The sequence below is a fragment of the Trachurus trachurus genome (assembly GCF_905171665.1).
Source record: "Trachurus trachurus genome assembly, chromosome: 12".
NCBI lineage: Eukaryota > Metazoa > Chordata > Actinopteri > Carangiformes > Carangidae > Trachurus > Trachurus trachurus.
The window spans coordinates 1,725,460-1,842,967 of NC_139908.1; the positions used below are offsets into that span (position 1 = coordinate 1,725,460).

Below are 117,508 nucleotides of genomic sequence, written 5' to 3' on the forward strand. Positions count from 1 at the left end.
TAATTTGAACGTACATTGACTAAAGCAGTAATGTTCTTCAGTCTCAGAACAAATATTTGTGTATTTCTTGTGTTTGCTTCAAAATGTTGTCCAATGGGGGTCCGTGGTAGCCTGACAAGTCAGACTATATATTATTATAAATGTCTAGTCTGGTAACGAGCGGTAGACCTCGGCTCAATCCAGGGGGCGGGATGAAGGCTGTCTTTCAAACTGCCTCTGCACCAATAGGGTAGCGCTACGACCAATCAGAGCAAAGAGCAGGATGACGTCGGTGGATTAAACTTTTCCCATATCCTGTCGGCAAAACACCAAATACATCCTTCTTCTAAATGAACGACTTCAGAGCAGTTTCTGGCTCAACTTTTAAAGAAAATGACACGTTTGTTTCTTTCAAAGTTGATGCCAACGCCGATTCAAACGATTCCTTTGCCAAAGCCGTCTTCTTGTCATGTTTTTCACCGTCGCAAGTATGTTGTCATGGCGTTAAGCCGCCCAACGACTCTCTGAACAGATAGAGCGCTGTGATTGGTCAACACAAACGGTGTTGGAGACTCAAAAAGTTCCTATGGCTCGTTTCTAGACCCACCTACGGAGCAAAGAGATTTGCTGCTGCTAGGGGGCAGATAGATTTATAGGCTAGATCCGTGGTCTAATTTGTGTCAATTTAGGGTCTTTGATGTAAAAAAAGTTTGAGAACCACTGGTATAGACTGTATACTGTATATATACAAACATTTGTTTTGTTTTTTATATCGGTATTGGAAGGTTAATAACGGTATCGGAACATCTCTAACGTCACTCTTCTGTGTGGTGTCCTGCTGTAGCTACTCACATCTTCTTGAAGTCGACGGCGGTGTACTCGGGCCAGTCGATGTAGCAGACGGTGCGTCCGGGCAGCGCGGCCGTGGCGGAGTAGTAGTACTGAGGGAAGGCCAGCAGCAGAGCCAGCAGCCAGATCACACCGATCACCACGCGGGTCTCTGTGGACGAGAGCCTCTGCTGCAGCGGGTGGATGATCGCCATGTATCTGTAACACAACACGACACGACACAACACGACACGACACGACACGACACGACACAACACAAACAGGGCTGCGTTCAGTAGCATGTCGACATGTTGAGCTCCATGTTTCCTAATTCTCCTACTGTCTTTATGGTAACACTTTACAATAAGGGTCCCTTAATTAATTAATGTTAGTTAGTACATTATTAAGCATTAATGAACTATTTACAGATATATTAACTGTCACGGCACACATTTTGTGGCCTGCAGATGTCTTATTTTGTTGAAATATGTCATAAAAGAGACTATATTGTTAAGTGTTTTTCTATTGGTCAGTTAAGGTCATGTGACCGTAAGTTACAGGAAGTGCAGCCATTCTTTCTCCATGCGGTCAGGCAGACAGCTCCTCTCCTCTTTTCTTCTACGTGAGTGCCTTGGAGAGCCTTTGCTTGTAAGTTTGTTAGTTTTTCTGTGTTTCTGTTCAATAGAGCATATAAATAATTAAAAAATTCTTAAGTTGGATTTAAAAACACAATAACTGATAATGTAGTTTGCTAAATGCTAAGCTAAGCTAAATGTAGCTTATTGTTATGGATTGTGCATTGAGACTGTAATCAATGTAAATTCATTCTGGGTTGTATTTTTGTGAGTTACTAAAGTACTGTAACTTTATATTCATTTCAGTTTTACAAAAAAGGATGTAAAGAAGAGTAAAGAGGATTCAGTAAACATACTCCTGTGTCCGACTTTCTCTAAATCCTGCTGTATATCTGTCAGTTTGTGCGTATATGATACACGCCTCAGGGACAGAATATTAACCATCATTATCATGTATTACTTAGGATTAGGAAAGACATTAATTAATGTAGTCTATTAGTAAGCAGTTAATTAATGTTTACTACTCAAAGTTAGTTAAAGCAGAAGTAAGTGATATATTTGTGTTAATATAAGTCTTAAATAGTTATATCTTCCGACAGCAATCACTTACATAGAGTGTTTGGACTGAAACACGGGTCTGTCAGTCACTCTGCTCTGCTCTGAGCCCAGGAGAAAACATTTATCGTATCCTACAGTTTTTATCCAATGAGGAGAGAGAACGGCATGCAGGGCTGTGTGTGCAGCCAAGGGACGCCGTGAATGTGGCGACGTAGGGACGAGGACTGTTATGGTGCGTTCAAGGAAACTCGTATTTTTCCGACCGTGAAGTGGTACCAGTTCGATCTGGTACGAGTTCACGGGTCAGAAGTTACGAGTGGCCGTTATAGTGACTTTCACCGGTAAAACAGGTCGGAGAAACACGAGTGGGTTGCCTGGAACGCTACAAAGTCGTAAGTTGTGACTTGAAGCTGTAATTTACGATTTCAAAAGCCTGCCTGGAACGCAGCATTAGCGAAAACGACCGGACCACTTATTTCTGCTTTAATAAATTATTAAGTAATAATAAAAGTTGAATAATGTAATTAGTTATCATTATGTATCCATTACATTAACACATTCGTTTATATATTAATGCTTAATAATGTACTAACGTTAATTAAGGGACCCTTATTGTAAAGTGTTACCCTTTTATTTTGAAGGGCTGATCCATGAGAAGATGTAAAAACCATCTCAGTGTAGTTTTCCATTTCCTCTCTCTTTCAGCTTCTCTCTGGAGCTCTAGTAACAACAGGTCGGTGTCAGCCAATCAGAAGAGAGGAGGAAGCTCTGAGCCGCTCTTCTGATTGGCTGACTGTTTTCTAAAGTGATCCAATAAAAAAAACAGAGCAGATTTCAGAATAAAACACTCAGAGAAACTAAAAATCCTGCAAAGTTGTTGTTGTTCGATGGTGTTGTCCAGGTGGTGAGGGGGCGGGGCTTAGTTGTGACATCACAAAGTGACAGGAAGTCCTGACGGCTGGTTTTAAGGCTCAGTTTCTGAATACAGGCTGTGCGCATTTCTCTGTGGACTGAGGCTTTGATACTTTCACAGTATTAATATAGAACCTAGAGCTGCTTTATAATCACACTACACATGGACATCTACCTTTATACTGTATGGAGCTTTAACACAAACATCTACCTTTATACTGTATGGAGCTTTAACACAAACATCTACCTTTATACTGTATGGAGCTTTAACACAAACATCTACCTTTATACTGTATGGAGCTTTAACACAAACATCTACCTTTATACTGTATGGAGCTTTAATACAAACATCTACCTTTATACTGTATGGAGCTTTAACACAAACATCTACCTTTATACTGTATGGAGCTTTAAACACAAACATCTACCTTTATTTTGAAGGAGTTTTAATACAAACATCTACCTTTATTTTGAAGGAGCTTTAACACAAACATCTACCTTTATACTGTATGGAGCTTTGCATGTATCTCTGTGTGAGACTCTTTTGTGCCTCTAAGTCTTGTCTTCTTCTTCTTGCAGGTGAGATTCTGTGAGCTGTGAAACAATAAAGTGTCTTGTGTTGTAAACTGCAGCACCTGAACAGCCTTAAGCTACACACTCTCATTTTACTGTCACTGCTCATAAAGATCTGTGTGTGTGTGCGTGGGATTTCAGATGCTGTACACACACAAAACGGCATATAGTTCCTGCAAAAACACACATACACACACACACCTGTCCAGTGCGATGGCCGTCATGGAGTAAATGCTGGCGAATATGGCTGCGATGGGGAAGAAGTTGTGGAAGCGGCAGTAGACCAGACCGAAGTACCACTCGTTGTGGACGGCGTAGGCGAAGTTGATCGCTGTGTTGAACGCCGACATGGCGGCTTCAGCGAAGGCCAAGTTCACCTGCAGCAAGACACAGTTCATGCACGTCAGACGACCACGTGCGTGCAGGGCCGTTGTATAGGGGAGAAAGGTGATGATAACTCTAGGGGCCCAGCGCCCAGTGGGGCCCATAAAAAACCCCAGTAGTCTAATCTTTGTATGACTGAATTATTCTGCGTAAGACCCTGACTAATACTCATAGTACACTGTAAAAACTCTACATCTTTCCAAGAATATTTGTCTTATTTCTTGTCCAAATGTCTCATTTCTAGTCAAAACTAATCTCTTTCCACTTAAAATAAGACTCATTACCTAAAAATGAACTTGTTTTTAGATCATTTTCACTTAAATTCACAATAAATAGAAAAATCTGCCAGTGAAAGTAAGTTTGTTGTGCTTGTAATAAGGAAGAAAAACTTGCTCCACTATCAGATTTATTCTACTTATTCCAAGTGAAAATCTGCTTGAAAGGAGTAAAAAGTGTCTAAAAACAAGCTGCTTTTAATGTGATGTGTCTTATTTTAAGTAGAATGAGATTTGTTTTGACTAGAAATGACATTTTGACGAGAAATAAGACAAATATTCTTGCGTGTAATGCTGCATTAGCATCAAAACAAAGTAGGCTAAATAAAAAACGATAATACATACTAAGAAAAAAAAGGAAAAGTTAGGGGGATTTCATCTATCCATCCCTGACAGTTTTTTTTTTGCGCACTGTAGCACTTTATTACCCTGTATTATATTTGGTTTCGTTGTGTTCTCAACCCCTCCTAGCACAACTCCATCAAGAAACCTTGTTCCGGTCTTTGCATTGTTGCATCTCCATCCATTTTTATCCATCGTAAACAGCCCATCTCACCTAAATGTATTAAATTGCACTATACTTAATGTTTTTTTGTTTTTTTTTATAGTAGTGTCATGTTAATTGTTTCTCTTTGTAGTTTTTTTGTGGTTTCTGTTGGTAACACTCCAATTTGTGCACCAATTTTTGTGTTTTTATGAATTATGTTGTTATGTCCTTGTGTTCATTTAATGGCCTTTAACACCTTGCCAGGAGGACTAGCCGTTAGCTAACACTGGCACATTTACATTTTATTATGTTCATTAATGTGCACTGTTCTCCTTAAATAAATAAATAAAATAAAAAAAATAAAAAATCCCCCTCTGCAAGGGGCTTTTTCCTGCCACAACACATTTGGTTATCTCGTGGCTGGAGTGAAAATCACACAATACCATGAATATCTCTGACTGGTAATGAGGATCAGTCTGACATCGCACATTAAATCTGCTGGTTGGTCTGACTCCTGCTGAACTGAGACTGAACTCTGGGCAGAAATGAGGAAACCAACAGTAAACACACAGACAGTTCACCTCTGATGTCAGTTTTAGGATTAAACATATAACCAACAGAAAATACATCTGAATTAATGATAAAATAACTGAATAATATATTTATATTTCCTGTTCCCAGCCTGTCACATGTGAAGATTTAACATGACAATAAACAACCCTTTTTGGCTTGTGACCCCATTTTGACATCACAAATTTCTAGCGACCCCGCAATCATGCGCTAGTTCAGATATTTATATATGCTGCATTTTATTTGAAATTCATTTATATTTGAGAAAGTGAAAGTATAGAATATAGTTGTTTAAGATTGTATTTGACACATTGTCAAATAAAACTCTCTGCAACTGGAGCTGAGTGTGCGGCGTTCTTCTTTTTCTTTTCTCAACTTTATCCATCGCCAGCACCTCTACAATTACGGTGTGCGTTGTTCCTCATCTTAAGATTGTATTTAAACATAATTTTAAAAAGAATAATAATTAGTTTAAAATATATATTTTATCAGTATTTTTTTTCATCAATTAGACATTTCAGGCGACCCCATTTGAATTCCAGGCGACCCTACGTGGGGTCCCGACCCCAAGGTTTAAAAACACTGCACTAGATTCATCAATAACAAATGATATGTTCTTCAGTCTTGTATTACTGTATTTAGGCTACATATATCCAAAGAATATGTCTTTTTTATTTTTTTATTCACTATTCATATTAAAGTTTATTTATTTAGTGTATTTATATTAGGGTTTATCATCCTCTCTATTTGATCTGCTATGGATACACCTGATATTTACCTTATTACAGTGGCTGGGAGGGAAACATGACATTTCAAACTTCAGCATCACACAAAAAAACAATAAATAAAGTTTTGTTGACACGTAAAGAAACCTGTCGCTGTAGTAAAACTCGGTGTTTATTTACCAGAAAGTAGTTGGTGACGGTCCTCATCCGTTTGTGCGCCAGGATAATCCAGATGACCACCACGTTGCCCACCACGGCCACGGCCACGATGCTGCAGTAGGCCACGGCCCACAGAGAGATCTGCCACAGCGGCTGCACGAACTGGTTGAAGGCGTCGCTGCAGTTCACGGACGCGTCGGTGCCGGTGCCGTTGTTGCAGTCGGTGCCGGTGGTGGTGGTGGTGGTGCCGTTGTACCGATCATCAGGCTCCATGTTCCTCTTCCTCTTCTCCTTCTTCCTCTCCTTCTGCTGGGCATCAGACTGTGTTGTTCACCGTTGAGTATTAACATCAGATAACCTCCAGTACAGCCCTGTTCCTAGAGCAGAAGGAGCAGAAGGAGATGTAGAAAGCTGCAGGTCGACGCGTCTTTACGCACCGAAGGACAGACATCACCGCAGCGCAGAGCTCAGTCCGCGGCCGCTCGGTCTCCTCTCCTCCCCCCTGCTGCCACTGTTCACTCCCCCTCTCCCTCTCTCTCTCCCTCTCTCTCATGCACACACACATGCACATGCACAGAAACACAACACACACACAAACACACACACACACTCTACTGGCTGGTGTTGGTGTTGGTCTTCGCTCGGCCACTGAAACTCACTTCACTTCACAGCCTGAAATGAAATCCAACTGCAGAACTTCTCTGAGTCTGGACCCTGATCCGGTCTCAGCAGGATTAGATTAGTCCTCAGTCACTCTGATGATATTGTGTTATATAATTGGATGGGTTGTAGCCTAATGGACAAAACAGATTCAGAATAATATTTTTTTATTAAATAGGTTGATAACACACTACACAATCTAGAGCTAGGCTAGAAGAGAGGGTGTAAATGTGTAACCTATGTGATTTTGGATTTGTGTGCATATATTTAGGTGTGGGTGTATATTTACATGTGTGTTTGTGTGTGTAGGGGTTGTATATGCATATTGGCTGAATATGAATGTATATAGGTCTGGTTTCGAATAGATTTCTTATATTGCTATCTTGATAAGTGATTAATAATTATTATAAGACAATATAGCCTAATAAAAAGGACAAGGGGTACGATCATAGTTTACTACTAGTTTTTTTAATTACTGTCTTTGTTTGCTTTGTCTCCTGTCAGTCCCTTTTTATACTACCTTAGGCAAAATTGTTTGAAATAAAGTGAATGTTTATTAGTGTATTTGTCCTAAATTAGACTGTAAAGCTTCTTTAAAAGATAAATAAACTGTAGGCTATTATCACGTGTATATTAATATGAATGGTAAAGTTTGCACTTCGATAAATGTTCTGTAGACAAAGACAAACACCTGAAAGAAGCTCACCTGCTGCTGAAGACTGTTGAACCGGAAGGAACGAAGACGAACACTACCCCCATGTGGTGATTGGTCAGAATGCGCGCCAACTGGCCTTTGAATCCGGAAGAGAAAGAAGGCAAGATGGCCGCCGTTCATCCGGGAATGGCGTTTGATTCCTGGGGTAAGTCAGCAGACCTCCCGGGAGGAAACTAGCCGCTTCCATCGACCGCTCGCTAGCTAGCTCCCGGCTAACAGGCGGTTAGCTCGGGGCAAGTTAGACACCTTCCCCCGCCGCGGTTTCCCCAAAAATAGCAAAACATGAGTGTTGTTGTTTTAAATGACAATTCTATGAAAAAATAGAATTCAATAAATACGCCTTTTAGGACTTAAATGCTACAGTTAATGCTAAAGTTAACAGGTTTCAGGTTAAACAGAAATAGCTACCACCAGTTGATCTCATTACATTATTCGAGCACATTATTTCAATGTGACAAAAGACAACATGAACTGAAAACCAAATAAACGAACAGACAAGCTCTCAGGCAACATTATTCATAACAAAAGCCTGAAAAGCAGTATGAAGAAGTGTAACACTTAGCCTATTTAGTCATAGAAAAACTAAAATGTAGGCCTATCTATCCTGCACCTATAACAGGAAAAAGAAACAAAAAAAGAGCACAAAAACACACAGAAAACAACAAACAAAACAATATAACCATGACCATCCTGTAATAAATCATCAGTTGATATTCATTTGTTAATGGATCCATTAACTCCTACCTGTGCTACTGTGTATTTGAAATAAACTGGGGATGGAAATGAACAACACATTGCAGCTGGAAACTAATTGGTTTTTTGTTTTTTTGGTAATTGCCTTGTATTCATGTAGCCTATTGATTTCCTGCTTCAACATCTGATCCTTTTTTGGTAAATTGTGTTAATTTAAATTCTGAATGGGGAACATATGTCTCCAGCAGCAGCAGCAGCTCTGTTAGTCTTGCTGCTGCTGCTGTGAATTAGAGGCTCAATGAGTCGAGGTCACACAGTCACTAGATTGTGGCCGGCCTGGATAAATTGCATGTCAGCTCCCCCAAAGTAATGGAAAAACAGATCTGTGGCTCTGCTCTGCCTGTGAATGAATGGAGTGTATTAGTCTCTACCAACACCACAATTTGCTGTCAGTCTGCTGCATTTATTAAGAGTCCACTGCAGGGAAAACATTAATTCAGTCTAATTTGTCACCTGCTTCCCCCACAGCTGCTGTACGAACAACGCTGCAGAGAAGGTAGTGAAAGCTCGTCGTGTCTTAACAAGTGATGAGGAGCGGATGTGACACCAACAGAGAGAGAGAGAGAGACTGAGGCTGAATCCACCAGAGAACGACAGGAAGCTTCTTCCCTCATTTGTGTTTCTCTGCCTGGACCATCTGCTTTTTTTTTTTTAATAGAAAAACTCCACATTATAAAGTGAGAATTTGTCCTCACAGCGGGAAGTCTCTCTCCACAGATAATGGAATAAGAAAGTGAGAGGAGAAAAAATACTTGCAGCAAGAAAGTTAATTCACTATTCATAACAAAACATGGACTGAAATTGAGTTTATTTATAATACGGAATATAATTTAAATGCTAAACCAAAGAGGTGGAAGTGCTGTTGGGTGTTGAAAAGTTTACGGTTTGCAAATAGGCTAATAAACATCCCAAGGCACACTGTAGGATTGGTGGAAACAATTCAAACAAACGCCTTTATTTTACATGGTAATTAGTTTAAAAATCACAGCCAAGAAGAATTTAAATGTCGTTGTACCTGTATAAAGTGTTCATCTACATTATTAACAGCTTTTAACAGTTTTATGTGTCAATTATATGACACAAACACTGGCACTGTGATTGATGTAATATACTGACTCTAGAACAAGTGAATATAAATTACAAGTGAAAAGATTTGTTCTTTGTTAATTTTGTAGTTCTTTAATTCATCATGAATAATTGAATTATTCATTATTATTATATGAATTATTATAATTCATGTAACATTGCAGTGATCTGATGAAGCTGTGGTGAAAGTTTGTTGAGGCACAAACTTGGTTTAGATGAAGGAATCTTTGTTTTTATGGTTTTTAAACCAACAACCTCTGTGTCTCTCTCACACAGGTGAACTCTTCTGCTCCATACCTATCTCCACTTTTGTTTTCTGACCGACAACATCATGATGATGATCTGGGAAGATGCATTCAAAGACCCACACACACCAAGGTGGTGCATTTAAAGTCAAAAATCCTGCAGCACACATCTTTCAAACCCTTTGTCTCCTGTACAGATCCTGGTTTTCTTTCTGCTTTTGTCGAGAAGTTTCTTAGAGTCATAGTGAAGTCTTTAAATATTAATAACATCAGACTTGACCCGAAGCTGCAGCTCAGTGGGAACTGGCAACCTGCTGAAATGATACTGACTCTGTGATTGGGAGATTGAGCGACAGGCAAAAACACAAAATCAAAACGTAAATGAGATTGTTCTGTTGTCAGTAGTATTTCAAGTTAACATGTCTCATTATAGTCTCTGGTGACATGTAAAAACTCAAAACCTTACCAAGAAGTTTTGTCTTATTTCTAGTCAAAACGATTCTCATTATACCTAAAATAAGACTCATCACATTAAAAGTAGCTTATTCTTAGTCACGTTTTACTTCTTTAAAGCAGATTTTCACTTGAAATATGTAGAAAAATCTGATAGTGGAGCAAGTTTTTCTTTCTTATTACAAGCACAAAAACCTTTCTTTCACTGGCAGATTTTTCTACTTATTTTAAGTGAAAACTTGTTTCAAACAAGTGAAAATTAACTAAAAACAAGATCGTTTTTAGGTGATGAGTCTTATTTTAAGTGGAAAGAGATTAGTATTGACTAGAAATGATACATTTTGACAAGAAATAAGACAAATATTATTGGAAAGATTTTGGGTTTTTGCAGTGATACTTGCCATACATTTATATAACTCCTTTAAATATATTGATTTCCAAAAGTATGTCCTCCTGTGCAACAAAGAAAAGTATTAAACCTTTATATTTGAGAGGTTGAGGACTTGTTGTCCTCTCTAAATATAAAGCTGCTGACTCCTCATTAGCCGGGAAGCTGCTGTTACTTATTGATCCATCACTCTGATGGAAGATCCCGCCAGAGCATCCGAGGGCGGCGGCCTGCAGAATCTGCAAAAACAATTAAATAAGAAATGCACTTGAATGATTTAGGATGTGTTTCTGTGTGATAATGTCTCATCTCTTCCAGATGACGAGCACAGAGCGGCGTCTTCAGCTGCACAGAGCAGGAGACTGTCCCTTCGCCAACAGCCACGTCCCAAGGTCAGCAGTCAGGGTTCTTTACTGTCATTTAATAACCAAGACTAGGTCAAAGCCAAATGTGTGTGTGTGTGTGTGTGTCTGAGCCGCCTCTGGTCAAATCCTGATGTTACAACTGTGACATCGTCTGACAAAATCACCCAATGCCTAAATGAAAGACAAAGGCTGAGCTGTGTGAACAGTTAGAAGTGACAGAAGCTTTTAGTGTTTTCAGGTTAACTTTAAACCACTTTTGCCTTTTTATTACAGTCAGAGAGAAAGAAAGACGATGCCATGGAGCAAAACCTGCAGGGCCGACAAGGCAAAGACCAAACCGCCAGGTGAGTTACCACAACACCTGAGGCAGATTCATCCAAAACCATCTTTTTCTTGTTCGTTTTGAAAAAGTTTCTCCATAAACACAGCACCGTTTCCAGAAAAGTCCGCTGTAACGCTGCCACGCATAAATCTGTTAACTTCTTACTTTATCCGTGCGCTTCAACCGCAGTTTCCAACGGGACAAAACGCAGATATGATTAAAAAAACTTCCCTTAAAGGAATAGTTCAACATTTTGTCAAATTGGCCCATTGCCATAATCCCTATAGTCATAGCAGTAGGTTCACTACCTTTAATTGTCGGTGCAAGCTGTTTTTAGAACGGCGGAGCAGAGCCGTGAGCTGCTCAGAGCTACGCTACGGAGGCTCATTATGGGATTTCTTGGTTTCCCTCATCAAACTCATCAAATACACAATCCAACAACTCCACAACACTCTGGTGGACAAGTTGTGAGCTGCACATTCACCACGCTATGAGATAATAACACAACGTTACCACACAGAGTTGTTTTAGAGGGAAATGCAGAGACTACTTGATGAAAAACTGTCCCTGAAGGCAACGTGCATCAGCGGTTTTGCATGAATTTCCCTCTAAAACAAAACATATCATGTCAGTGACATACTATAATATATTATATATAATCTATATGTATTATATAATGTCTCTAATACTGAACTAGAAGTCTGCACTGCTGGTTTTTCATGTTTTTATATATTTACAGTATATCTGCTGCTCTGTGCTGTGGTTCACACACTTCTATGAACTGGGACAAGACATCTGCTGAACATGCATGTTGAAATTAGACCGGAATAATTATGGCTGTGATTAAAAATATGTTTCCAGTGTTTTTTCGTGGCATTATAATCATTTTAAAGAAAATGTCACGGTGTGTTTGTGTGTTGCAGCAGCAGCTCGGAGAAAAACGAGGAGGAAACCACATGAAAACAGTTTCCTGAACCCCGAGGTCTGAATCCTCAGCAGGGAACCACATGGAGCATCAGATAGAAACAACACTGTGTGTGTGTGTGTGTGTGTGTGTGTGTGTGTGTGTGTGTGTGTGTGTGTGTGTGTGTGTGTGTGTGTGTGTGTGTGTGTGTGTGTGTGTGTGTGTGTGTGTCAGACTGACGCTGTCAAATTCGATTACTCCACAGTGTGTAATCTTCAAACAAAGAGAGCGGAGCCTCATCATCCATCTGATATGCAAACAGGCTGATGATTCATTAATTTATCAGAGCAGCAGAAATTAAAAACCCACAAGTTTTCTTTTTAGTGAAGAAGCCGCGACGGAAGACGATGAGCGAAGGAGACACGGAGGTGAAGAAGAGCAGGAGGAAGGATGAGGGAAAGTGTAGAGAGAGACCACGATCACATTCCTGAATGAACTCATTAAAGACGAGTGAGTAGCTACACACAGAAAGTTAAATAACAGGAGAAGAAACGACGAAATGATGAGTTTTTAATTATAAAGAGAGGAGTCGAGTTTACAGGACGAGTCTGAATCTGTTTCTTCTCCAACAAGTCTCTCTCTCTCTCTCTGAACTCATTTGTTTAGAGACGGCCACCTCCTCTTCTTTTTCTTTTTGTGTCAACTTCAAAAATAGTGCAGCTGATTATGACAAGACAAGCAGGACATTTGGCACAGAGTTTCTCTAAGGGTCACTCGTTTGGAAAAAGGTGCCAGGCCAGTCCCAGCCTGGTCAGATGCTACATGAACTGATGAAGCCTCTTGGATGAAGGTGAAACGTCTTCCTAGACAAATAACTAAGTCCAGTTGCTGGCCCAGCTCTCCCTGGTTTTCCCTGTTAAAAGGGTTTCCATGGAGTTTTTCCTCAGTGGATGTGAGGGTCTAAGGACAGAGGATGTTGTTATGATGCCATGTAAAGCCCTTTGAGACAAACTGTAAAAACGGGCTATACAAATAAAATTGCCTTGCCTTTCGATTTAAAACTCCTTTGAGGGAGCTCATGTGATATTCTGTGGTTTTTCAGGTTTTAATGGCCGAACTCTTTAGAAAAGACGATGAAAACCAACCAGCAGCCGAGGATTCACCAGATTCTCCTCATGGATCCAGATAAGTCTGCAAGAATAAAATAAAATAACACAGAGAAACAAGAACTTGGAAAAATGAATCAAACTCAGAAACCAGTGAAAAGTAAAGTGAGGATGCTCTTAGAAATAAATCCACCAGTAGGTTTTATTTATCTATTGATGAATAACTGCACAATATTTAACACAATACATTTCCATCTGGTCACAAACACAGAGTCATTGATCAAATGTATTGTGTAAGAGGATTAATGGCCTGTAGTAATAATAATGATAAAATGTTATTAATCACAGTTAGTTGGAGCCATCTGGTGGCGACAGAGTGAAGCTCAGAGACGGTGAAGAGGTCGAACAGGAGATTTAAAAGGAAACATCTGTTGATATTTCACTTTAATACACAAAACCAATAATAGAATGTTTCCTTCTCATCATCACAGTATAAAAACACAGTCTGACTGATGATTTCCTGCTTTTTTTTGTCTAACTATCACTACAAAATGAAATAATATTTATTATTGATCAATGACATGCAGTGGCGGACTGGGACAGAAAATAGGCCCTGGCATTTTTGACAGAGAGAGGCCACACATTATATATATATATATATATATATATATATATATATATATATATATATATATATATATATATATATATATATATATGCTTGAAATAACAGCAATATGAATGGAAAGCATAAGGAACATCCAGATCTGGACGTTTCTTATGCTTTCCATTCATGCTATTACAAAAGCAGAAAAAACATGCAGGTTACAAGACTGCGCCACCCCCCCTCCCCCTCTCATCTCCCTCCCCAGGCTGAATGAACAGGCGATTGGGGGAAAAAAAACAAAAAAACCAATTGCTAGTCGAAGCGTAAAAGCGTTAAAAGCATTTTGCGTTAACGCGTTAACTTTGACAGAGTGATCATAATGATGGGGAAAGAAAATGCATTATCCAAACTCAGAGGGTTATGGAGGGATTCGATCCCACACAGGAGCAAGATTTTTGATCACAAGACGAGGTGCTCTACCAGTTGAGCTACACTTTACACTCACTCCTCACCGTCAACGGCTGAGTGACGAGTGAGCTTGCGCATCTATGGGCCTGCCGGCGCGTTGTTGCCACCTATTGGTCTGGACATGGAACAACAGTAGATGATAAGCAAGAGAAAAAAAAAACTGTGACGGCTGCGCAGCGGCCGGCGGCGGCCGTCCTGCCGTACCGGCCCTTCTGGTATTCTCCAGAACGTACAGATGGCCAGTCCGCCCCTGATGACATGGACCAGACAGTGAAGCGATAGATGGAAGCTGTCGTTAGCTGCAGGCTAGATATATTTTTATTCATTTATTTGACAATGCATGTTAATGAACATCAGTACAATGTGGCAAAAATGAGAGACAAACACATCAGAATCAGAATCTGTAGAACAAGAAGAAGAGATGTATTTGCCATTTGTGCACAAATCAAACAGTCCAGGCTCATAGGAGTTATTGTGAGTCTAATAATAAGTTAAAAAACATAGAAAAAATATTTTTTCCTCCAACTCTGAGCTAGAAATCTCCACTTCAGCAGCACTTCCAGACACCAAACCTTCCACTTTGATCCCTTTCTATATTCTGAAGGTTTTTACAGAGGGGATTGTTGATATATCATTCACAGCCTGAGACATTAGATTTTTTTCACACTCAACACCAAATTTCTTTAAGAACATTAAATTTTATTCTCGCTTATTGTCCTCTAATTTTATAGTCTCTTTTTTTTTATTATTTATTGTTGCACCGTCTGGTTTGGCATTTTAATTTGTGACAATGGCAATAAAGGAAATCTATCTATCTATCTATCTATCTATCTATCTATCTATCTATCTATCTATCTATCTATCTATCTATCTATCTATCTATCTATCTATCTATCTATCTATCTATCTATCTATCTATCTATCTATCTATCTATCTACCCCGTCTCTCTGTCATTTTACTTCTTTCTTTCTTTTCTTTCTACCCTCTCTGCGTCTTTTTACTTCTTTCTTTCTACCCCTCTATCTATCTACCTCTTTATTTTTTCCTTTTTTCTTTCTTTCTACCCTTGTCTTCTGTCTTTTTATTTCTTTCTTTCTTTCTTTCTTTCTTTCTTTCTTTCTTTCTTTCTTTCTTTCTTTCTTTCTACTCTCTCTGCGTCTTTTTGCTTCTTTCTTTCTTTATACCCCTCTCTATCTACCTCTTTCTTCTTTCCTTTTTTCTACCACTATATACCCCATCTATCTATCTATCTATCTATCTATCTATCTATCTATCTATCTATCTATCTATCTATCTATCTATCTATCTATCTATCTATCTATCTATCTATCTATATTGCATGTACCTACAAACTAAAGCTGCAGAATTACAGTAATACAGTAGAGTAGAGTATTTCCTGCTGGTTCGGTGCGGTCTAATACCTGGAAACTGCAGTGGATAGACTAAAACAGTGACCTGAGGGAAGATGAATGGATGAATGGATGAATGAAGTGATTACACTCTACACACACCCAACCCCCCAACCCCCTCACCAACACACACACACACACACACACACACACACTGACAGACTGTGATCGCCGGTCCGATACTCGATAACTCAGATCCTGTGTGTGTGTGCGGTCACTGACATCAGTGGCCGGTTGGTGTGAAGCTGCAGCGTTTTTTCTGCTCCGACCAGAAGGTTTTTAAGGTTTTTAAACCACTTTTCTTCTCTTTTGTCTCAGTTTGACGACGTTGAATCCTCCGTTTCCTCCAGACTTCAGTCCAACCAGGTAAGACTGAACTGACTTTGACTCTTTATCTCCGTCTCACTGCGTCGGTTTCATGTTCGATGCTCAGATTTGAAAGATGTGTAAAGGAAGTTTGTGATGTTGTCATGTTCTTCCCTTCTTCCCATGTACTGTTGTTCTTATTTAGATCAAATAGTTATATTATTAGCATTAGAGATCAGAGGAACTGAAACATTTCATTTCATTTATTATTGGATCTCCATTAGCAGCAGCACATTAGCATACGTAGCTATTCTTCCTGGAGTCCAAAAATTCAGTCAAAATGGACTATTATAAAAAAAAGTAAAACAAAAACTAATACAGTCACAACACACAGATACAATCACACAGTAGACGCAGACAAACGTATAACACAAGACACAAGACACCACTTGTACAATACAATTAAGAATCAATAAATATACACACTTACATAGAAGGGGAAAACAATATAGCAAAACATAAAAACCAAAGTAGTAAACTCATAGAGCAGGGAAGAGAACAGGCTCTATAACATATAACACATAGCAAACTTCTGGGATGTTTCACTTGACATTTTGCTGCTTAATTAAAAAAAAAAAAAGAGCATGAATCCTATAAGTTTTCTAAGTGTCTGAAGCTTTTTAGGAGATATTTCTGTTTATATATCTGATATCCATGGACATTTATTCCCAGAAAGTTCATCTTTAAAAAAAAAAAAAGTTTATAGTCTTTTCTATTAGAAACACAGTAGTTTAAGCTCTGACATGAAGAGAAAACTGTTTTATTATTACTCATCCTCTAAACCAACCATGGACTGAAGCATCTGATGAATGAAAATCATTTAATAAGATAAATATATAACATAATAAAACATGTTTAACCCTCCTGTTGTCCTCCTGGGTCAAGGAAGGAAGGAAGGAAGGAAGGACGAAGGGAAAGATGGAAGGAAGGAAGGAAGGACAAAGGGAAAGATGGAAGGAAAGAAGGAAGGGGAAAAAGGAAGGAAAGACAGAAGGAGGGAGGGAACAGATTTGGTCAAAAAGGAAGGAAGAAGTAAGGACGAAGGGAAGGAAGGAAAGAAGGGAGGGAAAAAGGATTGTGGAAAGAAGGAAGGGGAAAAAGAAAGGAAAGAAAGATGGAGGAAGGGAACAGATTTGTTCAAGGAAGGAAGAAGTAAGGACGAAGGGAGGGAAAAAGGATTGTGGAAAGAAGGAAGGGGAAAAAGAAAGGAAAGAAAGATGGAGGAAGGGAACAGATTTGTTCAAGGAAGGAAGAAGAAGGAAGGGAAAAGGGAAGGAAAGGAAAGAAAGATGGAGGGATAGGGAACAGATCAGGGTTAGGAAGGAAGGAAGGGGTTAATAATGAGGACGTTCATAGAGTTTCCTCCTCAGGTCTGCGGTCGTTTCCTGTTCAGTTAAATTCTGGGATGTTGATGTCAGTAATTATTCTGTTGATGCTGTGTGTGTGTGTGTGTGTGTGTGTGTGTGTGTGTGTGTGTGTGTGTGTGTGTGTGTGTGTGTGTGTGTGTGTGTGTGTGTGTGTGTGTGTGTGTGTGTGTGCGTGGCTGCTCTCATGTGACTGTCCTTCACAGTCAGTGATCAGGCTTCAGGGACTCGTTAGCGATCAGAAATGACATTTATTGATCAGCCCAGAAACTCCCCCCCTCCCCCTCCCTCCGATCAGCTTCAGACACACACACACGTACGTCACGCGTGCAGACACACACACACACGCACTGATCTCTGATGTCACAATAACTTTATATTGTATAGATCTCATTCACAGGAACATGAGTGAGTGCGTCACTGAAGGAAAGTCCTAAACTCAAACTGAACACTGCAAAAACTCAAATATCTTACCAAGAACATTTGTCTTATTTCTAGTCAAAATGTAATTTCCAGTCAAAACAAATCTCATTAAACTTAAACTTAGACTCATCACCTAAAAAGCAGCTTGTTTTTAGACACTTTTTACTTCTTTCAAGCAGATTTTCACTTAAAATAAGTAGAAAAATCTGATAGTGGAGCAAGTTTTTCTTGTCTTGCTTTCACTGGCAGATTTTTCTACTTATTTCAAGTGAAAATTAGTTTGAAACAAGTGAAAATGATCTAAAAACAGGTTCATTTTTAGGTGATGAGTCTTATTTTAAGTGAAAAGAGTTTAGTTTTGACTAGAAATGAGACAATTGGACAAGAAATGAGACAAATATTCTTGGAAAGATTTTGAAGTTTTTGCAGTGAAATCCCATGTATTCATATTTAACTCCTCCCTCAGGAGCTTTCTACTGTGATTAATAGCTGTATAATGGTAAATAAATAATCAGTTACACTGTAAAACACACAACACAAACGTATCATAAAGTTCACTTTATGTGCAAATGTTAAAATAACAGATTTAAATTCACTGAACATGAGAGAATAAGTTCTGATTTAGCTCTGTGCTGAGTTCAAGGCCCTTAGGAAAAAGACAGAAATTAAATGGATGAACAGGTTGGACTTTTATGCATTTAAAAAGTAATATCATTTAATTTTTTTTTTTATAATCATATATTAATGAAATTAACAGTGCGAGAGGAGACAGGTTTTTTCCGGATGTGAACGCACGTGTTTCAAACTTCCAAGTTCTCAGAAGTTTCCAAGTTAACCGTCGTCCTGAACGCAGCATCACACAGAAAGTCTTTAAAACTTTAAATATAATAAAATTAAAGTATTTTTTTATATCATGTTGTCAGTTAACATTTGATTGACTAACATTTTCATTCATGTCGTCATATAAGCTCTGAAAATGTAAACTCCACATTTTTAAGTTGAATTAATTTTCATTTAAGACACAAGATGTGGTTGTTACAGTAGCATTGTAGCATACACACAATTTTAAAAAGTAGGGAAAAATGCAAATATAAGGCGATATAAAACAAAAGAGAGAGAGAGATAAAGACATTCTGTACAGTTATGTGCCAAATTATTTCAAGAATATATAAAATTATTTACAAATATAGAATAAAGATTATAATGTAATAGTGTTGATAAGGCAGAAAAGGAAACTATGGGAGTGTATAGTACATTAATAATAGGCTACGTTTTGTATTTACATGAAGTAAATGATAAAACACAAGTTGTATTTTGTTGATTGAACAGTTATAATTGTGGGTAATCTATTACGTAAATGCACAGAGTTTCTAATCAGCCACATGAAACACGAGTTAGAAAACGTATGAACTCTGATCAGGAAGTTGTTGGAGGGAGGATGGACACCAGCCCAACCTGGCAACCCTGAAACGTATCAATGGCTGGTTAATTGAAACGAACAAAGTCGTGGGTTGTAGCTCATGAACCTTCTTACCGGCCGGAAAACGAGTCACATGTGTTAAACTCATGAGTCTGTAAACAAACATGGCCTCTCTCTCGGCTGCTGGTGTTGGTTTCCATGGTGGAGCGGCTGCTGAGGCTGCTGGGGCTGCTGGGGCTTTTCCATCGACTTTTCCTCTTGTCATCCTTCGATCCGTTGGAGGTTTGGAGGTTTGGAGGTTTCAGCGGCGGCGGCACATGTGTCTCCATGTGGAGCGGCCGCCGCTCGGCTCACATGGCTCAGGATGAGGAGGAGGATTCCCTGAACCACAGGGATCCACAGAGCTCCGTGTCCAGTCAAAACCAATTATCCAGTCATGGAAAACACATGGAAATTGAATGTACACTGCAAAAATTCAAAATCTTACCAAGAATATTTGCCTCATTTCTAGTCAAAATGTCATTTCTAGTCTAAATAAATCTAATTCTACTTAAAATAAGACTCATCACATTAAAAAGTAGCTTGTTTTTAGACACTTTTTACTTTTTTCTAGCAAATTTTCCACTTTGAATAAGTAGAAAAATGTGACAGTGGAAGTGCAAGTTTTTCTTTCTTATTACAAGCACAAAAAATCTTGCTTTCACTGGCAGATTTTTCTACTTATTTCAAGTGAAAATTAGTTTGAAACAAGTGAAAATGATCTAAAAACAAGTTAATTTTTAGGTGATGAGTCTTATTTTAAGTGGAAAGAGATTAGTTTTGACTAAAATTGAGACATTTTGTCAAGAAATAAGACAAATATTCTTGGAAAGATTTTGAGTTTTTGCAGTGTAACGCCACTGACAGAAACAGGAGAGAAAAGTGCTAAAAAAGAAAAAAAGGATGTTAACATATTTTTACAGTGAATAATATGGTGAATAGGTGCCATGAATAAATAAAGACAAATGCAAATTTCAGATTAAAACACAGGTTAAATTTAGCATTAAACATTAGTAAAGTGCAGTATTGAATTGTATATGCAAATTCATGTCACAGTTACTCAATACATTTAATCAAACTTTAAATCTTCCCATTTTTTGTTATGTTTTTCTACTTTGTCTTGATTTTTTGGGATTATTTGTTCCAAAAGAAATTGGCTTCGCACTTTATTTTTTAAAAAAAGAAAAAAAAAATCCAAATTCAAGTTCCTTTTTGATTGGGCTTTATAGAGCTCAATTTGATTTTTTTTTTTAGACCTAAGGATTTATTTTCCAAAGAAAACTGTTTTTTTTTTTTAAAGGGACAGTAGACATTGATGAACATCAGTGTGTGAATACAAATGTAAATGTGTCGGAGTTACTTTAGCAAACCTGCTAATTTACATCCGCAGTAATAGACAAACAGACAGAGGAAAATAAAACTGTGGCCTTTGAGTTGCTGAGTGTTTCCAGTGTTGGAGCGGTCGTCTCCTCTGCTGCGTCACAGATCAATAGTGACAGAGAGCTGGTTTAGGTCTGGTTTCAAAACAAAAACAACAAGTTTTTGCATTGTTCTATGATAAATTTGTCTTAATTTCTAAGAACGTAAGGTATTATTTATTTCATAGATGAGTTAGAGCCACAGGTTGCACATCTTTAAATCAGACTTCTGGTGGTTAGAGAAAAGAATAAACATAGAAACAAACTGGTTAGGAATGCAATTCTTATTCAGTCCTGGCTGATTCATTTTCAGTTAGTTTATGCAAATTGTGTGAAACTAAAGATTAAACAATAGTTTATAGTCGTGGTTCCAAGCTGTGGCCAAAAATGGACATTTTGGAAAGTTCGCCTGAATATTTTGTAGTAAAATCTCAATAATTTTGTCCTGCTTCAATGAATCAGAATCAACCACTGCAGAGACAATGTTCACATGTTGTACAATGATTTTATAGAGAGTTTGAGCTTCATTAGCATTATTCTAAAGGGCACTCATCAAAAATATGATTTTTTTTTTAGGCGAATATTAATTTTATTAATTTTTTTTCTGTGTGTCATCTTCATTTACTCTTCACCAGTAACAGATATACTGAAATTTACACATCTCAGCAATTCCTCATTTTTTCCCCTTTACTATGACACCAAAAGTATTCAAATAGACCTTGTGGTTGCAGAGATATACTCTTTTTATTATGGATATGCAATTTTCGAGAAAAGGCCTAAAAAATAGGCTGGTTTTATGTACAAAATAAGGTACAAATGAAAAGCATGAATGTGACGAGGGTTTTTAAATGGTGTAATAACATGTCAGTCAGACTGTAGGTCAGTGAACGCCTCTTCTCCTCCACTGAACCTTCCTCTTCCTCCTCCTCCTCTGTTTCAGGATGGATCATAATGACTGGCAGCGAGGGAGAAGCAGAGGTCACCGTCACTATGACGACGACGACGGTGGTGAGCAAACAGACACAGGAAGTGATTCACTGACACTTTCATAAGATCAATTAAACTACGACATCATCGACATGAAGGACAGGAAGGGAGGGAGGGAGGGAGGGAGGGATGGAGGAAACAGTGATGCAGCAAAGTATCACAGTGTTTTATATTGTGCAAAGTATTGATCTTTTACTATGTGAATTGCAAATAAGTTTAAGTGAGATGACCAAACTAAGAACTTTATAAAAACAGACATTGAAAAGTTTTCCTTATAGAACATAATTGCAAATTGTAAAAAAGAAGAAGTTATAAATCACAGTGTCTTATTGCCATACTCAGATATCAGAAAATGTTTAAAATCATAATAATTTCTTACAGTGGGGCCTCTGGTTATTCCCACCTCTGTATCATGGTGATTTTGTACGACGGAGTATTGGGACCACATTGACAAATAAAAAAATATAAAGTCGTAAATTTATGACTTTATTCTCATATGAAATGTACAACGTTCATGTTATAATAATATATTTAATTTCCTTTAATGGTGTTTGTGTGGATAAATCAAACAAAGTTACCAGTTATTTGTTAATGTACATTTGTGTGTACGATGACGTTACTAACGAGGTCTTTCTTTCTTTCTTTCTTTCTTTCTTTCTTTCTTTCTTTCTTTCTTTCTTTCTTCTCTCTCTTTCTTCTCTCTCTTCCTCTCTCTCACTTCTCCCCTCTCTCTCTTCATTCTCTCTCTCCCTCCTCCCTCTTTTTCTGTCTCTCTTTCTCCCTTTCTCTCTCTCTCCCTCCTCCCTCAATCTCTCTTTATTTTCTCTCTATTTCTTCTTCTCTCTCTCTCTTTATTCTCTCCCTCTCTCTCCCTTCTCCCTCTCTTTCTTCCTCTTTCGCTCTCTCTCTTTTTATTCTCTCTTTCTCCATCCTCCTTCTCTCTCTTTATTCTCTCTCTCTCTCTCCCCCTGCTCCCTCTCTTTCTCCCTCTTTCTCTTTCCCCCTCTTCTCTCTCTCTCTCTTCTTTCTCCCTCTCTCTCTCCCTCCTCTTCATCTCTCTCTTCCTCCCCCCCCCCCATCAGATTCCCAGCCGGTCTACATCGGCGTTCCGGCCTCCCACCGCCGTAAACGCCGCCGTCACCACTCCTCTGCCAGCGACGCGGAGCACAGCGCTCGCCGCGCGCACTACGACCACCACACGCACCGCGAGCACGCGCACCGCGGCTACTACCACGACAGAGACGATCGCTATGACGACGAGGACGAGGACGAGGCCGCCGGCGCCGCCGAGCCGCAGGAGCACGCCGACCTCACAGGTTCGATTCCCTCACTCTGGTCGTTATTTATAGAGTTATATTCAGACGGTGACATCATGTGACACAAATAATGAAAATAATCGTTGATAATGATAATAAAACTTTTTATAATGAAGTTACAGAGGTTTTAGATGGAAAAAGTAAATTAAAAAACGAAAAGAGGAAGCAAACATCATGTTGAGACATCCATATGCCGGTTCAGTATGGAGCTAAATTGGTGTCAAATGTTTTGTACTTGAAAAAGTGAAGCTAGATTATACGAAGGAGTATTAGGGCCAACCAAAAAAAAAAAGGCAGCCAAAAAAAAAAAAATCCGGCAAAAGGGAAAAAAAAAAAAAAAAAGCCAGGCGAAAAAAAAAAAAAATTCAGCACAAAAAAAAAAAAATACCCGGCAAAAAAAAAAAAATTCAGCACAAAAAAAAAAAGCCAGGTGGAAAAAACAACAACTTTTGACTCAATGCCGGAGTATGACAATGAAAACAAGAAAACTTAAGCGGTAGTCCGACTTCAGAATCGGCACACGAATCACTTCCGTGTCCAACCCCTGCTGCTAACGTACAGCAATCAGCATGTTCTTCATTGCTGTCCCCCACACACACACAATCATTTATAAGTTACATAGAGACGTTATGAGCTAACGTTTAGCGTGACTAAACGTGAACTGGAGACACCTCCGTGACTAGACCACCGTGATCCAGGTCTCTGCCTCCTCCTGTAGTATTTACAAATACAAATACTATACAGGATACTACAGGATAGGCCTATCTCCTTTCCTGTAGTATTTGTAGTATTTACAAATACTACTACAAGAGCCTGTCTGTCACTCTGCTGCTGTCATGGAGCAGTCAGTCGCTTGTCGCTTTGTTGTGGTACGTGGTCAAGCCTGCAGTTGTTTTTTTTTTCGCCTGACTTTTTTTTCTTTCTTGTGCCGGATTTTTTTTTTTTTTGCTGGCCCTAATACTCCTTCGTAAGATTAAGTCTGAAACTGAAAAAAAAGGATTTAAAACTGTGAAAAAAAAAAAAAAAACTAAGATCTGAATCTGAAAAGATAAAACATGCAACTGAAAGAAATAGGATCCCAGATATCAAAACATATGAAAGTGAAAATAAATGAACTTTATAAGAACTTTATAAAAATAGACAACATTGAAAAAACTTCCCTTTCAGAACAAAATTGAAAATTTCAAAAGAAAGGTTATAAATCACAGTGTTATTGCCATACTCAGATATCAGAACATGTTTGAAATCATAATATCTCGACAATAAGTCGACAGTGAAGAAGCAGCAGATGCAGTTCCTCTCCCGACCACTAGAGTGAGTCAGTCTCCTTACATTCAACACTTTAACATGTCCTTTAACTTTACAGCAGAAATAAACATCTTTACATTTTGGTACAGAAACAGACTTTTTTTTTTTTTTTTTACAAATAATATGTAAATAATATAACGATTGATAATGATAATAAAACTTTTTATAATGAAGTCACAGAGGTTTTAGATGGAAAAGGGAAATTAAAAAACACAAAGAGGAAGCAAACATCATGTTGAGACATCCGTATGCCAGTTCTGTATGGAGCTAAATTGGGGTCAAAAGTTTTGTACTTGAAAAAGTACAAAAACCCCCATGCTAGATTAGGGTCAAAAATCGGAAACTGAAAAAGAAAGAGCTGAAACAGAAAAAAAAGATTTGAAACTGTAAAAAACTGAAATCTGAATCTGAAAAGATAAAATATGCAACTGAAAGAAATAGGATCCCAAATATCAAAACGTATGAAAGTGAAAAGCAATTTATTCAAAAAGAACATTTTGAATACGTTGATGTATTTTTCAAAATTCAAGATGAAAACTTGAAATTTCAGTTTCAAATTTTAGTTTTTCAATTACAAAACATTTGACCCCAATTTAGCTTCGTAATTCTGGTTCCTGAACCTAATTTTGAACCGGCCGACGCGTTCAGACCGAAAACAACAACAGGTTCTGACCCCGAAGAGTCGGTTCTCAGGGGAACCAGGAAATAGCTGGTTCTTCCCTGTGAACTGTGACATTATCATCAGTGGACGTGTCTTATTCTAGTTGTGTGGAGACGAGCAGGAAGGAGGAAGAGGAGGAGGCAGCGACTGACAACATGGAGGAAAATAATCTGCAGTGGTTTGATGGAGAAACTAAAAAAATTCAGAATTTGAAGAAAAGCGAACAAGTTGTATGGATTTATCTTTGGGGCTGAATAAAGTAAAATAGCTCTGATCTTTCAACTCTGGGAAGAGACGATGTGTGTCTGAAAGGCACCTGAAAAACCACAGAATATCACATGAGCTCCCTCAAAGGAGTTTTAAATCGAAAGGCAAGGCAAGGCAATTTTATTTGTATAGCCCGTTTTTACAAACAGTTTGTCTCAAAGGGCTTTACATGGCATCATAACAACATCCTCTGCCCTTAGACCCTCACATCGACTGAGGAAAAACTCCATGGAAAACCCTTTTAACAGGGAAAACCAGGAGAAACCTCAGGGTGAGCAACAGAAAGAAACAGAAAGCAGCCTCAGAGTTATACAACTGGTCCGTTGTGACACGTTAGATGCTGAACATCGTCACTTCCTGTCTCCGCTGTCAAATCTTCTGACAGACAGATGTCGAAGAAGAAGAAGAGGAAGAAGAAAGAACAAACTGTTGGATCATTCTGACGTCACAACCATGTGACAGGAAGTGGTTTCGGCTCACAGGATGTTGTGCTGAATGTGCAGGTCACAACTTGTCCACCAGAGCGTTGTGGAGTTGTTGGATTGTGTATTTGATGAGTTTGATGAGGGAAACCAAGAAATCCCATAATGAGCCTCCGTAGCGTAGCTCTGAGCAGCTCACGGCTCTGCTCCGCCGTTCTAAAAATAGCTTGCACCGACAATTAAAGGTAACGAACCTACTGCTATGACTATAGGGATTATGGCAACGGGCCAATTTGACCAAATGGCGAACTATCCCTTTAAATAACAGGAGTAGAAACGACGAGAGTCCGTTAAATGCCCAGTCCTATTATTTTACCTACTCCATTACAAAACGGCATTTTTATCAACAAACGTGGTGACTGGCAGGATTTTCCCTCCATCTGCTTTAAAGCAGAAGTAAGGTGAATGTTTGTGTTAACATAAGTCTTAAATAGTTGTATCTTCCGACAGCAATCACTTCTATAGAGTGTTTGGTCTGAAACACGGGTCTGTCAGTCACTCTGCTCTGCTCTGAGCCCAGGAGAAAACTTTCCTTGTATCCTACAACCTTTATCCAATGAGGAGAGAGAACGGCATAAAGGGGCAGTCCTCTCTGTGTGTGCAGTCAAGGGATCTGCTGACAGGAAGTTAGACAAAACCACCGGATCACTTACTTCTGCTTTAAAGGGACAACGAGGAGTTTCTATTTGGTTATAAAAAAGTCTCACGTTAATGTGGATGAATCTCCGTCACCACTTGTTAATGGTCCATTTTCTATAAATCTATGGTTTTGTCTCTATGGTTATTTTGTTATTATTAGTGGTGGTGGAAATGCTGGTTGAGCCGACCAGCGTTTCTTTACTTTCGGTTTCGTGGCGAGTCATGAGAATAACGCCGCCGAATCTCCGTTTATGGTGGGAACTAGGACGGTATGTGATCGTCTTCCAACCTCTGACTTTAATTCTTGATGAATGAAAACATGAGTCTGTCTTGCACCGGTCAAAGAATCTCACCGTGCACGCTGAGGCTGGGAAATGTAGTGAAAACACTTCACTTTCCAAAACTCCTCGCTGTCCCTTTAACGACCAAACTAACTTTGAATTGAAGTGAAAAATAAAAATATAGTGCACCAGATGTGAGTGTAGTGTTAAAGGCAGCGTGGCCAGACCTGTGTGTGTGTGTGTTTTGATTGTGTGTGTGTGTGTGTCGGCCTCAGGTCCGTCTGCTCCGTGAGTGTGTGATGATGAATATTTTTGCAGCGTGTTCCTCGTTCCCAGGAACCATGAAGTCTGAAGCCTGTAAGCTGATTAGAGCCCAAGAACTCCAAGCTGTGTGTGCATGCATGCTTCTGTGTGTGTGTGTGTGTTATTTGGGGGTGTGTGGGGGCTGTGGGTGTTTGGTGGTTGGTATGTGTGTTGTATTTTTGCCAGGATTCATGTTAAATGTGCAGCAAAGAGCAAAAACACACAGCGGCTGTTTGACGTGGAGGTTCACCTGAGCTGGACCAGAGGATGTTGTTATTGTGTTATTGCGAAGTGTGTGTGTGCGTGTGTATGCATGTGTGTGTGTGTGTGTGTGTGTGTGTGTGTTGACTTGTGGGAGGAGAGCCCTCCTGGGCCCTGTGGTGTGTGTCCACCCTCTTAAAGCCTCTCAGTGGATTTCTGCCTCAGCTTAGACGTTTAGATGTTTGAATGGAGCGGGTTTCACTCCGAAAACTGAAAACACACGACACACGGAGCGTCGTCGAGGAAACGCAGCGAGCAGGACGGACGGGACATACACGTATGTAGCGCAGCTCCTCTCATCACTCATGGTGGAGAGCGAGGAGCGCTGAGCCAAGGACTCTAGACCTCAGGACCTCAGGAACTAGAAAGGAGCGGGACGCCTTCGTCTCTCTTCTCCAAAACCCAGAACCAGAACTGAGGATCGACCGTCGGTGACCATGCAGAACCCCGGCGGCTCCTTCGCCTCCGTCATGGCGTCTCGATGGACGCTACCTGGCTCTCCGATAGGTAACGCCGGAGGAAACGAAAGCAGATTAGATTAGATTAGATTAGAAAACTTTATTGATCCCCAAGGGGAAACCGCTTTGCCACCCAATAAAAACACAAACATCCACTTGACAAACAATACAAACATTTCCATACCATTGCACAAAACTTATCAGCATGATTGGATACTTCATACGACAGAGTAGGCTGCTCAAAGCAAGTGATTTAAATTGATATTAATATAGGCAAGGATAAATAAATAAATAAATATACACCTCCAGAAGATAAAAAAACAACAAAGACAACTGCTATTTGTGGTTAAAATATCTGACTGCTGCAGGAACAAAGGAGCGTCTAAGTCGTTCAGTAGAACACCAGTAGATCAGATCAGTTTAACTCCTCTGACGTCAGTTTTGATTTTTTTTAAAGTCTTTATGAAGTGAAACTGTGAAACGTTTCATCCTGGTTCCCTTCAGAGAGGAAAAACAACGGGATTTTATATTATTACAGAGAATAAAACAACAGTTTATGATCCTGCAGGTCTAACTCAGCAGCATCACCTTCACTAATTTTAAAGGGACAACGAGGAGTTTCTATTTGGTTATAAAAAAGTCTGATATTAATGTGGATGAATCTACGTTACCACTTGTTAATGGTCCATTTTAGATAAATCTATGGTTTTGTCTCTATGGTTATTTTGTTATTATTAGTGGTGGTGGAAATGCTGGGCGAGCCGACCAGCGTTTCTTTACTTTCGGTTTCGTGGCGAGTCATGAGAATAACGCCGCCGAATCTCCGTTTATGGTGGGAACTACGACGGTATGTGATCGTCTTCCAACCTCTGACTTTAATTCTTGATGAATGAAAACATGAGTCTGTCTTGCGCCGGTCAAAGAATTTCACGATGCAACATGGCCGCCTCGGTTCGGTGCGTCGCCCACTTATGTATTTGTAACGACGATATTTAATTTTTGATAATAAAAAGCCAAATAAGTTACACACTGGGGCTTTAACAACTGATGATTATACAAAGTAAACGAGTGATTAGAAGAAGAGGAAAAAGATCAATGAAACGTCCGTTGTTCACAGAAACCAGTCTGTTAAATCTAGATCCTTAAAGTTAATAACGTGCCTCTGTATGTGCTCAAGTATTTGCTGCTGCTGAGCTTTTAATATGGAGGAAATCCTCTCTAATGGAAGGTTTAATAACATGTGTCTTATCCGCAGAGAGAGAGAGGTGTATGAATGAAACCACTTTGTTTGTTTTTTAGATTAAATCCTGGTTTAAATTGAAATTCTGTTGCAGAAAATTACTTTAAAGTAAATTTAAACACAGATTGTTGCACCAACTTTGAACAACAGCTGCATTTTTTATGATGAATCGACTAAAAAAAACAAGACAGATTGACCCAGTTGAGTTTTATAATGAAGATGAATTTTCCTAAACTCTGATTAGAGCTAATCTCAGATTAATTTAACCCTTTATACATGTTAGAAACCTGAATTCACTCAGCAGAGGTAAAAAAAAGAAAAAGAAAAGAAAAGCTGATATTAGCCCATAAACAAACTGAACCACAGTCACCTGGTTTCAGCTCGTACGTAGAAGATTTTCCTCTCACAGAAGCTGTGTGGGAACATTTGAGGATGTGATTCTGTGTGGTTGTGTTTCTTAGACAATAAACTGTTGAAATATGGGGAGTTTGGTTTGGTCGACTACTGTTGTGTGTCCCGACCGTGAGCCATAACAGCTAGCTTGTGAATGGTGGCTATTAGCTTAGCTCGTTAGCTCGTATTTACTCCATATTCTACTACAGTTTCTTTATCAGATTGATGTAATGCTGCCTGTTATTGTTGGGATGCTGCTGCCCAACTCCTGCTGCTCAGGCAAACAGAGCGAAGGCAAATACGTCTGAGGAGTTTACTGCTAAATAACCTAAAGAAATCGCGTTCAAGAAATCGTAGCTAACATGCTAATTATCTTGCTCTTCTGCTGCATTTGATTGCACTCGGAACTCGGAAAGATCCGACGTCCAAATTGGAAAAATGCAATAGAACGGTCCTTGAAGTCGGGACTCCGACTCGGGAACTCGGGTAGAATCCAAGCAGCCCGAGTCAGTCGGAATTACGTCAAAGCAAAATGGCGTCGCATTTTCCAACCTAGACATTAAGGGGCCGTGTCCACCAGACGCGCTTTCAGCTCTGACAGCGCTCTCAGCGCTGCTTTCCCAGCGCTTAGCGCTCTCTCTCTCCCTCGTCAGAATGCCGCTGTTGCTAGGTTACAAAACGAGTCCTCTGACACTTCCGTGTTCCGGCCTTGTTTAATGTAAACAATACAACGAGTGTCAGAAATACACAACAGCATTAGCAGCAGCTTTTGACATGGACCCTGAAGTCGGCCTACCTTCAACACAAGTGTGGGTCAGGATATAAACCGAGCCACGTCTCCGGTTGTGTTGCTGTCGGTATCGTATGTCCCGCCCCTTCTTGATTCTGATTGGTCAGTGCGGTGAAAAGTGACATTGGCGAGCGCAGCGCTGTTCTAAAAGTTGAACAGATTTCAACTCGAAGCGCTCTGAGCGCCGCGACAAAAAGAAGCAAGCGCCCAGGGTGTTTTGAGCGCTGAGGGCGCTGAGCGCTGTGAGCGCCGACTCAACAGGGTTTGAATGGAAAGAAGACGCCCAGAGGCTAAAAACACGTCTGGTGGACACGGCCCCTTAAGCAAGGGAGAGGTTATGGAAAAGGGAATATCGCCTAGTTCCACGCGTACTGCAGCAAGAGTTTAATCTGCACGGCTCACTGTGACGCTGCAGGATTCCCCTCGCTGCTGCGTTCAAGACTGTGTGTTGCAGAAGTGGCGTTTCTCTTTCTCTCTCTCCCCCAAGTAGCTAATGTTCTTCCCCAGCTGCAGCTACTTTCTGATGCTCGAAAGACGTCAGCTCACTGTGGCCGGCCATGTTTTCCGAGGTTGCGCAATGAAACGCATTTACCTCGGAAGTCGGAATTTCCGACCCAGATCTTTCCGAGTTCCGAGTGCAATCGAACGCAGCTGGCAAAACACGACCACATTGCATTGTGGGATACGGGAGTTGTTCACTCAATTTTGCGGTGCATTGTGGGTGTTTTGTCATCCACTACATAGCTAGTGGATGGAAATTAATCACGGAGAATTCGAACAACACTACAAAATGGCAAACACACGATATAGTTAGTGCACTACATCCGTGATAGGGGGAGATTTACAACACAGCTTCTGTTTGTGTGCGAACTCATCAAACAAACCTGAACTGAACCCACACACACAGACACACACAGACACACACTGATGGAAACAAACACTGATTCACTGTGGAACATTGTATTGTATTATAATCAAGCATCACACACTGATTACGTAACAGTTTCCTCTGAACCGCTGAGTCGAGGTTGTGAACGTCACACGGTCGTCGTTCCAACTGGACTCAGAGTTCAGGAACCGAGGTTTTTTAACTTTTGCAGAAACAAACTGTTAATAAAAGTCATGCACACATGCACACATGCACACACACACACACACACACACACACACATGCTCCTACAGTGTGAGGGTGTGAGTGTGTGTGTGTGCACAGCGCCTCCAGGCTCGGATGTTAATGGAGATCGATCTGCTCAGAGTAAAATTAGAAAAGGTGCAGGACTGATAGATCACAATACACGTGGTTATCAGATGATGGTAATTAGAGGAGCTGACGCTGTCGTTCGCTCATTAACAAAGGTTCATGTCTGAAAGTTTCAATCTAGACGTGTTTCTAAATGTTTGACTCACTAACAACAAACCAACAGAGGAGTTTTGTTTAGTTTTTTTGATTCTGTCCTGAGATTTAAAACCAACAGAGGAGTTTGGTCACATGTCATAACTCCAACTTTGTTCGTTGTTCGTTTATTGTCTCTGTGTTGAAGTGTCCAGTCCTCAGAGTGAGATGCATGAATGTGTGAATGAATATGTAGCCTAATAATTATAAATAGCATCAGATCCAATAGTTGCAGCGCTGGAGGAAAAGAGAGGACGTCGATAAAATCATCAGGACGCAGGAATCTCTGTGACTGTTCATGTAGTAGATATTAAACCGTTTCTGTTAAAGAGGAACTCTGTAGTAAACCTTAACTCTTTAGTATTTCCACCTTAAAGGGATAGTTCAACATGTTGGCAAATTGGCCCATTGCCATAATCCCTCTAAAACAACTCTGTCTGCCTGAGTGTCCCCTTTTTTTGGAACTCACAATATGTTCACCCTTGGGAAATCCGACATCTGACTTCTATTGTCACCTGTACTGAGGCGTAAGTCAACGACATGCTCTCTGTGACCACTAGAGGGCCCCCAAGAGCGTATACGATATCCCATAATAGTGTTTTCTGATGCTTATCGCTGGTTATTATACAAAAATACATGATCAACATTAGGGATGGGCATGATTAATCGATGATCGATTATTGATCGTTAAGAATTTTATCGATCACGGAAATTTTTTGGGATCATGTAGAGGGCAGAGGCTGTCATGGAGAAATAAACCACGGGTTTATTTTTTCATAACAACCAATAAACTCCATATAAGTGTTATTATACAGGCCTATTATTATTATTATTACATGGTTTAAGAGTGAAATAATTCATTAAATATGACGGGGCGCTTGTGTCGCGGACATGAGCTGTGAGCCCGCGGCTCCGCCCGCTCTGATCAGCAGGTTTGGTTTCCAGCAGCGGTGTGGAAGGAGCCTCCACTCTCTCTGTAAGCTACAAGCTACAAGTCATTTATCTAACATCACAATTAGTCTGAAGCTGTTTAACTACGGTTAAAATGAAACTTAAGGTAAATATCCTGCATAGTTTGTTTCTCTCTTCTGTTCCGCGCTGATCAGAGCACCGCTCCGTGGTGTGTTGGCCACAGAAAAAACAATAAAACAATAAAACAATAAAACACAGGCTTTCACAGTTTGAAAGTGCTTGTGTTTTTTTTTTGTACAAGTGCAGCCAAATGTAACGGATGTGCACTCACTCCACCCATAAAGGACGTGCTAACCAACCCGCCAAGTGGTTGTCAACCTCTTGGCGAAGAGGTTAGCATCGTCGCCTCCAGTGCGGGAGGTCGTGGGATCGAACTCCACCTAGGGCAGGCTGTGAGAAACACAACGCAGAGGGCCAGATATGACATCGGCTACACAAACACGAGGCTGAAGAGAGAGGGACAGCAGAGCTGCTCTGACAGCTCAGCTGCAGGTGAGCCAGGCAGCGCAACGGTGCTTTTTTTTTTTACCAAAATGATGCCGGTGTCGGCACCGTCCCCACAGGTGAAGCACAAGCACACAGACGTCCGTGTACGTTGTTGTCTGACCTTCTTCCTTCACGGGGACTGCCCCGGATTACTGGCACACGCCATAGCCACACGCATTTTGTTTTTAATTATGAATATGAATATTAATGATGAATCGATAATTGATCATTAATTTTCCCGAAGATCGATCAAAAAGATTTCTTCAAATGCCCATCCCTAATCAACATGAGCTTCCTCTGTCAGAGCAGCTGAGCTACTACTAATAATAATACTTGTATTAGGTCTGTTTAATCCCTGGGGGCCCCTCAGATTCTCCGCCCGGCCCCCCTACGGCTTTGATCCGGCCCTGTCAACAACACGTCGGTTTGTTTTTGCTTTAAATTTAAAAGAAAAGATGTAAAAAATCTTAACGCTGAGCCCTTTGTGCTTTTGTTTTGAAGTTTCCCCTGCAGCCGAGCGTCTGCGCCACATGCTGGGGGAGGACGACAACACGCCGACCCCCACCATCTTCACCGAGATGGACACGCTGCAGCACGAGGGCGGCGAGCTGGAGTGGAAGGAGTCGGCGAGGTGACACACACACACACACACACACACACACACACACACACACACACACACACACACACACACACACTAACACACACACTAACACACACACTAACACACACACACACACACCTCCCAGGGCGTCACAGCTTCATTAGTTTAGGATTTCAGGTCACTTTTGATGGGATTTAAAGGTCGGAGGTGACGGCGACTGCGTGACACGACTCTAACGCCACACACACATGATCTGAATTGCGTAACACTTTTCCTGCTGCTCCTGACCTGCACTGATCAATCACTGGCTCTGCTGAAGCATCCAATAATAACAACAGCTTCTTTATACGATCGCTGTATGACCCATTTGCCAAAACTTTAAACACTTTTTACTGCACATGATGACGCCTAAAACACACAATTTATTTCATGCTCAAAACCACACACACTTTCCAAAATACAATAACACACTAACAGAAACAGAAACATTTAGCCATAAAAAACACTTAACAACTGATGCAACAACACAAACTGAATCACTTTATGTCAGATCTGCTGTTTTACAATCAACAGATTATTGTATTGATCATAAATTGACTTTTGTGCTGTAGCTTCCTTTGATCGTCTCTATATTTTTGCTTTTGTTGGGTTTAGTAAATGCTGGTATTTTGTTTCTTTTTTGCAAACGCTACAAATCTATCTATCTATCTATCTATCTATCTATCTATCTATCTATCTATCTATCTATCTATCTATCTATCTATCTATCTATCTATCTATCTATCTATCTATCTATCTATCTATCTATCTCAGAGCAGCTTTGCAGAATGAACACTCTACAAAAACAAGAGAAGAGAAAAAGTGAAAAAATATCGACAATTACTGCAGAAAAGAAAAATCTGCATCATAGCTGCTGTTCATTCACAGACGTGTGAAAATGTAATTTACAAACAATGAAAACAACAAAGTCACTGCTAATCTGCCAGCTCTTCTCTTTCCTCCCTTGTCTTTCTATCTTTTATTTAAAATGTGACTGAAAGAGCCTCAACACCTCAGTGTGTTTCCTGTGATTGATGGATTTGCATAAACTCAGTCAACTGTTTTTCAAAAGCAATGAAACAAAACACAGGACATAAATTAGTTTCAGTCTACAAAGTGAACTGCTGCTCTTCACTTCAGTCTTTAGGTTCAGTTTAGAACATGAGGTTTTGTGTTTGACTAACAGAGTGACAGCTATTGAACATGTAGCAGTTAACATCTATTGTTTTGGTCTTAGTTGAGCTCTGTGTGAAGAGTTTTGAAAAAGTGTCACATATAGCGATCATAAAACACTGTAAACCTGTCTCTCCCTCCCTCCCTCTCTGTGCAGGTGGGTGAAGTTTGAGGAGAAGGTGGAGGAGGGGGGAGAGCGGTGGAGTAAGCCTCACGTCTCCACGCTGACGCTCCACAGCCTGTTTGAGCTCCGCACCTGTCTGCAGACGGGGAGCATCCTGCTCGACCTGGACGGATACTCACTGCCACAGATCGTTGGTCAGTCGCACACACACACACACACACTCTTAATTATACTTCATTATTACAATAAACTTTATTAGCACACAGGAACTGAGGATTTAAAACACTTTTATCTGGGTTTTCAGCAGGATAACCCACTCTCAGAGACTAAATATGAACATTTACAACATTAATGATGTGGAAAAATTGATTAGTGTAGCTTTACCAATAAGTTTTGTTTTCCTTGGTTTTTCCAAAGTTATTTCACTACCCTCACCTATTCATTTATTTTTTTAGTTCTTTAGTTTTGGCAGCCATCAGTGGTTCCTCTCTTATAATTTGGGTATAATAATGGTGATAATTCCTTTATTTATGAAACACCTTAAAAACAAGAGTTTACACAGAGCTTCACTGGCAGAAGAAGTCCAACAACAGCGACATATAAACCCCGAGGACTCAAGCAAGAAGTGAGACCAAGAGGAACCACGGTCAGATGTAAAATAGTGTAAACAATTGAAGGAGGTAGAAATAATAAATATATAAGGTATAAGCACCATAATAACATAAAACACAGAATTAGATGAAAGTAAATAAAGAGGTTAGAACAGAAACAGAGAAGACCAGTTGAATAAATCAATAATGCAGTAAAATAAAGGTGGAAAAGTGATAAAAGGGAATAATAGAACAATAGAAACAAATAATAAACATTAGTAAAGATATATGATAGGACAATGAGAAATAAAACGTATAAAGAAAATGATAAAACAGTAAAAGGAGATAAAATGTTGTTTGGGAACTGTCTCATGTCTCATGTTTATACCATCCTTACTCCCAACTGCAGCATGTGGACGTTTCTATTTGTTTTTGTTCAAGAATCTATCGTTTGTTCATTAATGGGCTCTGGACTCATTTTAAAATTGTTCTGTGGTCGTAAAGTAACATCCTTTTGACCATAATTTTAAATTTTAAATTCGCCTTTGACCTTTTATCTCACCACCATCCACTATTTTTGCTATTTACAGTAATTTCTTTAGTTTTTGCAGCTGTCAGTGGTTTGAGTATTAAAAAATAATAGTGATAACTCCTTTATTTACAGTATGTAGCACCTTTAAAAACAAGATTTTACAAGGTAGTATTTCACCTTGAAATAAAAGCAAAAACTTAAAGAGAAAATGACAGAAGAACTTAAACAACGGCGACATATGAAAACTGAGACCAAGAGATGTAAGATGATTAAAAAATTAAAGGAGGTAGAAATGATAAAAAGGAATTAGAAACACAGACTTAAATGCTGTGATTGTACTTTAATGATTTAATTTCATAATCTGTGACCTTTGACCCCAGACGAGATCGTGGACCGTCAGATCGCCGACGGCCTCGTGGCTCCGGAGCTGAAGGAGAAGATCAGCTTCGTTCTGCTGCGGAAGCACCGGCACCAAACCAAGAAACCGATCCACCGCTCGCTGGCCGACATCGGGAAGTCCTCCAACACCGCCGCCAGTGAGTCTGTGTGTGTGTGTGTGTGTGTGTGCGTACCTGTGTGTGTGCATCTGTGTGTGTGCATCTGAGTGTGTGTCCTTCAGTGTGTGTTTGTGCACATTTTCAACAACCAATCAACAATCAGCAAAGTTAAAGGGATAGTTAAACGTTTTGGCCCAAATTGGCCCTAATCTGCCATCATCCCTATAGTCATAGCAGTAGGTTTGTTACCTTTAATTGTCGGTGCAAGCTGTTTTTAGAACGGTGGAGCAGAGCCGTGAGCTGCTCAGAGCTACGCTACGGAGGCTCATTATGGGATTTCTTGGTTTCCCTCATCAAATACACAATCCAACAACTCTACAACGCTCTGGTGGACAAGTTGTGAGCTGCACATTCACCACGCTATGAGATAATAACACAACGTTACCACACAGAGTTGTTTTAGAGGGAAATACAGAGACTGATGATGAAAAACTGTCCCTGAAGGCAACGTGCATCAGCGGTTTTACATGAATTTCCCTCTAAAACAACTCTGTGTGGTAACGTTGTGTTATTATCTCATAGCGTGGTGAATGTGCAGCTCACAACTTGTCCACCAGAGCGTTGTGGAGTTGTTGGATTGTGTATTTGATGAGTTTGATGAGGGAAACCAAGAAATCCCATAATGAGCCTCCGTAGCGTAGCTCTGAGCAGCTCACGGCTCTGCTCCGCCGTTCTAAAATTAGCTTGCACCGACAATTAAAGGTAACGAACCTACTGCTATGACTATAGAGATTATTTGGGCCAAAATGTTGAACTATCCCTTTAAAACGGTTGCAAGCGTTTCTCTAACTCTAACTTCTTCCTGCTGCTTCCTCGTTGATCTGCTCCTGTCTCACTTGTCCTCGTTAATCACCTGCTCTTCGTTAACACCTGCTGCTGCTGCTGCTGCTGCTGCTGCTGCTGCTGCGTCGTCATGGTCGTGGTCGTCATGGTGACCGTCTCTGTCCTCAGGCCGTAGTCCTCAGGTTAATCTGAGTCGTTGCACTAGTTCAGCTTCTGGGATCCACCGCTCCACAGAAGACCTACACACTCGGCAGTCAGCCAGCCTTGGCCGCCTGCGTGAGTCTCAATACAACACACACACACACACACACACACACACACACACACACACACACACACACACACACACACACACACACACACACACACACAATATTTCACTTTTAGTCAGATGGTTTACTTAGAAACAAACATGTACTTAATTTTGTATTTTATATATTCCACCTTTATAGACCGAATCTCCTTGTTGTTTACATTCTACTTCCGGGTAGAAAACCAGCTGTAATTTGAATGAGATCAATAGCAACGAACGAGAGTTTAGCTATATATCATATTTTTCACGCCCTATCACCGTTTAGACAAATCTGAAATGATTGAAGAAACATTACTATTTCTGTGTGTGTGTTTTGTGTTGCTATGTGTTGTATTTATTCAGTTTGGGGGAATCACAGTGTCTAGAAAGCATCAGTGGCTCAGCTGACAGGGACAGCTAACGGTAGCTAAGCTAACGGTAGCTAAGCTAACGGCGGTAGCTAAGCTAACAGCAGTAGCTAAGCTAACGGCAGCAGCTAAGCTAACGGTAGCTAAGCTAACGGCGGTAGCTAAGCTAACATCAGGACGTCAGCTGTTAAAACCCTCCCGTTGTGGGACACGACATGAAACTACTCCAGTTAGCTCAGTCATGTTGGAACTCAGATATCCGCTGGAGAAAATATTTTTTCATGGAGCGTTTATTGAGTCACTGAGTTATTAAAGTTAAACATGTAGCTAACCGTTAGCCCGGCTAATCTATGATAACCATGACTAATTACAAAAATGTGCACACAGAAATAGTAATGTTTGTCCAATCATTGGTTTTATAAACTTTACAAACATCAGATTAGTCTAAACGGCGATATAGTGACATGAAAAATGAGATAAATATAGAGAAACTCTCGTCTGTCACTATTGTTCTCATGCTGGTTTTCTACCAGGAAGTAGTTGTAAACAACAAGGAGATTCGTCCTATATTAGGTTGAGGGAGGACCAATCATTCATATCTGTATTAATTATGGAATCACAAATATATTGCTGTGTGATTCAGTTACTTTACTTTACTTGACAGATGAATGAAGGAGAAAGTGAATTATTATGTGAATGAACATGTGAATCATGGAAAATCATTAAAAAAAGAGAATTGAGAAAAGAAACATGTAATAAACCGTAGGCAGGAAACGTGTAGAGACGACCTGAGGGAGGAAACATGGAAGTGAAGGTCACTAAAGGTCACTAAAGGTCACCAGCTGCAGTTTCTCATGTCGGTGCATTTACATTGATTGATGTATTATGGATGGATGATAGATAGATAGACAATAATTGATAAAGGATAATATTTGATTAGTGAATGGAGGTAGGATTAAATAAGTTTACACTCCTTCCTTCTCCTTTTGGTGCATGTTAATAGAAGGTTGTGTCTGTTTTGTTTTTTGCTGACTTTTACATGTACAAAAAAAGTCAAATCAAATCAATTTGACTTTGGTGACAGATTCACCCAAAGTTTAGGAATGATGCATCTGATAAACATATAAAATCTGATTAATTATTCATTACAGATTGATTCATTCATTCATGTCAACTCAAAACATTTCAAATAGTTTCATTTGAATGTTTTAAATTAGTCCTAAAATAGTTAATATGTCACAAAAGGAACAAATGTGAGAATGTCAAATCCTCAGATTGGGAACTATTGAACCTTTAAATGATAATTTACTGCAGAATAAACACTTTTATTTTGAAATTTAAAGTACATTTCACTGGTTTTCTGTGTTGAACAAAACTTTTGTGTAGTTAAAAATAATGTAAACATGGATATAAACAACACACAACCAGGGAACAAGAGTTTGTACTTTTTCACTGACTCACACACGTTCTTAACTTCTCTGCTTTACTGTTTGTTTTTAATCTACTCTGATCCCAGCTAACTCCCAGCTACTGCATGGTTTCAACACGCGGGTGTGTGTGTGTGTGTGTGTGTGTCTGTGTGCGTGCGTGTGTGTGTTTTGTATTCTCACCAAGAACACTGTGTTTTGGACATTATGTGCGTTTTCACTCAGAAGATTGTGCTCCTATTGTTTGCACCTCTGCTGATTTTCTTTTGTGAATCTATCTGGGTGAAAGGGATTATGGGAGGATTTCGGGGGCTGTGTGTGCGTGTGTGTGTGTGCATGTGTATGTGTGTGTGTTGTGTTCCCGTTCTTTCTCTGTTCGATTTTATTTGTTTCCAAATCTGCTTTAAGGCAGAAAAAAAAAAAAAAGTAAAATAAAATCCTGCAGAGAAAAGACTCAACGTGCTGAGGAGGCACTTCAATCTGCTGCTCTCCAAACACGTTAATTGGATTAAATATAAATATTTTCATCTTTATTATAATGTATGTGTAATGTAATGTAAGTTTTGTCGTGTTGTGTGTTTTTAAAAGTCAAATATAAGTGTGTTCATGGTTCATTCACAGATCCAGCCCAGAGCCGGAGCATGAACGACATCTCAGACACACCGAGCACAGACCAGGTAAACTCTGTTTAAAATGTGTTTAAAGGGATAGTTCAACATTTTGTCAAATTGGCCCATTGCCATAATCCCTATAGTCACAGCAGTAGGTTCGTTACCTTTAATTGTCGGTGCAAGCTGTTTTTAGAACGGCGGAGCAGAGCCGTGAGCTGCTCAGAGCTACGCTACGGAGGCTCATTATGGGATTTCTTGGTTTCCCTCATCAAACTCATCAAATACACAATCCAACAACTCCACAACGCTCTGGTGGACAAGTTGTGAGCTGCACATTCACCACGCTATGAGATAATAACACAACGTTACCACACAGAGTTGTTTTAGAGGGAAATTCATGCTAAACCACTGATGCACGTTGCCTTCAGGGACAGTTTTTCATCAACAGTCTCTGCATTTCCCTCTAAAACAACAATCCCATAATGAGCCTCCGTAGCCTAGCTCTGAGCAGCTCACGGCTCTGCTCCGCCGTTCTAAAAATAGCTTGCACCGACAATTAAAGGTAACGAACCTACTGCTATGACTATAGGGATTATGGCAATGGGCCAATTTGACAAAATGTTGAACTATCCCTTTAACAGCTGCTGTAGAAGCGACACAGACGCTTCCACACTGTGTTGTGTTTACAGTCCGTTCACCCACATCACAGCACCTTACAGTAAAGGGCTGTTGACATATTTTTTCCCTCCTAATCCCTGGTGGTATGTGATGTGGCTTTGCACTTGGTCATGAACTGAACTTTAAAACCCCGTCAAAACATTTTACACCAGTGGCCAGGTCCTACTGCCCCACTGGTTTTTACTGGTTTAAAGGAGACACGCCTCATGTTATTATTAGCAGCTGCAGGTCCAGATGTTTCTAGATGAGCTGGTGGAGACCAAACATGGAGCTAAAAGACAAACTCACCATGTAAATGTTTTAGTTATTATTTATTTATTTATTTGATTATTTGAAAAGGGACAGTGTAACATTGTAAAAAATAAAGTGTAAATGTACCCGAGCCTGATGTTAAAGGTTATCCTAAAATAAATAAGAATCACAACAATAAAATACCACATTTCAGACATAAAAAAGGTTACACATTATTGTTATATACACAGTTAAAAGACAATAAAAACACAATCACTATTGCATGATGCCTTTAGTTACTAATAATAAAATCAACATCAATATTTCGGATTCAGATTCAGAATTACTTTTCTTTCTTCTTTTTTTTTACAAACTCCTGAATAGTAATAGAAATCATCAAAATGTGTGATATATATAGATAAATAAAATATTATTGCTAGAATAAAAGCAGGATATGAACAGAATAATATAAGATAAAATAGAATAAGAATAAATGCAAATATAATAATGATAATAATTAACATGTACATGTACTTAGCGTTTAGTATACTCAGGACACATAGTTTCCAAATGACATAAAAGTGAAATTTTTTGCAGGTTTAAACTGTTATTATTTAAAGTAGTAGTTTTTCAATCCACAAATTGTAACTTTGGAGTCATTGGTAAATGATTAATAACATGTGATCAATAGTTGTTCTTTAAACACAGCTGTAGCAGCCGAGGCCTACGTTTCCCATAATGCAACTCATCACTTTCTCTTTGTGTATTAAAGGACAATCCCGGGCAAATTCAACTCGGGGCTGTATGTTCCTAACATTTTAGGTCTAACAGAAGGAATCTGAAGGTTTTCAGTTTAATGTCTCCTGTTTTGCGGTAGTTGTGTCTGTCCCCGCGTCGCCACAGCAACGATGAATGAATGGGAGCGGATTGAAGTTCTGCTGCTTAGGCTGTTTCCATCCCTCAAAGCCACAGACAGCGTCAGATGGAGACTCAAACATGCACCCAGAAGTTTATTTACTTCAACAAGCCGACATGTTTGTAAAACTAGATCTAATTCAAAGTCTGGCGGAGTCGAGACCCAAGTTGACGCTCGGTGTGTTCAGGTGCAGTGGGAAGCTCCCGTTGTGTCATAAACACAGGAATATCAACTCTGGACTTGCTTCTAGTGTACATTTTTCCCCACAGACAGCGTCAGATGGCGACTCAAACATGCGCCGAAAAGTTAATTTACTTTAAGCAAGTCCAGAGTTGATATTCCTGTGTTTATGACACAACAGGAGCTTCCCACTGCACCTGAACACACCGAGCGTCAACTTGGGTCTCGACTCCGCCAGACTTTGAATTAGATCTAGTTTTACAAACATGTCGGCTTGTTGAAGTAAATAAACTTCTGGCTGCATGTTTGAGTCTCCATCTGACGCTGTCTGTGGCTTTGAGGGATGGAAACAGCCTAAGCAGCAGAACTGTTGAATTGTCATTTAATAGTGGAGTTGCCCTTTAATTCCAGATCCATGCACAGCACACACAGCCTCTGTCTGTGATGTTATTGATCAGTTGTGATCAATGATCATCCTCTGGGAGAATAACGACTCGGCTCTGTTCACAGTTTTATTTATATTTTTTCCCGAGTCATCCAAACCTTTAATCCGTCTAATCCCCGGCGCGGTGGTGGATTCTGTTTCTACCTGCTGCTCGCCTCGTCGTTTGTTTGTGTGTTTGTTTTCTCACTAAGCTTCTGTTCTTTCTCAGAGATTAAAGGTGAAGAATATTTAACAGTTTCAGTCACTTGCTTTTTTCTTTTTGGTGTGTGTGTGTGTGTGTGTGTGTGTGTGTGTGTGTGTGTGTGTGTGTGTGTGTGTGTGTGTGTGTGTGTGTGTGTGTGTGTGTGTGTGTGTGTGTGTGTGTGTGTGTGTGTGTGTGTGTGTGTGTGTCTGAGGCGACGTCTTGTTTACAGAAGTTAGAGATTGACTCTGAAAGCAGCATTAACAGATTCTGAGCTGGTTTTAATTTAAGCACCGACCACTTGACCACCACGTGCTTCATCAGGGAGGAGGAGGAAGAGGAAAGGGAGGAGGAGGAGAGGGAGGAAGAGGAGGAGGAGCAGGAGAGGGAGGAGGAGGAAGGAGAGAGAGGAAGAGGAGATGGAGGAGGAGGAATGAGGAAGGAGGAAGAAGGAAACTTGGCTGTGGTTTTATACTAAATGCTTTGTCATGAGTTGTGAAAAACATTTTTTCAGTTTTTTATTGCTCATTTTAAAGCAGAAGTCAGGTGAATGTTTGTGTTAATATAAGTCTTAAATAGTTCTATCTTCCGACAGCAATCACTTCTATAGAGTGTTTGGTCTGAAACACGGGTCTGTCAGTCACTCTGCTCTGCTCTGAGCCCAGGAGAAAACTTTCCTTGTATCCTACAACCTTTATCCAATGAGGAGAGAGAACGGCATAAAGGGGCAGTCCTCTCTGTGTGTGCAGCCAAGGGATGCGCCTGAATGTGGTGACGAAGGGACGAGGACCAATAGATCCATGACGAGGGCGGGGGCTGCTAACTCCATCTGCTGACAGGAAGTTAGACACAACCACCGGATCGCTTACTTCTGCTTTAAGATGAAAGTTATATAATTGATTCTTTTAACAATTCAAACTGTTTCCTGTTTCAGCTGAAGAACAAGTTCATGAAGAAGATCCCCCGCGACGCTGAAGCCTCCAACGTGCTGATCGGAGAAGTCGACTTCCTGGACAAACCCTTCGTCTCCTTCGTGCGTCTGGCTCAGGCCACGACGCTGGGCGGCCTCACCGAGGTGCCGGTGCCCACCAGGTGAGGCTCTGCAGCTGGTTACCATGGAGACAGAGGTTCTGGTCAGAGCCGGTTACCATGGAGACAGAGGTTCTGGTCAGAACCGGTTCAGTCCCGAAGAGCAGCAGCGCCAACAGCAGAGACTATGTTCAGAAATCATTTCTGAGATAAAAAGGTTTTATCTCAGAAATTCTGACTTTAATGTCAGAAATTTTAAGTTTTATCTCAGAAATTTTGACTTTTATCTTAGAAATTCAGAGTTTTATGTAAGAAATTCTGACTTTTATCTCAGACATTTTGACTTTTATCTTAGAAATTCTGACTTTTATCTCAGAATTTTAAAGTTTTATCTCTGAAATTTTAAGTTTTATCTCAGAAATTCTTACTTTTATCTCTGAAATTTTAAGTTTTTATCTCGGAAATTCTGAGTTTAGTTAGAAATTTTAAGTTTTATCTAAGAAATTCTGACTTATATCTTAGAAATTTTGAGTTTTGTCTCAGAAATTCTGACTTTTATCTCAGAAATGTTAAGTTTTATCTCAGAAATTCCGATTTATCTTAGAAATTTTGAGTTTTATCCAAGAAATTCGTACTCTTATCTCAGAAATTCTGACTTTTATCTCAGAAATTTTGAGTTTTTATCTCAGAAATGATTTCTGACTTTCAACTCAGAATCTTAAAAAAAAAAGACTCCCTTATTGGCCCTGATGCTCTTCCGTAGTTTTAGAGTCCAGACCAAATGAAGATGCTTCATATAAACAGCTCAATCAGAATAAACAGGCCTAAACTGAATGGAATTTCATTCAGTTTCAAAGAGGTGGAATAAACCTTTTCTTGAACCGATAGAAAGTAAAATGACATCATGTAACTGGTGAAACTCAATGTCATCAGGTTCGTTCTTTCTGCTCCTTGTCGACGTAACCGCGTAGCGACGTTTCTTCATTTGCAAACACTTGAATGAACGAGTCAAAACTAAGAACAAATCTTCTTCTCCTTTAGGTTTCTGTTCATCCTGTTGGGTCCTCACGGTAAAACCAAGTCCTACAACGAGATCGGCCGAGCCATCGCCACGCTCATGGTGGACGACGTGAGTGAAGCGACGCCTCCGCTGATGACATCACGCTGACATCACACTGACATCACGCTGACATCACGCTGACATCACACTGACATCATCACACTGACTTCCTGTTCTGTGTCTTTATTTTCCCTCCAGCTGTTCAGCGACGTCGCCTACAAAGCGCGGGACCGTGACGACCTCATCGCGGGCGTGGACGAGTTCCTGGACGAGGTCATCGTCCTCCCGCCGGGCGAGTGGGACCCGAAGATCCGGATCGAACCGCCCAAGAAGGTTCCTTCAGCCGAGATGAGGCACGGACACGGACACACACTCACTTAGCAGTAGCAGCACCTGTTGATGTGTTTTATTTAGAGGCAACACAAGACAACATAGAGGTTTAAGTTTAGATGAAGCACAGTGAAATTAATATAGAATAAAATCAGATTTAGATAAATAAATAAATCTCAGACTAAAAGAGGCTAGATTTAATAAAGTAAGTTAATAAATGTCTGATTTGAAGTAAAAAAAAAAAAAAGACTTCAAATTCAATCCCAGAAAGTCGAGTCTGAACCTGAACAAGAGAATTTTCATTATGAACTTTATTGTGGCTCCTTATAATAAAGTTTAATATTCCGGGTTCCCACAGCTTCTTAAGCATCAAATGAAAGTATCTCAGGGTTAGTAACTCCCAATAATGATGTTTATTAATCAACCTTCTTAATGAAGTAGATAACTTGCATCTCTGTTGATATTATATATATTTACAGTATATAAATATATATTTTATATTTTAACTAAACCTGAAGCCACAGTTTTTGTAACATCCAAATGCAGCAGTGACAAGAGTTTTAACCGATCTTAATTTGGTCCTTGAAAGCAACACTTGGGTCAAAGTTACTCCGAAAGTGAGTTTGGTTGAAGTTAGAGTTTCGTTTTAGAGTAAAAGTCTTAAACTATCATTATTTATATTTCAATAACTGATTTTATTTATATTAGTGCAAGTAAAAGTGAACAGGAAGTGAGCAGTTTGAATTTTGATTATGAACTTTATTGTGGCTCCTTATGATTAGGGTTAGAGATCGACCAAAGAAACCGATTAGAGCCGATATTTGCAGTAAAAATGAACATTTTGGTGTCAAAATATAGAACAACACACATGGAATTAGGCAGAATACAGTGAACTGTTTTCTTATTTTGTGTACACTGTGAAAATCTGTGATAAAAAAGACCTGAAGTTTTGTAGAATAACACAAATCAGAGCCAAAGGAGCGTGTTTTAAAATACATTTATTTTATCGGTTATCGGTGGAAAAAATGGCCGATACCGATTACTGTAAAATGCTGAATATTTTTTTGGCCATGCAGATCATCGATTGAGTCCTGCTTAAAATAAAGGTTAATATTAATGGTTCCCAAAGCTTTTTAAACATCAAATTCAAGAACCAAACAGCAAATTTACAGATTGTCAGTGGAGTTTTATCTTTATAAAAACAGTTTCTTCTAATTGTATTCAAATTGAATCAGAGAAACTCAAAGGACTGGAGTGAAACCAGTGGAATAAAAGCAGATCCTCTGGGTTCTGGTTGCAGGAAGTCGGTGCTGAACCTGAATGAGCTGGGTCAGATGAACGGCTCGGCAGGAGGAGCAGCAGGAGGAGAAGACGAGGAGCTTCCTGCTCCTCACGAGCTCGGAGAGGAGCTCAAGTTCACCGGGAGGTAACCATGACATTTAACCTGGATTTAACCTGTCGACTTCCGACATCATTGCGTTCACGCTGCAGGAACTCGGGAGAAAAAAAACATGGATACCTGAAGGAAGTTTGGCGTGTTGTGGCTCATCGCTGAATAGGAAAAATCAATGCAGCAGTAAATTATGTTTATTTTGGAGGAGAGGAGACGCTGCAGATGAGTGCACATATAATGTTACAGCCTTGATAACAGTTAAACCTTATTTCCATCATATACGAGGAACACAATTTCACACCTTACAACAATCACAGCTTAATATAAACGTATTTCATATAGGCTACTGCAATAATACACAAAAAATATGCGTTAAAACCTCAACAAAGAACTAAATTCTGTCCTGCAGGTTTGCTGGCGGTCTGTGGCTGGACATGAAGAGGAAGCTGCCGTGGTTCTGCTCCGACATCTACGACGGCTTCCACATCCAGTCGATCTCCGCCGTGCTCTTCATCTACCTGGGCTGCATCACCAACGCCATCACCTTCGGAGGGTTGCTAGGAGACGCCACCGACAACTACCAGGCAGGTGTCATGGCAACTGTCAATCAACTCATTGCTGAGTCATCATAAATATGATCTGTTATTGTCAGAGGAGGATTAAAAACTCTTTGGCAGCCATGTTCAATCCAACTGTGAACTGGTGTTTTTTTTTTTTTTTTTTTAACACAGAACAGATGAAACAGACAAGACAACAGACAGTAAAACATTCAAATTAGTTATGTTTTTATAGTTTAGTTTATAGTTTTTATAGTATAGTTTATGTTTATTGTCATTGCACAGACATATTCAACGAAATTTTGTTTTTTGTTGGGAAATTCATGTAAAACCACTGATGCACGTTGCCTTCAGGGACAGTTTTTCATCATCAGTCTCTGTATTTCCCTCTAAAACAACTCTGTCTGGTAACGTTGTGTTATTATCTCATAGCATGGTGAATGTGCAGCTCACAACTTGTCCACCAGAGCGTTGTGGAGTTGTTGGATTGTGTATTTGATGAGTTTGATGAGGGAAACCAAGAAATCCCATGAGCCTCCGTAGCGTAGCTCTGAGCAGCTCACGGCTCTGCTCCGCCGTTCTAAAAACAGCTTGCACCGACAATTAAAGGTAACAAACCTACTGCTATGACTATAGGGATTATGGCAATGGGCCAATTTGCCAAAATGTTGAACTATCCCTTTAATTCTAATCTGGTATAATGCAACAGAACTTCAGTTTAAACCAGGATTTAATCCAGATTCAAATGGATTAAAAGAACGCCACCTTTTTATTGTTTAATCGACCAATGCTGCTGATGTAAAACGTCGTTAATCAGCCTGATTAATTAATTTATTGATAACCAACCCCCCCCCCCCTCAGGGTGTGATGGAGAGTTTCCTAGGAACGGCTCTAGCAGGAACCGTCTTCTGTCTGTTGGGAGGACAACCTCTGATCATCCTCAGCTCCACCGGACCCATCCTCATCTTCGAGAAGCTGCTCTACGAGTTCAGCAAGTACGACACACACACACACACACACACACACACACACATTGACTTACACACACACACACTAGGGGTGGGCAAAAATATCGATATTGCAATATATTGCAATACTTTATATCACGATACGATATCGATATTCAAAATTTGAATATCGATTTTTTTTTTTTTTTTGGCTTTTGATGCCTTTATTGATATTATAGTTGAGAGAGACAGAGAGAGGGGGGATTGAGGACTGTAGCCTCTACATGCGGCGCCTGCTTAACCTCCTGCTCCACTCGACGCCCCCCAATATCGATATTTTTTCAAATAATAATGTTTCAGACGTAGTCACAGTGCAGCGTGTAGCAGCCGCGGTGGCCGCCGCCTCTCGTCCTCCCCAGTCCCTGCTCTCAGTGAAACCAACCCCGCTCTGCTCTCATCTGGTTCCCTCACACCTCCGCCGGCTTTCCCGTCAACATCAGCGCGGCCCTGATAACACACTCTGAACTTCATCGTCAGTTTTTTTAATGACCCGCCCCGACCCGCACCGCAAATAAAGTAAAGATTTCTTGACCCGCACCGGGGCGGTGCGGGTCAGCCCGCGCATCACTAGTAGGAACCCTGCTCTCACTTAAGTTTCACTTTCACTTTTGCGAGTCACAACAAGGAGGGAACAGGCAAAACAGCACTTTAGCAATGGATTATGTTTGTGTTTTCACTTTGAAATGATCCACTGGAAACAGAAACTTAGTTTTGATGTCTTCTGTTAATTTTAATGCAGGATATTTACAGGGCTTCACGCTAGTGTTCATGGGAAATGGAGTCTTCCTTCAGGCAAAACACTACCGCTTTGGTCCACAGGCGCCGCCAAACTCAACCAAAACTGAAAGTTCTTTAGTACTGCTTTAAGATGCATAATGCCTTTTACATTTTTCAGTGAACTATGTAGAATATCGCAATATATCGCAAAATTTGGATATCACAATATTATATCGTATCGTGACTCAAGTATCGTGATGCGTATCGTATCGTATCGTGAGGTCCTTGGCAATAGAGGGCTGCACGGGCCTGGAAATTAAGCCTGTACCCGGCCCGAGCCCGAGACTCTCAAACCCGACCCGAACCGAGCCCGAATTAATTAATTAAAAACCAGGCCCGGCCCAGCCCGTTACCCGTCGGGCCTTGGGTGGGGTAGCCATGCTCTACCTGGCAATGCCCACCCCTAACACACACACACACACACACACACACACACACACCCCCTCACCCTCGTCTTCGACCCCTCTGTCTCTGTCTCCGTCGTCAGGAGCAACGACATCGACTACATGGAGCTGCGTCTGTGGATCGGCCTCCACTCGTGTCTCCAGTGTTTCCTGCTGGTCGTCACCGACGCCAGTTACATCATCAAGTACATGACGCGCTTCACCGAGGAGGGATTCTCCAGCCTCATCTCCTTCATCTTCATCTCCGACGCCATCAAGAAGATGGTCCGTGTCTCCTCTCATGTCCACTTGTCCTGTCCTTTCCTTTCCTTTCCTTTCCTTTCCTTTCCTTTCCTTTCCTTTCCTTTCCTTTCCTTTCCTTTACTTTCCTTTCCTTTCCTTTACTTTCCTGTCGTCTTGTCCTTGTCCTTTCCTTTCCTTTCCTTTCCTTTCCTTTCCTTTCCTTTCCTTTACTTTACTTTACTTTCCTGTCGTCTTGTCCTTTCCTTTCCTTTCCGTTCCGTTCCGTTCCGTTCCTTTCCTTTCCTGTCCTGTCTTGTCCTTAACTTTACTTACCTGTCTTGTCCTTTCCTTTCCTGTCGTCTTGTCCTTTCCTTTCCTTTACTTTCCTTTACTTTACTTTACTTACCTGTCTTGTCCTTTCCTTTCCTTTCCTTTCCTGTCGTCTTGTCCTTTCCTGTCCTGTCTTTTCCTTTCCTTTCCTTTCCTTTCCTTTCCTTTCCTTTCCTTTCCTTTCCTTTCCTTTCCTTTCCTTTCCTTTCCTTTCCTTTCCTGTCGTCTTGTCCTTTCCTGTCCTGTCTTTTCCTTTCCTTTCCTTTCCTTTCCTTTCCTTTCCTTTCCTTTCCTTTCCTTTCCTTTCCTTTCCTTTCCTTTCCTTTCCTGTCCTTTCCTTTCCTGTCCTGTCCTGTCCTTTCCTTTCCTTTCCTTTACTTTCCTTTACTTTACTTTACTTACCTGTCTTGTCCTTTCCTTTCCTTTCCTTTCCTGTCCTTTCCTGTCCTTCCCTTTCCTTTACTTTCCTTTACTTTACTTTACTTACCTGTCTTGTCCTTTCCTTTCCTTTCCTTTCCTGTCGTCTTGTCCTTTCCTTTCCTTTCCTTTCCTTTCCTGTCCTGTCCTGTCCTGTCCTGTCCTGTCCTTTCCTTTCCTTTCCTTTCCTTTCCTTTCCTTTCCTTTCCTTTCCTTTCCTTTCCTTTCCTTTCCTGTCCTGTCGTCTTGTCCTTTCCTGTCCTGTCTTTTCCTTTCCTTTCCTTTCCTTTCCTTTCCTTTCCTTTCCTTTCCTTTCCTTTCCTTTCCTTTCCTGTCCTTTCCTTTCCTGTCCTGTCCTGTCCTGTCGTCTTGTCCTTTCCTTTCCTTTACTCTACTTTACTTTCCTGTCTTGTCCTGCGCTGTCCTGTCCCGTCTTTTCCTGTCCTGTTCTGTCTTGTCCTGTCCTGTCCTGTCCTTTCCTGATGTCTTGTCCTTTCTTTTCTTTTCCTTTTCTCTACTCTACTTTCCTACCTTGTCCCGTCCTGCCCTGTCCTGTCCTGTCCCGTCTTTTCCTGTCCTCCCCTGTCTCACTCTCAGCAGCATCAGAGTTAAAACATTTTCTCCTCTGCAGGTCGGATCTTTTAAATATTACCCAATAAACCGCGGCTTCAAACCCGACTACATCACGGCCTACAGGTGTGATTGCATCGCTCCGGACCAGGGTGAGTCCTCACACACATCGCAGGAGGAGGAGGTCACTTTGATATGTTATGTTTGTTTGATCTGCATGAAAACACAAACGGTAAAGTGACAGTTCGTGGTTTTATAGTCAATTGTTCAAACAGTTTGTTGATTACAAGTTGATGGCCGAGTGGTTCAGTGTTTATTGAGAACTTATTGAAATGACCTTATGGCACATATTGAACCTGCAACTAACAAAGCTTGTAACTTATTGCATATAAAACAACATTAATCATTAAATTCATAAAAAAAAAATCAATTGCATCCATCTCTCATGGCTCTATCTGCATGTTAGGGATGCACAGCCGTTAACTGATAACAAGAACTTTGACCCATTAATACTATGGATTTTTTTTAAATTATTTTGTTATTAGCTCCTTAACTCTTTCGCGACCACACTAATTCCTCAGCACATCCGCTCAGGACCACATGTTTTTGGCTATTTGTTTACCTTTTATCTCACGTCGAACCGAACTCTGTACGTCACCTAGAAACAAACGGTCTTCACGTGATTGAAGAGTGACTTTACAACGTGCTCCACGAAAAAACGGCGAGTTTTTCCGCCGTTTCGTTCGTGAGGGCGAAGTAGAAGAAGAGAGCTGGGTTTCTCCAAAAACGGAGCTCCCGCTCTAGTTTCAGAGAAAAACGCACTTTTGTGTCAAGTGGCAATCTGCTCATTTTACCGCTACTCTGCAGTGTGGCATGTCTCCCAAATCATTTCTACGGCTAAATAAATATATTTGTAGGCATATCTGGGGGGTGTGGCAGCCTGGAGAGCAGCGGTGCAGCGGTGTGGGTCTCTGGCTGCAGCGCAGCAGCTCCGTGACACTGCTGTGTGACTGGCCGGCGATGAGCGCTCTGGGGCGGGGGCGGCCGGTCACAGCCCCCGCTGCAGAGCGCCCGCTCCGCTGCACCGTGAAAACAGCAGTGATAACGGGCTTTCAGATCCGAGTCTCCAAACCATAAACGTTTGTAACAGCACCGGTAAAAGTCGCCACAGTTGTCGTCGGTCGCTTTTGTCAAAAGAGGGTTTGGAAAGTCGCCAGATTCAGCGAGAAAGTCGCAACACTGTAGCCGACAGCCGCACAGCGCTGCACACTGTCCCCACAGCAGCATTCAAGGAGAACGATTACTCAAACAAAACCAAGATCACACAGTTTATAAAAAACATTATGTTTTGATTTTAGTTTAAAACAGTTTTACATATCAGAGGACTACCATATTCACACACAGGGTACCTCAGAGTGTCTATTATCCTAATCTGTAAAAAAACGGTTTTGACGAGTTTGCTCGTCAATGGTCGTGAACGTTCGGCAGGCTGTGACGAGTTTACTCGTCAATGGTCGCGAAAGAGTTAAGTTGTCAACTTGCATGTCGACACCTCCAGATTTACACATGTGCCTTCAGTCATATTTCGCATGCGGACCATAGATAGTTCCATCATGTGCCGGTTTTAGCCTGCGGGCCTTGAGTTTGACATACGTCGATACGTAATACGCCTTAAAGTCACAAATTATGACTTGTTTTGCATTTTCATTAGTGAACAGATTAACCTGAGTTAATGTAAAGTGTTGTGGATGTTTGTTGTTTACTCATGTTTACTCTGTGTCTGTGCTTCACCTCTGGATGCATCATGACAAAGTGAGTATTTAGTATTAAATAAACTGATAGAATCAGAGGAGACTGTGATGTTTAATGTGTCTCATCCTGTCGTTGTGTGTTTTTGTGTTGTTTTGTAGCTTCTGTTCTGGGCTTGAATGTTTCAGCTCCGCTCTCAGATGATAACATGACTCTGTTGGTAAGTGATGACATCACTCACATCAGCTGCACAAATCTGACCCTGATGTTTATGAAGCATCAGTTTTGTATCTTTATTTTGTATTTGTTATGGTGCAACAGTGACTGTTTCAGTCAGTCTTGTATAAAGTAGAGTTAGTATTTCACCAAAAAATGACTTTGGAAGAAGTTAAAAATCTCCTTTTAGATTTTTACTTCAGCAATAGACTTAAACTAGAAAGAGCATTCCCTAACGGAAAATGCATGTGAATGCTGAAAGCCATTGCTGAAGCCATGCTGAATTAGCAGAGGAAATTGAACCCATGGCTTTATGATTGGTGACCTGACACACTAACCTTTTGACCACAGAGAACCTGAAATACAAGGAGCTTTATACAATCAGGAATCAACCAGTAGTTTCAGAGTTTGATTGTTGTTCCAATGTATTTCCTATGGGACAAAAAAAATTATATTTTAAAAAGTATAAATACAGATGTTACTGGTTCAAAATTGCGGGGTTTTTCCTGCACTGCAGGATCGCGTGAACGCGTGTCTTTTCACCACAACTGTTTTCCTCTAGGTGGCAGCACCGTACTAAATACTGCTCAGACGTTTTGGGGCCAATGCTGACACGTCACACAATGTAGCCACGATTAGGAGTGGCGCTGTTCATGATACAGAATACAAGAGGATGAAAGGAGAACTAGCTGCAGACAGTAAATAATATAGTAGCCTAGTTTTTCAATGACAAAATGTAACGACGGCAGCTACAGTAGACTATAGCCCACGTCTCACTCTCTTTTTTCGGTCATCTGTCTCGTCATCTCCAAAATGTGTTTTTAAAATGAGCCAACTACAGACTGTGCAGTAGTGCCGCAGATTTCTCACTCCGCACCTTGTTTGAGAGTGCAGCTGGATGATTTCTTGTGAATGAACGGGTCTGTGTCACTTTGGGGCTGGGCGATAAAACATAGGTACGGTGTACATTTTAGGACATCCTCAGGATCAGACTTCAGTGTCAGACCTCAGATGAAAAGGTATATGGTCTGAGGAAAACCTCTGTCATACTCGCACCAAACTTCATCAGGTCTTCATCAGCCTTCAGAGTTAGACTGAACGGCCTCACACGTTACGCCGTCATCTATAAGCTCTCAGAATCATCATGAAAAAATATGTCACAGTGTGTATCAGGACAACAGCTGATTCGCCAGCAACGACGCTGAAGTTCGCTTCCAACACACACACACACACACACACACACACACACACACACACACACACACACAGAGGAATGAGTTTTGAAGCGGGCCGACATATAGGCTAGTGAGTGTAGATTCATTGATAAAACTGTAAGGCACACACAATGCCATAGCCTACAGTACACTATTTTCAACATATGTAATGTTGTGTGTCGTTTTTTTAATGATTATTATTATAACTCTCAGTTAATGTTGGCTACTAACTAATTTCCACTAATTTATCCATAAATGGACGAAGTGTTTCACCGGCGAGGATTACGCGCGACTATTACGCACAGCTTAATAGAAATTTGCAGCAGTGACAGAACATGCAACTTAAAAGAGGCCGCATCAAATGCAAAATAAATCAGAATCCAGCACTCGATGAGAAACTGAGCTGGCGCGAGTGTGAGGAAGAGTGGGTCTGTGTGTGTGTATGCAGAGTGCGAACTACGGGGAGGCCGGGGGGCGGGGGGGGTCTAAAGTATTGGCAAAATGCTGTTGGCTATATTGTTCCCTGCTGCTGAACATCGGATTTTTGCATGCAAGTCCTTTGTTTTCCTATTATATTGGTGTCAGGCAAACACGGCGCACCGTCTCTCACTCTCTTTCTCTCTCTGTCGCTCTCTCTCACGTGCACACACACACACACACACACACACACACACACACACACACACACACACAGGAATGAGTTTTGAAGCGGGCCCCCATTCCTATTTTCACGAGTGCTGGACTCTGAATTATTTTGCATTTGGTGCGGCTTCTTTTATAAGTTGTTCTGTCACTTCTGCAAATGTATATGGGAAAGACCCCCTCCCCCACCCCGGCCCCTACTCCTCCCACTACGAATCACCTCCGCTGTGCGTAATAGTCGCGCGCGCGTAATGACAGCTCCTCGCCGGTGAAATACATCGTCCATCGTCCGTTTATGGATAAATTAGTGGAAATTAAGCCTACATTAACTGAGAGTTATAATAATAATCATTAAAAAAACGACACACAACATTACATATGTTGAAAATAGTGTACTGTAGGCTATGGCATTGTGTGTGCCTTACAGTTTTATCAATGAATCTACACTCACTAGCCTATATGTCGGCCCGCTTCAAAACTCATTCCTGTGTGTGTGTGTGTGTGTGTGTGTGTGTGTGTGTGTGTGTGTGTGTGTTTTATAACTTTAAACGTATGTTGTTATTTGTCTCAAAAGTCCCACCTATGCGGGTCGTTTGAGACACAGAGGAGGGGCGGTTGAAACAGCATGTTTTAAACAGAAACTACTGACATTAGGCTACTCCCGTTATGAAGCTTATCTGTGAAACGTGCGCTGCTCAGAGACTGGGCAGAACGGTCCCACTTGCTTTCTCCCCGGCTACGTTGGTGGAGATCTCCCACACAGTAAAAGATTTAGGCAACACATTCTTCCAGCTGGCTGTTTTTCTTCCAGTTACAGAAAGTAGCCTATGTGCAAAGTACCTTATGAGACACATTAACATCTCTATTCATATAACGCCCATCGAAACAGCTGATTTACAAGTCGGCCGTTAACACATGGCGATTGGCCATTCACGCGGCTTTGTTCTTGGTTTCGGCCAATCAGCAAGCACATGGCTAATTATCAGCTTTCAACCAATCGCACTGTTTTAATGTGTGTGTGAAAGTTATTTTCTTTAGTTCATTTTCGTTTCTTTTGGATTTTTTTTACAACAATGTATCAATATAATATTGTTTTCATTTCATTTCGTTATAAAAATCAATCCCTTTTCTTTAAAACAATGACATTGAGCAGCTAAAAACCAGACCAGTTCAACTGTAGCGATTTTCATAACACTATCGCTCCGGATCAGAGGTACTAAGATGCTGATTATTAACTCAATAAACTCAACCATGGCTTGTCTTATTGTTAATCTGAACGCACGTGTATAAAGGGCAGAGTCAAGGCAGCAGATAAATCACAAAACATCAACGCGTCCGTGAGCGCAGCGCACCTCATTTTCTCCTGTGAAGAAGAAGAGAAAAAAGAATCCCATGGTCCGACCTGACCCAGTTATTGAATGTTTAGGTTTATTTAGAAGAAGTCTGATTATGACTGCTGCTCTGGATCAGATTATTTGCTCATAATTCGGGTTATTTTCAAACAGTGGCCAAACAACAGATCAATTAATTATTATAGACTATATTTTCCATTTTTGCTAAGCGGTTTGTTCTGAATTAAATAAAAGCCTGTCCCATACAGCCGCGTGTGTTACGCCGTGGTTTGTTGATGCTATCATCTTTGCCTTGCGCAGATGATCCTTCATAATTTGTGATACATAATCATCAAGTCATAAAGCAAGACAGGCTTTATCATATTACAATAGTATCTGTGATTTAGGCAGGGTATACAGTAGTTAGTTCTAGTTTAATAGCCTAGAGTTTAAGCTGTGGATTACTGCACAGATCACTGAGTCATCCGCCTGTCGTCCTCCGTTCTCACAGATGCCACCTGGTGGTTGTTTTGGCACATTGAGGCTTTTCATTAAAACCTCTTGTCTCGCCAAAGAAAAAAAATGTCTGAGTCTTGTGCCGTCTCGAGTGGACCACGCGTGAAGTCCGCAAATTTGAACCAGTAACATCTGTAGTATGAAAGAGAAAAGTAATTCTGATAATGTCCAGGAAAAAGCTGCACGTTTTGATATGTGAATTGTTGAAATAGCACAAAGTATGAAGGACTAGAGGAGGTCCATAAAAAGGCGGAAAGTAGGGAAAACTAGAAATTGTATTTCCTGAAGGAAATAAGCGTGAATGCTGAAAGCAGCTGAACGCCATTGCTGAATTAGCAAATGCCATTGACAAATAGTGCAAGTATTTCATTCACCAAAAAGAAATTAACCATCTCCTTTTAGATTTTTACTTCAGCAATAGACTTAAACTAGAAAGAGCATTTCCTAACGGAAAATGCATGTGAATGCTGAAAGCCATTGCTGAAGCCATGCTGAATTAGCAGAGGACATTGAACCCATGGCTTTATGATTGGTGACCTGACACACTAACCTTTTGACCACAGAGAACCTGAAATACAAGGAGCTTTATACTATCAGGAATCAACCAGTAGTTTCAGAGTTTGATTGTTGTTCCAATGTATTTCCTATGGGACAAAAAAAATGTATATTTAAAAAAAGTATAAATAGGATGAAAGAGAAAAGTAATTCTGATAATGTCCAGGAAAAAGCTGCACGTTTTGATATGTGAATTGTTGAAATAGCACAAAGTATGCAGGACTAGAAGAGGTCCTTAAAAAGGCGGAAAGTAGGGAAAACTAGAAATTGTATTTCCTGAAGGAAATACGCGTGAATGCTGAAAGCATTCTGTATTTTCTTTTCTGTTGTTATGGCCTCTTTTCTCTCTTCTGCGTCTCCTCCTCTTCCTCCCCCCACCCTCTGTAGTTTAACCTGACAGACCTGGACTGGAGTCAGCTCAGTAAGAAGGAGTGTGTGAAGTACGGGGGCACGTTGGTGGGGAACGCCTGTAAGTACGTCCCCGACCTCGCCCTCATGTCCTTCATCCTGTTCTTCGGCACCTACTCCACCACCGTCTCTCTGAAGAAGTTCAAGTTCAGCCGCTACTTCCCCACTAAGGTACGACTCTCAACGACACTCACCTGGTCACTTGCATGTGGAGCTGTTTATTTATTATCTCTGCATGGAAATAGAGACATTCCTTATTTTTCTTATTGTCACCAGAGAACAAACTACAGAAGCCCAGAGAGGAAAAAATAGTGTTTTTGTTGTTGTAGTTCTCATGTCGGCCACTAGTTTTTTTTTTTAGTTTTTTTTTCTGACATTATGATGAAGAGAATAAGAAGAGAACAGTGTTTTTTTGTTTTAAAAAAACTAAATTTGATTTTTCTTTCCTAAATTAAGATGTGAAGTAAAATGTCTTACAAATAAACAAAGGCAGATCTGTGATGTGTTTTTAGCCAGAGTTTCTTGTGCCACCGTCTGAACAGGTATTTTGCAGCAGACCACTGTAGTGTTGATTTGATGAATGAATAAATGGTTAATAGTGTGTAGTTATTATTATAAAGTATCACCAGATTAACATCTTCTTCTTTTTTTAAGCACTTTATTTAGAACCATTTTTTTTTTAAAGTTACAGAACAACAAACAGCCAATCAACCCGGCCCACCAACCCCTCACAGAAAAAAAGAACAATAATATAAAAGCAGTATATACAGCTCTGGAAAAAATTAAGAGACCACTTCAAAATGATCAGTTTCTCTGGTTTTGCTATTATATGTGTGTGTTTGACTAAAATGAACACTTTTTCTTTTATTCTATAAACTACAGACATTTAGCCTATTGTTTATTGGCAGAAAATGCCTTTTTTTTTTTTTTTTAAGTTGACCTGGAGAAGAATTTGAAATTGCTCAATGATAAACTAATCAAATGTTGATTATGTATTGCTCTAAAAGCAATTTTTCATTTATTGCTCATCACACCACACAAAGTCATAATAATGAACGTAATGTAAAATGACTCATAAAAATAAAAATAGAGTGAAAATATTTTACACATGAAAAGTCGTAAAAAAGGAAAAGTGTAATAATGAGACAGCAGGAGGACGGGTGCAGTTCAACAGGTTAAATTTAGAGCTGCAACTAACGATGATTGTCATTATCGATTAATCTGTCGATTATCTAAACGATTAATCGATTAGTTGTTTGGTCAATAAAATGTTAAAAAACACCAGTGTTTCTCAAACCACCAGATGACGTCCTCAAATGTCTTGTTTTGTCCACAAACCAAAGAGAGACCCAGTTTATTGTCATAAAGGAACAAAGAAACCAGAAATATTCACATTGAAGAAGCTGGAATCAGAGAATCTGGACTTTTTTTTCTTAAAAAACTCCTCAAACTGATTATTAGATTATCAGAATAGTTGACGATTAATTTAATAATCAGTTATTGTTTGATTAATTGATTAATTGTTGCAGCTCTAGTTAAATTAACTGACTTTTCCCTTCAAACGTTGACAACATGATAAATATGATCATCCTCTTTATCTCTAACTGCTCTGCTCCACTGTCACTGACACCTTCACTGGTAACAGCTTCACTGGGAGGTTACCATAAGTCTCAACGTATGGAAACATCTTCTGAGTGAAAGTGTGTGTGAAGGTGTGTATGTGTGTGTTAGTATCAGGATCAGAGAACGACAGTTTTCCTCTGTTCAAGTCCAGATTCACTCTGATCCTCTGGAGCTTCTTCTTCTTCTTCTGCACTGGGAGATCAGTGACTGGAGTTGATGGTGAATGTGCTTTGTATTTACCTCCTTTGAACCCTATATGCCATAATCCAGACTTTATGTGGGATTCCTTCTTCTTCACGGACTCTGGTGACACACCCAGTGCCCAGTTTGTACTGTCTCCAACCTCGACATCCCAGCTGTGAGTCCCTGAGTTAAAACCCTCAGAGCTCAGGACAGTGGGGTAATAATCAAACCTCTCTGGATTGTCAGGAAGCTGCTGTCCATCGTCTCCTCCATATCTCCCACTGGTCAGATCTTCAGACAGGATGAGTCGTGGCTCAGCAGTGTTTGGGTCCAGAACCACAGGACTGTAGGAGACCATGTCCTTCATCTTGTTCCAGATGTTGAAGGTCAGGTTGCCCAGGTGTTTGGCCTGGTCTATCGAGTCTATGAGACGTCTTCAGCTCTCAGCTCGTCCTCTGTGGCTCTGACTGTGTGTGAAAGAGCTGCTATCTCTCTGCTCAGAGCCTCCATCTTCTCCTTCATCCTCTGACTCTTCTGCTCCTCTTCCTCCCTCAGTGCAGCCATCCTGGCCTCCTCTTCCTCTTCTAGAAACTGGTGAAGCTTCTTGAACTGCTCCTTAATCTGCCTCTCTGTGTGTCGGGCCTGGACCTTAATGTGTTCTGCTGTTTGATCAAACTTCACTTGAACTTCTTCAAAACCCTTTAACTTCTTCTTTAAGGGCTTCAGAGTTTCCTCAAGTTCCTTCTTGAGTTTCGAAGCAGCTTCATCGATGGGTCTGATTTTATGGTTGGTGTGTTTTTCTGAATCTCTGCAGACGAGACACACTGGCTGCTGATGGTCCAGACAGAAGGGTTTGAGTTTCTCAGAGTGCAGACTGCAGAGAGCCTCTGAAGATCTCTGCTCTCTCTGCTGTAAGAAGCTCTCACACAGGTTCTTCAACGCCAGACTAAGAGGGGGTTCTTCCTTTGAAGATCTTTTCTTACAAACTGGACACAGTCGATCTTGTTTCTCTCTCCACCAGCTCTTCAGACAGTCTTTACAGAAGCTGTGGCTGCAGGACAGAACAACAGGATCTCTGTAGACCTCCGTACAGACCGGACAGTAGAAATCCTCCTCTGGTCTGGAAGCCATTTAGTCTGAGAGTGGAGCTGAAAACACAGCAGACAGGAAGTAGAGTCAGTCATGGCTCCCCTCCCTCCTCTACTGACTAGACTGAAGTTTACTGTGACTCTAGGGCTGTCCCATTCCTCCACACTTGGCTCAGTGCGCTTGGTTACGCACACACTTTGGTGACGTTTTGCGGGCGGAACGTATATTTACATATAGTGTGCAAGCATGGATTAAGTGGCCAAGCGTGTGGGGGGAGATTTAAAAGCAATCGGGACACACTTGACAAGTGCAGCCTGTGCCATTGCGCACAGTAGCACAACTACGACACACACACACAGAACAGCAACAGTTTTAATAACCAGTGCTGCTGGATCACAGTCTCATCTACTCCAAAAGTGTCTCTATGCGCAAGATTCAGATCATAAATGTGTAAGCCCAACTCCGTAAGTAAATAAAACAAACAAGAAAAATAAACGAAAAAATAAAAACATGAACAGAGCATGATGAATATAAAATATGACATTAGAAAGTCATAATTATGAGATAGAAAGTTAATTTCATTTTATTGAGATTAATTCAATCGCATTTCCTAAACGGGCTTGTGGCTGCCGGTGACGGCGGACTTCACCGTGGTGCATTGTGGGATTTGTACTTGGCCAAATACCGCTCGGATGCGGTCTTACCGTAAGTGTGGGTAAAGTGCAAATCAAGCGCGCTGCACTTTCGGTCGTTGGAGAAATGGGACACACTTGCGCACTGACACTAAGCCCATGAACGCTCACGCCAAGTGCCCAAGTGTGTAAGTGTGATCGAGTGTGCATATTGGGACAGGCCCTGTGAGTCCAGGTTTTAGTCAAACTCACCTTCAGTGTGTGGAGTGTCAGCAGGTTGAAGCAGCAGTGTTGTAGCTGGACTCACTCACAGGAAGTTGTTGCTTTGGTCTGAAGCTGAATCTGATCGTCTCTTCTTCAGTCTGCGTCTCTGGGACTGACAAAGTCCAATAAAGTTTTTCCTGGGACTTTGTCCTCTGTGTTAATAACTAACCTGGTTTATTACAGGTGAAGCCAGGTGAGGGGGCGGAGCTTTGTCACACTGAAAGTTAAATAAAGAGTCTTAATTCATTAGTGGAGAACTTCAAACACAAGCCTGCAGTGAAAAATGAGTTCAAGACACCATGACGACAGAAACGCAGCTTTTATCAATCTTTTGCAGGATGAGCCTCAGTTACAACTTAAAGGAACTAAATTTATACTAAATACGAACATTCATTCCAGCTCAGTTTGGAGGAACTTGTACTGAAACTACTCCACAACATGTATTGTTGTGTAGCTGCAGGAGACGAAGCTGAATATGAATCCAAGTCAAGACAACATTTTTTTATGTTGATGAAAAACAGGAACAAGTGAACATTCAGCTGTTGTGATGAACTGACACGTTGATACATTTAGATCATTCTCTCTGAGTCCAGGTTTTAGTCAAACTCACCTTCAGTGTGTGGAGTGTCAGCAGGTTGAAGCAGCAGTGTTGTAGCTGGACTCACTCACAGGAACTTGTTGGTTTGGTCTAAAGCTGAATCTGATCGTCTCTTCTTCAGTCTGCCGCTCTGGGACTGATAAATTCCAATAAAGTTGTTCCTGGGACTTTGTCCTCTGTGTTAATAACTAACCTGGTTTATTACAGGTGAAGCCAGGTGAGGGGGCGGAGCTTTGTCACACTGAAAGTTAAATAAAGAGTCTTAATTCATTAGTGGAGAACTTCAAACACAAGCCTGCAGTGAAAAATGAGTTCAAGACACCATGACGTCAGAAACGCAGCTTTTATCAATCTTTTGCAGGATGAGCCTCAGTTACAACTTAAAGGAACTAAATTTATACTAAATACGAACATTCATTCCAGCTCAGTTTGGAGGAACTTGTACTGAAACTACTCCACAACATGTATTGTTGTGTAGCTGCAGGAGACGAAGCTGAATATGAATCCAAGTCAAGACAACATTTTTTTATGTTGATGAAAAACAGGAACAAGTGAACATTCAGCTGTTGTGATGAACTGACACGTTGATACATTTAGATCATTCTCTCTGAGTCCAGGTTTTAGTCAAACTCACCTTCAGTGTGTGGAGTGTCAGCAGGTTGAAGCAGCAGTGTTGTAGCTGGACTCACTCACAGGAACTTGTTGGTTTGGTCTAAAGCTGAATCTGATCGTCTCTTCTTCAGTCTGCCGCTCTGGGACTGATAAATTCCAATAAAGTTGTTCCTGGGACTTTGTCCTCTGTGTTAATAACTAACCTGGTTTATTACAGGTGAAGCCAGGTGAGGGGGCGGGGCTTTGAAAAATGACTGAATGTTGAACAACTTGAGTATGGCTCTCCTAAGGACAGGGGAAGAGCCCAAGCGAGCTTTCAGGGTGTTAAAAGCCTCCTCGTATTCATCCGTCCAGGTTCCTCTGGTCCTTGCAGGTCAAGGCTGTGAGAGGGGCGGCAATTTTTTATTTTTCAAATATAACAAACAAATGAAATACAGTTGACACATGAGACAGTCAAGTCTAGTTCCTGTACATTCAAACAAACCTCCCCATGCCCCCCACCAACATGTACTGGACCCCGGGCAAATTTCAATGCATTCAGACATCGACACATACACAAACTAGGTAGATAAAAAAGAAAACCATAACGGAGAGAAGGAACAAACAAACAAACAAACAAACAAACAAAAAAGAAAAAGAAAAAGAAAACAGATACACAAGTACATTTGGGTTACATAGATATGTTAGTAGCTGCTGTGCCTTCAACAAAGGAAATAAATGGCTGCCAAATGACATAGAATTTCCTGGTGGTCCCTCTTACAGTATATCTAATTTTTTCTAGATGAACATGACTCATGACCTCTCTAATCCACTGGCCATATGTTGGGGGGAAAGCATCTTTCCATTTAAACAGGATAAGTCTCCTGGCCAGCAAAGAGCAGAAGGCCATCATGCCAAGGTGGTTCCCAGAAAAAGTGGCACCCACCGGAGCCACACCAAATAATGAAATCAGAGGAGATGGGTGCACTGTTTTCCCACATATCCAGAGAATGCCTCAAAGATAGAATGCCAAAAACTGTATAGCATAGGGCACGACCAAAACATGTGCAGTAATGTAGCAGGAGCATCGATCACATTTAGGGTCAATACCTGTCTTAAACCTAGACAATCTGTCTTTGGTCCAATGAAGACGGTGGACTATTTTGAATTGAATCACAGTGTGTCTAAGGCATATAGAGGAAGAATAAATTCGTTGAATAATTTTTTGCCATATTTCCTCTGAGATCGTTTGATGGCTTCCACTTTATCCACTTGTGGACGGACCATTCCTCTTCCCAGCTGGTATCCCAGGTACCATGTCTCCTGCCGTGCCCACTCACACTTGCCAGGGTTTAGGGTCAATCCCGCCTCCTGGATCCTTCCGAGAACCATGGACAGATGGTGAACGTGCTCCTCCCAGGTTCTGCTGTATATCACCATGTCGTCCAGGTAGGCTGCACTGTAGCTTTCACAACCCAGGAGGACTTTGTCCATCAGCCTCTGGAAGGTGGCGGGGGCACCATGCAAGCCAAAGGGCATCACAGTGAACTGGAAAAGTCCAGCTGGTGTCCGGAACGCTGTGTAGGGGCGAGAAGACTTCTCCAGTAGTGCCAGTATCCCTTACACAGATCCAGAGTACTGATGTACTTGGCAGCCCCAATCTTCTCCAGCAGATCGTCAATTCTCGGCATGGGATAAGCGTCAAGCCCTGAGACAGAATTGAGCTTCCTGAAGTCAATACATATCCGCAAAGAGCCATCCTTCTTGAAGACGATAACCGGGATGTGAAGTTGGTTCCCTGGTCCGTGAGGATTTCATCAGGTATGCCAACTCGGGAAAACAGCTGCACCAGGGCCCGCAGAACAGCAGGAGCGGTAATGGTCCGGAGGGGAAACGCCTCTGGGAAACGGGTTGCATAGTCACACACAACCAGCATGTACTGGTGACCCCCACTGCTTTTCACCAGAGGGCCCACAATGTCCATGGCAATCCTGCGGAAAGGGATGGAGATAATAGGCAGTGGTTGCAGGAAAGCTCTGTCAGACCTCTGAGCAGTGCAGGTTTTCTGACAGGTTGGACATGTACTGCAATATTTCTGAATGTCTGTGTACATGGAGGGCCAATAAAACCGTGCACTGACCCGCAGATATGTTTTGTGATGGCCGAGGTGCCCGGCCCAGGGAAGTGTGTGTGCTAAATGCATTACAAGAGGCCTACAGCTAGCAGGTCCCGCAGAGAATGCCCTGGACTTCGGAGCCACGTCCTTGCGGTAATATGAAGTGATATTTCAAAAATCGCCCAGAAACCTATACTTTGACTTCCCCTGATGTGAATTAAACCGTGAAAATATAAAAAATATTTTTCTGGGACAAAATAACCCCCAGGTGAAAACGTGTGGGTTTTTGCGATTTTCAATGGATCTCTATGGGGGCATTTTTTGTCCCTATCAGGAGATGAGGTCCCAACGCGATAAACAGAGAATTATAAGGTGCAGACAGGGGATCTTTTAGGAGCATGGTGTACCTTGCAAAAGCCACCTCTCTGCAACCTACGAACATTAGGTTGTTCATTGATAACGACAGTCAAGTCAGCTTTTGGATAGGCTTGTTCATCCCCATGCACACATAGAATGTTCTCTTGTCTATTATAATCCACTGTGCTCACTGGTGCCAGATTGCGCTTAACCAGGGACATGAAGCTACCACTGTCCAACAGAGCAGTAACCTGCTGGCCATTTATGGTCACAGTCTCATAGCGCTGCAATCTGGTGCCTCCAGTGGCAGCCCCCTCTGGCTGGTGTGCATAGCAGGCACCAATGACCTTAGCTTTGTGTACGGGACACACAGAAGCTTTATGGCCTGGCTGCTGACAGTAGAAACAAACAAAGTCCTTACCCGATGCCCAATGGTTTGGGCCCATGCTGCTACCTGGGAGCTCCTGGCTACTCTCTCGCCTGGCAGGTCTGGGCTGGAGTGGTGGAGGTGCCGGTCACACTGGAGGGCCGTGCAGCTGGTCCTCCTCTCCGAGCATTGAGGTACTGCAAAGCCAGCTTGGCAGCTGCGAGCCCTCCCGTAGGCTCGTGTTCTCTCACCCACGTTCTCACCTCCGGCGGAAGCATGCGAAGTAGCTGCTCCAGGATGATGGCCTCCCCGATGTCGTCCTTGGTGTGCTGCTCCGGTCAGATCCAGCGTCGGTAGAGGCCCCTGAGTCGGTGATAGGTCTCAGTCGGATTCTCACCAGATGGAACTATTGTGGCTCTGAACTACTGCCGGTAGCTTTCTGGTGAGATGTCAAACTTTGTCAGCAACGCAGCTTTCAGGTCAGCATAACAGTGTGCGCTCTCCTCATCCATGGCTGTGTAGGCCTCCAACGCCTTCCTCGACAGCAGTGGAACCAGACGACACGCCCACTCAGGCTCAGGCCACCGCCATGTCTTGGTGATGTGCTCAAAATGCAGCAGATAGTTCTCTTTTTTTTGCCGTGCATTGCCGGTCCGGGCCTGGGGTCCCATTTGGCCCCCTTCTGCTTCCATGGGCCGCTGGCTGGGGGTTCGGGGAGCTCCTGCTGCCCTGATGGATACCACACTGACCCCAGGCCCCTGATGGGCTGTCAACAGTGTCCACAAGCACACAGGCACATCACCCCTGCACATTCTTTCATGCACTAGATCTACTGTATAGCTCAACATCTATCTTCCCCCACTCCTCACTTCTTCTTTTTTTTCTCTCACAGTCCTTCACCTCCCCCTTTTCATTTCACTACGGTGTAGCACATCCCTCCCTGACCTACAGAAGTATAACTATCCGAAGCTACGTTCCAGGGAGGGCAGGTGACAGTCACTAAAGTATATAAACAAAAAATGCATTAAGCTCTGGATATGGTTTCCACCCTTGTGGTGGTAATCCACTCAGACAATGCAGACAAAAAAAAAAAAGCAGCAGATAGTTCTCAATGTCCTCCTCCGCTTGGTATAGTGGGATTTTTGGCTCACTCATATGCCTCCCTTCTGAGCTGGACTGGCCAAACCGGGCCCCAGAGTCCTGCAGCTGGAGAGAAGCGACCTCTGACTGAGCGTCTTGGCGCACACGCTGAGCTGCTGGTGTTGGCAGTCCAAGCCGGGGACTGCTCGCCGTCAACGTGCTCGGGATGGCCAGCGTGCTTAGCGGTCCAGACCCACGCCGAGTTGGAGCTTGGGTGACAGGAGGGTGAGGGATGACCGGTCGGAGCACCCTCAAACCCTGGATCTCCGCCAACAGATTCTCCTCTCTTCGCTGCTGTGCTGCCAAAAAGTCTCTCATGATGGTCACAGCTCTCCCCCTGATTCACCTGTGGCTCCTGATGCGCCTGCCGTGGCTCCTGCTGCGCCTGCCATGGCTCCTGGGACCGGCCCGGGGTCGTCCTCCCTCGCATCCTCCTCTGAGGATGACCCGAGCGACTCCCAAGCTGCATCTACGTCTGCAGCTGCCATCCCTGCTTCTTCCCGCTGCCGCTGGGACCGCAGACCGGTGCACCTTGCAAGCCGAAACATTTTCTTCCGACTAGCCATCCCACTTCTGACACCATATGTCACGGGGTCCTTAAAGCAGGTTTAGGTGAAAGATAAATGATGGCGTAGTCGACGACAGAAGTATTTCCTTTTTGTGGATTTATTTGCTTCACCCAGTGCAAAACATAACCAAACAGGACATACAAGGAGCTGACTGAGCCGGGACAACAGGGACCAAGTGTGCACCCATGGTCTCATTACAGAGCTGGGAGGAAAAAAGGGATCGTTAACATGATTATTTACCGAACTGAGGTGAACAGAGGGAAGAAAAAACAAGTGTGGCGTGTGTGCGAGCATAAGCGTCTCTCAGTGCCATGCACTGTTCACCATGCGCCGTGCGCCATGCGCTGGGCACGGACCGTGACGGCACTCCATCACAATTTAATACTAGGTGTGTATATCATGATTAATAATCGGTATTATTGAATAAATAAAATTTAGCTCAGGGCCCCATGGAGGCTTGGGCCGGCCCGGGGTCTCTTAATATTTTCCAGAGCTGTATATCCACATAGCGATGAAAATTAGCATCTTAGCTAACTCAGGTACATTTACATTTGTCTTTACAATGTTTTATTAATGTACACTCTCCCTTTTCAAATAGCCTAAACTAATAATAATAAAAACAATACAGATGTACACCCACATATATAATATATGTTCTGATTTACATGTTACAGTAATAAGAACCAGGTGAAGTTTAGAGGCTCAGACGAAACTGTTGGTTTGTTACAATAAGAAAAGTATAGAAACTCACTTTTAATCCTAAAGAACATCTGCATGAAACATCCTCAGCTCCATGGCTCCTGTAAACCTCCTCCTGCATCACATCCCCCCCCTCCTCTCTCTCCTGCATCACACCCCCCTCCTCCTCTCTCTCTCCTGCATCACCCCCCCCGCATGTCGTGTGGTTCCTCTTCCTCCTCCAGCTCCGTTCCCTCGTCAGTGACTTCTCCATCATCATCTCCATCCTGCTCTTCTGTGGCCTGGACCTGCTGCTGGAGCTGGACACGCCCAAGCTGCACGTTCCCACGGAGATCAAGGTCTGACCCCTGACCCTCTGACCCCTGACCTCTGACCTCTGACCTCTGACCTCTGACCTCGCTGCATGGACGATTCAAGGCCGTATTCGAAACCGCATACTATACTGCTAGTACGTACTGATTTGGCCAAAATGCAGTATGCAGTATGCAGTATGCAAACAAAAGCTAAATCTACAGTATGTGAAAAATTCGGGAAATAATCTCCAGTATGCATCTGACCAGTCTACATTACTGTATCCCACAATGCAATGCTCCCCTGATGTCTAACCGTAACCAAAGACGGTAGTGTATCTCAGTGTGTATACAGAACATACTAACGCAGTATGTAGTAGGGCTGGGACGATATGCTTTTCTCCCGATTCGATTCTTCTACGATTGTTTGGATGGCGATTCGATTTAAATTGCAATTCTACGATATTGCCGATTCTCTGGATTTTTAGTCTTTAGCATTTTTAACATTTATCTGCACACAAATACTGTAGGAGCCTATAAATTAACATACTCCATTATAAAGTGAACTTAAACCCTTTTCAAAACCTGTACTCTCTGTATGTAAAAAAGGCGAACAAATGCACAATGCACAATATTTAAAAACATTTTCCAAAAACCTCTTTTTTTTTTTATCGATTTTCGGGAAAAAAAATCGATTTAAAAATCGTCCAAAAAGATATTGCGATATTTATGTGAATCGATTTTTTCTCCCACCCCTAGTATGTAGTAGGCAGTACGGTAGTATGCGGTTTCGAAAACAGCCGTTCTTTTTTATATTTCATTAGTTTTTCTGTTTCATTCATCAGTTTATCTTCTATTCTCCTTCTTCTCTTCTCTTTGTTTGTTCATGTAAATCGCCCACTCCACATCTGTGTTTGTCCACCTGTGTCTTCGTGTGTGTGTGTCTTTGTGTGTCTTTGTGTGTGTGTGTGTGTGTGTGTGTGTGTGTGTGTGTGTGTGTGTGTGTGTGTGTGTGTGTGTGTGTGTGTGTGTGTGCAGCTGAGGAAGCTGATCAGTGATTTTTCCATCTTCATGTCCATCATGTCCTTTGTGGGTCTGGACATGTTGATCGGTCTAGACACGCCCAAACTAATCGTTCCAACCGAGTTCAAGGTATTTGATTTTTATTCGTTAACACATTTAAACCCGATCAGCAACTTCTTCTTCCTCTTGTCTGCATGTGTAACAGTAGGTTTGTGTTCGATGTGCATGTCGACACTGTGTTTACATTTATCTGACTGTTTACTTTTCAGATTAATAAGATTTTACATTTAGAAATATGATAAAATAATGAAATATCAGACTTTAAATCAGTGGTTTCCAACATTTATGACTTGGGAACTCTTCACATGGTTTAATAACAAAAAACCAAAGAGGTGAAATTAGATGATATCAAATCGTAACAGCAGTAAAAACCAGAAATGTAACCACAGGAAGTGCTTTTATTTTGATACAGGATGTGACATTGTAAGTACCGGAAATACATTTACTTTACAATAATTCAAAGCAATAATATTTTATTTATATGTTTATTTCTAAATGTTATACAGGAAAGAGTTTACAGTAACATGACACTGTAACCATAGTAGGTAACTTAATTGTGATATTTTAAGAATTTAACAGATATTTAATTATAGGAAGTTATTTTTATGTGACTCTGAAAAAACAGGAAGTAACTTTAATTTACTATTTTAAATGTGTTACTTGAAGTCTCCTTGTTTTATTGAGACTTTTATGTATTTATTTATTTTTTTGAATGTATCTTTATTTATATTTAAACATTCACATGTCACATATTACAGTTTTGTTTTTTTTTCCCTCCCCACACACACACACCCCAACTCCAGAACAGATCCCACAGCACAGTCTTGTCTTACAAGTGGTATTCAGAAAGATTACAAATATATAGTATACATGTACATACATACACATGCATACACGCACACATAGTATATGCACATATACACATAAATATTATTCTCATAAGCAAAGAAAAAAAAAGGAGAGACTTTTATTTTGTTAAATAACCTGAGTTCTTCTCCCTTCACTGCATGTTGCTCCGTTTCAGCTGCTTGGTCGTTAATATAGATGTGAAGATGTTTAATCAGTTGTTTAAATGACCTTTATGACCTGTTCACCCTCTCCCCCGTTCACCCTCTCACCTGTTCACCCTCTCACCTGTTCACCCTCTCACCCGTTCACCCTCTGACCCGTTCACCCTCTCCTCTGTCTGTCTCTCTGCCAGCCGACGCGTGCGGACCGCGGCTGGCTGGTGATGCCGTTCGGTAAGAACCCGTGGTGGTGGTACATCGCCAGCTTCGTGCCGGCGCTCCTCGTCACCATCCTCATCTTCATGGACCAGCAGATCAGCGCCGTCATCGTCAACAGGAAGGAGAACAAGCTGAAGGTCGGCGACCGCCACCAACTCACACACTCACACTCACATTTATCTCCACAGGAAGTAAACACAGACTGATGTGGGGGAGGAACATGAATTATTATTATTATTTTAATTTATTTCAGTTTCATTCTAAATCATACATACAGAATCATATTCATCATATCTGCTGTTTACTCATTTTCATTTCATTCATTTATTAGTTTATTTGTAATGGGACTCTGCATATTCATGAACATAGGCTACAAAAGATAATAATTTGTTCTCAAGAGCTACTAGCTATCTGCAAGTTTTCAATACAACGTAGTGCTGCTTATAGGGACACGATAACAAGACAGAGACTAGAATAAGAGAATAAAAGAATAGAATAAAACTAAATAAGATAAAACAAAATAGAATAAAAAATATCACATTAATAATATAAATTGGATTCATATTGTGTATATGGGTTCCTCACTCTAACAGTAGACCCATGTCTTTGTAAAGAACATGTATTATTTCATAATTAAAATCTAGTAACTTAAATTTCTGCTCTTATATTCTGTCTATAGTAGATACTAATTTTATGACCATGAAATATTGTTTCTTTCCTCTCTTTTTTCTTCCCTTTTTCCTCTACGTATTTTATTTCTCTCTTTTTTCTTTCTTTTATATTGAAATTGAATGTGATTCCACTCTGGGTCATAAAATTAGTGTAATAACTCATCTATCAGACGATGGAGGCCAAACTTTGTGCAAAATTTTATTTTTGATTAAATCCGGGATGAAAGTGTGTATTTTTTTTTCGCATTGGATAATGCAGGCGCACGGATTATACGTCACGTTGCTCACGATTCATCAGCCACTGATTGGATCCATCATCCGTCAATCAAACGTCTGAGACACACACACACACACCGAGCTCGGTCTCGCCCCAAGCTTTGAATATCCTGCCAATCAAATTCGTTTTCCTTACTCGGGTAAACTCGTGTTGCAGCTCGTGACAACTCGGCGCGACAAACAGGACAAACGGCCGTTTCTGTACACCTTTAAACACAGTAAAGATGAAGTGACGATGAGTTTAATGGTTAAAATAAGAAGAGAAACATGTCTTCTCACTGTTTTTTATTTTATTTTTTTCCATTGTGCAGAAGGGCTGTGGCTACCACCTGGACCTGTTCTGGGTGGGCGTGCTCATGGCCGTCTGCTCCTTCATGGGTCTGCCCTGGTACGTGGCCGCCACCGTCATCTCCATCGCCCACATTGACTCCCTGAAGATGGAGAGCGAGTCCAGCGCTCCGGGAGAGCAGCCGCAGTTCCTGGGAGTCAGGTCGGACACTCACACACACACACACACACACACACACACACACACACACACACACACACACACACACACACACACACACACACACTTCCTGTCGTCTCCCCAGGTGTTAAACTCTAAGTGTGCAGATGATGATGATGATGAAATGTGTGTGTGTCCAGGGAGCAGAGGCTGACAGGGATCCTGGTCTTCGTCCTGACTGGACTCTCCATCTTCCTCGCCCCCATCCTGCAGGTGCGTCCACTCAGACTGGTTGAATGTTTCTGTTACATCACTTTAAAGGGATAGTTCACCCAAAATTCAAATTTCACTCATGATCTCCTCCCCCTCATGTGGACTAAGGGCTGGGAGAAGTTTCAGAGTCCTCCGTGGCTTCTCTGAGTTACAGCGGGGCTCAGTGCAGCACTGCATGTCCATATGCATATCTGAACAAAAATTAAATAAGTCTATGTTTTAAGCTTTGTTCACTGCTCAGTTCACTGTTCTTCTGGTGTCAGTGCAAATCGCGCGAGATTTGAGACTGAGACACTGGGAGCTTCCGCTACAAACAAGCTTAAAATTTCACTCATGATCCGATAAATTAAGTAATTTTAAATTGCATAACAAAACCATTGCCTGGCTTTTAGATTATCTTTTAGCCCGTCCCCAGTATGTCAGGCTTGATAAAGCCTCAGACATCATTTTAACCAATACAGGAGCTCCACAGGGGACAGTTTTATCTCCTTTTTTATTTTCGCTTTATACAGCTGATTACAGGCATAGTCAGCCATCCTGTCTAATACAAAAGTTTTCAGACGACACTGCACTTGTGGGTCTGCTTAACCATGGCAACGACGTGGCCTATAAAAAAGAGGCACACTCTTTTGCCAAATGGTGCGATACAAATTTTTTACAGCTGAATGTGGGTAAAACAAAAGAGCTAATTATCGATTTTAGAAAGAAGAAAGAGGAGGCTGTCCCAGTGACAATTAATAATCAGAAAATAGAAATTGTGGAGTCCTACAAATATCTTGGTGTCCATTTGGACAATAAGCTCAACTGGAAGGAAAACACTGGGGTCCTTGTAAAGAAGGCTCAGTCCAGGCTTTTCTTTCTAAGGAAACTTAGATCCTTTGACATTAGCCCAAGGCTGCTAGGCATCTTCTACCAGGGCATCCTGGCTAGTGTCTTATTTTATGCTGTCCTGTGCTGGGGAGGCAGTATATCTATTGACGACAAGAACAGGATTAATAAAATAATCAAGAGGGCTGGCTCAGTGATTGGTTTTAACCCAGATAAGCTTGAGGTAATAGGGGTTGCACAGACTAGTCGACTAATCGACTAGTCGACTTTACTGCTCCACAATGACGTTTTCAGCTTGACGTCGACTAGTCGCTGATCATGTAACAGTAGGCTACAAGAGTAGCGGCTTGAAACAACAGCTGAGTGGCTGAATGAAAACAATACGAGCGCCGTCAAGCTGGATAGAACGAGCGCGTACCAGACAGGAAGTCGGGCACAGAAAAGGCGAGAGAATCCGGTCAATTTTCAAAATAAAATAAATGATGATTAGTTTGCTTGTCCGCCTAGATATTTGTCAGTTGCGTCTGCACACAAGACACACACCCATACATACAGCGCTAGAGACAGACCTGTGTGTGTGGAAAACCGAGCAGCCTACAGACGGGTCGATGTTTGACCGGAGTGGAGAGAGCAGGAGAAGCTGCTGCCTGACACACCAGCGCAGCGCCTGTGAGGCGCTGCGCTGCCGCGGCCAGTGTGTCCGGCTGCCGGCAATTAAAAAAAAAAAAAAAAAACTCCGCTCATATCGACAGCTTTACGTCGCGCACAACAATAACAACCAACAACAGCAACAACCAACCAGGAAAAAAAGCTGTGAGTGAGCAGGACTGTGATGGTGACGAGGCCTGTGTGTCATTTTCCTCCCTAATTGTTTAATGGACAGTAGCTACAGTATTTTCTTTTGCACTTGTAGGCTATAGGAGTGTATGTTACAAAAAAACAAACTGATTTACAGCTTGTTGTTTATAAAGCTGCTGTTCTGTGGACTCATTTCTGTGCGTGAGCTGTCAGTCAGTGAATACAGATTGTTGCAGAGCTTTTCCCTCCTCCTGTGATTTTAGTTATGATGGGAAATATGAATGACGTCATCAGCGACTAGTCGACGTCGACTCGACTTTCATAACATTAGAGTCGACTTTAAAAAATCTGAAGTCGTGCAACCCCTAGAGAAGAGAACAAGGACCAAGTTGAAAACAGTCCTTCTCTATGATAACCACCCACTCCACAATATATTTAAGGATCTTAAAAGCTCCTTCAGTGAGCGTTTAGTGATGCCTCGGTGTTCTACTGAACGACTCAGACGCTCCTTTGTTCCTGCAGCATCAGATATTTTTAACCTCAAATAGCGGCTGTCTATTGTTGTTGCTGTTGTTGTTGTTTTTTAATCTTCTGGAGGTGTATATTTTTCTTATATTTATTTATTTATCCTTGCCTATATTAATATCAATTTAAATCACTTGCTTTGAGCAGCCTACTCTGTTGTATGAAGTATCCAATCATGTTGATAAGTTTTGTGCAATGGTATGGAAATGTTTGTATTGTTTGTTAAGTGGATGTTTGTGTTTTTTATTGCGTGGCAAAGCAGTTTCCCCTTGGGGATCAATAAAGTTTTCTAATTCTAATTCTAATTCTAAAATATAGACTTATTTAATTTTTTTCGGAACAATTTCTCATGTCGGGGCTTCAATACAAGAGGGACATTACAGACGAGCAGCATGGAGGTATTTGGATGTTTTTTGGTGTGTCTTTTTGGACGAAGAAAAGTGAGCTCCGTGCTCAACCGTCATATGGACATGCACTGCTACGCCGAGACCCCCTGTAACTCAGAGAAGCCACGGAGGACTCTGAAACTTCTCCCAGCCCTTAGTCCACATGAGGGGGAGTAGATCATGAGTGAAATTTGAATTTTGGGTGAACTATCCCTTTAATTTAACACTTCAACCTCTGACCTCATTTTGACCTCTGACCTCTGCAGTACATCCCCATGCCGGTGCTGTACGGAGTCTTCCTCTACATGGGCGTGGCCTCGCTCAGCGGCATCCAGGTACAGCGACGGTCTGCAATGAATTTTATTTTGTTAAGTAACATGGTTACTGTACACAGCAAAGATCACAGAAGAAAGACGGTAAAACAATACCACATCGCCATGACAACATATTGTCACGTGTATTGTTTTGCCTCGTGCTGACGGACCACTTGTTTACATAGAGGCTTGTTTATGCCGTTACGTGCAGCGGCTGTTGTCCGTCCGCCGTCTGCCTGATTTCACATGAATGCAGCATGAAAAATATGACTGAGTTGGTTGTGATATACAACCACAACGCTAGATGGGAGGAAGTCCTACGCAATGTAACTTTAAATCTAATCCATCACTTCATTAACTCTTATATAAAACACACAGAAGCAGGATTTCTCTAAAACAACAAACTGGAACCAGGCTGCAGGAATGAATATCTTTTTATTTATTTATTTGTTTATTTCGACATGTCAGTTGGATCAATCAACATCACACATCATCTTAGTTTCAAGCAGAAGTAAGCGATCCGGTCGTTTTGGCTAATGCTGCGTTCCAGGCAGGCTTTTGAAACCGTAAATTACAGCTTCAAGTCACGACTTACGACTTTGTAGCGTTCCAGGCAACCCACTCCTGTTTCTCCGACCTGTTTTACCTGTGAAAGTCACTATAACGGCCACTCGTAACTTCTGACCCGTGAACTCGTACCAGATCAAACTGGTACCACTTCACAGGTCGGAAAAACACGAGCTACGAGTTTCCTTGAACGCACCATAACAGTCCTCGTCCCTACGTCACCACATTCACGCGCATCCCTTGGCTGCACACACAGCCCTGCATGCCGTTCTCTCTCCTCATTGGATAAAGGTTGTAGGATACAAGGAAAGTTTTCTCCTGGGCTCAGAGCAGAGCAGAGTGACTGACAGACCCGTGTTTCAGACCAAACACTCTATGTAAGTGATTGCTGTCGGAAGATACAACTATTTAAGACTTATATTAACACAAATATTCACCTTACTTCTGCTTTAAGAATAAAACAGAGAAGTGTGTGTTTTTATTTACAATCTAATCCATCACTTCATTAACTCTTATATAAAACACACAGAAGCAGGATTTCTCTAGAGCAACAAACTGGAACCAGGCTGCAGGAATGAATATCTTAAGGATTGATTAACTATTGCCATTATCTCTCATTGATGTGTGTGTGTGTGTGTGTGTGTGTTTGTGTGTGTGTGTCAGTTCTGGGAGCGGATCAAGTTGTACCTGATGCCGGCCAAACACCAGCCGGACTTCTCCTTCCTGCGTCACGTCCCTCTGAGACGAGTCCACCTCTTCACGCTGGTCCAGATCGTCTGTCTCGCCGTCCTCTGGATCCTCAAGTCCACGTTCCTCGCCATCATCTTCCCCGTCATGGTGAGACGAGCAACAGACCATCATCATCATCATCATCAGAGCTCCACACTGAGTTGTTTTCTACTGTGGCCCCGAACTTAAGATTTTAGGAGCGCAAGCTGAAAAATCAGGGCGAACGCACCATAAATTCACATTTTGTTTTCATTCATGATCCTCACACACATTGACCTGCCATCATACCATACACAACTGCAATCATGGAAATTTCCAAAAGCGACTATTATTTAATTACTACACATTTTCCCACTGTAATGTAACGCAGTGGTGCTAAAACCTTTTCACATCAACGACCCTAAATTGAGACAAATTAGACCACGGACCCCAATTGGACAAAATTTTGAAACAAATACCAGAAATAAACAAATAATTGTTCAGTGACTGAAGAACGTTACTTTCTTATTCAATGTCAATGAATTTTTGGAAAAAGTTTTTAAGCATTACTTGAAAAAAGTGGTAAAAATTCTCAAAAAATAGTTTTTAAAAAAAAATAAAACTAGAAGAAACATGTAAAATTTCGAAAAAAAAATCTGAAATAAAAAGTTAAAGAAAAATTTCTAGAAAAAATCAAAGGAAAGTTTTTTAAAAAATCAAAAAAAAAAAAGTTAAACAAAATTTGGTAACATTTCTCAAAAAAAAAGTTTAAAAAGAAAAACTAGAAAAAATGGTGACATTTCTCAAAAAAAACTAGAAGAAACATGTCAAATTTCTCCCCCCAAAAAATCCCCAAAAAATAGTTAAAGAAAAATTTCTAGAAAAAACGGGTACAAAATTTCTCAAAGGAAAGTTTTAAAAAATCTAAAAAAAAAAAAGTTTAACAAAATTTGGTAACATTTCTCAAAAAAAAGTTTAAAAAGAAAAACTAGAAAAAAAATGGTAAAATTTCTCAAAAAAAGTTTTAGAAAATCTAAAAAATAAATAAATAAAAAAGTTAAAGAAAGATTTCTAGAAAGAAATAGTAAAAATTTCTCAAAAGAAAGTTAATAAAAATAAAAAAAATTTGAAAGGAAAAAAACAGGTAAAGTTCTAGAAAAAAGTTACAAAACTTCTAGAAAAAGTGGTAAAATTTTGAGAAAAAGTAGGGGACCCCCGTGCACCCTCTGAGGACCCCTGGGGGTCCCCGGACCACAGTTTGAGAACCACTGATGTAACCAATTACAATTGTGTAAACTTTGTAATTAAATGATATAACGCTGTTACGATACGATACGATAAACTTTATTGTCCCGTTCAGGGAAATTTGTCTTGGACACTGTAGCTGCTCCATAAATGCCTTGATGGCCACAAAGACAAAAACGAAACAAATATATAATTAGTTTCTGGTCGCCCCTGACGACGACTCTCCGTCTCCGTGTCGGTGCCGTGTGCAGATCCTGGGTCTGATGGTGGTCAGGAAGCTTCTAGACCTGATGTTCTCCCAACACGACCTGGCCTGGCTGGACGACATCCTGCCCGACAAGGACAAGAAGAAGAAGGAGGACGACAAGAAGAAGATCAAGGAGAAGAAGACCACGGCGGCGGCGGCCGAGACGGAGAGCGACGAGGAGGTGAGCCAATCAGAACGCAGTCTCAGTCTGTGATGTCACGGCGCTGTGTGTCGGTCCATCGGCCGTGTCCTGTTTGTTCTCTGACTAATACTCAACGTTTCTCCTCTTTGTCCCACAGTGCTGCTGAAAAGGCACTGTATAACACTTACTACACTCTTCCTCTTCCTCCTCCTCTTCCTCCTCTTCCTCCTCCTCCTCCTCTTCCTCCTCTTCCTCTTCCTCCCACTTTACAAACTCTGCTAGCGTCTTCCTGCCTGTTTTACGTCCTGAAGTGTTTCAGATTAAAGGACGAAGATGGAGATGTTTTATATCTCTGTTACTGTCATGAAACCTGAACAGAGCTCCTTCAAAATAAAGGTAGATGTTTCTATTAGAGCTCCTTCAAAATAAAGGTAGATGTTTCTACTAGAGCTCCTTCAAAATAAAGGTAGATGTTTGTATAGAGCTCCTTCAAAATAAAGGTAGATGTTTGTGTTAGAGCTCCTTCAAAATAAAGGTAGATGTTTCTACTAGAGCTCCTTCAAAATAAAGGTAGATGTTTCTACTAGAGCTCTTTCAAAATAAAGGTAGATGTTTCTACTAGTGCTCCTTCAAAATAAAGGTAGATGTTTCTATTAAAGCTCCTTCAAAATAAAGGTAGATGTTTCTACTAGAGCTCCTTCAAAATAAAGGTAGATGTTTCTTTTAGAGCTCCTTCAAAATAAAGGTAGATGTTTGTGTTAAAGCTCCATACAGTATAAAGGTAGATGTCCAAGCAGCCGTCAGGACTTCCTGTCACTTTGTGATGTCACAACTAAGCCCCGCCCCCTCACCACCTGGACAACACCATCCATCCAACAACTTTCAGGAGTATTTTATTCTGAAATCTGCTCTGTTCTTTATCGGATCACTTTAGACCAGTGGTTCTCAAACTTTTTCACATCAAGGACAGCTAAATTGACACAAATTAGACCACGGACCCCCATTGGACAAAATTTTGAAGCAAACACCATTTGTTCCGAGACTGAATAAAGTTTTCTACATTCAAATTAGGGGCAATGGTGCCTCCTCCTCTCTTCTGATTGGCTGACACCGACCTGTTGTTACTAGAGCTCCAGAGAGAAGCTGAGAGAGGAGATGGAAAACTACTCTGAGATGGATTTAACAGAACTATAAAACTTGTGCATCCTCGTCCTTTATGCTCCGTGTGTTTGTCCTGCATGATGATGATGTCACCCCCCACAGCCCCACAGCTCCGCCCCCCCCTCCGGTGAAGACCCCCATGGAGGCTGCAGAGCCAGACCCCACCCACGTAACTCTCCCCACCCAAAAAAACCAGACCTGTGACTGTGAGTAGCTGCTCCTCTGTCCCAGCAGTGTTGGTGTTTGTGTGTCACGTGGATTTGTGGACACTCGGCCTGTTGCTTTCACATGAAAAAAAACCACAAAAAATATATAAAAAGTCATATTTTTTCTGACTTAACGAGATTTTAAAATCCGGCGAGAAGCTTCAACCTTCACGTAACGTTTAACCGCTGTGGTAGAGTCATCCTCCACTTCATCATGGATCTATTAGATCTATTAGATCATTGTTTTGTGCAACATGTTTATACGACAGGAAGAGCGTAAAAGGACTGATTTCAAAATAAAGGTCGCCTCCCAAAATTGATTCATAGTTGCATTGCAAGGTGATGTAGATTTTCAAAGTAAAAGCCTAACGACACAAATGTTTCTTATTGTCACTGTGTTTCCTGTAAATTCAGATGGATGTTGAGAGGAAACAACCTGTTTAGAGCTGCAACAATTAATCAAACAATAATCGATTATTAAATTAATCGTCAACTATTTTGATAATAATAATCAGGTTGAGTAGTTTTTTAAAGAAAAAAAGTCCAGATTCTCTGATTCCAGCTTCTTCAATGTGAATATTTCTGGTTTCTTTGTTCCTTTATGACAATAAACTGAGTCTCTCGTTGGTTTGTGGACAAAACAAGACATTTGAGGACGATGTCGTCTGGTGGTTTGAGAAACACTGATTGATGTTTTTTCAACATTTTAAAACCTTTTATTGACCAAACAACTAATCGATTAATCGTTTAAATCATCGAAAGATTAATCGATAATGATAGTAATGGTTAGTTGCAGCTCTAGACCTGTTATTACAGAACTCTCCACCTCAGAGAGTCACTCACAGTCTGATGGAGCGCCTTTATTTTGAAATCCATCCTCATGTATACGTTACTTCCAGGTCGGAGTTTCTCGTTAAGTCAGAAAATAAATCCATAAAACAGCTTTTTTTTTTTTATTTTCAAGTGAACGCAACACGCTTCAGTAGATTTGAGCTAATTATGATAAAGTTGCTGATGTAAACCGGTCGTTACCATGACGATTAACATGAAGATGTAATGACGATGCTGCAAGAAATTAGGAATCTCATGTTCATCTTTATTATTATCTGTTTGTGTGTGTGTGTGTTTCTGTGTTTGTACTCGCCTGTGGATACTTGTTGTGTTTCTGTGCATGTGGTTTCTCTCCGTGTGTGTGTGTGTGTGTGTGTGTGTGTGTGTGTGTGTGTGTGTGTGTGTGTGTGTGTGTGTGTGTGTGTGTGTGTGTGTGTGTGTGTCTGCAGGAGACGAACCCGTACTCGACCGTCACGTCCGACCAGAACGAACTAGACCGCAGGTACTGTGTGTTGAAGCTGCACGTTCCCTACAGCGACCTGATCCACGCACCGGACACACACACGGGCTGGGAGCAGACATGACCACACACACACACACACACACACACACACACACACACACACACACTCTGCTCAGTTTGCTGCATCACTTGTATTTATATATGACGATGATGATCTTAGAGGTTTTATTTTGAAGAGCTTCCTGTACAGAAACACTGAGGACTGTGTACAGATCAATATTCAATCACTTGTACAGATTCTAGGTCAGAGGTTTTCAAAGCGTTGAGTCCGACTTCAAACCACAGAATCCGTCCCGCCGGGTGGTGACGTCGTTATTTTATGTTTTTGGTTTAAAAATTTAAAAATTGCTTGTTAAAGGGATAGTTCACCCAAAATCGAAATTTCTTCTTGGACTAAGGGCTGGGAGAAGTTTCAGAGTCCTCCGTGGCTTCTCTGAGTTACAGCGGGGCTCCGTGCAGCAGTGCATGTCCATATAACGGTTGAGAACGGAGCTCACTTTTCTTTGTCCAAAAAGACACACCAAAAAACATCTAAATGCCTCCATAGTGCTCGTCTGTAATGTCCCTCTTGTATTGAAGCCCCAACATGAGCAATTGTTGGGAGCTTCCGCTACAAAGAAGCTTGAAATATAGACTTATTTAATTTTTTTCTGAACAATTTCTCATGTTTGGGCTTCAATACAAGAGGGACATTACATACGAGCAGCATGGAGGTATTTGGATGTTTTTTGGTGTGTCTTTTTGTTACGAAGACAGTTGGTATCCATTTGCAACCGTCATATGGACATGCACTGCTACGCCGAGACCCCCTGTAACTCAGAGAAGCCACGGAGGACTCTGAAACTTCTCCCAGCCCTTAGTCCACATGAGGGGGAGGAGATAATGAGTAGAAATTTGAATTTTGGGTGAACTATCCCTTTAAAAAAACAACGTTGAGACAACGTCAAACTGAGGAAACTCTCAGAGAGTTTGTTCTTGTGGATCCTGATCTGGAGATTTATTGTTTTTAAAAAGAAAACTGCGACTTCCTGTTTGAAAACCTCTGCTCTAGCTCGCCCTGCTCTCCTTCTCTCACCTGTAACTTCCTGTCGTGTCTCCACCTGAATCACCGTCCAGACCGATCGTTGTCATTATTATTGATAATATTATTATAGGGATGTCACCATTACTTGTTTTCACAGTTAATCGTGGTATTAAACGCCACAATCAATTAATCGTAAAAAGATTCCTAAATACCGTCACATTCCCAAAAAGATGATGTTGGAACCGTATCGGTAGATGTGGCGCCAAAATAAAGGTGAATGCTCAGATACTGGTCCATTTACCTAACGTAACATTGAATTGGTAGGAATTTAAATGTTAGCGTGTCATTTTTAATAAAAAAAGAAAGAAAAGTGAAACAAAACAAAAAACGATTAAAATAAACGCAAACATTTGGTATAGATGACAATTCATGACGTGAATATTTCAAACACTTCCCCTGGGGGTTAATAATTGGTCATATATTAACTCATTGAGTGCCAACCACGTAATTTTACGTTTTTCGTTCCCATGTGTTGAGTGCCAAAAACGTTTTTTGCTCTTTTTTTTTAATTATGAAAATAGACACTTTAACACACCTTATGTGTAAATTTGGGGACTCTACGACGAGCAGAACTGAAAAAGATGACGATCAAAAAACTCATGACAGCTCACGATCTGGAAGTTTTTATCGTAACTCGGCTTTTGCAAACGGAGTTCTGCACGCGGATGCAGCGCAGCCGCTCTGACTTCACCGTTGTAAATTGTAAAGAAGTCGGAGTTTGGAAGGAACTTGGAAAACTTCATCTCATGGAAATGAAATTTACCATCAGACAAAATAAGTCACTACATCTGTGATGATGAACATGACGCTGATTTGAACAGAGCAGGTTCTTCACTGGTTTGGTTGTTTCTTTAGAAAACACCTGAGAGTGTGTGTGTGTATGTGAGATGGAGACTTAAAGGGATAGTTCAACATTTAGTCAAATTGTGCCCATTGCCATAATCCCTATAGTCGTAGCAGTAGGTTCGTTACCTTTAATTGTCGGTGCAAGCTATTTTTAGAACGGCGGAGCAGAGCCGTGAGCTGCTCAGAGCAGCTTGAGGGAAACCAAGAAATCCCATAATTAGCCTCCGTAGCGTAGCTCTGAGCAGCTCACGGTTCTGCTCCGCCGTTCTAAAAATAGCTTGCACCGACAATTAAAGGTAACGAACCTACTGCTATGACTATAGGGATTATGGGCAATGGGCCAATTTGGGCCAAAATGTTGAACTATCCCTTTAAAGTGTAACCCCCCCTCCCCCCCTCCCCCACTGTTCCTCAGCATCACTCTGCACCTGAAGATCTCCTGCCCCCCCTCCCCCGTCCCCTCCCAGACGAGCCTCCTCCTCCTCCCCCCGGGTGACGTCACCGCAGCGCTCCGCCCGCCGCCGCCGCCTCGCCCGCCGCCGCCCCGGGTCCGAATCCAGGTGGAGTCGTCATCGGACAGCAACGAGTCGGACCTCCACTCCAGACGACGACAACAACGACAACAACAACAACATCAACAACAACAACAGCAACACAGGCCCCGCCCCCTCACACCTGACACACACAGAGACTTGTACAGACATCTGCAGGCTCACTGTGCTGAGACCGTCCTGTAACACACACCTACACACACACACACACACACACACACACACACACACACACACACACACACACACACACACACACACACACACACACACACACACACACAGATTTGGTTGAGCTACAAACAGGAAGTGGTTCTGTCTAAGCCCCGCCCCCCTTCCTCCACACCTGAACCTCCACCTGCTCCCTGTAGAAAGAAACAACCAAAAATGTGTTATTGATAATAATAATAATGATAAATAAATAAAAAAGACATGAACCCTCTGTGAACCAGTGTTAGACAGTATTGATCAGTATCGATCGGTGATTCACTATCTGTGTTTTATTGTTTTTTTTTGTTTTTTTTCTCTTGTGCATTTAAAGGACAGTAGAGAAGAGGGTGATTGACACGACGCTTTGTTGTTGAGCCCTGAAACTGTAATAAAACATTTTAAACTGTTGGAGCCGCTCTTTATTTTACATTTATGACATGAAAACTGATTATTGTGACTGTTTATTAGCCTTTTTCAACATTGCCTCAGCAGTTTCTTCAGTTAATTCAACATTGTTTCAACAATTTCATTTCAGCATTCACATGCATTTCCATTCTTGGAAATTATTTCACAAAACTGATTATTGTGACTGTTTATTATAACATCTTGTACTATGACTGGTTTTAAAATAATCTTTCAGTCCTGATACAGATCAATCAGTCAGAGCTCACAGTATGAAGTCATTCTTATAGACATGTTACATACATATTTTATATATGAACTAGATAAAGTAGCATTTCCTGATGGAAATGCGTGTGAATGCTGAAAGCAGCTGAACGCTGTTGCAGCATTAGCAAATAGTGCAAGCAGTGACTGATCACCATACAAATGTTTGACCAAGGTAGGAATCGAACCCTCAACCTCATGGTCAGTAGACTTTCACTCTGCCTCTAGGCCACAGTGTACACACAGTTGCAAAGACTGTTGTCTGTTGATGAGCTGCACTCTGTCTCACTCTGAAGTTAACAAGCCCAAAGCTGCACCTGTTGGAAACACACTGTCAACACCAAGAAAGCTTGAGAGTCAAGCTTGAATGACTTACAATTAAAATTTCTGTGAATTTCAGGCTGAGAGCAGCAGTTTCAACATGAAGCAAGTTATCAGAAGTCAACTGAGGAGGCAAGATTTGAACCAGCAACCTTCAGGTCTTCAGCCCAGTGATCTAACCACTTCACCATAATTACATTCAATGAGAGAAGGGTAAAAGAAATCCGTGTATAAGAGGCTCACTGACTTCTGCTTAAAAAAAAAATAGAGTAGAAATGTGCCACATCAAGTAAGTAGAGGACTTTTCTGTGACTTGTGACTATTTTTTGGTGAATTCAAACAAAGTATAATGCCCATTCCAGTGAATTACAAAATTGGAATCATAAGTCAAGCAATGACATGACTGAGGCAGGAATCGAACCCATGACCTCAATAAAAAGTATTGTTTATTGATAGAAAATGCCTTTAAAAAAATGATCTGGAGAGGAATTTAAAATAAAGATTGGTCAACGATAAACTAATCCAATATTGATTGAAAGTAATTTATCATTTTTTGCTCATCACTCCACACAAAGACATAATAACGAACGAACATAATGTGAAATTACTCAAAAAAGAGTGAAAGTATTTTACATGTGAAAAGTCGTAGAAAAAGGAAAAGTAATACTGAGACAGCAGGAGGACGGGTGCAGTTTTACAGGTTAAATTTAGGGCTGCAACTAACGACTATTATCATTATCGATTAATCTGTTGATTATTTAAACGATTTATCAATTAGTTGTTTGGTCAATATAATGGTTAAAAAAATGTTGAAAAACATCAATCAGTGTTTCTCAAACCACCAGACGACGTCCTCAAATGTCTTGTTTTGTCCACAAACCAAAGAGAGACTCAGTTTATTGTCATAAAGGAACAAAGAAACCAGAAATATTCACATTTATTGATTATTGTTTGATTAATCACTTTAATTGTTGCAGCCCTAGTTAGATTACGGTAACTGACTTTTCCCTTTAAACATTAAACAACATGATAAATATGATCGTCCTCTTTATCTCTAACTGCTCTGCTCCACTGTCACTGACACCTTCACTGGTAACAGCTTCACTGGGAGGTTGTTAACAATCTGAATGTATGGAAACATCTTCTGAGTGAAAGTGTGTGTGAAGGTGTGTATGTGTGTGTTAGTATCAGGATCAGAGAACGACAGTTTTCCTCTGTTCAAGTCCAGATTCACTCTGATCCTCTGGAACTTCTTCTGCTCTGGGAGATCAATGTCTGGAACTGATGGTGACTTTGCTACGTATTTATCTCCAGTAAACCACAACATCCATGTTCCAGACCACATGTTGTCTCCCTTCCTCTGCTCAGACTCTGGTAACACACCCAGTGTCCACCATGTATTGTCTCCAACCTGGACATCCCAGCTGTGAGTCCCTGAGTTAAAACCCTCAGAGCCCAGGACAGAGTAGATATAATCAATCCTCTCTGGATTGTCAGGAAGCTGCTGTTTTTCTCCTTCTCGTCTCCCGCTGGTCAGATCTTCAGACAGGATGAGTCCTGGATGAGCAGTGTTTGGGTCCAGAACCACAGGACTGTAGGAGACCATGTCCTTCATCTTGTTCCAGATGTTGAAGGTCAGGTTGCCCAGGTGTTTGGCCTGGTCTATCAGAGCTCCTGAGTCCAGCTGTGGATCCTCCAGCAGGGGGCGCTGCTGGACTCTTTCCACTGCAGCCTTGTAGTTGAGCAGGAATGAGACGTCTTCAGCTCTCAGCTCGTCCTCTGTGGCTCTGACTGTGTGTGAAAGAGCTGCTATCTCTCTGCTCAGAGCCTCCATCTTCTCCTTCATCCTCTGACTCTTCTGCTCCTCTTCCTCCCTCAGTGCAGCCATCCTGGCCTCCTCTTCCTCTTCTAGAAACTGGTGAAGCTTCTTAAACTGCTCCTTAATCTGCCTCTCTGTGTGTCGGGCCTGGACCTTAATGTGTTCTGCTGTTTGATCAAACTTCACCTGAACTTCTTCAAAACCCTTTAACTTCTTCTTTAAGGGCTTCAGAGTTTCCTCAAGTTCCTTCTTGAGTTGTGAAGCAGCTTCATCGATGGATCTGAATCTATGGTTGGTGTGTTTGTCTGAATCTCTGCAGATGAGACACACTGGCTGCTGATGGTCCAGACAGAAGAGTTTGAGTTTCTCAGAGTGCAGACTGCAGAGAGCCTCTGAAGATCTCTGCTCTCTCTGCTGTAAGAAGCTCTCACACGGGTTCTTCAACGCCAGACTAAGAGGTGGATAATTCATTGAAGATCTTCTCTTACAAACTGGACACAGTTGATCTTGTTTCTCCTTCCACCAGCTCTTCAGACAGTCTTTACAGAAGCTGTGGCTGCAGGACAGAACAACAGGATCTCTGAAGACCTCGGTACAGACCGGACAGCAGAGATCCTCCTCTGGTCTGGAAGCCATTTAGTCTGTGGGTGAAGCTGAAAACACATCAGACAGGAATAGAGTCAGTCATGGCTCCCCTCCCTCCTCTACTGACTTGACTGAAGTTTACTGTGACTCTGAGTCCAGGTTTTAGTCAAACTCACCTTCAGTGTGTGGAGTGTCAGCAGGTTGAAGCAGCAGTGTTGTAGCTGGACTCACTCACAGGAAGTTGTTGGTTTGGTCTGAAGCTGAATCTGATCGTCTCTTCTTCAGTCTGCCGCTCTGAGTCTGCGACTGAAGAGGAAGTGCAGCAGTTTCCTGGTTTATGATTCATCTGACTCCGGGGGCGGAGCTTTGTCACACTGAAAGTTGAGCAGGATGATGCAACAGCTCTGTTTAGTTTCTGTTTGTGGATCATTTAACGTCTAAAGAGTCATAATTCATTATTCAAACACAGGCCTGCAGTGAAGAAATGAGTTCAAGTGCTGGGTGATAAAACGGTATAAATTGTGAAATAACTTTTGCCCAACCAGTCCACATGTGTTTTGTGGACTTGGAGAAGGCTTTCGACAGTCTCCCACGTGGCATCCTGTGGGAGGAGCTCTGGGAGTATGGGGTCGGAGGCCCTCTGCTGAGGGCTGTACGGTCCCTGTATGACCGGAGCGGGAGCTTGGTTCGCATCGCCGGCAGTAAGTCAGACCTGTTCCCAGTGCGTGTTGGACTCGGGCAGGGCTGCCCCCTGTCACCGGTTCTGTTCATTATTTTTATGGACAGAATTTCTCGGCGCAGCCAAGTGCCGGAGGGGGTACGGTTCGGGAGCCACTTGATTTCATCTCTGCTTTTTGCGGATGATGTTGTCTTGTTGGCTCCCTCGAGCCAGGACCTTCAGCATGCACTGGGGCGGTTTGCAGCCGAGTGTGAAGCAGCTGGGATGAGAATCAGCACCTCTAAGTCCGAGGCCATGGTTCTCGACCGGAAAAAGGTGGTTTGCACCCTCCAGGTCGGGGGAGAGTTCCTGCCTCAGGTGGAGGAGTTTAAGTATCTTGGGGTCTTGTTCACGAGTGAGGGGAGAATGGAACGCAAGATTGACAGGCGGATCGGTGCAGCGGCCGCAGTAATGCGGTCGTTGTATCCAGGGCCGACTGGGAGATATGCGAGGCCCAAGGCGAAGTAGCGCTCCCCGGCCCGTCACATCTACATTTGCCAATATAGTGTGTGTCTAAAAATTGTCGTAATTTCTTGCCTTGTACTTTAAACCTGATGAAGGAACCTTGTTCTGAAAATCTTGTTTCTTTGATAGTCAATAAATGATTCTGTTTGCAAAAAAAACCTCAGGAAAAATTTCAATTGATATGAATTACATTTCATTATATTTACTACTTAAATCACAGTAGTAGCCTATACTGTTGAACTCAGCCTGATGTAAACATTAATAAAACTCAATAACCAGCACAACAAGCAGCTCCATGTTGTCCCTGTGTGACGTTCAGTGTCAGGACAGTCAAAGGACAGAGAGATTGGAGGATGACACTTCTATATTAATGAACGGTGCACTCACTGTGACACTGTGACAGACCACATGTCAGCTGTAGGAGAGGAACACTCAGCTGTTCTCAGCTCCACCATGAGAAAGGTTGTTGTTGTTGTTTTAAAATAAAGCTCCGGTACCGCGACACGCGGACACGCGGTACCACGTGCAGATCAACACTGACGCTACTCGCTACATATGAAACGGCCCCCACACGCTTTGATCAAGGCGGCGGCCAAAATCACCGAGGTGGACTGTCAACTCTGCCTGTAACTTGGCATATCGCTGCCTCTAGCGAGTGACAGAGGTGCGAGGCACAGGCAGACCAGGGTTGCCAGATACTGTGGCAAATATCCCCCTTACTGGTTTCCTTGAAAATCGGGAGATAAACTGGAGAAATTACAGACCGTTTTTTCCCCCTCTCCTGGCGCGAGGCCTCCACAGTGCGAGGCCCGAGGCGGTCGCCCTGTTTGCACCCCCCTTGCGGCGGCCCTGGTTGTATCGGTCCGTCGTGGTGAAGAAGGAGCTGAGCCGAAAGGCGAAGCTCTCAATTTACCGGTCAATCTACGTTCCCACCCTCACCTACGGTCATGAACTCTGGGTCATGACCGAAAGAACGGGATCCCGGATACAAGCGGCCGAAATGAGTTTCCTCCGCAGGGTGGCGGGGCGCTCCCTTAGAGATAGGGTGAGGAGTTCTGTCACCCGGGAGGAGCTCGGAGTAGAGCCGCTGCTCCTCCACATCGAGAGGAGCCAGCTGAGGTGGCTCGGGCACCTTATCGGATGCCCCCTGGACGCCTCCCTCGGGAGGTGTTCCGGGCATGTCCCACCGGGAGGAGGCCCCGAGGAAGACCCAGGACACGCTGGAGTGACCACGTCACTCGGCTGGCCTGGGAACGCCTTGGGGTCCCCCCGGAAGAGCTGGAGGAAGTGTCCGGGGCGAGGGAAGTCTGGGGATCCCTGCTCCGACTGCTGCCCCCGCGACCCGACTCCGGATGAAGCGGTGGATGATGGATGGATGGATATTATTGATAGTAAAATAAAATTTTGCTCAGGGTCCCATGGTTTGTTCACAATAAGAAAAATATAGAAAATCACTCTCCTTGTCTTTCTTTCTTTCTTTATTCAAACTCTTGAACCGTTATACATGTGTGTCAATACGAGGGTTTACTTCTACTATGTTATATACTAAATTTGTCGCCAACAACACCACCTTGGGTTAGGGCCCAAGGACCCGTACTAGGCAAGGCAAGGCAAGGCAATTTTATTTGTATAGCCCGTTTTTACAAACAGTTTGTCTCAAAGGGCTTTACATGGCATCGTAAAAACATTCTCTGTCCTTAGACCCTCACATCGACTGAGGAAAAACTCCATGGAAAACCCTTTTAACAGGGAAAAATCTACTAAAGATCAACTATCACCTATCAAAGGACACTCAGGTTCGTTCACTCAGGGAGGGTAGGAGACAGTTCAATAATCACATACAAAAGTTTATTTAAAATGACAAGGTTTGCCGGATCTGTGCTCTGCTGCGAGCAGCGAATGCAACGACCTGTCAGTGGGCGGGCCGAAGAAGCAGGAAGCGAGAGGTCAGGAAGAGGGACACGGCCTACTTTTATACTCTAGGCTTGAGCAACGATTGGCTACAAGCTAAAACGAGTGTCTGTACAGCAGAACCCTGTGTTCAATATAACAGTGGTGCCTCATACCACTACACATGCAGTACTTCAAAAGTTTCTTCTACCTTTTTAACATTTCTACTGCTTTTCACCCAGAGAAATACATTCATCTCTCAGCCTTCAAGTTTTATGTTTCAGCTTTAGCCTTTTTTAACATTGCCTCAGCAGTTTCTTCAAGTTTCAACAATTTCTTAAGCTCGTTATTCGGCATTTCTTCAGCAATGGCGTTCTTCAGCAATGTCGCATTTCTTCAGCAATGTCGCATTTCTTCAGCAATGCGTATGGCATTCAAACGCATTTCCGTTCTTGGAAATGCTTTTTCTGGTTTACATTTATGGCACAAAACAGACTATGACTGTTTATTATAACATCTTGGACTATGACTTGTTTTAAAATAATATTTCAGTCCTGATACAGATCAATCAGTCAGAGCTCAGAACAAAGAAACCAGAAATATTCACATTTAAGAAGTTGGAATCAGAGAATTTTGACTTTTTTTTCTTTAAAAAAACCTACTCAAACCGATTGTTAGGTTATCAAAATAGTTGGTGATTAATTTAATGATCGATTATTGTTCAATTAATTGATTTATTGTTGCAGCTCTAGTTAAATTAACTGACTTTTCCGATTAAAAGTTTAACAACATGATAAATATGATCGTCCTCTTTATCTCTAACTGCTCTGCTCCACTGTCACTGACACCTTCACTGGTAACAGCTTCACTGGGACTTCATCACTAGTGTTAATGAATGGAAACATCTTCTGAGTGAAAGTGTGTGTGAAGGTGTGTATGTGTGTGTTAGTATCAGGATCAGAGAACGACAGTTTTCCTCTGCTCAAGTCCAGATTCACTCTGATCCTCTGGAGCTTCTTCTGCTCTGGGAGAACAGTCCATGGAGTTGATGGTGACCATGCTGAGTATTTATCTCCATAGAACCCTAACATCCATAATCCAGACCATATGTTGTATCCCTTCCTCTGCACAGACTCTGGTAACACACCCAGCATCCAGTCTGTAGTGTCTCCAACCTGGACATCCCAGCTGTGAGTCCCTGAGTTAAAACCCTCAGAGCTCAGAGCAGAGTAGACATAATCAAACCTCTCTGGATTGTCAGGAAGCTGCTGTTTGTCTCCTCGTCTCACACTGGTCAGATCTTCAGTCAGGGTGAGTTCTGGACGAGCAGTGTTTGGGTCCAGAACCACAGGACTGTAGGAGACCATGTCCTTCATCTTGTTCCAGATGTTGAAGGTCAGGTTGCCCAGGTGTTTGGCCTGGTCTATCAGAGCTCCTGAGTCCAGCTGTGGATCCTCCAGCAGGGGGCGCTGCTGGACTCTTTCCACTGCAGCCTTGTAGTTGAGCAGGAATGAGACGTCTTCAGCTCTCAGCTCGTCCTCTGTGGCTCTGACTGTGTGTGAAAGAGCTGCTATCTCTCTGCTCAGAGCCTCCATCTTCTCCTTCATCCTCTGACTCTTCTGCTCCTCTTCCTCCCTCAGTGCAGCCATCCTGGCCTCCTCTTCCTCTTCTAGAAACTGGTGAAGCTTCTTAAACTGCTCCTTAATCTGCCTCTCTGTGTGTCGGGCCTGGACCTTAATGTGTTCTGCTGTTTGACCAAACTTCACTTGAACTTCTTCAAAACCCTTTAACTTCTTCTTTAAGGACTCCAGAGTTTCCTCAAGTTCCTTCTTGAGTTGTGAAGCAGCTTCATCGATGGGTCTGAATCTGTGGTTGGTGTGTTTTTCTGAATCTCTGCAGACGAGACACACTGGCTGCTGATGGTCCAGACAGAAGAGTCTGAGTTTCTCAGAGTGCAGACTGCAGAAAGCCTCTGAAGATCTCTGCTCTCTCTGCTGTAAGAAGCTCTCACACAGGTTCTTCAACACCAGACTAAGGGGTGGTTCGTCTCTTGACAATCTTCTCTTACAAACTGGACACAGTGGATCTTGTTTCTCCTTCCACAAGCTCTTCAGACAGTCTTTACAGAAGCTGTGGCTGCAGGACAGAACAACAGGATCTCTGAAGACCTCCGTACAGACCGGACAGTAGAAATCCTCCTCTGATCTGGAAGCCATTTAGTCTGTGAGTGAAGCTGAAAACACAGCAGACAGGAAGTAGAGTCAGTCATGGCTCCCCTTCCTCCTCTACTGACTTGTAGAGTCAGCACAAATGGTCCAACGCACCGTGACCCCGAGTTAGACCCCCCCTTGAGAGATGAAGTCTGCTAACCGCTAGCTTCTCCAGTTGTAGCAACGTTAGCAGTGACCGCACCATAACAAACAGTGCACTCTATTGATCCACGCACAACCGATCAAAAAGCCACTCATAGCCACAAATAATGCTCAGAACAGCACCAATCGTCATCAACAGTATAAACAGGGTCCCAGCATGTAATACAAGGCATCAAACATCTGTTAGCTTAGCCTGGTTTCTATTGAAAAGAGACCAAAACAACTCACCCACTCTCCTCCAGTTATACGCTATGCAGCAACTTTCCGCGTCCAGGCACTGACAAAACACGTCTGAGTACAACTGGCAGCACAAACATCTGGTTTCAGCGGCCACTGACAGGCAGTGACCACCAGACTGACCACTTGATTCCGGGGGGCGACCCCCATTCCGAAGGACCGCCATTCCGACGGTCTGCCAGTCCGAAAATTCCTTCAGAGGGGCCACTGTTCTGAATGTGTTTTATTTTGAAAATTGACCGGATTCTCTCGTAGTTTGACTTCCTGTCCGGCTTGACACGATCAGCCGCGGGGACAGCCCCCCCCCCCTCCCCCTCCAAAGTTTCACCCAGGTGCGAATCTGATGCAGCCGCGGCGCTCCTGCTGAAAAATAAATGTCCTTGCTCTGTGCTTTGGTTGGGTTTAGGCAATGTAGAAAGGAGTTGGTTAAGTTTAGTAAAAAGATCAGGTAGAGGCCAAGAAAGTCTCTGCTAATATGCAGCTCCTCAGGGAGTCGAACCCTGATCTCCCACGCCGGAGGTGGATGCTCTAACCACTGTACTACCAAAGCTTTCGCTGCAATGTGTGCACCCAGTGCCTTAAACCTTGTAATGGCGGACTTTTTTCAGGTTCGGAAAGGCACCCCTTTTCCATAAATAATTAAGGGCCGGCATTCCGACACATTAAAGTAAATGTTCGGAATGGCGGCCCTTCGGAATGGCACTCTGGAACCCTTGATTCCCCCAGGTCCAGCCCATAGACTCCACCAGCTCTCTCCCTCTTTCACTTTTCTCTTCCATTTCCTTCAGCTTGTCTCCAGTAAACTCGGTCTCAAACTGATAGTGGCGCCGATGGAAATGAAACCAATCGTTGTTGTTGTCAAAAACTCAGCCCTGTTGTCCCTTCTGTGATGTCTGCTTCACTATATGTTACAGTCTCTTTACGTGATTCTCTCCCGCAAATATATAAAGTGAGAAACGCCCAATTCCGTTCATTTCCCTGTGAACACTCGATAATAACTTTTAGAAACTGATAGGCCAGATACATAGGAACTTTGGCTGCATTATATGGAGTAATACACACACGTTCATCCTTGAGCTGCGGGACTCTACTTTACTCGGTAATCGCCTCCACGCCAGCTGACTACCTGTAACCATGGCAGTAACAGGCAGACATGACAGAAGGGACAACACGGCTGAGTTTATGGAGTTTGACAACAACGACGACTGGTTTCATTTCGATGGGCGCCACTATCAGTTTGAGACTGAGTTTACTGAAGATGAGCTGAAGGAAATGGAGGAGAAAAGTGAAAAGGGGAGAGCTGCAGTGGAGTCTATGTGCTGGACCTGGGGGAATCAAGTGGTCAGTGTGGTCACTGCCTGTCGGTGGCCGCTGAAACCAGATGTTTGTGCTGAAACCAGATGTTTGTGCTGCCAGTCGGACTCAGACGTGTGTTGTCAGTGCCTGGACTCTATGCTGGACATGGAAAGTTGCTGCATAGCGTATAACTGGAGGAGAGTGGGTGAGTTGTTTTGGTCTCTTTTCAATAGAAACCGCTAAGCTAACAGATGTTTGATGCCTCGTATTATGGGCTGGGACCCTGTTTGTACTGTTGATGACGTTTGGTGCTGTTCTAAGCATTATTTGTGGCTATAGGTCGCTTTTTGATCGATTGATAGTGGATCTGTATACTGCGCTGTTTGTTATGGTGCGGTCATTGCTAAAGTTGCTACAATTAAAGAAGCTAGCGGTTAGCAGACTTAATCTCTCGAGGGGGGGTCTAACTCTGTGTCACTGTGCGTTGGACCATGGGTTAAATTTACACCTGAATATCTCTTTAATTCATTAGTGGAGAACTTCAAACACAGGCCTGCAGTGAAGAAATTAGTTCAAGACACCATGACAACAGAAACGCAGCTTTTATCAAACTTTAGCAGGATGAGCTTCAGTTACAACTTAAAGGAACTAAATTTATACTAAATACGAACTTTCATTCCAGCTCAGTTTGGAGGAACTTGTGCTGAAACTACTCCACAACATTTATTGTTGTGTAGCTGCAGGAGACGAAGCTGAATATGAATCCAAGTCAAGACAACATTTTATTATGTTGATGAAAAACAGGAACAAGTGAACATTCAGCTGTTGTGATGAACTGACACATTGATACATTTTAGATTATTATCTCTCTGAGTCCAGGTTTTAGTCAAACTCACCTTCAGTGTGTGGAGTGTCAGCAGGTTGAAGCAGCAGTGTTGTAGCTGGACTCACTCACAGGAAGTTGTTGGTTTGGTCTGAAGCTGAATCTGATCGTCTCTTCTTCAGTCTGCCGCTCTGGGACTGAAGAGGAACAAACTTTTTCCTGGTTCATCTCAGGTGAGTCAGGTGAGGGGGCGGGGCCTGGCCAAACATGTAAAACAGGTTGATTTTCCTTTCAGGCTTTTTGAAGGTGTGGTAAACACAGCAGCTCTGCTCTGATTCCTAATGTAGACAGAATATTGTTTAGTCAGAAACATATCAAAGACGTTGGGTAGAAATATTCAAGGAAAGTAAAAGGACATAACATTTTCAGGACTTGGGCTTAACTCTCACCGTGGTTACTTTCCACACTGGTGAAACATTTGTTTCTCTCGTGTTGACATTTGTCTTTTATTTCCTGTTGCAGTTGTTCAGTGTCTACAGGTTGAATCAGGCTACAGAGGCTGTTAGCTACACAGAGCTGATCTGACCAGAGAGATCTAGAAATCTGGGTTCATCAGACTTTGATTTAGATTTAGATCTTAAAAATCAGTCAGTGACATTGTTACATGTCTCTTTTGAATGAACATAATATAACTGTTGTTACTGTTTGTTGACTACTTAGTCTTTACAGAAGCTGTGGCTGCAGGACTTGACTGAAGTTTACTGTGACTCTGAGTCCAGGTTTTAGTCAAACTCACCTTCAGTGTGTGGAGTGTCAGCAGGTTGAAGCAGCAGTGTTGGACTCACTCACAGGAAGTTGTTGCTTTGGTCTGAAAATGAATCTGGTCGTCTCTTCTTCAGTCGGCCACTCTGGGACAGACAAATACCAATAAAGTTGTTCCTGGGACTTTGTCCTCTGCGTTAATAACTAACCTGGTTTATCCCAGGTGAAGCCACGTGAAGGGGCAGGGCTTTGAAAAATTACTCAGTGTTGAACAACTCAGTCCAGATGAATTGTAGAAATATTTTAGTGGTTCAATTTCTCCAAGAATGTTTACACATTTCTAATTCTAGAAAAAAAGTGGTAAAAATTTCTTAAAAAGTAAAAATAATAATAATAACTAGAAAAAGCATTTCCAAGAATGGAAATGGTGTGAATGCTGAAAGCAGCTGAACACTGTTGCAGAATTAGCAAATAGTGCAAGCAGTGATCACCATACAAATGTTTGACCGAGGTAGGAATGGAACCCACAACCTCATGGTCAGTAGACTTTCACTCTGCCTCTAGGCCACAGTGTACACACAGTTACAGAGACTGTTGTCTGTTGATGAGCTGCACTCTGTCTCACTCTGAAGTTAACGAGCCCAAAGCTGCACCTGTTGGAAACACACTGTGTCAACACCAAAAAAGCTTGAGAGTCAAGCTTGAATGACTTACAATGAAAATTTCTGTGAATTTCAGGCTGAGAGCAGCAGTTTCAACATGAAGCAAGTTATCAGAAGTCAACAGAGGACGACTGGGAAAATAATTCACTATAATTGTTGTTGAGGCAAGATTTGAACCAAGAATCGAACCCACAACCTCATGATCACTAAACCTTTACTCTGCCGCTTCGCCACAGAGAGCACAGACATAAACATGTTGCCATTGTAATGTGATGATGTGCTGCAAACGGTGGCAGTAGCAATTAATGCCTCTCTTAAAGGGATAGTTCAACATTTTGGCAAATTGGCCCATTGCCATAATTGCTATAGTCATAGCAGTAGGTTCGTTACCTTTAATTGTAGGTGTAAGCTATTTTTAGTACAGCGGAGCGCAGCAGCAGGCTGCTCAGAGCTACGCTATGGAGGCTAAGGGAATTTCTTGGTTTCCCTCATCAAACTCATCAAATACAAAATCCCAAAACTCCACAGCGCTTTTGTAGACAAGTTGTGAGCTGCACAACCACCACGCTATGAGATAATGACGGAACGATACGAAGCGGAGCCGTTTTCGAGGTAAATTCATACAAAACCGCTGATGCGCGTTGCGTTCAGGGACAGTTTTTCAGCAAGCAGTCTCCGTATTTACCCTGTATTTACCTCGAAAACGGCTCCGTTTCGTATCGTTCCGTCATTATCTCATAGCGTGGTGGTTGTGCAGGTCACAACTTGTCTACAAAAGCGCTGTGGAGTTTTGGGATGTTGAATTTGATGAGTTTAATGAGGGAAACCAAGAAATTCCATTAGCCTCCATAGCGTAGCTCTGAGCAGCCAGCTGCTGCGCTCCGCTGTACTGAAAATAGCTTACACCTACAATTAAAGGTAATGAACCTACTGCTATGACTATAGCGATTATGGCAATGGGCCAGTTTGCCAAAATGTTGAACTATCCCTTTCAGCTTTCACACTAATTATAGCTGCTGCGCAGCGATGGGTCGGGTCCGGGCTACTTTTGGGCAAATTTAGGCAATTCTGAGCAACAAACAGGAGAATACAGGACAGTTGTCCTTATAATGTCCAATTTGCATCAGTTGAGGATTGAACCCACAACCTCGGGAACCAAAGACCGGTGTCTATCGCACTGAGCTAATTGACAAGTGGTAGTTCATCAGTGGCTTCACAAATTGAGTAAGCCATTCACTGTCGTGTAGGCAGAAAAAGAAAAATCAGTTTTTGAGGTAAAATAATGATATGTATTTGTCAAACATTTACTATGAGTCTAAGATGTTAGGAGCCTTCGTACATGGTCCAGTCCAAGCTATTTGGATTTTTAAATTTAGAAGCTTGTTGTGATGCCACCATTAGGACAATTTTCTTGTGTTTCGTGTTGAGGGCATTTGACATTTTGATCTGTCATCATCATCATCACCCTGGCTGGGTCTCGAACTCACAACCTCTGACACCAAGAACCAGCGCTTAACTCAGTGAGCTAATTATCTGGAAGTGAGACATGGTGTGTGTCTTCTCAAATAGACTCAGGGAGTCAGTGTCCGGGCAGTAGTTGTGAACGCAGATCTAAACAAAAATCTGTTAATACATAAATTGCATTTAGACAGCAAAAAAGCTTGAGGACACCTGACATTTTGATCTGTCATCATCATCACCCTCGCTGGGTCTCGAACTCACAATCTCTGACACCAAGAACCAGCTCCTAACTCGCTGAGCTAATTAGCTGGTAGTGAGACCTGCTGTGTAGCTTCATTTATCCACTGAGGTGAGCCAGTGCCCGGGCAGCTGTTGTGATGAAATGGTCAAAATGTCAATAATTCAGTCATCTAAACAAAAATCTGATAATACATAAATTGCATCTTGACAGCATGGAAATGTTGGTGATTTGTTTTTAATGATAAGTGTTTTGCTTCATAAGAGAAAATATGATGTTTAAAAATTCCACACTCACATTGACTGCAGTTGTTCCCATGAGAGCAGAATTCAAAATGTTCTCAAAAATTCAGTTTTTGAATTAAAATTCTGATATTTGCCAAACTTCATCAACCATGACTCCAGAATATTGTCATTTTTTTTCAGGAAGTTTGAAAATGTATTTATCAAGAATTTGACGGTATATGTTTACAGTACTGTTTACAGTCAAACGTTTTCATGCACTGTAGGCTCAATTTTTGCTTAATCAAAAATCCGAGAAACAAGTTTTGTGGAGGACGGTCTGGAGATGCTCTGTAGCAAGTTTGGTGACAATTGAGCAAAAATTGTGGGAGGAGATACATTTTAAAAGTTTTACAGTTATTGAAAAAAACAGAGTGATGGACTTCATAATTTGTAATAAGTTTAAGTGGACAAAAGTTTCAGCAGTATTGAGGCTACATTGTGGTGAAGTTTCAACACTGTAGCATCTACCGTTGGTTTGGTAGGAATTTTTTAAGTTTTTTAATTTAAACGCTTATTGTGCCCCCCCTAGGAGGGGGGGGCACATGTCCTTGGAGTTGAGTGAATCTGGCATGGGGTTGGATGTTTCTGTGAAGTTTGGTGAGTTTTCACCCATGGGAAGTATGACTTCCTTGGAAGAAGAAGAAGAAGATTATAGCTGCTGCGCAGCGATGGGTCGGGTCCGGGCTACTTTTGGGCAAATTTAGGCAATTCTGAGCAACAAACAGGAGAATAGGAAGACAAGACAGTTGACCTTATAATGTCCAATTTGCATCAGTTGAGGATTGAACCCACAACCTCGGGAACCAAAGACCATTGTCTATCGCACTGAGCTAATTGACAAGTGGCAGATCAACAGTGGCTTCACAAATTGAGTAAGCCATTCACTGTCGTGTAGGCAGATTTGAAACCACAGTAAAAAGAAAAATCAGTTTTTGAGGTAAAATAATGATATGTATTTGTCAAACATCAACTACGAGTCTAAGATGTTAGGAGCCTTCGCACATGGTCCAGTCCAAGCTATTTTTTTTTTTTTTTTTTATTTAGAGGCTTGCTGTGATGCCACCATTAGGACAATTGTCTTGTGTTTCATATTGAGGTCAACTGACATTTTGATCTGTCATCATCATCATCATCGCCCTTGCTGGGTCTCGAACTCACAACCTCTGACACCAAGAACCAGCTCCTAACTCGCTGAGCTAATTGGCTGGTAGTGAGACCTGCTGTGTAGCTTCATTTATCCACTCAGGTGAGCCAGTGCCCGGGCAGCTGTTGTGATGAAATGGTCAAAATGTCAGAAATTCAGTTATCTAAACAAAAATCTGATAATACATAAATTGCATCTTGACAGCATGGAAATGTTGGTGATTTGTTTTTAATGATAAGTGTTTTGCTTCATAAGAGAAAATCTGATGTTTATAAATTCCACTCTCACATTGACTGCAGTTGTTCCCATGAGAGCAGAATTCAAAATGTTCTCAAAAATTCAGTTTTTGAGATAAAATTCTGATATTTGCCAAACTTCAGTAACCATGACTCCAGAATATTGTCATTTTTTTTCAGGAAGATTGAAAATGTATTTATCAAGAATTTGATGGTATATGTTTACAGTACTGTTTGCAGTCAAACGTTTTCATGCACTGTAGGCTCAATTTTTGCTTAATCAAAAATCCGAGAAACAAGTTTTGTGGAGGACAGTCTGGAGATGCTCTGTAGCAAGTTTGGTGTCAATTGAGCAAAAATTGTGGGAGGAGATACATTTTAAAAGTTTTACAGTTATTGAAAAAAACAGAGTGATGGACTTCATAATTTGTAATAAGTTTAAGTGGACAAAAGTTTCAGCAGTATTGAGGCTACATTGTGGTGAAGTTTCAACACTGTAGCATCTACCGTTGGTTTGGTAGGAATTTTTAAAGTTTTTAAATTTAAACGCTTATTGTGCCCCCCCTAGGAGGGGGGGGCACATGTGCTTGGAGTTGAGTGAATCTGGCATGGGACTGAACCTTTGTGCAAAGTTTGGTGAGTTTTCGCCCATGGGAAGTATGACTTCCTTGGAAGAAGAAAGAAAGAAAGAAGAAGAAGAAGAAGAATTCCTAGGAATACAATAGTGTCCTGTCAGCTGCGCTGCCCGGACCCTAATTATAGCTGCTGCGCAGCGATGGGTCGGGTCCGGGCTACTTTTGGGCAAAATTAGGCAATTCTGAGCAACAAACAGGAGAATAGGAAGACAAGACAGTTGTCCTTGTAATGTCCAATTTGCATCAGTTGAGGATTGAACCCACAACCTCCGGAACCAAAGACCGTTGTCTATCGCACTGAGCTAATTGACAAGTGGCAGATCAACAGTGGCTTCACAAATTGAGTAAGCCATTCACTGTCGTGTAGGCAGAAAAAGAAAAATCCGTTTTTGAGGTAAAATAATGATATGTATTTGTCAAACATCTACTATGAGTCTAAGATATTAGGAGCCTTCGCACATGGTCCAGTCCAAGCTATTTGAATTTTTAAATTTAGAAGCTTGCTGTGATGCCACCATTAGGACAATTGTCTTGTGTTTCGTGTTGAGGACATTTGACATTTTGATCTGTCATCATCATCATCATCACCCTTGCTGGGTCTCGAACTCACAATCTCTGACACCAAGAACCAGCTCCTAACTCGCTGAGCTAATTGGCTGGTAGTGAGACCTGCTGTGTAGCTTCATTTATCCACTCAGGTGAGTCAGTGTCCGGGCAGCTGTTGTGAACGCAGATTTCAAAAATGGTCAAAAAGTAAGAAATTCTGTTATCTAAACAAAAATCTGTTAATACATAAATTGCATCTAGACAGCAAAACAGCTTGAGGACATGTGACATTTTCATCTGTCATCATCATCATCACCCTTGCTGGGTCTCGAACTCACAACCTCTGACACCAAGAACCAGCTCCTAACTCGCTGAGCTAATTGGCTGGTAGTGAGACCTGCTGTGTAGCTTCATTTATCCACTAAGGTGAGTCAGTGCCCGGGCAGCTGTTGTGATGAAATGGTCAAAATTTCAGAAATTCAGTCATCTAAACAAAAATCTGATAATACATAAATTGCATCTTGACAGCATGGAAATGTTGGTGATTTGTTTTTAATGATAAGTGTTTTGCTTCATAAGAGAAAATATGATGTTTATAAATTCCACACTCACATTGACTGCACTTGTTCCCATGAGAGCAGAATTCAAGATGTTCTCAAAAATTCAGTTTTTGAGATAAAATTCTGATATTTGCCAGACTTCATCAACCATGACTCCAGAATATTGTCATTTTTTTTCAGGAATATTGAAAATGCATTTATCAAGAATTTGATGGTATATGTTTACAGTACCGTTTACAGTCAAACGTTTTCATGCACTGTAGGCTCAATTTTTGCTTAATCAAAAATCCGAGAAACAAGTTTTGTGGAGGACGGTCTGGAGATGCTCTGGAGCAAGTTTGGTGACAATTGAGCAAAAATTGTGGGAGGAGATACATTTTAAAAGTTTTACAGTTATTGAAAAAAACAGAGTGATGGACTTCATAATTTGTAATAAGTTTAAGTGGACAAAAGTTTCAGCAGTATTGAGGCTACATTGTGGTGAAGTTTCAACACTGTAGCATCTACCGTTGGTTTGGTAGGAATTTTTAAAGTTTTTAAATTTAAACGCTTATTGTGCCCCCCCTAGGAGGGGGGGGCACATGTCCTTGGAGTTGAGTGAATCTGGCATGGGACTGGACCTTTGTGCAAAGTTTGGTGAGTTTTCGCCCATGGGAAGTATGACTTCCTTGGAAGAAGAAAGAAAGAAAGAAGAAGAAGAAGAAGAAGATTATAGCTGCTGCGCAGCAATGGGTCGGGTCCGGGCTACTTTTGGGCAAATTTAGGCAATTCTGAGCAACAAACAGGAGAATAGGAAGACAAGACAGTTGACCTTATAATGTTCAATTTGCATCAGTTGAGGATTGAACCCACAACCTCGGGAACCAAAGACCGTTGTCTATCACACTGAGCTAATTGACAAGTGGCAGTTCAATAGTGGCTTCACAAATTGACTAAGCCATTCACTGTCGTGTAGGCAGATTTGAAACCACAGTAAAAAGAAAAATCAGTTTTTGAGGTAAAATAATGATATTTGTCAAACATCTACTATGAGTCTAAGATGTTAGGAGCCTTCGCGCATGGACCAGTCCAAGCTATTTGTTGTTGTTTTTTTATTTAGAGGCTTGCTGTGATGCCACCATTAGGACAATTGTCTTGTGTTTCATATTGAGGTCAACTGACATTTTTACCTGTCATCATCATCATCACCCTTGATGGGTCTCGAACTCACAACCTCTGACACCAAGAACCAGCTCCTAACTCGCTGAGCTAATTGGCTGGTAGTGAGACCTGCTGTGTAGCTTCATTTATCCACTCAGGGAGTCAGTGCCCAGGCAGCTGTTGTCAAGGCAGATTTCAGAAAGTCAGAAATTCTATTATCTAAACAAAAATCTGTTAATACATAAATTGCATTTAGACAGCAAAACAGCTTAAGGACATGTGACATTTTGATCCGTCATCATCATCATCATCACCCTTGCTGGGTCTCGAACTCACAATCTCTGACACCAAGAACCAGCTCCTAACCCACTGAGCTAATTGGCTGGTAGTGAGACCTGCTGTGTAGCTTCATTTATCCACTCAGGTGAGCCAGTGCCCGGGCAGCTGTTGTGATGAAATGGTCAAAATGTCAATAATTCAGTCATCTAAACAAAAATCTGATAATACATAAATTGCATCTTGACAGCATGGAAATGTTGGTGATTTGTTTTTAATGATAAGTGTTTTGCTTCATAAGAGAAAATCTGATGTTTAAAAATTCCACTCTCACATTGGCTGCAGTTGTTCCCATGAGAGCAGAATTCAAAATGTTCTCAAAAATTCAGTTTTTGAGTTAAAATTCTGATATTTGCCAAACTTCATCAACCATGACTCCAGAATATTGTCATTTTTTTTCAGGAAGATTGAAAATGTATTTATCAAGAATTTGATGGTATATGTTTACAGTACTGTTTGCAGTCAAACGTTTTCATGCACTGTAGGCTCAATTTTTGCTTAATCAAAAATCCGAGAAACAAGTTTTGTGGAGGACGGTCTGGAGATGCTCTGTAGCAAGTTTGGTGTCAATTGAGCAAAAATTGTGGGAGGAGATACATTTTAAAAGTTTTACAGTTATTGAAAAAAACAGAGTGATGGACTTCATAATTTGTAATAAGTTTAAGTGGACAAAAGTTTCAGCAGTATTGAGGCTACATTGTGGTGAAGTTTCAACACTGTAGCATCTACCGTTGGTTTGGTAGGAATTTTTAAAGTTTTTAAATTTAAACGCTTATTGTGCCCCCCCTAGGAGGGGGGGGCACATGTCCTTGGAGTTGAGTGAATCTGGCATGGGACTGAACCTTTGTGCAAAGTTTGGTGAGTTTTCGCCCATGGGAAGTATGACTTCCTTGGAAGAAGAAAGAAAGAAAGAAGAAGAAGAAGAAGAATTCCTAGGAATACAATAGTGTCCTGTCAGCTGCGCTGCCCGGACCCTAATTATAGCTGCTGCGCAGCAATGGGTCAGGTCCGGGCTACTTTTGGGCAAATTTAGGCAATTCTGAGCAACAAAGAGGAGAATAGGAAGACAAGACAGTTGACCTTATAATGTTCAATTTGCATCAGTTGAGGATTGAACCTACAACCTCGGGAACCAAAGACCGGTGTCTATCGCACTGAGCTAATTGACAAGTGGCCTTCAACAGTGGCTTCACAAATTGAGTAAGCCATTCACTGTCGTGTAGGCAGATTTGAAACCACAGTAAAAAGAAAAATCAGTTTTTGAGGTAAAATAATGATATGTATTTGTCAAACATCTACTATGAGTCTAAGATGTTAGGAGCCTTCGTACATGGTCCAGTCCAAGCTATTTGGATTTTTAAATTTAGAGGCTTGCTGTGATGCCACCATTAGGACAATTGTCTTGGGTTTCGTGTTGAGGACAAATGACATTTTGATCTGTCATCATCATCATCATCATCGCCCTTGCTGGGTCTCGAACTCACAACCTCTGACACCAAGAACCAGCTCCTAACCCGCTGAGCTAATTGGCTGGTAGTGAGACCTGCTGTGTAGCTTCATTTATCCACTCAGGTGAGTCAGTGCCCGGGCAGCTGTTGTGAACGCAGATTTCAAAAATGGTCATTAAGTCAGAAATTCTGTTATCTAAACAAAAATCTGTTAATACATAAATTGCATTTAGACAGCAAAACAGCTTGAGGACATCTGACATTTAGATCTGTCATCATCATCATCATCATCGCCCTTGCTGGGTCTCGAACTCACAATCTCTGACACCAAGAACCAGCTTCTAACTCGCTGAGCTAATTGGCTGGTAGTGAGACCTGCTGTGTAGCTTCATTTATCCACTCAGGTGAGTCAGTGCCCGGGCAGCTGTTGTGATGAAATGGTCAAAATTTCAGAAATTCAGTCATCTAAACAAAAATCTGATAATACATAAATTGCATCTTGACAGCATGAAAATGTTGGTGATTTGTTTTTAATGATAAGTGTTTTGCTTCTTAAGAGAAAATATGATGTTTATAAATTCCACTCTCACATTGACTGCAGTTGTTCCCATGAGAGCAGAATTCAAAATGTTCTCAAAAATTCAGTTTTTGAGATAAAATTCTGATATTTGCTAAACTTCATCAACCATGACTCCAGAATATTGTCATTTTTTTTCAGGAAGATTGAAAATGTATTTATCAAGAATTTGATGGGATATGTTTATAGTACTGTTTACAGTCAAACGTTTTCATGTACTGTAGGCTCAATTTTTGCTTAATCAAAAATCCGAGAAACAAGTTTTGTGGAGGACAGTCTGGAGATGCTCTGTAGCAAGTTTGGTGTCAATTGAGCAAAAATTGTGGGAGGAGATACATTTTAAAGGTTTTACAGTTATTGAAAAAAACAGAGTGATGGACTTCATAATTTGTAATAAGTTTAAGTTGACAAAAGTTTCAGCAGTATTGAGGCTACATTGTGGTGAAGTTTCAACACTGTAGCATCTACCGTTGGTTTGGTAGGAATTTTTAAAGTTTTTAAATTTAAACGCTTATTGTGCCCCCCCTAGGAGGGGGGGGGCACATGTCCTTGGAGTTGAGTGAATCTGGCATGGGACTGAACCTTTGTGCAAAGTTTGGTGAGTTTTCGCCCATGGGAAGTATGACTTCCTTGGAAGAAGAAAGAAAGAAAGAAAGAAAGAAAGAAAGAAGAAGAAGAAGAATTCCTAGGAATACAATAGTGTCCTGTCAGCTGCGCTGCCCGGACCCTAAAGAAGAATTCCTAGGAATACAATAGTGTCCTGTCAGCTGCGCTGCCCGGACCCTAAAGAAGAAGAAGAAGAAGAAGAAGAAGAAGAAGAAGAAGAAGAAGAAGAAGAAGAAGACCTAGGAATACAATAGTGTGCTGCGCTGCCCGGACCCTAATACGTAAAAAATGTTTTACTGAAAAGATGTAAGATTTCTGAAAATAAATAAATTAATAAAGGTAAAACACTTCTGAAAGTGGTAAAATTTCTCAAATTTATTTTCAAAAATTCTACAAGAAACTAGTCAAATTTCTAAAAATAAGTGGTAAAATTTCTAAAATAAAATAAAATAAAGACTCAGTCCAGATGAATTGTAGAAAACATTTTGTGGTCCAATTTCTCCCAAAATGTTAACATACTTATAATTCTATAAAAAAGTGGTCAAATTTAAAAAAATTAATCCGGGTCCGGGTCGCGGGGGCAGCAGTCGGAGCAGGGATCCCCAGACTTCCCTCTCCCCGGACACTTCCTCCAGCTCTTCCGGGGGGATCCCAAGGCGTTCCCAGGCCAGCCGAGTGACGTAGTCATGCACTCCAGCGTGTCCTGGGTCTTCCTCAGGGCCTCCTCCCGGTGGGACATGCCCTGAACACCTCCCGAGGGAGGGCGAGAGAGGGGGCGAGAGAGAGAGAGAGAGAGAGGTCAGATGACACGACTACAAAGTCGATCATTGACCTCCGGCCTAGGGTGTCCTGGTGCCACATGCACTGATGGACCCTTATGCCTGAACATGGTGTTCGTTATGGACAAACTGTGGCTAGCACAGAAGTCCAATAACAAAACACCGCTCGGGTTCAGATCGGGGCGGCTGTTCCTCCCAATCACACCTCTCCAGGTAACACTGTCGCTGCCTAGTGAGCGTTGAAGTCCCCCAGCAGAACGATGGAGTCCCCGGTTGGAGCACTTTCCAGCACCCCTCCCAGGGCCTCCAGGAAGGCCGGGTACTCCGCACTGCTGTTCGGCCCGTAGGCCGAGACAACAGTGAGAGACCTATCCCCGACCCGAAGGCGCAGGGAAGCGACCCTCTCGTTCAGCGGGGAGAACTCCAACACATGGCGGCTGAGCTGGGGAGCTATGAGCAAGCCCACACCAGCTCGCCGCCTCTCACCGTGGGCGACTCCAGAGTGGAAGAGAGTCCAGCCTCTCTCAAGGAGTTGGTTCCAGAGCCCAGGCTGTGCGTGGAGGTGAGCCCGACTATCTCTAGTCGGTACCTCTCAACCTCTCATACAAGCTCACGCTCTTTCCCTCCCAGCGAGGTGACATTCCATGTCCCTAAAGCCAGAGTCGTTGTCCGGGGATTGGGTCGCCGGGGCCCCCGCCCACGGCTGCCACCCAAAACACACGGCACCGGCCCCTCATGGTCCTTCCTGCGGGTGGTGGGCCTACTGGAAGGCTGACCCACGTCGCTCGTTCAGGCTGGGCCCGGCCGTTCGGGCTGGTTCTATTTAAGATTAAAAGCCATAGATGGGTAAAAACAAGACTGGATAGGATGATGATTTGTAATGACAGATTAGAAAAATGAAAATACTAGGTGTGTATATCATGATTAATAATTGGTATTATTGATAGTAATAGGGGGCCTCAAAATAAAATTTAGCTCAGAGCCCCATGGAGGCTTAGGCCGGCCCGGGGTCTCTTAAAGAATAATAGTGTTTTTTACAATCTGGACCTTATTTCTAGCATAAAATATGATCATTTCCTCACCCAGATAACTTTGGTGTCATTACAAGTGGTTGTGATGAAATGAGTTCCAGCCGAGAGGCGCGTATATCCGTATAATGGAGTCTACAGGGCAGCAGAATGCAGCCTCTAAATAACACATTATCTGCAGAGAAACTCCTTCATTTCACCAATATTTAGTTATGATAGGCTAGTGCTATTCCCCTCTGAGTCCGGGGTTAGCTGTTATCAACATCCAGGGTCTGTAGGTTGACCTACTGACCTCTCACCTGGATGATGTCATCTCCGACCGCAATGTGGAGCGGCTTGTTGCTAACGCTAATGCTACGGTTCGTTTCTGCGTGTTTCTGACTTGTCAGAACAAAATGAGCAGCTGGATGAAGTTCAGCTTCCACAGGCTTCCTCTCCTCAACCTGGACTCACTAAAGCTCCGGATAGTTGAGATAAAAATGGACCCGAATGCCGAAGCGGAATGATTATTATCAGAATGAGCCGCGCGGCGCTCAGAGATGACATCATCCAGGTCAACACTCTCGTGGAAAAATTCATGCAAAACCGCTGATGCGCGTTGCCTTCAGGGACAGTTTTTCATCAACAGTCTCTGTATTTCCCTCTAAAACAACTCTGTGTGGTAACGTTGTGTTATTATCTCATAGCGTGGTGAATGTGCAGCTCACAACGTGTCCACCAGAGCGTTGTGGAGTTGTTGGATTGTGTATTTGATGAGTTTGATGAGGTGAAACCAAAGAATCCCATAATGAGCCTCCGTAGCGTAGCTCTGAGCAGCTCATGGCTCTGCGCCGCCGTTCTAAAAACAGCTTGCACCGACAATTAAAGGTAATGAACCTACTGCTATGACTATAGGGATTATGGGCAATGGGCATAATTTGCCAAAATGTTGAACTATCCCTTTAAAGTGTAACCCCTCCCCCCTCCCCCACTGTTCCTCAGCATCACTCTGCACCTGAAGATCTCCTGCCCCCCCTCCCCCGTCCCCTCCCAGACGAGCCTCCTCCCCCGGGTGACGTCACCGCAGCGCTCCGCCCGCCGCCGCCGCCTCGCCCGCCGCCGCCCCGGGTCCGAATCCAGGTGGAGTCGTCGTCGGACAGCAACGAGTCGGACCTCCACTCCAGACGACGACAACAACAACAACAACAACAGCAACACAGGCCCGCCCCCTCACACCTGACACACACAGAGACTTGTACAGACATCTGCAGGCTCACTGTGCTGAGACCGTCCTGTAACACACACCTACACACACACACACACACACACACACCTACACACACACACACACACAGATTTGGTTGAGCTACAAACAGGAAGTGGTTCTGTCTAAGCCCCGCCCCCCTTCCTCCACACCTGAACCTCCACCTGCTCCCTGTAGAAAGAAACAACCAAAAATGTGTTATTGATAAAAATGATAATAATGATAAATAAAATAAAAAGACATGAACCCTCTGTGAACCAGTGTTAGACAGTATTGATCAGTATCGATCGGTGATTCACTATCTGTGTTTTATTGTTTTTTTTGTTTTTTTTTCTCTTGTGCATTTAAAGGACGGTAGAGAAGAGGGTGATTGACACGACGCTTTGTTGTTGAGCCCTGAAACTGTAATAAAACATTTTAAACTGTTGGAGCCGCTCTTTATTTTACATTTATGACATGAAAACTGATTATTGTGACTGTTTATTAGCCTTTTTCAACATTGCCTCAGCAGTTTCTTCAGTTAATTCAACATTGTTTCAACAATTTCATTTCAGCATTCACATGCATTTCCATTCTTGGAAATTATTTCACAAAACTGATTATTGTGACTGTTTATTATAACATCTTGTACTATGACTGGTTTTAAAATAATCTTTCAGTCCTGATACAGATCAATCAGTCAGAGCTCACAGTATGAACTCATTCTTATAGACATGTTACATACATATTTTATATATGAACTAGATAAAGTAGCATTTCCTGATGGAAATGCGTGTGAATGCTGAAAGCAGCTGAATGCTATTGCAGCATTAGCAAATAGTGCAAGCAGTGACTGATCACCATACAAATGTTTGACCAAGGTAGGAATCAAACCCACAACCTCATGGTCAGTAGACTTTCACTCTGCCTCTAGGCCACAGTGTACACACAGTTGCAAAGACTGTTGTCTGTTGATGAGCTGCACTCTGTCTCACTCTGAAGTTAACGAGCCCAAAGCTGCACCTGTTGGAAACACACTGTGTCAACACTAAGAAAGCTTGAGAGTCAAGCTTGAATGACTTAACAATTAAAATGTCTGTGAATTTCAGGCTGAGAGCAGCAGTTTCAACATGAAGCAAGTTATCAGAAGTCAACAGAGGACGACTGGGAAAATAATTCACTATAATTGTTGTTGAGGCAAGATTTGAACCAGTAACCTTCAAGTCTTCAGCCCAGTGATCTAACCACTTCACCATAGTTACATTCAATGAGAGAAGGGTAAAAGAAATCCATGTATAAGAGGCTCACTGACTTCTGCTTAAAAAAAAAATAGAGTAGAAATGAGCCACATCAAGTAAGTAGATGACTTTTCTGTGACTTGTGACTATTTTTTGGTGAATTCAAACAAAGTATAATGCCCATTCCAGTGAATTACAAAATTGGAATCATAAGTCAAGCAATGACATGACTGAGGCAGGAATCGAACCCATGACCTCAATAAAAAAGTATTGTTTATTGATAGAAAATGCCTTTAAAAAAAATGATCTGGAGAGGAATTTAAAATAAAGATTGGTCAACGATAAACTAATCCAATATTGATTGAAAGTAATTTATCATTTTTTGCTCATCACTCCACACAAAGACATAATAACGAACATAATGTGAAATTACTCAAAAAAGACTGAAAGTATTTTACATGTGAAAAGTCGTAGAAAAAGAAAAAGTAATACTGAGACAGCAGGAGGACGGGTGCAGTTTTACAGGTTAAATTTAGGGCTGCAACTAACGACTATCATTATCGATTAATCTGTTGATTATTTAAACGATTTATCAATTAGTTGTTTGGTCAATAAAATGGTTTAAAAAATGTTGAAAAACATCAATCAGTGTTTCTCAAACCACCAGACATCGTCCTCAAATGTCTTGTTTTGTCACAAACCAAAGAGAGACTCAGTTTATTGTCATAAAGGAACAAAGAAACCAGAAATATTCACATTTATTGATCATTGTTTTATTAATCACTTTAATTGTTGCAGCTCTAGTTAAACCAACACTAAGTTACTTTTCAACCTTCATAAAATATTTTCATAACTTTTTGTGATGATACATCGACTTACAACAAGTTGAATGACACCTCTGTCGTGGTCTGAGGGGGTCTGTATCATTATGGTCTGTATCTCTTTCTCTGGCACTAAGCAGCTTTGAGGAGCATGGTAGGAACCCTGCTCTCACTTTACTTTCACTTTCACTTTTGCGAGTCACAACAAGGAGGGAACAGGCAAAACGGCACTTTAGCAATGGATTATGTTTGTGTTTTCACTTTGAAATGATCCACTGGAAACAGAAACTTAGTTTTGATGTCGTCTGTTAATTTTAATGCAGGATATTTACAGGGCTTCACGCTAGTGTTCATGGGAAATGGAGTCTTCCTTCAGGCAAAACACTACCGCTTTGGTCCACAGGCGCCGCCAAACTCAACCAAAACTGAAAGTTCTTTAGTACTGCTTTAAATGAACCGACTTTTCCCTTTAAACATTAAACAACATGATAAATATGATCGTCCTCTTTATCTCTAACTGCTCTGCTCCACTGTCACTGACACCTTCACTGGTAACAGCTTCACTTGGAGGTTGTTAACAATCTGAATGTATGGAAACATCTTCTGAGTGAAAGTGTGTGTGAAGGTGTGTATGTGTGTGTTAGTATCAGGATCAGAGAACGACAGTTTTCCTCCGTTGAAGTCCAGATTCACTCTGATCCTCTGGAACTTCTTCTGCTCTGGGAGATCAATGTCTGGAACCGATGGTGACTTTGCTACATATTTATCTCCAGTAAACCACAACATCCATGTTCCAGACCACATGTTGTCTCCCTTCCTCTGCTCAGACTCTGGTAACACACCCAGTGTCCACCATGTATTGTCTCCAACCTGGACATCCCAGCTGTGAGTCCCTGAGTTAAAACCCTCAGAGCCCAGGACAGAGTAGATATAATCGATCCTCTCTGGATTGTCAGGAAGCTGCTGTTTTTCTCCTTCTCGTCTCCCACTGGTCAGATCTTCAGACAGGATGAGTCCTGGATGAGCAGTGTTTGGGTCCAGAACCACAGGACTGTAGGAGACCATGTCCTTCATCTTGTTCCAGATGTTGAAGGTCAGGTTGCCCAGGTGTTTGGCCTGGTCTATCAGAGCTCCTGAGTCCAGCTGTGGATCCTCCAGCAGGGGGCGCTGCTGGACTCTTTCCACTGCAGCCTTGTAGTTGAGCAGGAATGAGACGTCTTCAGCTCTCAGCTCGTCCTCTGTGGCTCTGACTGTGTGTGAAAGAGCTGCTCTCTCTCTGCTCAGAGCCTCCATCTTCTCCTTCATCCTCTGACTCTTCTGCTCCTCTTCCTCCCTCAGTGCAGCCATCCTGGCCTCCTCTTCCTCTTCTAGAAACTGGTGAAGCTTCTTAAACTGCTCCTTAATCTGCCTCTCTGTGTGTCGGGCCTGGACCTTAATGTGTTCTGCTGTTTGATCAAACTTCACCTGAACTTCTTCAAAACCCTTTAACTTCTTCTTTAAGGGCTTCAGAGTTTCCTCAAGTTCCTTCTTGAGTTGTGAAGCAGCTTCATCGATGGATCTTATTCTGTGGTCGGTGTGTTTGTCTGAATCTCTGCAGACGAGACACACTGGCTGCTGATGGTCCAGACAGAAGAGTTTGAGTTTCTCAGAGTGCAGACTGCAGAGAGCCTCTGAAGATCTCTGCTCTCTCTGCTGTAAGAAGCTCTCACACGGGTTCTTCAACGCCAGACTAAGAGGTGGATAATTCATTGAAGATCTTCTCTTACAAACTGGACACAGTTGATCTTGTTTCTCCTTCCACCAGCTCTTCAGACAGTCTTTACAGAAGCTGTGGCTGCAGGACAGAACAACAGGATCTCTGAAGACCTCCGTACAGACCGGACAGCAGAGATCCTCCTCTGGTCTGGAAGCCATTTAGTCTGTGAGTGAAGCTGAAAACACAGCAGACAGGAAGTAGAGTCAGTCATGGCTCCCCTCCCTCCTCTACTGACTTGACTGAAGTTTACTGTGACTCTGAGTCCAGGTTTTAGTCAAACTCACCTTCAGTGTGTGGAGTGTCAGCAGGTTGAAGCAGCAGTGTTGTAGCTGGACTCACTCACAGGAAGTTGTTGGTTTGGTCTGAAGCTGAATCTGATCGTCTCTTCTTCAGTCTGCGGCTCTGGGACGGACAAATACCAATAAAGATGTTCCTGGGACTTTGTCCTCTGCGTTAATAACTAACCTGGTTTATCCAAGGTGAAGCCAGGTGAGGGGGCGGAGCTTTGTCACACTGAAAGTTAAGTTAAGAGTCTTAAAGGGATATTCCGACGTAAGTTTAAGCCATGGTCCAACGCACCGTGACCCCGAGTTAGACCCCCCTTTGAGAGATGAAGTCTGCTAACCGCTAGCTTCTCCAGTTGTAGCAACTTTAGCAGTGACCGCACCATAAGAAACAGTGCACTCTATTGATCCACGCACAACCGATCAAAAAGCCACTCATAGCCACAAATAATGCTCAGAACAGCACCAAACGTGCAAACGTCAACAGTATAAACAGGGTCCCAGCACGTAATACAAGGCATCAAACATCTGTTAGCTTAGCCTGGTTCCTATTGAAAAGAGACCAAAACAACTCACCCACTCTCCTCCAGTTATACGCTATGCAGCAACTTTCCACGTCCAGGCACTGACAACACACGTCCGAGTCCAACTGGCAGCACAAACATCTGGTTTCAGCAGCCACTGACAGGCAGTGACCACACTGACCACTTGATTCCGGGGGGCGACCCCCATTCCGAAGGACCGCCATTCCGACGGTCTGCCAGTCCGAAAATTCCTTCCGAGGGGCCGCTGTTCTGAATGTGTTTTATTTTGAAAATTGACCGGATTCTCTCGTAGTTTGACTTCCTGTTCGGCTTGACACGATCGCGCCGCGGGGACAGCCCCCCCTCCCCCTCCAAATTTTCACCCAGGTGCGAATCTGATCCAGCCGTGGTGCTGCAGCTGAAAAATAAATATCCTTGCTTTGTGCTTTGGTTGGGTTTAAGCAATGTAGAAAGGAGTTGGTTAAGTTTAGTCAAAAGATCAGGTAGAGGCCAAGAAAGTCTCTGCTTATATGCAGCTCCTCCGGGAGTCAAACCCTGATCTCCCACGCCGGAGGCAGATGCTCTAACCACTGCACTACCAAAGCTTTTGCTGCAATGTGTGTACCCAGTGCCTTAAACCTTTTAATGGTGGACTTTTTTCAGGTTCAGAAAGGCACCCCTTTTCCATAAATAATTATGGGCCGGCATTCCGACACATTAAAGTAAATGTTCGGAATGGCAGCCCTTCGGAATGGCACTCTGGAACCCTTGATTCCCCCAGGTCCAGCACATAGACTCCACCACCGGCTCTCTCTCTCTTTCACTTTTCTCCTCCATTTCCTTCAGCTTGTCTCCAGTAAACTCAAGTCTCAAACTGATAGTGGCGCCGATGGAAATGAAACCAATCGTTGTTGTTGTCAAAAACTCAGCCCTGTTGTCCCTTCTGTGATGTCTGCTTCACTATATGTTACAGTCTCTTCCAGCAACGAACGCCGTCCTGATCTCGCGTGTGACGTTGCGTCTAATCTCGCGCTTGTTTACGTGATTCTCTACCGCAAATATATAAAGTTAGAAACGCCCAATTCCGTTCATTTCCCTGTGAACACTCGATAATAACTTTTATAAACTGATAGGCCAGATACATAGGAACTTTGGCTGCATTATATGGAGTAATACACACACATTCATCCTTGAGCTGCGGGACTCTACTTTACTCGGTAATCGCTTGAATGCCAACTGACTACCTGTAACCATGGCAGTAACAGGCAGACATCACAAAAGGGACAATACGGAAAGTGAAAAAGGGAGACCTGCGGTTGACTCTATGTGCTGGAAATGGGGGAATCAAGTGGTCAGTGTGGTCACTGCCTGTCGGTGGCTACTGAAACCAGATGTTTGTGCTGAAACCAGATGTTTGTGCTGAAACCAGATGTCTGTGCTGAAACCAGATGTTTGTGCTGCCAGTCAGACTCAGACGTGTGTTGTCAGTGCCTGGACTCTATGCTGGACGCAGAAAGTTGCTGAATAAGTATAAGTGGAGGAGAGTGGGTGAGTTGTTTTGGTCTCTTTTCAATAGAAACCAGGCTAAGCTAACATATGTTTGATGCCTTGTATTATGGGCTGGGACCCTGTTTGTATTGTTGATGACGTTTGGTGCTGTTCTAAGCATTATTTGTGGCTATAGGTGGCTTTTTGATCGATTGATAGTGGATCTGTATACTGCGCTATTTCTTATGGTGTGGTCATTGCTAAAGTTGCTACAACTAGTGAAGCTAACTGTTAGCAGACTTCATCTGAGTCCAAGACACCATGACAACAGAAACGCAGCATTTATCAAACTTTAGCAGGATGTGCTTCAGTTACAACTTAAAGGAACTAAATTTATACTAAATACAAACTTTTATTCCAGCTCAGTTTGGAGGAACTTGTACTGAAACTACTCCACAACATTTATTGTTGTGTAGCTGCAGGAGACGACAAGACAACATTTTATTATGTTGATGAAAAACAGGAACAAGTGAACATTCAGCTGTTGTGATGAACTGACACATTAATACATTTTAGATCATTATCTCTCTGAGTCCAGGTTTTAGACAAACTCACCTTCAGTGTGTGGAGTGTCAGCAGGTTGGTTTGGTCTGAAGCTGAATCCGATCGTCTCTTCTTCAGTCTGCGGCTCTGGGACGAATAAAGTCCAATAAAGTTGTTCCTGGGACTTTGTCCTCTGTGTTAATAACTAACCTGGGTTATCTCAGGTGAAGCCAGGTGAGGGGGCGGAGCTTTGAAAAAATGACTCAATGTTGAACAACTCAGACCAGATGAATTGTAGAATTATTGTAGAAAAAATTTCAGGACAAAAGTGGTTTAATTTCTCCAGAAATGTTTACACATTTCTAAAATCCTAGAAATAGGTGGTAAAATTTCTAAAAAAAATAAAAAGGTAATAATTTTCTAGAAACAAGTGGCAAAACTTCTCAAATTTCATTCAAACATCATCCAGGTCCAACACTCTCGTGGAAAAATTCAGGGGAAAATTCATGCAAAACCGCTGATGAACGTTGCCTTCAGGGACAGTTTTTCATCAACAGTCTCTGTATTTCCCTCTACAACAACTCTGTCTGGTAACGTTGTGTTATTATCTCATAGCGTGGTGAATGTGCAGCTCACAACTTGTCCACCAGAGCGTTGTGGAGTTGTTGGATTGTGTATTTGATGAGTTTGATGAGGGAAACCAAGAAATCCCATAATGAGCCTCCGTAGCGTAGCTCTGAGCAGCTCACGGCTCTGCTCCGCCGTTCTAAAAATAGCTTGCACCGACAATTAAAGGTAGCGAACCTACTGCTATGACTATAGGGATTATGGTGATGGGCCAATTTGCCAAAATGTTGAACTATCCCTTTAAAGTGTAACCCCCCCCCCCCTCCCCCACTGTTCCTCAGCATCACTCTGCACCTGAAGATCTCCTGCCACCCCTCCCCCGTCCCCTCCCAGACGAGCCTCCTCCTCCTCCCCCCGGGTGACGTCACCGCAGCGCTCCGCCCGCCGCCGCCGCCTCGCCCGCTGCCGCCCCGGGTCCGAATCCAGGTGGAGTCGTCGTCGGACAGCGACGAGTCGGACCTCCACTCCAGACAACGACAACGACAACGACAACAGCAACAACAGCAACACAGGCCCCGCCCCCTCCCACCTGAGACACACAGAGACTTGTACAGACATCTGCAGGCTCACTGTGCTGAGACCGTCCTGTAACACAGTGGTTCTCAACGTGGGGTCCAGGGACCCCCAGGGGTCCTTGAGAGGGTTCAAGGGGATCCCCAACTTTTTCTTAAATTTTACCACTTTTTTTGTAGAAAATCTTTAAAGGGACAACGAAGAGTTTCTATTTGGTTATAAAAAAGTATCATATTAATGTGGATGAATCTCCGTTACCACTTGTTAATGGTCCATTTTAGATAAATCTATGGTTTTGTCTCTATGGTTATTTTGTTATTATTAGTGGTGGTGGAAATGCTGGGCGAGCCGACTAGCGTTTCTTTACTTTCGGTTTCGTGGCGAGTCATGAGAATAACGCCACCGAATCTCCGTTTATGGTGGGAACTACGACGGTATGTGATCGTCTTCCAACCTCTGACTTTAATTCTTGATGAATGAAAACATGAGTCTGTTTTGCACCGGTCAAAGAATTTCACGGTGCGGAGGCTCATAAATGTAGTGTGAAAACACTTTGCTTTTCCAAAACTCCTCGTTGGCCCTTTAACTTTTTTTTTTTTTTTCCTTTTTTTTTGAGAATTTTTTAACCACTTCTTCCTACAAATGTTTAAACATTATGGGAGAAATTGTACCACTTTTTTCCAGAAATTTCTCTATAATATATCCAAAAATTCACGCCATTGGCCCAAATTTGAATGTACAAAAAAGTAAAGTTATTCAGTCTCAGAACAAATATTTGTGTATTTCTGGTGTTTGCTTGAAAATTTTGTCCAATTGGGGTCCGTGGTCTAATTTGTGTCAATTTAGGGGTCCTTGATGTAAAAAAGGTAGAAAGAAACAACCAAAAAAGTGTTATTGATAATAATAATAATAATAATAATAATAATAATAATAATAATAATAATAATAATAATAATAATAATAATAATAAAAAAAAAAAAAAGACATGAACCCTCTTTGAACCAGTGTTAGACAGTATTGATCAGTATCGATCGGTGATTCACTATCTGTGTTTTAATGTTTTTTTTTTTTTTTTTTTCTCTTGTGCATTTAAAGGACGGTAGAGAAGAGGGTGATTGACACGACGCTTTGTTGTTGAGCCCTGAAACTGTAATAAAACATTTTAAACTGTTGGAGCCGCTCTTTATTTTACATTTATGACATGAAAACTGATTATTGTGACTGTTTATTGGCCTTTTTCAACATTGCCTCAGCAGTTTCTTCAGTTAATTCAACATTGTTTCAACAATTTCTTAAGCAATGGCGTTCAGGTGATTTCAGCATTCACATTTTTCTAGTTTACATTTATGACACAAAACTGATTATTGTGACTGTTTATTATAACATCTTGTACTGTGACTGGTTTTAAAATAATCTTTCAGTCCTGATACAGATCAATCAGTCAGAGCTCACAGTATGAACTCATTCTTATAGACATGTTACATACTTATTTTATATATGAATTATTATTATTGTGTCATGTGTACACCATATGCCCAAACATCCCATAAAAAACAACCCTCAGTGTGTTTGAACTGGTCTGTAGTGACCTCTACTGGTTAAAAACTAAACTACACTGAGGTCAGGAGTAACATCCTTTCACCTGTTTATTCTTCACTGATACTTTTCTATCAGTGTTGATTTTAAATATCTGATATTTAAAGTTTAATACATTTAGATGAACTAGAACTGTAACACTAAATGTAATAACTAATTAAAGGTTTCCATCTAATTAATGTGAATCATGGTAGTATTGATTTGATAAATTAATAAATGGTTGATAGTGTGTAGTTATTATTATAAGGTGTGACCAGATTTACATCTTGTGGTATATTGATGTGTTGATGAAAAGAAGGGATCACCGCTGACACGTCTTCGCTTGTATTCAAAAAAGAAGTTTATTAACAAGAAGAAGATCAG

At 41.8% G+C, this 117,508-nt stretch overlaps 3 protein-coding genes and 1 pseudogene across 4 annotated transcripts in view; 1 reads left to right on the forward strand and 3 right to left on the reverse strand.

The window, feature by feature from the left end:
• The window catches only part of tacr1b (tachykinin receptor 1b), a gene marked incomplete at both ends in the record, with an annotated part of 15,561 nt that extends 8,041 nt beyond the window's left edge, over positions 1 to 7,520 (reverse strand). Inside the window, 4 exons of the mRNA XM_083983941.1 lie at positions 832 to 1,026; positions 3,627 to 3,802; positions 6,047 to 6,346; positions 7,392 to 7,520. Of these exons, the coding sequence (XP_083840067.1) occupies positions 832 to 1,026; positions 3,627 to 3,802; positions 6,047 to 6,346; positions 7,392 to 7,520 (800 nt within the window). The remainder of the gene's footprint in view (positions 1 to 831; positions 1,027 to 3,626; positions 3,803 to 6,046; positions 6,347 to 7,391) is intronic.
• Positions 7,521 to 21,478: 13,958 nt separating this feature from the next.
• slc4a5b (solute carrier family 4 member 5b) lies at positions 21,479 to 83,273 on the forward strand (the record flags this gene model as incomplete). The annotated part of the gene is made up of 27 exons (XM_083983942.1): positions 21,479 to 21,542; positions 22,607 to 22,840; positions 33,276 to 33,405; positions 34,748 to 34,908; positions 36,217 to 36,372; positions 37,345 to 37,452; positions 39,885 to 39,940; positions 43,440 to 43,597; positions 44,576 to 44,663; positions 44,793 to 44,947; positions 46,225 to 46,350; positions 46,727 to 46,901; positions 47,736 to 47,869; positions 49,146 to 49,326; positions 50,663 to 50,753; positions 52,512 to 52,570; positions 57,212 to 57,403; positions 67,685 to 67,798; positions 70,035 to 70,196; positions 71,318 to 71,496; positions 71,655 to 71,727; positions 74,531 to 74,599; positions 75,809 to 75,982; positions 77,350 to 77,526; positions 80,135 to 80,187; positions 82,554 to 82,724; positions 83,231 to 83,273. The coding sequence occupies 27 exons, from the start codon at positions 21,479 to 21,481 to the stop codon at positions 83,271 to 83,273; spliced, it is 3,483 nt and encodes a 1,160-aa protein (XP_083840068.1).
• Positions 58,833 to 60,169, reverse strand: LOC310994974 (E3 ubiquitin-protein ligase TRIM39-like; annotated as a pseudogene). Its single transcript has one exon. The product of its transcript is annotated as an E3 ubiquitin-protein ligase TRIM39-like (transcript).
• Positions 83,274 to 84,940: 1,667 nt separating the features above from the next.
• On the reverse strand, positions 84,941 to 111,728 carry LOC310995013 (uncharacterized protein; the record flags this gene model as incomplete). The annotated part of the gene is made up of 3 exons (XM_083983943.1): positions 84,941 to 86,341; positions 90,218 to 91,558; positions 111,483 to 111,728. 3 exons carry the CDS (start codon positions 111,726 to 111,728, stop codon positions 84,941 to 84,943), a joined length of 2,988 nt encoding a protein of 995 aa, XP_083840069.1.
• Positions 111,729 to 117,508: the final 5,780 nt, after the last annotated feature.